This window comes from Neofelis nebulosa, chromosome 1 (genome assembly GCF_028018385.1).
Source record: "Neofelis nebulosa isolate mNeoNeb1 chromosome 1, mNeoNeb1.pri, whole genome shotgun sequence".
Classification (NCBI taxonomy): domain Eukaryota; kingdom Metazoa; phylum Chordata; class Mammalia; order Carnivora; family Felidae; genus Neofelis; species Neofelis nebulosa.
Window position 1 is genome coordinate 160,135,055 of NC_080782.1, and position 143,580 is coordinate 160,278,634.

The window sequence follows — 143,580 nt, forward strand, 5'->3', positions numbered from 1 at the left end:
TCTAAAATTGATTGTGGCGACGGTCATGCAACTCAGTGATTATGGTATAAACCGTTGAGGGGCGCCTGGGTGGCTCAGTCGGTTGAGCGTCCGACTTCAGCTCAGGTCTGATCTCACTGTTCGTGAGTTCGAGCTCCATGTCGGGCTCTGTGCTGTCAGCTCAGAGCCTGGAGCCTACTTTGGATTCTCTGTCTCCCTCTCGCTCTGCCTTTCCTCTGCTCACACTCCTTCTCTCTCTGTCTCTCTCTCAAAAATGAATAAACATTAAAAAAAAATTTAAACCACTTAATTGTACACCTTAACAAAATTCATGTATTTTTAGTTATGGATTCTAGTGTCTGGCCTGTCCCCTCCTCCCATTACTGTGTCAACTCCACGCAGATAAGGTTTCTATCTGTTTTGTTGACTGCTATATTCCCAGTGGTCGCGACACAGTAGATGCTCAACAAAACACTGAATGAGCGAGGGGATGAAATTTGAGCTCACGGCACAGCTCCATGGTGGTCCCACCATTCAGGCACATCCCCCACATTGTCCCTCACATTGTCCCGCTCTGTGTCGGCATCTGCCTCCCCTGCTGGCTGTGAGCTCTCTCTGCAGGTCATGCCCATGAGGCGTGGAGGGTGAGGACGCCACAGGCCTCTCGCAGGGTAGGTCCTGGCCCAGACCACAGGTCCTCCTCTGGCCCACACCCCCTCCCCATACCACTGCAAGGGGCACCTTTGCTCAACACGCATCTCCTGGGCACCTGCTGGGCATTTGGCGATACAGGGCAGAACCTCACACCCAGAGACCAGGAGAGTCTCAATGGAGAGCTCGGATCTGGAACCCTGGGCCCACGAGGTTCACCTCCCCCCCTCCCCCTGCTACGCTTGCTTGGTTGATGACCCCCGGGGCAGAAGGGCTGGGACTATACCCACCATCCCCCTGGCTGCCTTGACCAAGAAGCCAGGCTGCAAGGGCAGCACGTGGATGATACTGTCCTTCCCCTTCTCACAGCCCAGGTTTCTACCTCCTGGGCCTGACACCTACTGCCTTCCTCCCAGGTGGTTTTTATATAAGATTTAACAGAGGGGGTGTGGCAGGCCAATGATCTGCATCAAGGGAGTTCCCTCCTGGCTGAGTGAATGACCCAGACGAGGACCTCTGGCGGGGACGGGGTGGGGGGCCGCGGTCACCCACACCAGCCAGGAGCCAACTGCGTTTCTGGAATCAAGCTTCAGCTATCACTTCCAGGGACTGCTGAGGGCTGGTCTGGATGAGTTGGTGCAGTTTGCTCACGTTAGCTCTTTTCTTATTCTTTTTTTTTTGTTGTTGTTAAAATGTTTTTTTTTTTTAACATTTGTTTTTGAGACAGAGCGAGCGAGCACGAGCGGGGGAGGGGCAGAGAGAGGGACACAGAGGATCTGAAGCAGGCTTAGCACTGTGAACTCAGAGCCCGATGCGGGGCTCGAACTCACGAACCAGGAGATCATGACCTGAGCTGAAACTGAGAGTCAGCCACTGGACCGACTGAGCCACCCAGGCGCCCCCACATTTGCTCTCTAACACTGCACTTGCATGGTGTATTTGCAGGATTCAAAACCACAAAATATGAAAGGTTTATACTGAAAAGTCTGGTCCCCACCTCTCCTCCTCCCTTCTCAGCTCTGTGGCTCCTATTCATCAAGGCATTAAGTTTTCTGCAGGCTTCCTGTGCAGGAAGTCGCTTTGTTTTCACAAACAAGCAAATACGGGGCAAAGACTCTGAACGGACATTTCTCCAAAGAGAGGTCCGAACGGCCAAGAGGCGCACGAAAAGGTGCTCGGCTTCGGCCCTCGTTAGAAAAACGCAAATCTAAGCCACGATGAGAAACTAGTTCACACCCACCAGGACACTCAGACGAAAACTGGATGGCGACAAGTGTTGACGAGGAGGTGGAGAAGCAGGAACCCTCGCGCACTGCTGGTGGGAACGTGCACGGTGCAGCCACTGTGGCAGGCGGTCTGGCAGTTCCTCAAAGTATGAAACATGGAGCTGTCACCGGACCCGTGACTCCACCCCTAGTGCGCACAAGAAGCGGAGACGTGTGCACGGAGAAAGCTGTGCACGGATGCTCGCAGCAACGTTACCCAGAATCGCCCCAAAGTGGGAAAGACCCAAATGTCCACCGACTGACGAGTGCATCAACAAACTGTGTCACATACATCCAACGGCACGTGACTTTGCCGCACAAAGGAGTGAGGGGCTGACACATGTTACAAGGCGGACGAGCCTTGAAAACGTGACGTTCAGCGAAAAGAAGCCGGTCACAGAAGGCCACAGATTGTAAGATGCCGTTTACGTGAGATGTCCAGAAGAGGCCAATCCATAGAGATCGAGGGTAGATCGGTGGTTGCCGGGGGCTGAGGGGAGAGCGGGGTGAGGGAGACGGCTAGCGGATATGGGGTTTCTTTTTTAAAATAAACTTACTGTTGGGGTGCTGAGTTGGTTAAACGTCCGACTTCGACTCAGGCCACGATCTCACGATTCGTGGGTTTGAGCCCCGCGTCGGGCTCTGTGCCGACAGCTCGGAGCCTGGAGCCTGCTTCGGATTCTGTGTCTCCCTCTCTCTCTGCCCCTTCCCTGTTCACGCTCTTTCTCTCTCAAAAGTAAAGAAACATTAATTTTTTAAAAAACATTATTATTGAAGTATAGTTGAGGTGCAATGTTCTGTTTCAGGTGTGCAACACAGTGATTTGACACTTCTTGCATTACACGATGCTCGCCGTGATAAATGTAGTGACCATCTGTTGCCAGACAACGTTAATTCAAGACTCGAACCGTATCCCCAGTGTCACACTTTTCATCCCTGTGACTTATTCTATAACCGGAAGTCTGTACCTCTTAATGTCCTATTTCACACCCCCCACCTCCTCCCCTCTGGCCACCACCAGTTTGTTCTTCGTACTTAACATTTTCTCTTCTCCAGCTTACTTTATTGCGAGAATACAGCATAAAGTGCGTGTAACACACAAGATGTGTCAACTGCCTGTGTATGCTACCAGTAAGGCTTCTGGTCAACAGGCGGTGATTAGTAGTTAAGTGTTTGGGGAGTCAAGAGTTACATGTGGATTTCTGACGACACAGGGAGCCCTGGCCCTCAAGCTGTTCAAGGATCGACCGTGTACCTAGTACATTGCCCTGGATTCTCACCCGGCCCGTTCTTCTCAGCATGTAGGTGTCTTCTCACAGGGGCTTTTCCTGCCCACCTGTCCCCTGACGTCATCCACCCCGTCACCCTCAAGCCACTATCTTCGGAGCACTTACCACTTTCTGAGAGCATCCCATTTGTTTGCTGACTGTCTCCCTCATTCAGGTATAGACTCCGTAAAGGGGAGGGGATTCTGCTTGTTTTACTCACTGGTATAGACTCAAGCCTCAGGACCGCGCCTGGCACATAGTAGGCACGCCTCACAGGCAGTGTGAGTTTGGCTCCAGGCCATGACGATAAAGCCGGTGTCGCAATAAAATCAAACGAATATTTTGGTTTGTGCGTATAACAGTGCATCTAAAAGTTACGTTTACACGCCACGGTTGACTCTCGAACAATGTGGGCGTTAGGGGCTCTGACCCCCATGCAGTTCGAAATCTGCGCCTACATTTTGACTCCCCCTAAACTTAACTGCTAATAGCCTCCCGTGGACCAGAGCCTTACCGGTAACATAAACGGTCGGTTAACCCATACGTTGTGTGTTGTATCTATTATGCACTGTATTCTTACAGCTCTAGCTGTAAGCAAGCTATAGAAAAAAAACTTTATTAAGAAAATGATAAAGAAGGGAACTAAACTAAAGCAAGTTATAGAAAAAAACTTTACTAAGAAAATGATAACGAAGGGAAAATACATTTATAGTACTGTAAAAACTCCACACATACGTGGACCCACACAGTTTGAACACGTGTAGTTCAAAGATCAGTCACACTGTTGTCTATCGAGGGTGCGATTGTCTTGTGTCCAAAAAAGCAATATACATACCTTAACTTAAAAATACTTTGGGGGTGGGGCGCCTGGGTGGCTCAGTCGGTTAAGCGTCCGACTTCAGCTCAGGTCACGATCTCGCGGTCTGCGAGTTCGAGCCCCGCGTCAGGCTCTGGGCTGATGGCTCAGAGCCTGGAGCCTGCTTCCGATTCTGTGTCTCCCTCTCTCTCTGCCCCTCCCCCGTTCATGCTGTGTCTCTCTCTGTCTCAAAAATAAATAAACGTTAAAAAAAATATATATATATATAAAAAAAAAAATACTTTGGGGGTGCCTGGGTGGCTCAGTCGGTTAAGCATCCAACTTCGGCTCAGGTCATGATCTCGCGGTCCGTGAGTTTGAGCCCCTCATCGGGCTCTGTGCTGACAGCTCAGAGCCTGGAGCCTGCTTCGGATTCTGTGTCTCCCTCTCTCTGCCCCTCCCCTGCTCACACTCTGTCTGTCTCTCTCTCAAAAATAAATAAAACATTAAGAAGAAATTTTAAAAAAAGTAGACAATAATGCATTGATTGACGCTTCCTTTCACAAGCCATTTCTCTGTAGCCTGCAATGCTGTTCAAGAGCATTTCACCCACAGGAGAACTGCGTTCAAAATTGAAATCAATCCTTGCAAACCCGGCCGCTGCTTTATCAATTAAGTTTATGTAATATTGTAAACCCTCGGCTGTCATTTCAACAATCTTCACGGCATCTCCACCACGAGTTCATTCCATCTCAGGAAACCACTTTCTTGGCTCATCAGTCGGAAGCAACTTCTCATCTGTTCAAGATTGATCATGAGATTCCGATAATTCAGTCCCATCTTCAGGCTCCACTTCTAATTCTGGTTCTCTTGCTCTTCCCGCCACAGCTGCAGTGACATCCTCCCCTCAAGTCCCGAACCCTTAAAGTCCTCTGTGAGGGTTGGACTCAGCTTCTTCCAAATTCCTGTGAAGGTTGATATTTTTGCCCCTTCCCACGAATCACGAATGTTCTTAATGGCACCTAGAATGGCGAATCCTTTCCAGAAGGTTTTCCATTTACTTTGCCCAGCGCCATCAAAGGAATCAGGACCTATGGCAGCTATAGCCTTAGGAAATGTATTTCTGAAACAATAAGACTTGAAAGTTGAGGGGCGCCTGGGTGGCTGAGTTGGTTGAGTGTCCCAACTCTTGATTTTGGCTCAGGTCACAATCTCGCGGTTCGTGAGATCGAGCCCCACGTCAGGCTCTGCACTGACAGAGCAGAGACTACTTGGGATTCTCTCTCTTCCTCTCTCTCTGCCCCTCCCCAACTTGTGCTGTGCTGTCTCTCTCTCACAGTAAATAAATTAATTTAAAAAATTTGTAAATGTTTATTTATTTTTGAGAGAGGGAGAGAGAGAGAGAGAGAGAGCGTGAACAAGTGGGGGAGGGGCAGAGAGAGAGGGAGACAGAGAATCCGAAGCAGGCTCCAGGCTCTGAGCTGTCACCACAGAGCCCGACATGGGGCTCGAACCCAACAAACCGTGAGATCATGACCTGAGCTGAAGTTGGATGCCCAACCGACTGAGTCACCTAGGCACCCCAATAAATTAATTAACATATATATATATATATACACACACACACACACATATGTAGGGGCGCCTGGGTGGCTGAGTCACCCAGGCACCCCAATAAATAAATAAACATATATATATTATATATATATGTTAACAATATATAACAATAAATAAATTTACATATATTAATATATATATTATATATAATATATATAATATACATAACAATATATATAACAATAAATAAAACAATAATACATTAATAAAATAAATTAATAAAAAATAAAATAAATTAATAAATAAATAACATATAACAATAAATAAATTAATTAATTAACATATATATACACACACACACACACACGTAGGGGCGCCTGGGTGGCTGAGTCACCCAGGCACCCCAATAAATAAATTAATTAACATATATATATATATATGTATAGGGGCGCCTGGGTGGCTCGGTCAGTTGGGCATCCAACTTCAGCTCAGGTCATAATCTCACGGTTTGTGGGTTCGAGCCCCACGTCGGGATCTGTGCTGACCGCTCAGAGCCTGGAGCCTGCTTCGGATTCTGGTTCTCCCTCTCTCTCTCTGCCCTTCCCTGCTCACGTTCTACCACATTTTCTCTCAAAAATCAATAAACATTACAAACATATTTAAAAATATATAAAAGGAATCTTTTTGTGGGCTTAAAATATTCGGCAATCCACGTTGTACACGGATGTGCTGTCATTCAGGCCTGGTTGTTGCACGTAGAGAGCATTGGCAGGGTAGATAAAGCGTAACTGTCAAGGGCCCCGGGGTTTTCTGCATGGTAAGTGAGCACTGGCTTCGACTTAAAGTCACCAGCTGCATTAGCCCCTCACCAGAGAGGCAGCCTGTCCTTTGACGCTTTGAAGCCAGGCGTTGACTTTGCTTCTCTCGTTACGAAAATCCGAGACGGCATCTTCTCCCAACAGAAGGCTGTTTCATCTACACTGGAAATCTGGTTCGTGAACCCACCTTCATTCGCGTCTCAGCCTGACCTTCTGGAAAACTCGCTGCGGCTTCTACATCAGCACTTGCTGCTTCACCTTGTCCTCGTACGTTGGGGAGACAGCTTCTCTCCTTAAACCTCACGAACCAATCTCCGCTAGCTTCAGACGTTTCTTCTGCGGCTTTCCCACCTCTCTCAGCCTTCACAGAATTGAAGAGAGTCAGGGCCTCGCTCTGGATTAGACTTTGGCTTAAGAGAATGTTGCGGCTGGTTCGATCTCTTATCCAGACCACGAAAACCTTCTCCATCTCTGCGTTCAGGCTGCGTGACTTTCTTACCGTTTTTGTGTTCACTGGCGGAGCACTTTGAATTTCCTTCCAGAACTTTTCCTTCGCATTCGCATCACAGCCACGTTCCTTGGCTATTTGTTGCACAAGGCCTGGCTTGGGGCCTTTCTCGGTTTTTGACATGCTTGCCTCACTAGGCGGAATCACTTCTACCTTTTCACGTAAAGTGAGAGCCGTGGGAGTCCTCATTTCACTCGAACGCGTAGAGGCCACTGTAGGCCTCTTCACTGGCCTGATTTCAATATTATTGTGTCTCGGGGAACAGGGAGGCCCGAGGAGAGGAAGGGGGGAAGGGGAGGGGCTGGTCGCTGGAGCCGTCAGAACACGCACATCTTTCGATTAAATTCCCCATCTTTTATGGACGCGGTTCACGGCACCTCAAATCAGTTACAGCAGCAACATTCAACAATCTCTTCACGGATCACCAGAACAAATAGATTAACAATGAAAAAATTTGAAATACTGCGAGAATTACCAAGATGTGACACAGGGACGTGAAGCGAGCAAATGCTGCAGAAGAAAGGGCGCCGAGCGACTTGCTTAAAGCAGGGTCACCACGAACCTTCGATTGGTAAAAAAAATAAATAAATAAAAATGCAGTATCTGCAAAGCGCAATAAGGTAAGGTGTGCTTGTACTCAAAACATATTTGAGGAACGAGCAAATGAACGAGTCTGCTTACATGATGACGGATAAAGTCGGTGGGCTTTTTACTCAAGTGATCGGTCCTCTTCCTTCACCACCAAGCCTGCCAACTTCCCCCTCCCCTCTCCTTTCTCCTTGGCCTCCCTGAGAATACCCTCCTTTGTGGCTCCTGCAGGAGCAGGAACTTGGGCGAGGAAGGTCCTGAGAGCCCCCTGTGGGACCTGCCCATGATGCTCCAGAGAAGTCCCAGCTCCCGGCTGTGCTGTGGCCTCACCCTGGCTGGCCTCTCTGAGCCGGCCCCTCACCCCTTTGTCCATATCCAGCCATTCCTCAACTCCTGGCCCATTGTCAGCCTCCCTTTGGATCCAGGGACACTGAGCATCTCTGGCATAGAAACAAAGACACAGGCACGTCTGAGAGATCTGCAGGGATTTTCCTGAGAAAGCCTTACCCTCCAGGGGAGGGGGCAGTGCTCAGCTGTTCAGAGCTCCTGCCAGGTCTCTTTGGTCTGGAGCTCCCCCATGGAAGATGAACAGGCATAAGGCAGCTTGTGTAGGGCTAGGGTGGGCAGGGCCTGGAGGAACCGGACAGCCTGGTCTGGAGCAGGGCAGCCTGGTGGAGGGCAGCTCAGCACTCCCAGGCTCTACAGGCACTCCTGAAACCCAGAGAGCAGAGATGACACCAGGAGGGAGCCAACTGCAACGCCTTCTGTGGCCAAGCTGATCCGCGCTGTGCAGGGTTGAAGCTGACTGCAAAAAGGGGTGAGCTCCCCGTCTCCGTGACTAAGAAAGCAAGGGTCTGTCAGGGGTAGAAGAAGGCCTTGGGAGCCTCTGCCAGCCCTGAGGACTCTGGATCCCAGGGATGTCCCCATGAAGTTCTCAGGGAAGTCCTGGTGTTGCCCCAAGCCCAATGTCATGGGGTGTAATACTACGATGTCCCAGCAGAGGGCAGCATGTGGCTGCCACACAGTCCTGGAAAGAGTTGCTGGCAAAACCCCAAACCTCTGGGACTCAAGGAGGTCCAGAGAGGCTCAACAGACCTGGCTCCCTCCCAGGCCTGCCCATGAGACCACTCGCCACCTCCACACCCACGCCAGTCCCTACATCTTGTTTCTAGATTGGATCCTTTTGGCAACATCTCCGTGCGTGGGATTGTTTTAGCCCCACCCAGGTCCAAAGTCACCCCTCAGTGGTCTCACCCATGCACTAAGTCAGACTTGAAGGTCCCACTCAGATACTGTCACTTCTCAGTGACCCACCCAGGTGCTAAGTCACACGGTGTCCCTCGGCAGTCTGCCCTGAGATCCCGGGGAGGTGGGCTGGGCTGTGCCTGGTCAGCTGCTATATCCTGCCTTGAGGACACTAATTTCGCATTTATCAATTTCCACTGTCCGTTTTTCTTATGTATTTTAATCCAAGGCATTTTGAGTCCTGCCTCCCACAGCCCTGTGAGGAGCTTATAGGCCTGGCCCTGCCCTGCCTGTGCTCAGGAAGATCCTCACCCCGGCTCTGACACCAGGTTCAGGGTGAGCACAGCCCGCACACGGTCTCCCAGGAGGCCAGGAGCCTCTCAAAGCAGCTTCCAGAGGAGGAGCGATGTCTCAGGGAGGGGACTGCACTGTGTGACCCTGGGGACTGCCTCACCCTGACCCTCAGGCTCCTCGTCTCTCAGGTTTGCCATAAGGAGGTGGTGGCAGAGAAGCAGCCACGTCCACTGATGGGGGGTTGAGCGTGAGTGGTCACAGCAGCCTCTTTCGTCTCCTCAGGCCCATAGAACAGAAGTAGAAACTGAGGACAGTGAAGCTCGGGGACTGTCTCTCCCCACACGGCTGAGCAGAGGGGCCCACGAGCCAAACCCAGGCCAACTGATTCCAGCAACCACATGTTCGCGAGGGCCTTCTCTCAGTCAGTCCTACACCTGCTAAGCTGTGTGACCTGGGGTAGAGTGCATGCCCTCTCTGGGCTTCTACTGGAAATTCAGGGAGGGTGGGAGTTCAGTTCGATCATTACGTCCCCGGAAAGCAGAGGAGCACATTCAGATTATTCACGAACAAAGACTTCACTGATGTCAAATCAGACCCTAAGCGAGGTAGGTGTTCTGTACTTGGCGCACGGTTGGGGTTCAGAGGGGCCACTGCTGCTGTTTCACCATGGTAGTGACCATGGTCATCAGTGAGCTGGCACCAGTCAGATCTTGCTCTCTGAGCACCCTCCCTCTTCCTCACCTTGCTCTAGGCTTACTGCACAGGCGAATGAGCCAGAGACTGCCACCATCCCTGTCCGTGGGGTCCCCTGGGCTGCGTGTGACCCGGTCCAGATGGTCACTGCCTTCCCCAGAGGCGAGCCCAGCTGGGCAGGGTCTCGCCCTTCCTGAAGCCTCCTCATGGTTCCCCTAACCAAAGCATCAAATGTCCACCCCAGGCTTCTTGAACCAGAACCCCGGGGCAGGTCCAGCCCTCGGGGTGTTAACAGCCTTCCCGCCGCCGACATCCTTGCAGCCCCATTAGGAAGACACTATCTCTCGAGAGGCAGGAACACAGGCTTTGGCAGCTGATGGAACAAAGGATATTGTAATGCATGCCCTGCACTTCCCAGAGGCCAAGCTCCCTTCCTGCTCCGTCACCCCTCCCTCCCCAGCCATCTGGGGCTTTTTCTGCCACTCCAAGTCTCCAGGTAGGCCCCAATGGGGATGCTGAGGACACAATCACCAGCCTTTTAGGAACGCGTGTTTGTGAATGAAGCCTGCACGTCTTCTTGCAGAGAATGCTGAGTGAGCCTTTCGGGGCTGGCAATTTGCAGAGCAGTCCAGATGTGGCAGGACAATGGGGGTCTGATTGGCAGGGGAGCAGGAAGGGGCAGCAGCTGCAGAGCAAGGAAAGGTAGGGTGTAGGAGGGGGGTGGCGCACAGGAAAATCTGCAGGGAGGTAGGAGTCCTGCAAAGGCATGGGGCGGGCCAGGTCTCATTCTACAACCCCAAATAAAAGCGCTGACCCAGCTGTACCGGAGAAAGGCCTGGGCAGGAGGCAGAGGGACTGGCGTGAGAGAGGAAGGAGGCAGCAGGCTTCTCCTGAGAACTCTGTAATTCATTCATTTATCTGTGTACTCATTAAGTCACTCATGCATGCATGAACGCCTTTGGAAGGCATCATCATGAAATGGCAACAGCTCTCAAGGGCCATTCAGACTCTGTGGTTTAAATTCTGGCTCCTGCACATATCTGGGTCCTTCTGCCCCAGTACCCACATCTGCGCCATGAGCTTGGCATGACGCTAAAAAAAGGATCATACAGGTGAAAATGCTCAGCACCACCCTTGACTCTTAGTAGGTGCTTACTAAGCATGGGCTCAGCTTTCCCGTCTCCTCTTTTCCCTCTCGGTCATTCTGACATCTTTTGAGTAGCTAGTATGTATCAAGAACGGACCTGGCCAGTGGGAGACAGACAAAGGCAAGACCCCTAGACCGGGCTCTGGCTCTTGAGAAGTTCACAGTCATGGAGGCAAAGGATGGCGAGGGACAGGCCTCTAAGTGACATCAGGGAAGGGGTAAATGGCCATTCATTTATTTGCTCATCCCTTTAGTTATTCATCCAATTAAAGGTATTATGTCACCGCCTGAGGCGGCACAAAGCAAGGCCCTTCCCACAAGGGATTCACAATCTAGCAAGAATCCAGTACGTTTGGAACACAGAAGTCAAGCAACTGACAGTACTGGGAAGGCAGCACAGAGGAGGTGCCGTATGAGCTAGGTTTTGAAGGATGCGTAAGAGTTCCCTAGGGGAAGGAGACAAGAAAGCACACTCCCAGACAAGAAACAGGACAAGCAAAAGCATAGCAGGCTTCTGGTACTTGGAAAGACTGTCCTAGCAGAGGGCAAACCTGCTTGGCTCTAGACTCAAAATACATCCTCATGCCCTCTGGAGACACGGAAGAAACACCAGCTGTGGTCTGTGACCGGTTCTGGGCCTTCAGAGATAGTTCTCATTTACTGAGCATCTATCCTCTGCCTAAAGTCTCCCAGGCCTTCGTATACGTGGCCTCCTTCCATGTTGCAAACCTTTGAGAGTGGTCTGGTTTTCTCCTGGCTCAGGAGGAAGTTGAGGCTCCAAGACAGAAAGCAACTTACCCGCTAATACCACTGGTCGGGAGAAGAGCTGGGATTTGAATCCAGATCTGCCTAACTCCAAAGCAACGGTCTTCCCCTGCCCTGCATTTGGACCTAGATCCGCTGTCCTCGGTCACTAAGTCCTCCACATGGGATCTTCGTTCTGTCTGCTGGCATGTTATGCAAGCTCCGCCCCCCCCTTTCACCCCCCTCCTGGGCTGGGGGCTCGAGCCTCTGGCCATGCTCCTGGGCTGGCATGAACCCTTCTGGATTTCACACCATCGCCCTTCACCTTTGAGGATCTGACCTCAGCCCCTCCCTCTGTGAAATGGAGCCTGGCCCCTCAGCTCTGCCATTCCTGACACCCCTCTCCCCACCCTTTGCCTCCGCATCTGCAAAACCCTGATAAACCATCTCTGGGCCTTTAAGGGCTTTTTATTTCTCCAGCCACGCTTTTCTCTACATTTTAATAAGCTGCCTGCAAAATTGGTGATTGATGAGTAAGAATGAGGAGGATGTGGGGCTGAACATTTTTTTCCTCGGAATCGCTTCTGGCTGCGCACTCGACTTTAAATCGATTAATAACGTGCGGGTCCAACATTAATTATCAGCCATTTGTCACCGGGGAAGGCTGAGGCCTGAGCCCTGCTTGCAGACCTTGTCCTCATGGCCAGCTCCATGGCACTGTGCGAGATGCCCAGCTGCCCTTCGTGGGCACCGAAGGCCCCGGACACTTAAGGCCCTTGCTGAGCTCGGCCCCTGGAACCCTGAGCACTGTGGCGGCATCTAGAGGCCAAAACTGAGCATCCCAGGGTGATAGCGCTCCTGATGCGTGCCTGCCCCCAGGTGGCCCTTGGCCTCACCAGACCCTAGGCTGGCTCTGAGTAAGGTTAAAAGGATCCCAGAAGACCCTGGAATTTCTTCATTCAACCAACACAGAGCAGCTATTACATGCAGCCATTTTTGGGGGCACTGAGCAGTGAGCGAGACAAGGTCCCTGACTTTTGGGGAGGCTGGTAACAGAATCATAGGGAAGTGCAGCGATGTCAGGGAGTGGGGGGAAGCTAAGATCTCTGAAGGAAAGCAAAGCTGGTAAGGTTGGAAGGGCCAGGAAGAGGACGAGAATTACCCATTTAAATAGGGGTTGGGGAAGCCCTTGCTGAGGAGCGGAGTGAAGGAAGGAGCCGCAGAGGTATCTGAGGAAGAACATTCACGGCAAAGGGAGCAGCAGTGCAAAGGCCCTGAGGTAGGGGGAAATGGATGATTAGAAATAACACTTTGCTCCATGAACGAAGTCGGTCACAAAAGACCACAGAGCGCATGGTCCCGTTTATAGGAATATTCAGGACAGGCGAGTCCACAGAGACAGGAAATGGGTAAGTGGTTGCCAGGGGCTTGGAAGACGGGGGTAATAACGGGGAATGACTATTAATGGGTATAGGTTTATGGGTGATGCAAACATCACAAAATTAGACAGTGGTGATGGTTGCACAACTCTGAATATACTAAAACCGTGGCCTTGCATGCTTTAAGCGGGTGGGCTTTCTATATGTAAATTACCTACCGAGGAAGCTGTTGCACAATGACTATGTCACATGTCAGGTAGCCAACAGTGCGCTGAAGGAGAAGGAACTGGGATAAGATGGGGAGGGGGGTTAGGAGGCGACACTTGAGCAGAGACCTGAGTGGAGTTTCAGGTCCAGGAATGGGTGCAGCTGGACTAGGCTGCCTGTGTCTGCCACCTGGGGAAGTTGATGCCGGAGTTGGGCACGTGGGCGTGTCAGACTCCGGCCTGGGGGTGCTGACAAGTACTCGGTGGGGTGGGAGGGGAAGCCGCTTCAGGTGTGCTGGATGGCATTTCATGAGAATCCGACATTTTAAAACCACTAAGACTTGCATCCTCTCAGAGCCAGTGGGACAAAGACTTCTCAGGCTCAGGTCCCTCGGGTGGTCACGGAGGTCACTACCGTCCTCTGTTCAGAAAGAGCGGAGGCGGCACCAGGCGGGGCTTACGGGTAGTGGCCATTCTGTGCCTGAGTGCTGGCCCAGGCATCCGTAGCCCTTAGAGGCCCCGCTTAAGTCACATCACTGGCAGAGCTCGATCTTTTGGGAAGCCACAGTCAGTATTTACAGGAATGAAGCAGGCCAAGGTAAATGGGACTTCTCCCAGATCACCCTGGGGCTCCAGCTCTGGGAGGGCTTCTTGGCCCTACGTTTTAGGAAAATAGCCATCAGTGTTCCCCAAAAGGTCTCCCTTGGGGCAGCTTTAGATACCAGGAAAGCCCCCTCAACCTCAAAGTGCTCCCTGTTCGTGCCCAATTCACCTTGTCTCCCTATACAAGCAGAACCAGCAAGGAAGGAGGTGGTTCTGGGCAGAGGGCTCAGCACGTGCAAAGGCCCTGAGTGAGGTAGGAGTGTGCCTGGTGTGTTCCAGGATCAGCGAGGAGGCCGCTGTGCTGGTGCAGAGGGAGTGATGGGGACAGTTGAGGAGGGGTGGTCAGAGGACTGGCTGGTGCAGGCTTTGGATGGCCTTGGCCTTTACTCTAAGGTGGGAGCCTTGGGAGGGCCCCTCTGGCTTTGTGCTGAGAACAGTTAGCAGGGTGGCAAGGGCAGGAACAGGGAGGGCAGGGAGGAGGCTGGTACAAGGGGCCATGGGAGAAGACTTCCCCATGACCTTGAGTGAAGCTCCACCGACTCCTCCTTAGCATAGAGTGGTGGGGGAGATCCAATGAGGCAGATGAAGACCATAGTCCTCCTTCCAAAATGAGGTTTGGCTGGCTCTTTCCTCTTCTGTCTTTATACAAGGCTCTTCCTACATCTAGGCCTTTGCACACACTGTTCCCTCTGCCCAGGACACTCTTCCCTCTCTCCTCATCTGCCTGGTGAAACTTCATCCTCAAGTCCTAACCCCTTGGGTGTTGGGGTGGTTTCCTCTGCTGGGGTTGGCAGCCCAGGGGGAGGCATTTCCCCTCAACACACACAGAGGGCTTGGACTTTCAGTGCAGACCGGCCTCCAGGACATCCCCTTGAGGCCCGCCCTCCGAGCTGGGACAGAGCCAGGGGCTGAGGACACCACAGGGTTACCTATCCTCAGGTCAGTGGTTTGGGACTGGTGGAGGGGGTGGCGGGCAGACCCAGCACAATGCCACCAAGTGAGGGTAAATCCAGCAAAGCCCAGGATTCCGGGCCAAGTCAGGTTGTGTCTCCGGCTGAATTTTTGCAAAGCCTCACACTCTGTTCATTGATTAATTGTACAAATGTTTACCAAACCCTGGCCTAGGCCCTGGGGATTGGGTGGTAAGTAGGAAAGACAGTTCCTGCTACCATGGGGGTAGGGATAGACGGGAAGCTTGTGCACAGGTGCACACTCAATACTTGGAGAGGGCACTACGCGCCGTGAAGGTGTCTGGGGATGGTCCGGGAGTGTTTCCCAAGGAGGTGACCTGTGAGCTGAGACCTGGATAGTGACAAGGCACCAGTCATGCAAAGACCTGGGATACTAGTGGTTCAGACAGGGAGTGGCCAGTGCAAAGTCCCTGAGGCCAGAGAACACCCTGTGTACTTGAAGAGCTGCAAGGGGAACGGAGTGTCTGAAGAGGAGTGCCCCTTCAGGGGAGGTAGAGGGGGAGGCAGGGCAGGTGTGATGGGGAATCTAGATTTTGGGCAAAGTGCAAAGCATCGGGTGTTCCAAACCAGCAACATGATGTGGTTTGTGCTTATAAAAGCTCCCCCTGCTGAGACAGTAGAAAGGAAACGGAGACCCAGGAGGCCCTTGGGTGGATGGGCAGTGTGATGCCTGAAGGGCCACTGGTGCTAAAAAGCCTGGAATTGGGGGGGAGGCGGTGGAGATATAGGCTGGAGATAAAAATTTAGAGGCCATCTTTCAGTTTCATTGTTTCAGAGATAAACCCTTATAAAGTCCAGCGATCAATAAGCAGACTAACACTGGCCATCTTCCCCACCCAAATCCTGAGAGAGCATTTCACGAGTAAGTGCTTTCAAATTGACTCTGGTCTAGGGAGGGAAGGAAGGGGTGTGGTGAGACAGGAGACCAGGCACCAGCCGGAGCTTGATAAAGTCTGCCCACGCCTCAATGGCATCCACTCACCAGGGGCAGTGTGAACAGTCACCTGCCTACATTCTAGACCATCGCAGCCCAAGATGGGCCGGGGCTGCTGAGCCAGGCCCTGGGCCCAGCCCTGCTGTGATAGTGCGGGGACACCAAAGGAATACAGCCACGCCCGCTCCATGAGCTGTGGCAAAGCACTGCACTGGAGGCTCGGTTTCCTAGCTGTGTGGCCTTCAGCCCTGGCCAAGCGTCTCTGAGCTTTACTTTGTTTATCTGTGTAACGGGCATAAAATTACGTGTATGCCGCAGGGACTCCGTGAAAAGGAAACGAGCAGATCCACATCACTGGTTCTCCGCAATGGTGCCGCAGTCCCCTGGGGGTGTGGGGATCTGAAATCTGGGGGGTATTTGTGGATTGCCACGGTGATGTCTATTCACATCCCAGGCTACTGTTGCCAACTGCAGGCCACCGGGTCCTCCCCCCTCAAGGCCTTTGCACAGGCAGTTCTCCCTGAAACTGTATCTGCTCATTGTGTGTGGCACCCACTAGAGTGTGAGCTCCAGGAGGGCTGAGACCTGGGCCAGGGTGTTTACTCCCGTGTACCCAGCACTGAGGACGGGATTTGTCACAACCCACTTAACCTGACAATAATACCAGGGGTCAGGAGTTTCCAGATGAGGAAACTGAGGCAGGATAGGAGCTCCTCTGATGAGGACCCCAAGCAGAAACGCAGCGGGCTCCCCAGCTCTGAGCCAGAATCAGTACCCCAGGGCCCCACCGGGAGGCTGTGGGCACCTCCTCGGCCCTTCCCCGACCCATGTTCCCAGTGCACCTGGGACCGATCAGCTCAGGGAAGGGGCCACATCGATTCCTGCCACCTGCCTGTGCCGGAGCTGTCTGCACGCTCAGAAACCATCAGCTTCCCATTAGGCAGATCGATAGCTTCCACTGGTTTCCAATTTGTGTTTCCAGAAATTCATCTCCCAGCCACCTTTTTAATTAACCCCCCTCCACCACACCTGGGGCACAGATACATCACCCGCCCTGGGCCGCCTCTGCAGACCACAGACCATGAGGCTCCGCGAGCCACAGGGGAGCTGCAGGTGTGTTTAAAGCTGACCAGCTGCTTCCCGGTCACCGCAGGAGCTGACCCTGCTGGCTGGATGCCATCCACTCTGTCCCCTGCTCCTCGCTGAACCCCTGTGGAAGGGGCTGGGTCCTCCCTCACAGAAAGAAAGCAGGTGATGAGAGGCCAAGGCAGTGTCCTGAGGTCCCCCAGCTGGCAAGAGCTAGGACAAGTGCACCTTTGAGGCAGGCAATTGGCAAAGCACTCCCCAGATGCCGCAGGACAATGGGGTCTGGCTGGCAGGTGAGCAGGAGGGGCCAGCAGCTGTAGGTTCAGGGCAAGGAAAGGTGGAGGGAGTGTGATCCCCAGGAGCCTCTGCTTTCCCACACCTGGGGTCTCCTGGGTATTCTGCACTGCTCACCTGTCTACCCCTCCGGGGCCTACTGCTGCATCCCTGGTGCCTGGCACATAGTAGGTGCTCAGTAATGGCCGCCAAATGAGCAGTAAATACTTGCCGCACTTTGCCCTGGGCAGTGTTCCCAGAGCTTCTCTAAATGACCTTATTTCAATTTCACAGCTGTCCTCGAGGCGGGCATCACTAGCGTATGCATTTTATAGGTGGGAAGACTGAGGCCCCGAGAGGTTAAGTGACTTCCCCAAGGTCACACGGCGAGTCAGTGGTAGAGCTGCGATCTGAACCTGACTCTGGAACTGCACTCCACGCTCCCTTACCTATTCTCGGTGGCCTCAGCTCTGAAGGGCAGGAACTGGGTCCTGTGCCCCATGGAACCTCCACCATATATACCATCATGTAAACGTGTTTGTTGAGTGAATAAATGAGTGAATTATGCACTCCTTGTCCTTTAAAACACAGTACAGTCAACCAGTCTGCTGGCACAAATCTGGAGTGTTTCTGGTCGGGGATGAAGGGGAGAGAGGAGTGAATCTCCTGGGGCACCCAGAGGTGACAAGCCTCTCAGTAGTTACAACTCGGGGGCCATTACTAGGGACCTCTCTGATCTCACCCCACCTCCTTCCTCACCAGTCTGTTATATTGGGGTTCTCTGTCATGTATACAGAGGGCACAGAGCCATGATTTGGTTTTATGTGGTGTCTTAAGACTTTCCAGTGAGATAAGTGGATTACTGTTGGCCCAACATCTGGGCAAAAAGAGCCTGCTATGCGTGGTCATCCAAGTCAGCTTCTGGAGGTGGCCAAAGTGAGACATGAAAGGAAGGGGGCCATGATGGACCCTGCACCTGTGGCCAGTGAGAGCAGGTGAGTCCGGAGCCAGGGCAGAAGGGAGGAGGGGGACAGCAGGGGGGAGGGTGGGGTAGGGAGAGCTGGGACATCCACCGGCTGAGGTCTGGTCCCCAGTGGGTGCACAGGAAAGAGAGGGTGATATCCAGAGTGTTTGCACCCAGCTCATTCCTTCCCCACCAGGTGGGCAGTCCCTGGAAGGGGACCCGGGGCTCCCGCTGCCCACACCCCATTGTGACCCATCCCCTGGACTCCCGCTGCCCACACCCCATTGTGACCCACCCCAGGGGCTCCTGCTGCCCACACACCATTGTGACCCATCCCCTGGACTCCTGCTGCCCATACCCCATTGTGACCCACCCCCGGGGCCCCCGCTGCCCACACGCCATTATGACAAATAAAGACAAATCTACTTCATCCTAACCCCCGCAGCATATATGCTGGCAATCATCCTCCACGCTTATGGCCTGCCCAGATCCATCTAAAGGGTCTCATGGCTGAGGTTTCATTAAACGGCAAGAAATGGCGTTTTCCTGGCAACAGCTAGCCCCTCAAGGTCCTGGAACCTTGAGTCCTAGAGTAAGTCTGGCTCTCTCCCTAACCCCCTCCCAACCTGAGGGTATATAATGAGCTACCCGTCACGACGCCAGTGCAGCTGGAGAGCCAGTGCAGCTCTCCCTGCCCATGGACCTGTCCCCGTGCTTTAATAAAATCACCTTTTTGCACCAAAGACTTCTTCACGAATTCTTCCTTGGCCATCGGCTCCAGACCCACGAACCCCCCATCACTCCAAAACTTCACCACCTCCACCTTGTGCTTCCTACAACTCCACATCCAGCAGGTCACTAGCCCACCGACACTCCTCCAGCCTGTGAAGCTGTTCTGGATCTGGTCCCACCCGTCGCCCTGGCCAATCTCCTGTGCCATGTCCCCGGGCTTCCTGGAGCTCAGCATCGTTCCCTGCACTTAAAATGCAGGGACGGGGCTCCTGGGTGGGCCTCAGTGGCTCAAGCGTCCCACTCTTGGTCTTGCTCAGGTCGCCATCTCACAGTTTTGTGAGCTGGAGCCCCGCGTCGGGCTCCGAGCTTATAGCACAGAGTAGACTTGGGATTCTCTCTCTGTCCCTCCCCCACTCACACTGTCCCTTCTCTTTCAAAACAAACATTTAAGTTCCTTTAAAGTTAAAAAACAAAATAAAATAAAGGCACGGACACGTGGCTCTCATGGCTCTCATTTATTTACATTTTTTTAGGGTTGTATTTTGTTATTTTTTTTAAATACATTTTTTAATTTATTGAGAGGTTTGAGAACCTGATTTTTTGGCTCTAGGGACATCCTCCCTGGCTGCCTGTATTCACTGCTGGTGTCGGAGTTTGTGGCTGGCAAGTTGCATCTGGGCCCGCTAATCGTGGTCCCTATGCTGGTCCCTTCGGAGGTCAGACTACTCCGCTCTGAGGACAGGCCTGTGCTGGAACAGGTTGCGAGGGAGCTCCAGCAGCGGACTGTGGTTGGTGTGTTGATCGTGGGCTGGATAGTTGTCAACGTGTACCACATGTTTTCACTCTCCAGGGACATGAAAACCAGAGCACTGTGCTCCCTGTTTTCGATATTTCGTTCCGCGTCCCAGAAGACTTCCCCCTCAAACGGCTCCAACCCGGTGGCCAAGCAGTACCAAACCACCCCCAGGTTCCAAGCGCTTGCAGAAGGGGTGTCCTCCCTTTGCTGCAGGAAGAGTCGCGGGGCAGAATAAGGGGGGCTGTCCCAGAAAGTGTGGAGTTTGTAGCCAGCAAACTGGATGCTCAGTCCAACCCCCGTGCGTTTTACCTTCAGCTTCTTGCCAAAAAGCAGTGTCTCCAGCTTCAGATACCCGCCTATCATACCTTGTTGGTGGCAGTACTCCACCACCGATAACAGCCGGCAGAATGTGTCTGGAACCTCCTCCGTCACTTGGCCATGGTGCGTAAAATCGTCACGCAGGTTGTCTCTGCTTACGTATTCTGAAAGGAGAACCAACGTTTCCTTGGTGTTGATCACCTCAAGTGACTTGACAACACTTGGGTGACTTGAGGTCTTCATATTCTGGGCTTCACGACAAAGTCCCTGGAGGCCAGCGGGGTCCTTCTGGGTTTTCTTGATGAACGTCACATCAGACTGCTTCCTGGGGGGGACGCTGCCCTCACTGGTGATCTCGGGGATCTCATAAATACAGAAGTCCTCCTCACCAGCGGTAATGGCCTTACGCCCCTGAAGCATGGTGACCTACTAACTATACTAACGCTAAATAATGCTAATTACACGGACTATGCTAACCAACAATAACAACCTACAAAATTTGCCAATACTAACAATACTATGCTTATGAACTATACTAACAACGTGAACTATACTAACGATATGAACTATACTAACAATATGAACTATACTAACTGTACTAAAACGCTAACACACAAAAAAAAAAAACAAATGAAAAACACACACGCGCACACACACACACACACACACACACACACAAAGAAAATGAAGCGAGGAAACGAAGAAAAGTTGAGAAAAAGAAAAACTAAAAAAGGAGAAAAAAAAGAAAAAAGTAAAAACAGAAAAAGGCAAAAAAAAGTTGGGAGAGAAAAGGAGTAGAGAAAAAAGAAAAATTAAAATAAAAAAATAAACAAAATGAAAAAAAGAGAATCGAAATCAAACTAGCTAGGGTCAAAGGCCGACAGGTCACCAAGGCTTCCTGGGCTGTAAAGACCAAACACCCAGCCGAGCCAGGGTCTTATATAGACAGGTCTTGCCATGACTTCACCATGGGGCTTTGTGAGGGCACAGCAAGAAATGGGCCAATTATGCAATCATGGCTGGGGATGTCTGAGACCACAGTGGTTTCCTCACTTTTTACTCCTAAAACCCCTTTACTCAATAAAAAAAAAAAAAAGACCCCCAATGGGCTTTTTGTTTGTTTGTGTGGGCTTTTCAAGATTGATATTTACTTTGTTAGAAATCAAAATCTATAAGATGGTTCAGTGGCCTTTTCACTTCAAGTTTAGAAAACTGTAATTTTGGCTTGTATAGACCTCGTAATGTCTACACTTAAAATACTCAGTTCCTGGTCTCAAAATGGTGCTACAACGTATAAGGAAACGTTGTGTTGTGTAAAACACGATAAAGCTCATTATTAACATCTATAAAGCTCAGAGGAACATTGCTTTTCATCATATTTTCACTGATAAGGTTGTGAGGAGATTTCTCATCAGAAACCTTGGAGGCTAGAAGGCATGGGTTGATGTGTTGAAAGCATTGAAGGAAAAAAGCTGTCAACCAAGATTCCTACATTTGGGAAAACTGTCCTTCAAAAATGAGGAAGAAATGAAAACATTCCCAGATCAACCAAAGCTGAAAGCCTTGCCCTGATGACTAGACCGGCCCTGCAGTGAAGGGGGTCCTTCAGGTTGAAATGAAAGGGCACTGAACAAGTAACTCGAAGCCTTCTGAAGAAATAATCTCCGGTAAAAGTAAGCAGACAGACAATTATGAACGCTAGTATTGTTATGACTTTGGTCTGTAGCTCTACTTTTGGTTCTCTATGTTAAGAGACTGATATATTTAAAAACCTAATTATTCATCTATGCTTTTGGACACAAGATGCATAAAGATGTAATTTTGTGACATTAACAACTGAAAGAAGGTGGGGTCAGGGCTGTAAAGTAGCTGAGTTTTCATGTGTTATTGAGGTTAAGCTGGTATAAATTGACATTACAATGTTGTAACTTTAGGATGTTAAAAGCAATCCCACGGTAACCACACACAACCACACACACACACACACACACACACACACGCCACAGAACATACACAAAAGGAAATGAGAAGGGAATTAAAATGTTTCACTACAAAAAAAATCAACTAAATGCAAAAGAAGATAGTCATGCAGAAAATTTGAGACCGAAAGCAATTAAGGCATATAGAAAACAAAGAGCAAACCACAGAAGGAATTCCTTCCTTATCAGTGATGACTTTAAATGTAAGCAGATTAAACAGATTAGTGAAATGGATAAAAACATAGGATCCAACTATGTGTTACCTACAAGGGACTCAGATCCAAAGACACAAAAAAGTTGAACATGAAAGGAAGGAAAAAGATAATCCATGCAAATAGTAACCAAAAGAAAGGGTGGAGTGGCTGTAATAATACCAGACAAAACAGACATTAAATCAGAAAATGTTACAAGAGACAAAGAAGGACATTTTATATGAATTAAGAGGTTCAGTACAGCAAGAAGAAAAAATGATAAACATTTACACACATAATGAGAGGCCATTATCGACAGAACTGAAGGGAAAAATAGTTCTATAATAATCATTGGAGCCTTCAATATCCCACTGTCGATAATGGACAGAACAACCAGACAGAAGGTAAGTAAGGACACAGAGGATTTGAAGAACACGATAGCCCAGCCAGATCTAACAGACGGGCACGGGACCCCACCCAACAATAACGGCACGAGGGACCTTCTCTGAGACAGACTTTGCATTAGGTCACGAGTTAAGTCTCAGTAGATTTTACAAGATAGCTATCATACAAAGTATCTTTTCCAACCACAAGAAGATGAAGTCAGAAATCGGTAACAGAAGGAAGAGTGGAAAATTTAAAAAGCTGTGAAAACTGAAAACACACTCTCAAAGAACCAATGTGTCCAAGAAGAAATCACAGTGGAATGCGAAAATACGTAGAGGTGAAGGGAAATGAAACACGACGCGTCAAAACTCCTGGAAAACAACAAAGCAGTGGTGAGGGGGAAATTTATAGCTGTAAACGCTCACAGTAAACATCAAGACAGATCTTAAATCAACACCATAGACGTGCAACTTAAGAAACTAGAAAAAGCCAAAGGTAGCAAAGGGAAGGAAATAATAAAGATTAGAGCAGAGATACATGAAACAGAGGGTCTTTCTACTCCTTACAGACGTAGAAAGGGTTAGAGTGCTATCAACAAGTGTATTCCAGCTCATTGGAGAATCCAGATACAATGGACAAATCTCTAGACCTAGGAAACCTACCAAGACTAAATCACAAAGAAAGAGAAAATCGGAAGAGATTCGTACATAACTAGGGAGGAGATTGAGGCTGTAATCGAAGACCACCTGACAAAAAAAAGCCCCGGATCTGACAGCCTCACTGGTGAGTTCTACCAAACATTGGAAGAATTGACACCAATCTTCTCAAACTCTTCCAAAAACTTCAGGAGAAAGAACACTTCCTAACTAATTCTATCAGGCCGGCATTGCTTTGATGCACCCTAAATATCTCTGGGCCACCTTCCAGACAGTCACCAGAGGAGTTTTCTAAAATATCCAGCCACATGAGTTATTTTCTCAGCGACAAAAGAGACCTTTCTCTTGTCTGTGGAAAGAGAGGACCAGTAGTGTCTCCAGAATCAGGCTGAACATCTATGGACCTCTTCTGAGAGCCTCCGTCCACAACGGATGGGCCACACCGCAGACTGGACACAGCTGAAGCGGGGCAGGGGGTGGGGTGGGGAGGGGAAAATTCACGGAGGTAACCTGGGCTTCAATTGGTCTGTCAGCTGCTTTGACTGCTTTGGGCATCTGTGAATACAACAAGCCATGTCCTCGTTGGACGCTGGGAAAGGACAATCTATCTGCACATCCAGCCCTATGGGCTGGAGTCTCCCAAACGAGGCCATCGTTTGTTTTTGGCAACTCTGCTCCACCACAATATTCATCAGACTCCTGAGAAAGACAACCGATGAAGGGATCCATAAATGGTAAGACCATCTTGCACTTAGCTGTGTTTTGGAAAAGGGAGATATTAGGCAACTGGGCCTTTAAGGTTTTGCTTGCACCCTGTTTGTGGAATGGTACGTGTGTTTATGTATGTTGTAAATGTGAGATAGTTTCTCTATCTCCGGGTGGTAGTTGTGAAAATTAATTTGTAAAAGTGCTCTACTTAGCTGGTTTGAAGGCAAGTGCTTGTAAGAACTGGGTGTTCTAGGGGTGCCTGGGTGGCTCGGTCGGTTAAGCGTCTGACTTCAGCTCAGGTCATGATCTTGTGGTCTGTGGGTTCATGCCCCACGTAGGGCTCTGTGCTGAGGGTTCAGAGCCTGGAGCCTGCTTGAGATTCTGTGTCTCCCTCTCTCTCTAATCCTCCCCCATTCACGCTCTGTCTCTCTCTGTCTGTCTCTCTCTCTCTCTCAAAAGTAAATAAACATTAAAACAATTAAAAGAAAACAAAGAACTGGGCGTTCTAAAACTCAGAAAGATAGAAACTAACCCCAGGTGTCTTTCAAGTTCAAGTGATCTTGGATAATATTTGGTATGAAAGCTAATGTAACGTTGTTCGTTTAGTTCAAATGGACATAAGTCTTTAGAATTGCCAACAATAAATATGATAGTTTCACTCTGCTTGTGTTTATTGTAAGTCAGACCAGCTGTTGGCGTTGTGACTGTCACAAAATGTGATGGAAAAGAAAAAGACGTTAGAGCCCTGTCCAATGGCTTCTGAAGCCTTATGGGCAAGCGAAGGACAGAAAGACAGATGTAAATAATTTTAATAAATGTAATTAATGCTACTTGAAAAAATAAGCGAAAAAATTCTGTATTTAATGAAAGTGAGACTGGTTATTCAAAGAGGGAAAACTTGGGGTACCTGGGTGGCTCAGTCTGTTGAGCATCCCACTCCTGACCTCTGCGCAAGTCATAATCCCAGAGTTGTGGGATTGAGCCCCGTGTCAGGCTCCAAGTGGAGCCTGCTTGAGATTCTCTCTCTGAGTGTCTCTCTGTGTCTCTCTCTCCCCCCCTCCCCCGCTTGTGCTCTCTCTCTCTCAAACAAAATTTAAAAAAAAATAAAGAGGGGAAAACGTAGGACAAAATCTGAAGGAATGCGAAAGGGAAAATTGCAGAAGGTTTGCGAGAAGGGAATCTTTCGAAAGAAATGCTGTGCATGGTCGGGACCGAGATTCTGGAGTTTCGCATGTAAGAAACAAGTTTATGAGGGCAGCGATCGACCCCTGGGGAAGAGAAGGGGGAGGCAGAGAACGATGTCAGGCAGAAGTTGAGCAGTGACACTTCAACGGAAGCCTTAGCCGACTCTCTGAGCAGTCTCGAAAGTTGGACTGCCCTTCGGAAGCATCCAAACTTAGGAGAAAGGGGCTGGCTCTTCGTTAGCGTCTTTGGACGTGACCACCTGGGCAGCGGGCAATGCCCTTGGCAAGGCCGCTGTGTACAGTCACGGTGATCCCTGATGATGTCTGAGCGTCGAAGGCTGTAGGCAGCATTGCTATGGCTGGGAGACCTTGGTTCCTGCCAGAGATTCTGGTCAGCACATCCCAACACCCGTCACAAGAACTCAGACCAATGCAGTGCCCTGGATGTCCTTGTCCAAATAAGTATGTATCAACGTGGGAGGTGACACGGAGGAAGAGAAGAAGGGACTGCATATCTTTTTAAAAATTCATCTTGTTGCAACGAATGAGTTTTAGTATCCAAAGTACTGCGGTATAAGACTGGAATTTGGGTTTTCTCGCTGTTAATGTGACAGAGGCTTCTTAGATGATGGGTCAAAATTATCAACAGAGGTTTTTCTTTACCTTTAATCTGCCTAGAAAAACAAAGTTTCTATGTCTTGTCTTTGTTAGGTCTTTGCTTACTTAAGGAAGTTGAATCTGCTCCGTGTTAAGAGAGCTAAGGTTTGCTCACAGCTCCATTTACCTTGCTGTCTGCATTTACCTTGAAAATCTCTTCTTGCCATCCTGGCTATATAAGTATCCCGTTTTGTAACGATCTGTAATCCTATTTAGGCACGTGTTTTGAAACCTTCTGGTATTTCCCCAACTTCCAAAAACCCAGCTTGTGAATGGAAGTCTTTTTGACGAATTAGGCTTATTCCCTGGTGTGTCAAAGGACATGGGAGGCATCATCAAATAAGCGATGAGGAACCTTCTTAGGCTTTGTTGTATGGGTGATTGCTCTAAGTGTCCTAGAGATTTTATAAGATTCCTAAGGTTTTGATATGTCCTGGTATAGCGTCATCGCTTGTAATACGAACTACTGAAGTATCGTGTGTCACAGAATCTCCTTGCCAGCTGCACTGCATTGACAAATACAGCTCTCTGATCCCTTCAGGATCATAAAGCTAAGCTTAGTAAGAATTCCCAGAACTAATGGGGAAACTGCTTTCAAACAGACACTTGTGTAAACATTGCTGGTCCTCTAATGTTTGCTCTTCTAAATTTAAGTCTGCCTATGACATTTGGTAGACGTTTGGTAAATAAGTTCCTCATAAACAGATAGGAAACATTTATCCCTTTCTCCCTACCTGGTACCACCAGAATTCAAAACTCTCAGGGAGTATTCTCGTATTTTCACGGCAGTGTATTTATTTGCAGAAGTTCGATACGAATCCGTTCTCCTTGCAACAGGACGCCACTGGAAACATTGGTCATGTTGCCAAGGCTTTGACTGGAGTGTCATAGTTGAGGGAGATATGCCTAGACTCAGCTACAATCAGAGAGCTTTAAGGAACTAATTAAGGTTGACTTTGCCGAGCCAATGAAGCCCCTTGGAAAACTTGCCTCGTACCTTGCGTACAAAGTTTCCAGCAGCCCTACCAGGTGAATAAGGAAGGTTGTCACTTCCTGGCAGGTGCAGGAACCTCAGGGTATTTGGGGGATCTCGAGAAGAGAGGGAGCCACCCACATCTATAGGTATGGCAGGCAAAGGCTGGTGGCCAGTATTTGGCTTGGCTTCTTGAGCCTGACAAGGCTGTTAAAAGTTCAATCTGACATTCCTTACGAAAAGTTCCAGCGAAGCAGATTGAAAAAACCAAACACTTATGTGACCAATCACCGTTGTGATGGCGCTTGTGTAAACAGGCCCAGCTTCAACTGGACAATTTTACAAACAAATGTGTCCTAATTTGGCGATCTTTGGTGGAGATGAGGGTGGTTTCAGAGAGAGAGAGATTGTTACAGTAACACACCTGTGAAAATGTAAGATCATAGTTCCGATGAACCGTCTTTGAGAGTTCGTTGGTTGTCTATACACCTGGGCTGGGTCCTGAATTCTTCCGGTTTCCTTGAATGTCTGACCCTGACTCTCCAAACTAAGGTTTCCAGTTTTCTCCCACTGTGTTGACTGGAAGCACTGAGAACGAAAACTGCTTTTCCCTGAAGCCCCGCAAACCAAAGCCAGACCACCCGAGGTACACGTGACAGAAAAGTGGCCCGGTGATCTAAGGGCCACTCAGAAAGATCACCAGAGACACACGGATAGCTGAACAAGCTGATCGCAGCCTTCCCGACTGGACAAGCTGCCATCGGATCATCCAGACGTGGACGTGTTCACGGATGGGGACAGTTTCACGGGTCAAAGACAAGGAAGAGCTGGGTGCAGTGGTGACCCATCAGCTATCGTCTGCTGCGGAAGATGCCACAAAGTGGACTGACTGCCCAAGGGAACCATGCTGGCAGCCCGTCAAAGACTCCAAGACCCTCTGGAAGAGCTTTAGTGCCAAAGATAGACTTAACTACATATCAACCCCAACGTCCCTTGGAGGACCAAAGAGGAGTTAAGTAAGGAGTGGGGGTTTGGACACCGTGCTGGCATTGATACTGGCTGGAAATAGAATGAATCCTTACCCTAGAGCATCTGATGAAAGAAATAATTAGCCACATTCTTCGAAGCACCCGTTATGGGAAAGATGCCACTCTCCAGTGGATCCAGAAGTATACTGTGGGCTCCGATTTCAGCGAAATGCTACAAAAGGCAACGCTTGTGCTAAAAACAATCCTAAGACTGGGTGCCCACAAGTTCTCAAGGGTATACAACTGAGAGGCCCCAAACCTGGGGAAGACCGGCAGGCAGCCTTTCCCGGAATGCAAAGAACAACGGGAAATTCTCGTGGTTTGCTTGTATCTGCAGACACCTTTATCAACGGGGTTGAGGTTCCTCCCTGCTGTTCAGAGAAGGCCTCAGGAGTTGTCAAAATGCTTTTAAGCGAGACCATTTCTAGGTTTGGACTGCCGCTAATAATTCAGAGTGACAATGGAGTGACAACCACAGCGTCCAAGGCCTTGGGCATTCAGTGGAAATCACACGCTTCCTGGAGACATCGAGAGAGTGGAAAAAGGGAAAAAAATGAACTTTGGCAAAGCTCTGCCAAGAAACCCACTTCACTTGGGAACAACCCGTGCCATCTGCCCTGCTTTGGGAAAGAGTGGTCCCTAGAAGAGGGCTTGGTTTAAGCCCCTGTGGAATGTTATATGGAAGACTTTCTATGTCCTTTTCGTGACCTAGGAGTTGCTGGCGGGGCTGCCACCAGCGATTTGGATACTATCAGGTACATCCAGTGCCTGAGTTTGCTTCCGGCAGGCTGATGTACCTCTCAGATGTGTCTTCACGCTGCCTGAATCCCTTAGTGACATCCAAAGGTGTCACTAAAGATGTCAGTAAAGACCTGAAGAGCGGGAGCCCAGAGGACCAGCTCCAGCCTCACTGGACAGGTCAGACCCTGCGAGGTGCTGTTGACCCCCCACTCCTCCAAAACTACAGGGAATTGAGCCGTGGATTCACACTTGAATGACAAGAATCCACAGGTTCCCTACACCCTGTCAGCAGGGAGGAGGTCGAAAGGGACCCGGCTCAGACCAGTGAGCCTCTGCCGGACCTGAACCTCCGACTCGGGGTAACTGGTCCAAGGGAATCAAGCCATGAGTACAACATACTACCTGTTGTTCTCTAGTACCCCTAAAACCCTAGACACACATGGTCCAGGAACTATTGACCAAAGTACAAAAATCCTGGTAATGCAGAACATTCCTTTCCACCCCAAAGTTTCCACTTGTCTAACCCCAGTCTTCACCCCACCTCAGCAGGAAGTAACGGCCGCGGCCGGGTCGTGGTCCCAATACCCACAAGAATGAGGACGGATCAAAAGACCCTGGGGACTGAAAAGGGTAACCAAAGGGTTAGCAGCCGCAACTTTGTACCCTGACCTTTTTCCTTTGACACTAAGTACCCCTGACTCTCCTCCTCTAGGGAGGTGGATGTGAGGCTCGCCCTCCTGCCTCTGGAATAAACTCTTGCTTTGCTTTATACTCCATGTCTCAGTGATGGTCTTTATGCACATCAGGCAGATGAACTTGGGTTCACTACACACGGCAGGCACTCAGTAAAGACCGCTGAACCCACGTGGACTCTGACGCTTGGAGAGTTAAGTGTCTGGTGCGTGGTGACACAGGGTAGGACGAGGAGAAGGCTTTGATTTCAGAACTGTAGTGCCTCTACTCCTATCCACAGTGCTAAGAAGTTTCTGTTCTCCTCCCAAGACCACCTGTTCAGCCCTCGGCACAGCACCTCCGTGGCCCCAGCCCCTGTCCCTGCTTTGGAGCCAGCTCCCCATTCTGACCTGGAGGTGACAGACAGCTCAGCCCTATTTACCCAGCTCCACCAACATCCCAGCCTCATCTGCCAACCTTGGCAATTTTCATACCACCTCGCACACAAAATAAATTGCACGCTCCCATTTTGGGTTTGGGGGGAGAAAAGGCCCAGTCAGTTAATTACAAAGGCTGCCTCGCCTTGGCACGGAGTGGTGGGAGATGTTCACAGGAAAACGGATTAATTTGGACTCATTGCTTTCCCTTCCACGTCCTCGTGCCAATTAAGACAACACTTGTAATCAAGCCCACCTTCTTCAGAAGCAGCCCCCACACTCCCCAAACAAGCAGTCCTCAGGTTTCACTGGCTGGCTGCTCAGGGTCCCGAGAAGCTTGCTGGGACCTTTGGAAAATGCCAGTCAGGGTTTTAGGATTCTTCTGCCAGGGGTGGGGTGTGGGGGGACCTTCAGGAACTGCTTGGTTCGGTGTTTCTGAGCTCACACTGGTGAGCTGGGCACAGCCAAATACTGGACGCTGGCCTGCTTGGACAGAGGCTGGGTGTCCAGGTTGCCTGCTGGAATCACGCGGGAAGGGGGCAAAATTCAGAGTCTCGGGTCCCGCCCCCCGACCCTACCGAGTCAGACACGTCAAGGACAGGGCCTGGAAATCTGTACCTTCCACAGGCACCAAGGACAGGACCTGGAAAGGCTTTGGGTGGGAAGTCTCAGATCTGCATTTGAAAGCCGTGTTATCTAGGGAAGCTGTTCAGCATTTCTCTACCCCAGTCTCCCAGAGCTCAAACACTGGGGTGCACCATAACCCTCTTGAACGGGTGGGGTTGGTTGTACAGGTGCGGTGAGGCCCCGACCCATGGCGGACACTCATTACGTGGTACTGATTCCTATCAGTGAACATGACTGAGTTCATTTCAAGGGGTTGATGAGAAGCAAAAGTGATGCTTTGGTGCTGCGGAAAGTCCTTGTGCCTTAACTACGGCATCAGCACTGGCCCCGGGCCCTCCACGCAGCTAATCATTCCTTCAGACTCCAAACTCTGCATCACTCTTCTTGTCCCACCTCCCCCCACCACCCCCACCCCGAACCCCCTGAAACCAGTAAATCATTATCATTAGAAGGTTCAAAGTTGGGAGCCTCCACAGGCTCCTTCGGAATGGAGTGAAAACCAGATACACACCCCCCGGCAACAAGGGAGCCAAGTCCTAGGTCTGCAACATGGTCAAAACCGAGTCGTTTCATTTGTGGAAAATGAATACATCTGACTTTGCACCTGTCTCGCCCGGGGGAAAAGTAGCGCGCGCGCCATCGCAAACGGGCGTCTCCCGGCAAAACCCGTTCCCTGCTGCTCGGGGAGGCTCAGACTGCCAGAAAGGCTGCGGCCTTCAAAACCTGTTTCATGTGGTTTGTCCATTTTTGGGGTGTTTCAGCTGTCCCATTCTGTTGGAAGCCTGGGTTTGAACATCAAATGGGTTTTGTTTCTCCAGCAAATTTCAGGGAACGCCAGGGGATCCTGGAACTGGATCCCACATTACAAGCAGATGCTCCCTTCACACCTGAATCTCCTCCCCATGACCCCAGAAAGTGTGGGTCACCCCTCTGCTCTCTGAATACAAAAACGGGGAGGGGGTTGGAGCTCTTTTGAGAGATAAGAAAATGACCCGTGTTTCTCTTGATGTCAACATTGCCGTGGCCAATGAACTTGCAGTGCAGGGGTAACACTAGGAATGTCTAACCAGATGGGCCCTTTAGCACCTGTTGTGACCAGAGGGCTGTGGCAATGGAGGAAAGGCTGGAGGAGCCGTCCTAGCTGGCCAGCAGCCTTGCAACGGCCTCCCACTCTGTCCAGGCTGTTGCAAGCATGGATTCAGAACATGTACCCAGATGATGGAGCTGGAATTTGCGGGAAGCTAACTTCCTGTCAGTGTGAAATGTCTCAGGCAGTGATGAGCCCCCATCCCCGGAAAGGTGCAAGCAGGAGCTGATCCTCTAGCAGGGATGTAACAGGAGATGCTCAACTACACGGTGCACTCTGCCTCTTCCATGTGGTACAGATCTCACGACCACGTGCTGGGAGTGAGAAGCCCACTTCGTGGACTCACAGACCCTTCTCCCTTCTGGGAGTGCATTTCCACAGAAATGCCGTGCTCAGACCTGCGGCACCTCCCTGCATTGTCCCCGTGGTCCTGGGTGGCTACCACCCACGCCAGGCCTGGCACACACTGCCTCAGTGAGGGGACCGGGCCATGCCTCACTCAGTCCGTTACATAACTGGCCGCTTCTGAAAAGGCGCTGTACCGAGTCACAAGGGTTAGCAAACTAGTTCAAGGTAATTTATGACTCTGGGATGCTCGGATTTCTAAATTCAACAGACCTCTACAAACTGCAAAAGCTTCAAGCTCTCTCCCCAAGGGAGACTGCCCGGCCCAGCCCGGGGCAATGGTGCTGACGCCAGGTTGGCAGGACGAGCTGGCACACTAGCAGGCCTGGCTGGCTTAACTCACTATGAGCCCCAGGGAGGCACTCCTGGAGGCCTCCTGAAGACGGCTCCCCTCCCCCCCCCGCCCCCGCACCACCGCCATTCTTCCCTCCCTTGTCTCTGGTATGCATGAGAAGGTGATGAAGATTTTTCTCGTGTGCTGTGATGGCACCGAAACCACAGCGCATTCGGGGTTGCTACATCCTAGTTGGCTTGTTTCTCTTTTTTAATGCTAATAATATTGATTTTGGGTACAGTGGATCTCAGGCAAGGGAAACTACAGTAAACGAAAGCTGACTCTAGTCAAACGTGGCTAATGTTTCTTTTTTCCTCGGGGGTGGCAGGCAGGTTCAGGGACAAAGCTCTTCTGCACTCCGTGAGGGGTCCCATGGCAGACCCATCCCAGAGTCCTGGACCAGTCACCAGGAGGGAGAGCTAGGGCCTGGTTGGGGTCCAAAGGGACCATGCAGTCTCATGGTAAAGAGTGTGGAGTCTGGAACCAGACCGCCTGGGATCAAATCGCAGCTCACTCCATCACTGACCTGCTGAGTGACCCCAGGCAAGCCTCATAAGGGCTCTGAGCCTCAGCTTCCACATCTATAAGATGAGTGTAAAAACAGTGTCTCCTCACAGGGTGTTGAGGACCCCACGGAATGCTCAGGCCGGGCCCTGGCACATCACAAATGCTGCAGAAGTGAGTTGTCATCCACATCATCAGAGGCCATGACTCTGCATCACTCAGACCAAGGGTGGAGCCTTCCCGGCAAGGATTCGACTCTGTTCCAGGTTTGAGGGTGCTGGGGTACTGCTCCCAGGGCTCTCCCTCCCCTTACTGGGCAAGGAGCCGGTGGGGAGTGAGAGGCAGGAGTTAAAGCTCAGCTGCTTCATCATCAAAAGGACAGCAGGAGGGATGAGGCAGGAGTGAGAAGCAGAGGTGGCAGGAGGTTTTCAGGCCCCCAGGAACAATGTGCCCAAATGGCTTTCACACCAGCTCAGGGGAGCCCATGAGACGGAAATGGAAAGGCAGGCTGTCATGTCTGATCTCTCCACCCCAGGGTCCTGGGTCCCAACCCACCAGCCCTACTGTGCACAGCCAGACACCAAGAGGAAGGAACACAGAACCCGCCTTCAGAGAATCGGAGACAGACTCCACGTTGGGGTCACCCAACACGGTCGTTGTGTGGCCATTACAAACTCAACCTTCCTCTGTGCTCCTGTTTCCTCATCCTCACAAAAACATCCATGGATGGGGCGCCTGGGTCCGTCGGTTAAGCGTCTGACTCTTGCCGTCAGCCCAGGTCACGATCTCACAGTCAGGGGACCGAGCCCCACATCGGGCTCTGCGCCGACAGCATGGAGCCTGCTTAGGATTTTCTCTGTCCTTGCCCCTTTCCCACTCTCTCTCTCCTTCTCAAAAAACGATAAAGAAAGAAACATAGAAAAAAAAATCCATAGATGGCTGCACAGGGCCTCCTGGGGCACCTGCACGTACCAGGGATCGCAATGGTAAAAAGAGGGAGAGGGGAGAACACGCGGACAGCAGGCATGAATGACTGCAGGTGTGCTACAAATGATCAGAGATCTGAAGAGCTCAATACTTAGGAGTTTTAAAAAGGCTTCTTGACATGTGACTGGAGAAAGGCCGCCCAGTTAGTAAACGGTGCTGGGACATCGGAACCAATTCCAGACACATTAAAAATCTATATTTGAAAGAGAGAAGTTGAAGAGGGGGATATTTTGGGGGAATATCTTTCCAAACTTGGGGTTGGGAACAATTTCTTTAACAAGGTGTTAAAAGCTCGGTAAGCATAAAAAAAAATCGATAGGTTTGACTGCAGTAAAGTGTAAATTTCCTTTCACCAAATGACGGGTGAAAAGACAAATCACTAAAAGCAGAAGACCTCTGGCATATGTACAACTAGCAAAGGATCAGTATCCAGAATACATAAAGAAGTCCTACAAATCCACAGGAAGAAGAGAGGCAATGAGCAAAAAGACCACAGCAGGCATGTCGTAGAGGAGGAAACGGAGTGCACAGATGAACACGGGAAAAGCTGCCCGATGTCACGAGGATGCAGGGAAGTGCAAGGTAAGGTCCCCGTGAGAGATTTCACATCCATCAGGCTCACAGTGAGGAAGACATGTGACATCTGACAGCACCGAGGGTCTGAGAGGATGTAGATCAGCTGGCACCCACGGTTGATGAGCGTGAAACCTGGTCTGGCCACACTGAAAACCACTTTGGCCTTTTCTTGTTAGGTTGACCAGTCCCATAGCTTAGAATCCTGCAAATCCACTCCCAGGAGTCACACAAGGCACACCCAAGAAGAGTTCGTCGCAGCACTGTTAGCAAGAGGAGGGGGAGAAAGGAAATGACCCAGATACTCATTGACAGAGCAGTGCAAAAAGAAATTGTAGCACAGTCACACAATTTCTTTCCACACTGGTGACAGCAAACTCCAGCTACACAGCAGCACAGCTCAAGCGTAGAGACAGGGAAATGTTGAGTACAAAAATGCAAATTTTAGAGATCTACATACAGAGAGCAAGTTTTTAGAGCTTGAGAACAAAGAAGCAATCTAATGTTTAGGCTTATTCAGTCGGCCTGTGAGCAAGAGAATGGCAAACAAACAAACACCAAATTGCAGAGAGGGGTGACCTCCAGGCAAGGAGAAGATGGAAGTGACTGGGAATGTTCTAGTTCTGGAGTTGAGCTGCGGGCCCACGGATGTTCATTGTCCCACCATCCTTCATAATGCACGAAACACACGAAGTATTAAAACAGAACAGAGGCAAAGGAGAAAAGCAAGAAGAGAAACATGGTGTGGGTCCAGACACATCCAGTATGATTTCCTTGTCACACACATAGTTGACTGTTTTCACGTGGTGTCACGGGGGGTACCAAGAGTTCCGTCGAGAGGCCAGAGCGGGAAGTGAAAGGACAGGCAATTGGACGAGGGCATTCTTCCCTCTGGGCCTCAGTTTCTCCATATGCAAAATAAGGGGGTGTACCAGGAGTGGCAAATGGCTGGCGTGCATAACCCAGGTCTCCCCTTCCTCACCCGCTGCGGACACTACTCATGGATTGCAGCACTGTTTCACATGGAACACAGACACGCAGCGTTGGGCTCCGCAGCTGGGCCCTGCAGGCTGTCAGGGGTGCCAGTCTGAGAGGGCACACTAAGTGATACCTACGTGCTGATCTGGAGAGAGTCCCTCCAGCTGTGGCCTGGAAGGTTCTGAAGCCTCACCAGCAGGCACTAGCTAGTCTGAGAGGCAGGGGCCCTAGGGAGGAGCCGACTGGCTTTGGAACTGACCCTAGCTGGATCCTGGCAGTGTGCAGCCTCAGCTTCTACACTGCCCACGCCTGTGGCCTCCGGTCCGCCGCGGCGGGGGGGGGGGGACCCTGCCCCCACATCATCTGACCAGAGCCCGTGCTCCCATCCGTCGGGTGGGCAGGCTCATGTCTATGCTCTGCGGGTGAGCTCTGCTGGACCTGAAAACGGCAAGACGGGCAGAGGGCCGGGCAGGAGCTCAGCATCACCCTCGAGCCCAGAGAGTCGTGGAAGCGGCCCCGTTGTGCCAGATTCAACCAGCTCTCTGAGGCAGGAGGATGGCATTCCTTTCACCACCGCCTAGGCCTGCCTGGGCCTGCAGGCCTTTGCTCCTGTGCTCCCCTCCATACCTGCCCCCCCTGCCCCCGCCTGTCCCCTCTTCCTCCCCTTATGGTCCCAGCTCACAAGACTCCTCCTTGGTTGTGCTATTCCATCTACCTCCCACCCCCACCCCCCCAGTGAGCGCTGACGTCCCTTCCTCTAGACAACCACCACACAGAGGTCAGCTTTTCCGAGGAGAGCTTGTGTGCTGGGTCTGGTCCAGTTTCTGTGGGTGTCTGTCCCCTCCAGTATGGAGAGCCCAGCAGGGTCCACCTCACAACCCGCATGAAAATAATACCATCAAACAGCCACAATTCCTTGGAATCAATGGGCTTCTCCGAGAACTGTCCACCTACTGCCTAAGCCGCACAGCCAGTGAGGTTGGCAGTCGGGGATTGGTACCTCCCTCCCTATTCCAACAGTGAGAAACTCAAGGGCCACAGAGGGGGGTGACTTCTCCAGCATCACTGCCCACCCTCCAACCTTCTGGGAGGCTAAGAAGCTTTTCTGTCATGTCCCATTAGGGCCCTCAAACCCCAGGAAACACCTCATTTCCCCAGAGCAGGGGCCTGCTGAGTGACCACAGCCCCTAATCATGGAGAATCTGGTTTCATCCGTGTCCCTGCGGATTCTTGTAATAACAAGATCATGTGGAGAGACATCATACCCAGGGACGTGATGCTTCGGCGATTCGTGTCTCTTTCATTTTGTTCACCTGATACACGTTTTAAATGACTACTGGGCTGTGGACACAGGAAGCCTTGATTCACTAGAAAGAACCGTGGTGGGTTTTCTTAGAAGACAAAGTCAGGCATTTAAGGCATCCAGACGTGTCCAATGAGCAGAGTGGAGACAAAGATGTCTCTCCCGCTGCTGTGTCCGGGAACACAGCTGCCCACACACGCCCACCACACCCTCGGATCAGAGCCTGTCACTGATATCCACGGTGTGAAAGGGCTTGGAACCCACTGTCATCTTTATCACCATCCCTCGACCCCAAGAAGCAAACACCATGAGCTTGCAAAGGCACTCCAACAGGAATGCTCACTTGTGTTCCCAAGAATACACACAGACGCCAGATATTTACTTTTGGTTCCCACTTCTCCTGGGTTCATCCTCTTTCAAGTCCTGGAAACTCAGGGCACCACTTCTTGCCCTACAATCCCTCCATCAGATCCCCCCAACGCCCACTCTCCCAGGAAGCTCCCCCCACCTGGACACCTCCAAATCCTCCTCAAAGCCATCTCTGACTCCCCCTCTTCCTTGCCTTCTTGCTGGCCTCTTTACACTAATTTCCTGCTAGAACGATCATAATGGGTTCAAATGCTGCTGCTTGCACACCTATCTCCCCCATCACCGGGCAGGTTGTGGGAGCAGGGCGCAGGACTGATGTACCCCCGTTACCTCCAGCCCCTCAGCATGGGCCCGGGCACATTGGTGGGGGGTGGAGTAGGGCCTCAAAGAAGCATGATCTAAATCCCTGGGCTCTGTTTTCCTCAAACTTAGAGTGTAGTGAAAGAGCTCTAATGACAAAGAAGGTAAATTCTAGGTATTCTGAACAGAGACCAGGCAATCCTTTCCTGAGTATTTCACAGTGAAGCCAAGACCTCGTTGGTGAGTAACTGTCAACTGCCCAACAATGGGAGTGAAGAACTTTCCCAGGAGAGAAAGAGTCACAGACAAATGTTGTAAGGAGGGAGGGAGCAACTTGAGTAAGGACCAAAAGGCCAGTGGTGCCTCAGCAAAGCAATGGGGCGATGGGCAATAGTTATGGATTAGGCGTATCGGCTAGGTTAGGATGGGTTATGCTGCATAACACACAATTCTCTATATCTCAGTGGCCTACAATAAAGTTTCTTTATGTCTCAGACTATATGCACATGTGGCTCTCCTTCGTCTCCTCTCCCCTCTGGACTCAGGTTGACAGAGCAGTCTGTCTCTATGTGGAATATTGCCATTGTCGTGGAAAAAGGAAAAGAAAAGTGGTAAAGTACTCACTGGTTCTTAACGCGTGTGCTCACATCTGTTTTCACTGTTCAGCAGCCCCTCTGCCATGCCTGAGGATAACATGGGCCGTGCTGTATAATCCTCCAACCGAGCAGGGCACTTCGATACAGGGCACCGAATATGGGGGAGTGGTAATCCAGTTCCACACCGTGCTTATGATTTTGACGTCTTTCCTAGGATCAGTGAAATCTGTTGAATAAACTGTTCATTTCTAAAAATCCCTCTGGCTGTAGTGAGAGACACAGACTGGAAATGGGCAAGGGTGGGATTCGGGAGAAAATTCAGGAGGCTGCCTCAGTTTCCCCAGGCAATAAAAAAAAAAGAAAAGTCCTTTACACTAGGGTCATGGCAGTGGAAATGGAGAGAAGCCAAGAGATTTAAAAGATGGAAGGGTCTAGTGATGTACAAAGAAGAGCAGAGGTGAGTGAATGTGTGACCCCAGAATGGCAAAAAGGTACAGCAGGCTTGGCTTCTCATGTCTTAAACAGTTGCTGGCTCCCATCTTTGGGCAGGACCAGCTACTCTATTCTCTACTTGTCCATGGGCTCTCTATGTTCTCCTAAGAAATCTCCCTTCTTGCTTGAAAAAAAAAAAAAGGCTGAGCTAAATCAAGATGGGAAGACATGGATGTGGTGAGCAGCCGAGTGAGCTGACAAATGAGTGACACAATGACCAGGGGAATTAATTCATGTCTCCAAGTGTTCAAAGAGTGAAGAGAAACTAGACCCAAGCGGAAGAAAAAGAAAGTCCTCCCACTGGGCATGCCTCAAAAGGATCCCTCGCCTCCCTACTGACACATCAGGCATCTTTCTTCTCCCACGGGGCTATGACCAATTTCGGCTATAACAGAGAAAGGGGAGTGGGTGAGAGAAGAAGAAGGGAGGGACAGGGAGGCAGAGGAAGGATGGGCTCCATGGACATATAGCAACCTCTATAGAATCCTCTCGTCTCTTCCATGTGGCCTCCCTCCCTATGCTTTCTTTTCAGAGTTCCAGACTTGACTTTCAGTGGTGGGAGGCCTTGGGATTCACAAACACCTCAAAAGAGAATTTCTGTAGCAGCACCATTAGGCCACCTTACAGGAATTTAGAGCCTTGGGGTCCACAGAGGCACAGAGAAAGCCGCGGGGTCTCCTCTGCCCTGGGTGTTCTCAATAGCCAAGAAGAGGAAGGTTCAGACACAGAACTGTATGGTTGTGGACTCAGTTCAGGGCACCCACGGGGACAGCAAACAAGATGCTCCCTGTGGCAGCAGAGGGAGTGTTGTGGTCACTGTCCATGGTGCTTACTGGCTGACTCAGCTGGAGAGGCTTGTTCTAAGACCCAGCCACACAGGATGTCAGAGCTGAGAGGGCTCCAGGATTTCAACTTTCCTAGTGCCTCATTTTGCAGATAAGAAAGCACAAGTCCAGAGAGGGGAAAGACTTCCCTCGGGGCCACACAGTGGGTGGCACCGAGGGACTGGAAGCTAGCCTCTAGATGCTTGCTCAGACAAAACTCATTTCCTTGGAAGGCTCCTGGGATTTGCCCCCAGACACCCAGAATAATTAGACCCTGAAAACTTACGGGAGCACATAGTAGGTACTCAGTGGACACTGGTTGACTGAATAAACGATTATACCGGGGCGCAAAAAAACAAATCTTGAAGCTGGGCGTGGGCCCTGGATCCTGAATTCAAACAGGAAGTCGTGTTCCTTTTTGGTATGGGTGAAATGGTACAGAAGAAAGCAGTGGGGGAAGGGAAGAAGTGCTGCCACGAAGACAGTGGGGTGGCGGGAAGAGGATAAGAGCAGTTGCAACCCAGGATATTAAGCACAGAGGAGGGCAGCAACTGGACACTAACCTCTGTTCTCTCAGGTTCACTCCCACCCTGGAAATCAAGTTGAACGGCTCAGGAGTTTTTCCTTAGGGAGGGTGGTCACACGACCTCAATCTGGCCATCCTCCCTGGCCACAGTGATTGGCTCAGCACTGGGTACGTGCCAGTCAGGTCCCAGTGGGTCCAGACCTTAGGGCTGGAATCATAGGGAATGAGGGGTTCTTTTTCTGTTGGGAGGCTGAAGGTGACTGTTGGGGGCCATCTTGCTTTCCTAACAGAAAAGCCCAGCTGAGAATGACACCAGCACAGAGGAAAGTAAGCAAGGCCAAGAGGTCGGGAAAGATGATTGCTACTGATGTCATCAAGCACCCAGGTACGGCCTTGCCTAAAACTGTCTGCCCTTAGCCTTCTTAGGTACATAAATCATTCTCTCCTGCCTCGTTTGATTGCTTGTTTAGGCCTCTTTGGTTTTTCTGTCACTCAGTGGCTATCAAAAAACAACAACAACAACAACAACAACAACAACAACAACTCCAATTGCTCCTTGAAGTTGTCTAAATGGAACATCCTGGAATTGTGACAGTATGGATTTAGGCTAGGTTCAAGGGGGACTTTGAGATAACAGTGCAAAACTCCACAGTATAACCTGGAGAGCCAAATGGATTCAAACCGTATCTGTTGGCGGCCTGCTATAGGCTGGGCCAGTCACATTACCCAAATTAATCTTCATAGGACCGACCCTGTTAAGGTAGCAACTGATGACCCCATTTTAGAGGACGTGGCGGAGGCTCAGAGAAAGGAGGTGACAGGGCTATAGCTCGGAAGTGTGGAGCCCAGATTGCACACCCGGATTCTGCTGTGTGCAGCCTGAGAAGCCTCATGGTACGGCCTGTCCATGTGTCAGGGCACCCGGCCCCACACCTGGCATTCTGTGGGTGCCTGAGACTTGGTAACTGTCATGTGCCTGTTACAAGACTCAAAAAAGCAATGTGCACTGAAGGCAGGCAGGAACCTTCTTTCCCCAGCACTAACACAACTTCCCAGTTCCCCGAGGACTAGAATCCCTCTCTTTCCCTTGCTTTCCTTGGCAGAGTCCTGCTCATGTGACCACAGGGCAGTCCCCCATTCACAGCCGGCATTGGGAGCTGCTACAAGGGAGGCCAAGAGCCTTCACCTCTCGAACACCATGCCTGGGGACATCACTTTCCTTGGAGCCTTGGGGAACCTGACGCCCGACTTGCACACCCGAGGTCTTTTCCAGAACATGCCAAGAGTCTCACTCGGTTTGGAATGGGATGTATCCATCACTGCACTTTCCATGTCTCACTCGTGCACTCCTTTCTGTGCACGGTGGCCTCCCGTGCCTGCCACAGGAGAGGCCAAGATGACAAGAAATCAACAGCTTAGCACTTGAAGGGACACACTAGGCAAGAGCTGACAGCTGGAAAGCTCTATTTAGAAAAGACCTCACGTGGGGCGCCTGGGTGGCTCAGTCGGTTAAGCGTCCGACTTCGGCTCAGGTCACGATCTCGAGGTCCGCGGGTTCGAGCCCCGCGTCGGGCTCTGGGCTGATGGCTCAGAGCCTGGAGCCTGCTTCCTATTCTGTGTTTCCCTCTCTCTCTGCCCCTCCCCCGTTCATGCTGTGTCTCTCTCTGTCTGAAAAATAAATAAACGTTAAAAAATAATTAAAAAAAAAAAAAAAGACCTCACGCTTTACACTGAAGAGGCTGTCGAAGCCCTCGGGGTCCGGAAGCAGTGCTTGGGCCAAAGTGAACTGGAAGGCTTCATGATGGCTTGAGGCTCTGGCCATGATGGGGGAGGAGAGGATGTGGTGAGGTCCCTGGGGTGACCCGAAGGCCCACTGCATGCAGGCTCAGGTTGGCCAGAGAGGAAAAGGCAGAGGCTTGTCCCAGAGGTGTTCACAGACCAAACATGAATGGGCCAACCAGACAGACAGAGCACCGTAGCTCATGGGTGTAGAGTACAGGGACAGGGGCAGAGATCCAAGTCTCCTGGGGAACTAGTTAAGAACAGAGAAATTTTAACCGACACTAGAAGGCTGTATCAGTTGGATGTGTTTGGCTGAAGTGACAGAAAACCCTACCAAGAGTGGCTTAAACTCTGAAGGCATCTAACATTGAATGTTTAATGACGATGTGAGAGATAGGAGGTCCAGAGGTGGTCTGGTGGCTCACAATGTCATCAGTGACCCAGGTGCCACCTGCCTCTCCGTTCTACTGTTAACAGAATATTGGTGTCACTGGTTCACGGTTGCCATGTGGCTGCCTCCACTCCGGCCATCACATCTGCATAGTTAGCACTCAAGTCGGAAGCAAGGGGGCACCTTCTTGAACCCTGCCCACCTCTACTCAGGAAGGAGAATCTCTCACAGAAGCCCCCAAAGACTTCCTCTAATACCTCATTGGCCAGAACTGGGTCCCGAGCCCCTTCCCCAGCCAGTCACCAGCTGCAGGAAAAGTGGTTGCCGTGACTGGCTTGGACCAACCCTGATTCCTCCAAGTGGAGCATCCACAGGAAGAAGGCAGGGCGGGCTGGACAAAGGCTACTATGTGAGCATCTGACACCATCCAGCTCTAAGGGACAAGTGGATAAGGGAGCCGAGGGCTCAAAGCACAGGGAATGGAGAGCCGAAGGAATGGCACAGAGGTGCAGAGGTGTGGGGACAGTTTGGGTGCTCGGGATTACTGCTGGTTCGTTACCGTGGGAACACAGCACAGGTGGGAAAGGTGGGCAGGCCCTCATTTTCCAGTTTAGGCCTGGAGTGGGGCAGGCCTTAGGCTATGGGGAGCTCCTAGGAGACGCTGAGCATGAGAGTGAGTGCGGGAGCAGAGCGGAAATCGCAGTTTTGTACGGGCACTTTAGGAACGGAGTAGAGCCATTCTGTGACAGCCAATAATGTCGCTAATAAACTCTGGTGGCCTCTATTCAAACGGATGATTATAATTGACAAGAGAGAGCAAACATGACCTTAACTCATACATTTGGTAGTGGCAGCTACCTGTTTCTGGATATTAGAACACACACCCTCAGCCTGGTCCTTTAGACAGCTACTGTGTCACATCCGCGACCCTGTGGCCCCCACCGGTCCTACCTGCCCTCAGCCTGGCTTCCAGCCGGAGGCTCCAGGGGCCCTGAAATGACTCTGTGCCCAGTGTTGTCATGTACACAGGATGCCCCCAGCTCGAGGGTGGGGCTGACTGTGTCCCACTCTCCAGAAAAGACAGCAGAGGCTGGAAGTGAGTGGGGGTTTGCTGTGAGGTGTGGGGTAGGGTGTGACCCCAGAGCCTCTGCCTTTCCCCGTCCACCATGCTATGTATGACTTCAGGACTTCAGGAAGTTTGCTTATTGGCTAAACAAACCCAAGGGGGGCTCAGAACTCCTGCTCACTCCAGCGCTCCACCAGGGGGGTGCAGAGGATGGGAAGGGAGAGGACATGGGGAGGGGAGGGAGGAGGGCTCTGCTCTGTGCCATGCTCACCCATGCAGAGGGGCACACATGTGACCCCATAAACGTGTCATCCATCCGTTATGCCCTGGGGCCCTCCGAGCCGAGTGTGAAGAATGCCCTGCTCTTGCAGGGACCACACGGTCCGGGGGTGCCCAGGTGGGCAGGTGCACCGCGGGGGAGGCCCTCACAGTCCAGCCCGTGTCTGAGAGGGCAGCAGCCCTAATGAAGGCCCTCTGTTCCAGGAAATCACATCCTGGGATGGACAGGTGTCTGGGTTGCCAGGTCAGCCAATTCTGGCCTTAAAGGGCAAGCTGGTATCATCCAGGGGGCTGATTTTTTTTTTTTTAATTAAATGGCACATTGAGAACCCACTAGTCAAGCCCCAATCCTGCTCTCTTGTAGCCCTCAGCCTCAGCTTTGATTTCTTCTGGGGCCACAGCTTCTGGGCTTCAAGTTGAGTCCCATTATGCACATCAATTTCGATCCCTTCCTGCATTGACTTTAGTGTTAAGAGGCCACCCCAATAAACTCCCCCTCGCACACAGGCCAGCAGGCCTCTTTTCATGCAGTTCTGTAAAACGTTGAGCTGAGGGTTTAGAATCATAAGGCTGGGAGGGGCCTGTCTGACCAAGCAGGGCGGGTGGGTGGGCACCAAGGATTCACCCAGAAAACCTCAGCCAGCAAAGTGTCAGGCCGCCAGGAGAGCTGCCGCCAGGGATTGAGTGGGTTTAGAGGAAATCGATTAAGTGGATTCGTCCAGCTGCCTCCGGGACGGCAGGCCCCAGAGGGGGGCTGTATGTGTGAAAGATGGAGTGTCCCAGCCGCCTGGACCCGCCCCTTCTCCAAACCAGGTGGCGAGACACGGCTTTGAAATAGGAACACTGGCATTCAAAGCTGGCTCCATCACTTAGTCATCAAAAGGAAAACGAGCCTCAGTTTTCTTCTCTGTAAACTGGGACTCTTGAAAGACCTCCCTCTTAGGGTGGGGTGGGGGGGGATTAAGCGAGGTAACACCGGGTTAGCTCGGAAGCTGGTTGGGGCTGAGTGTGCTCCCAGACACGCTATCATTATTGTCATGATCCCTGTCTTCTAGGGAGGGTCGGAATGCTTTCTCCATAAACCATTTTACTCTGCCTTTGTGTCTGCCACAACTCCTCAGCTCTGCTGTTCTGGTGCAAAACAAACCTTAGCCATAGGTAGTCTGCACTCTCCAGCTCTGCTTTCTGGGTGATGGGGGTTCAGGCACCTGGGACCCGCCATGTGTCACAGTCGCATTTTAAGCAGTGGGCAGGGCTGTTTTCCCAACAAGTTGCACTTGGCCTTGGATCGCTAACCCTGTTCTAGGAGGCTGGCTGGGCATGAGTCCCCTGGAGTCCCCTAAAGTCCCCGGGCAGAGGCTCATGTGCCCTGGAATCCATACCTCCCGGCCCCCAAGCAGTGGGGCAATTAGTAAATCGTGCCCCTGGGGGCCTTGCAGCTAAGACCCGAGTGAGTGGCGCTCTGTCCCTTATTCAAACTACCAGGAAACCCAGTCGTGGGAGACGGGGGATTTGCCCAGGTCACACAAACTCAGTTCAGACTTCCTGGGGCACTGTGATCTGCTCTTCATCACTGTCAGTGACAAGGGAAAGGCCTCAGGTGGGAGGGGTGTGTGGGCAAGAGGACCTGTTGGGTCACGCTAGCCCCGCCTGTCAAGGAGCAGCTCTGGGTGACACATGGCCCACGTGTGTCACCTTTCAGCTCATAAGAGAAGGTCCCTTTGGAAGCACTGGCTTCTGTCCTTCGATGGAGAGCCGACTGCGTGCCAAGCACAGCAACCCTACGAGTCAGGTTGGGAAAGCCGGGCACAGAGAGGTCAGGGCAGTTTCCAGGTCACACAGCAGGTAGGGGCAGAGCTGGGGTCTGATGCAGACCTGATGCCCAGGCCCACACTCTCTACTTCCCCAGGAGCCATCATGACACATGCCAGTGTCCCTCGGAGAGGTACCAGCTATCAGCCCCGGGAGCCATCCCTGCCCAACAACCAGGCAGTCATAAAAGGGGGGAAGGACAGGGACGTCTCCTGGGTGCCAGGCTGGGTTTGAATCCTGGCTCTGTCTCCGGGTGAGTCGCCAAGTCCTCCTGTCCCCATGGTGCTGAAATCAGCAACTACTTTTTAAAAAAATTTTTCTAATTAACGTTTTTTTATTTAGTTTTGAGAGAGAGAGAGAGAGAGAGAGAGAGAGAGACAGAGCGTGAGCGAGGGAAGGGCCAGAGAGAGAGGGAGACACGGAATCCGAAGCCAGCTCCAGGCAGTGAGGCGGCTCTGCGAGTGAGGCGGAGACCTAGCGGCCTGCAGGCCACCGCACCCTGCCCAGGAGGCTGATTTTGGGGTGGTGGTGGTGGTGAAGGGGTGCCCCTGCATTTCCACAAGGAGGCCACCAGGTGGGGGCACAGGGGCTGCGCATATCCTGAATCTGGACCCTGTCTCGGGGCTCCTCGCCCTCAGCCCATCTCTAGTCAAGCGACTTTAACCAAGGGCCAGGAACTAGGCCGCAGGGGCCAAATCCAGACTTTGAAAGAATTAATTTTCACATTCAACATTGGGAGAGTTCAGATGGAAACCCAGGTGTGGCGATTTTAGTGGTGGCTGTGTGATCTGACATGAGAAGGTCTAGCTGGGGAGGAGCCAACAGGGAGGGAGAGCGTGCAAGTTGTTTTTGCATCTTGCATCCATGAAATACAGCCAGATCAACTCCAAACCATCCTGCACACCTAGAAAACTGATTTGAGTATTAACACAACAACATGCACAACCTGAACCACAGAACTCAGCAGGTACACGACACGGAGAGGCGAACTGGGGGAGAGAGAAGCCGCGGAGGGCAGGGAGCTGTTTTTGCATGTAGAGAGAGGATGGAGACGCGGGTGGGGGGGTGAGGTACGGGAAAAGCACTCCCCCCCCCAAAAGCATTTGGAGAGAAAGTGAAAAAGTGGAAACAGCCACAGTGACTGAACTAAAAAGGGAGAAAGGAGAAAGGAGAGGGCTTAAATTCCATTAAGATGCTATAAACAGGTGGAACACAGAGCCTGGAAGTCCGCAGCTCAATACCTGGCAGTGCTCTGGTGGGAAGGGCAAATCCCCAGGAGGAGAGTGAAGTCCAGAGGGTCTTCGAGCCACAGGGGAGAGGCGGTTCCCCTGCTGGGAGGACATCTGGTAGAGGCGGTGCGGCCCCCACAGAGGCAAAGAGGTACCATCAGACCCTGGAGAACAACCATATTCGCCGGTGCTGGAACAAGGTTGTCAAGGGTGAAGCCTGGTGCCAGAATTGTGTCGTGATTTTGCATAATCCCTGAAATGCTGCCGCTATATGATTGCGTGAACTTTTTCTGGGGCGGGCTGGCACCCGGTCGCAGTCTCTGCGCATCAGCAGCAGCACGGTCCTGTGAACGTTCCTGGGTGCGGTTGGCACCTGGCCATTGCTCAGTGAGACTCTCCTGAGGAAAGTCTCAGCGGGTCAAAGCCACAGACCCTCAGAAGTGAGGGGTCGGGAAACACCGCTGCATCTGAGATAAAACTCAGGAGGGAGGTGCCGCCTGGCAACCTGACGGCTTGGTCACAGACAGTGTAAAAGCAGGCAGTGAATGGAAGCCGGAGACAAAGGACAGGTGTGCGACTGCTGGTTGGGGAGAGCAGAGTTCCCATACTAGAGACTGGGTAGCCGGGAGTTGCCATTTTCACCCCTCCCGCTCATGAGCATACATACCTACAAGCGCCACAACAATCCACCCCAGTAAGCTAAGCAGCGCCATCTAGTGGAGAATGGAGCCGTTACACTAAGCCCCGCCCAACTGGGCCAACCTCGCTCTTCAGGAACACCACAAGTCTCTGCTTGCTTAGTTTATGGACTATAAAGTGCTTCATAGTTTGACTTCTAGGGAAAAAGGATGTAATTTCAACCATATTTCAGGCTGTTTGCTGGTCCATCTATTCCATTTTCTTTTTCTTTTTTTGTTTCTTTTCTTTTTCTTGACTACAGGAAGAGAAAAAATTTCTTTTTATTTTCAATTTTTATTAAAAATATTTTTCTTTAATTTTTCTTTCTACTATACTTTTTACTTTTTTGTAAGTTTTCAAATTCTATTTTACTTCCATCATTTTATTTTATTCTATATTTTTTTCATTCTATATTCATTTTTTTCAAATTTTCCAATGTTTCCCCCCCCCTTTTTTTCCCTCCAATCTATCAATCTCATTTCAAGAAACAGAACAAAACACACCTAGGATCTAGCATCATTTATTTGATTTGTGTGTGTGTGTGTGTGTGTTTAATTTTTAATTTTATATTTTTTACATGATTAATTCCTCTTCTTCCTTGAAAATGACAAGACGAAGTTATTCACCCCAAAAGAAAGAGCAGGAAGAAACGACAGCCAGGGACTTTAACCGACACAGACCCAATCAAGATGTCTGAATCAGAATTTAGAATCACGATAATAAGAATACTACCTGGAGTCGAAAAGAGATTAGAACCCCTTTCTGCACAGATAACAGAAGTTAAATCTAGTCAGGATGAAATGAAAAATGCTATACTGAGCTGCAATCTTGAAAGGTGCCATGGTGGCAAGGATGGATGAGGCAGAGAAGTGATTCAGGGATACAGAGGACAAACTTATGGAGAATAATGAAGCAGAAAAATAGAGGGAGACCAAGGCAAAAGAGCACGATTTAAGAATTAGAGAAATCAGTGACTCATTAAAAAGGAACAACATCAGAATCATAGGGGTCTCAGGAGATGAAGAGAGAGAGAAAGGGGTAGAAGGTTTAAGTGAGCAAATCACAGAAGAAAAGTGTCCTAATCTGGAGAAAGACACAGACATCAAAATCCAGGAGGTACAGAGGACTCCCATTAGATTCAACAAAAACTGACCATCAACAAGGCATCTCATAGTCAAATTCACAAAATACTCAGGCGAGGAAAGAATCATGAAAGCAGCAAGGGAAACAAGTCCTTAACCTACAAGGGAAGACAGGTCAGGTTTTCAGCAGACCTATCACCAGAAACTTGGCAGGTCAGAAAGGAGTGGCAGAATATATTCAATGTGCTGAATTGGAAAAATATGCAGCCCCAAATTCTTTATCCAGCAAGGCTGCCATTCAAAATAGAAGGAAAGATTAAAAGTTTCTTAGACAAACAAAAATTAAAGGAGTTTGTGACTGCTAAACCAGTCCTGCAAGGAAGTTTAAGGGGGACTCTCTTGAGGGGGGAAAGGATGGAAAAAAAAAAAGAGAGAGAGAGAGAGACCAAAAGCAACAAAGACTAGAAAGGACAAGAGAACACCACCAGAAACTCCAACTCCACAAGAAACATAATGGCAATAAATTTATATCTTTCAGTACTCACTCTAAATGTCAATGGACTAAATGCTCCAACCAAAAGACATAGGGTAACAGAATGGATAAGAAGACAAGATCCATGTATATGCTGTTTACAAGAGATCCACTTTAGAACTAAAGATATCTTCAGATTCACAGTAAGGGGATGGAGTACCATCTATCATGCTAATGGCTGACAAAAGAAAGCCAGAGTAGCCATACGTATATCAGACCATCTAGACTTTAAAATAAAGACTGTAACAAGAGATGAAGAAGAGCATTATATCATAATGAAGGGTCTATCCACCAAGAAGACCTAACAGTTGTAAAGATTTATGCTCCAAATGTAGGAGGACCCAAATATATAAGTCAATTAATCACAAACAGAAAGAAACTCATTGATAATAATACCATCATAGTAGGGGACTTCAACACCCCACTTACAACAATGGACAGATCATCTAAACAGAAAACCAAGAAGTAAACAATGGCTTTGAATGACACACTGGACCAGATGGACTTAACAGATATCTTCAGAAAATTAAATCCTAAAGCAACACGGGGTGCCTGGGTGGCTCAGTCAGTTATGCGTCCGACTTCGGCTCAGGTCATGATCTCGTGGTCCGAGAGTTCGAGCCCCACGTCGGGCTCTGTGCTGACAGCTCAGAGCCTGGAGCCTGCTTCAGATTCTGTGTCTCCCTCTCTCTCTAATACTCCCCCATTCATGCTCTGCCTCTCTCTGTCTCAAAAATAAAGAAACGTTAAAAAAATTTAAATCCTAAAGCAACAGAATATACATTCTTCTCCAGTGCGCTCAGAATTTGCTCCAGAAGAGATCATGTACTGGAACACAAATAAACCCTCAACAAACACAAAAAGATCGAGATCATATCATGGATAGTTTCAGACCACAATGCTGGGAAACTCAAAATCAATCACAAGAAAAAAATGTGGAAAGATAACAAATACTTGGAGACTAAAGAACATCCTACTAAAGAATGAATGGGCCAACCAAGAAGCTGAAGAGGAAATTTAAAAGTACATGGAAGCCAATGAAAATAACACCACAGCCCAAAACCTCTGGGACACTGCAAAGGCGGTCATAAGAGGGAAGGATATAGCAATCCAGGCCTTCTGACAGAAGGAGGAAAGGTATCAGATACACAACCTAACCTTACACCTTGAAGAGCTGGAAAAAGGACAGCAAGGAAAACCCAACACCAGCAGAAGACAGGAAATAATAAAGATTAGAGCAGAAATCAATGCCATGGAAACCAAAAAACAAAACAAAACAAAACAAAAACCCAGTAGAACAGATCAATGAAACCAGAAGCTGGTTCTTTGAAAGCATTAACACAATTGATAAACCACTAGCCAGTTTGACCAAAAAGAAAAAGGAAAGGACGCAAATAAATAAAATCAGGAATGAAACAGGAGAGATCACAACCAACACAGCAGAAATAAAAACAATAAGAGATTATTATGAACAATTATACACCAATAAAATGGGCACTCTCGAAGAAACGGACAAATTCCCAGAAACATATAAATACCAAATCTGAAACAGGAAGAAATGGAAAATTTGAACAGACCCATAACCAGTAAAGAAATCTAAATAGTAATCAAAAATCTCCCCCAAAACAAGAGTCCAGGGCCAGATGGCTTTCCAGAGGAATTCTACCAAACATTTAAGGAAGAGTTAACACTTATTCTCTTGAAGCTGTTCCAAAAAAATAGAGGAGTGGAAGGAAAACTTCCTTTCTATGAGGCCAGCATTACCTGGATTCCAAAACCAGATAGAGACCCCACTAAAAAGGAGAACTATAGACCAATTTCCCTGCTGAACATGGATGCAAAAGTCCTCAACAAGGTATTAGCCAACAGGACCCAACAATACATTAAAAAAATTATTCACCACGACCAGGTGGCATTTATACCGGGGATGCAGGGCTGGTTCAATATCTGCAAACAATAGATAGGATTCATCACCTCAATAAAAGAAAGGACAAGAACCACATGATCCTCTCAATAGATGCAGAGAAAGCATTTGACAGCATCCTTTCTTGATAAAAACCATCAAGAGAGTAGGGATAGAAGGATCACCTTGAGATCATAAAAGCCATATATGAAAGACCCAATGCTAATATCATCCTCAATGGGGAAAAACTGAGAGCTTTCCCCCTAAGGTCAGGAACAGGGCAGGGATGTCCACTCTCACCATTTTTATTCAACATAGTATTCAGAGTCTTAGCCTCAGCAATCAGACCACACAAAGAAATAAAAGGTATCCAAATCAGCCAGGAGGAGGTCAAACTTTCACTCCTTGCAGATGACATGATACTCCATATGGAAAACCCAAAAGATTCCAACAAAAAACTGCTAGAACTGACCCATGAGTTCAGCAAAGTCACAGGATATAAAATGAATGCACAGAAATCAGTTGCATTCCTATACACCAACAATGAAGCAACAGAAAGAGAAATCAAGGAATCGATCCCATTTACAACTGCACCAAAAACCATGAAACACCTAGGGATAAATCTAACCAAAGAGGTGAAAAATCTATACACTGAAAACTATAGAAAGCTTATGAAAGAATTTGAAGAAGACACAAAGAAATGGAAAAATATTCCATAGTCCTGGATAGGAAGAACAAATATTGCTAAAATGTCAATGCTATCCAAAGCAATCTACATAGTCAATGCATTCCCTATCAAAATAACACCAGCATTCTTCCTAGAGCTAGGACAAAGAATCTTAAAATTTGTATGGAACCACAAAAGACCCCGAAGAGCCAAAGCAATCTTGAAAAAGAAAACCAAAGCGGGAGGCATCACAATCCCAGACTTCAAACTTTATTACAAAGCTGTAATCATCAAGACAGTATGGTACTGGCACAAAAACAGACCCTCAGATCAACGGAACACAATAGAGAACCCAGAAATGGAGCCACAAATGTATGGCCAACTAATCTTTGACAAAGCAGGAAAGAATACCCAATGGAATAAAGACGGTCCCTTCAGCAATTGGTGCTGGGAAAACTGGACAGCGACATGCAGAAAAATGAACCTGGCCCACTTTCTTACACCATACACAAAATTAAACTCAAAATGGATGAAAGACCTAAACTTAAGACAGGAAGCCATCAAAATCCTCCAGGAGCAAGCAGGCAAAAATCTCTTTGATCTTGGCCACAGCAACTTCGTACTCAGCACGTCTCCGGAGGCAAGGAAACAAAAAGCAAAAATGAACTACTGGGGCCTCATCAAAAGGAAAATTCTGCACAGCGAAGGAAACAATCGGCAAGACTTAAAGGCAACCAACAGAATCGGAGAAGATATTTGCAAATATAAATACGTCATTACGTATCACATAAAGGGTTAGTATCCAAAACCTATAAAGAACTTATCCAACTCAACACCCAAAAATCAAACAATCCAGTGAAGAAATGGGCAAAAGACATGAATAGACACTTCTCCAAAGAAGACATCCAGATGGCCAACAGAAACATGATAAAATGCTCAACATCACTCATCATCAGGGGAATACAAATCAAAACCACAATGAGAGAACACCTTGTATATACCTGTCAGAATGGCTAACCTTAACAACTCAGGCAACAACAGATGTTGGCGAGGATGCGGAGAAAGAGGATCTCTTTTGCATTGTTGGTGGCAATGCAAGTTGCTGCAGCCACTCTGGAAAACAGTATGGAGTTTCCTCAAAAAATTAAAAATAGAACTACCCTACGACCCAGCCATTGCACTACTAGATATTTATCCAAGGGATACAGGTATGCTGTTCTGAAGGGACACATGCACGCCAATGTTTACAGCAGCACTGCCGACAATAGCCAAAGTATGGAAAGAGCCCAAATGTCCATCTCTGGATGAATGGATAAAGATGTGGTATATATATATACAATGGAGTATTACTCGGCAATCAAAAAGAATGAAATCTTGCCATTTGCAACTACGTGGATGGAACTAGAGGGTATTATGCTAAGTGAAGTTAGTCAGTCAGAGAAATTCCTATAACTTCACTCCTATGAGGACTTTCAGATACAAAACAGAGGGAAGGGAAGCAAAAATAATATAAATACAGGAAGAGAGACAAAACATAAGAGACTCTTACACCTGGAGAACAAACAGAGGGTTACTGGAGGGGTTGTGGGAGGGGGGATGGGCTAAATGTGTAAGGGGCATTAAGGAATCTATATTGTTGCACTATATGCTAACTAACTTGCATATAAAGTCAAAAAAATAAATATAAACAGAAAAAGAAGATCCAGACGCTTGGGGGACATTCCCTCCGGACCTCTCTCTTCTGGGGCTGAGCTGGAGCCATCCTGTGGACAGAGCTTGTCCCCCTCCACAGTCCCCACTGCTCCCTAAGCTCCCCCTGCCTCTCCAGACTCGGCCCCTGGAGTCATCTGAGTCTGCTGTCCTCCCTGCTGCCTCATGGAGCTTCACTTCCTCATCTGGGCATGAACCACAGCCATGTCAGCCTGCCCCAGTCCCTGGCCAGGGGTCTCAATGGGCTGAGAAGGTAGCCCTCAAGGCCGGCCCTGCAGAAGCAGCTGAGAAGGGGAGGAGGTGGGCCAGGAGTTGGGAACAAGGGCTCTGGGAAGTGTCCCCAAGGTATGCCACGGCTTCTGACTTCCCAAGATCCACCCTAACAGTCCCTCATACGGCCCTCCATCAGTCATTTGCAGACCCCAGCCAGAGGGTGTCTGTGGTCCCAAGGTCAACACTGAGGGCACACAGCAGCAGACGCCCGGCCCAGCGCTCCAGTTCTGGCATGTATAGCTCATGTATGGCACATGTGCTCATGTATAGCACAGCATCCTGTGAGGTGGCTGTGGCCAGGCCCACTTGCAGGGAGACAAGGGGCTTGCCCGAGGTCATGCACACTAATAGGGGTTAGAACCTCAGTCTGCCAGTCTATAAAGCTGCCCCTCAAAAAGCAGACCATGTCCCCAGGAGACTGGTCATCAGGCAGTTACAATCAGGTGATTTGAGTATAGATGGGGTGAGTGTGTCAGGGCGGGGGGTGGGCAGTGGGCAGGCAGGGTCGGAAGAGCAGAGTCCTGAAGGGGGAGGGGCTTTGCTAGGTGCTGAGGACCCAGCTTGTGCAAAGGCCCAGGGGTGGGATGCAATGGGGGCGACAGGGCTCGCATGCTAAGGCAGGAGCAGCGGGGTGGGACAGAAGGTGACGCTGGGCGCACTCGCCCCCATGTGTGGAAGCCCCCAGATTCCCCCCTCCTCCCGGCTCCACCCACGTCCTGGCAGCCCTGTCTCCACGTCTCCATCTGTCTCCTGCCCTGAGGCCCGGCCCCCTAGCCGTCTCCTCAGCGTCCTGAGCTTCCACACTGTCCTGTCTTGGCTCAGACACAACAGATGGATTCCCGCCCTTGAAGTGATAATTAGTTTCTCATTACCGAGAGGTACCATTCTGACATGTCCTCAAAGTTTAAAATAAATTAAAATTGGAAAAAAAAATCCAGACTCTTAATGGTGTAAATGAGCACGGGAGTAAGAGAAGGTCCCTCGGCTCCTATTAATGATGGAGCCCTTCTGGTCCTAGAGAGAGGGAGGAGGTGGGCTTGACCCACAGGTGGCCTGTGTCTATTCAGTATTCTATCTATCGTCACATTTTTCTCAGCCCGTTTCTGCATCTGGCCCAGAGCCCTTAGAGAGCTCACGGACTGGAGAGGAACCAGGGTGATCACAGCCCTGTGCCGGAGGGGTCTCGGTGAGGCCAGAGGGGGCTGTGGAAGGCGGTGGGAATCAAGAAGGGCTTCGAGGAGGAGGGTCTCCCAGGATGAGCCATCATCTGGCCACAGGGAAGCAATGGGAATACATGATGAATGAGTAAGTGAATGAATGAATGAACGAATGAACAAATGGGTGCCCATCCAACAGAGAGCAAGAAGGAGCAGCCAGCCCAGGCCCGGGTGGAAACGCAAGGCACCCTGAGTGGGAGGGCTGTAGTGTGATAACTGCCACACACCTGTCCTTATGGCCCTCTCGCTGCCACACCTAGCCTGAGCTGGCTGCATGGGAGCCCTGCTCTGTCTTCTGCTCCGGGACACTGCTCATCATTCCTAGCAACATCCCCCAGGGTGGTCTCAGTATCCCCACGTGTACTTGTACCTGCCCCCTGGGGTTGGCTGAGTTCAACAGATTGATAACGCAGACTCGGGTTAATTAGCTAGAAAGGTGAAACCAAGGAGTACCGAACGCACAAAATACAGACTCGAGACAAAGCTAAGATTCCACACTAATAATTAAGACACGGGCATCCCGCTGCAGCCTCAGGGCCTTTGCACTTGCTCTTCTCGCAACCTGGAACTCTGCCCAGTGCATCACTTGCTCCCGAAACACCTTTAGGAACTGCGTCCAACATCCTTCCTGATTTTATTTTTCTCCACTCTATATGCCGCCACCTGACTTTGCGTACACGTCACTTCTGTTTTTTTCGTCTCTCCCACTAGACCGTTGGCTACATGAGAATGGAGACCCCTGCTGGCTTGAGCCGCCACTGTGCCCTGGTGTCTGGAACCAGCCTGGCATGCGAGGGCCTCAGTGAATGTGCCCCAGGTGAGTGAATGTTGTAGACCACAAACCAGAATGTCCTGGGTAGTGCTGAGGGCTGTTTATTCACCCTTTGACCCCCTACGTGTGCCTGGCACCGACCTAGGTGTAGACACAGCAATGAATGAGACAAAACAAACAAACAAACAACAACCCCCAGATACCTCTGTGCCCTGCTCCTGAGGCAAAGACACTGTGGAGGGCAGACAGTGAGCACACTGTGTTAGAAGGGGCATGCGTGTCAGAGGAAAGGCAGGAGTCAGGAGGCTCAGAAGCGCCAGGGTGGGGCTGGAGGAGGCTGGGGGCCAGCCACGGCTGGGGCGTGGGGGAACAATCATGGGAGAAGAGATTGCACAGGACCTGGTGCCCTTGTGCATGAGGACTCTTTCTCCAGATGGGGGAGCCGTGCCTGGGTGCTCGAGCAGGGGTGGAGCCCTGAATGCCCCGAAGGGATGAAGTTGGTAATGGCAAGGGAGACTAGGGGTGGGGGACGCTGTGACTGGGGGTTGGGTAGGCGGGGATGGTTCCTCCGAGAAGGTGACACGTAAGATGAGGCCGGTGTGCGTGCATCTGTCTGCCTGACAGGTCGCGTGCTGAGTCACTTTGACTTGACCTCTCTGGCTTGTCACCACCCCCTCCCACCCCCAGGAAGAATCCTCCTTCTAGGGGCCCACTCGCCAAATAGAAACGACCAACGCAGAGCCCACACCCCCCCACCTCCTTTCAGGCTGTCAGACTCTCCGACCCCGGGCCACTGTCTACCTGGCGTCATCACCCCCGGGCCAGGTACCAGATCATTCGGGACAGCCCCCACCCAGGCCCCAGGGTCCTGAAATTATCCACACTAGGCAATCCTAAGCGTGTCACCTGCCTTGCTTGTTGCCTCCTGCAGAAACCACAAGGAAGGCGCCTGTCACAATTGTCCCTCCTCCTGGGGTTTCTTCACGTGGCCCTGCACGGTGTGGCGTGCCCCTTCCTCCTGGGAACCGTGAGTAACAAACTCTTCTCAAAGGCATCGTCTCCTGATCTGTAGGCCTTACTGAACCTCAGATTTTCTCTAGATACACTTTATTTTAAAGCGGCACTACCAGACCCTTTGCAGACAATTAAGAGTAACAAACAAATGGACTGTATACGTTGTCATGACATCTTCAGCAAAGTTAATGTTATTAGAAGTCCTTCCCCCCCATAAGATGCAGGTTCCGTAAGAGCGGAGGGCATATAGGAAATGACCCTGAGCAGACCAGGCACCTGTGAAGTCCTCGGTATCTGTCTCCCCAGACTGAGAGCTCAGGCCCAGTCGTCCTCAAGTCCTGGACTCCACCTTCCTACCGTGCTTGCTGTTTGGTCGGTTCGTCAAATTCAGCTTTTAGGCTTGTCAGCTTCGCAGGGAACTTGTCAGCTCCAAACTCATCTTTCGAGCAATAATCAAGTCACACCGTGCGCGAGATGGCCTGTTCCCGGAGTTATTTAATTAGAATCCGCAGCTATTAGCGGGGCGAGAGTCAGCACAGCCTATTTCAAAGCCAGCTACCTCTCTGGCGGAGGGTGGGAATGCACCGTGTGGGAGGGAAGAGGATGAAGTCCCTGAAGATACGAGGTGGACTCCTTACGTTGGGAGCGTGGAGCCTCTTGTATTTCCAGGGAAGCCCCTGAAGAGGGGAGGGCTAGAGCCGAGCTTGGCTGTTCACCCCACGGAAGGAAGGGCCGAGAATTTCGGAGGGCTTTGGTTCTGGGAGCAGCCTGCCCCAAAGGAAGCACACGGAAAAGTCTGCCCCAAGACTGCTGTCCTGGTTACGACAAGCTTCAGCTGCTGTCACGGAGGTGCCCCGCATGAGTTTGCATCTCTCTCCGGCTCGGTCTACAGGCAGACGGTCCAGGGCTGGCCTGGCAGGGCTGCCCCAGGAAGCTCCTCTCCCCAAAGCCCTGTCATCCCAGAGGAGCCGCCCTGGGGCCAGGGTGGGAGTTTGCGTTCCCAGCAGCAGGACAGGGAGAGAAGCAGAAAGGGCCTGGTTCTCTGCTAGGAGACACCCCAGAAGGACAAATCGCTTTCCGTCCCATCCAGTGGGGAGAGTCTGGTCACTCAACCGGCCCTGCCGCAGACGATGCCGGGAACCCTAGGGTCTTGGGCGGCCACACGCGCAGTTCAAAGTCCGGTGTCTGGTTACTCCGAGTAGTGGATAATGCCACCGGGAGCCACATGGACACGTCTGCCACATCCCCTTTAATGTCCTCTCTCGGCACTGACCACTCTCTACCCTGAGTTCATGTTTTACGAGAGACTGTTCATCACACAAGCTGCATGAAGTAATTTCATAATTCAGGAAGCAGGTGAGAACCCACCAGGGGTGTCAAATCGCTGAGGGACGCAATGACTGTCTCTGAAGCTCCCCAGCCAGAGCCCACTGTGCACCTGCAGCCAAAGGTGTCTTGAGTCGCGGAAGTGGTCACGTTGGTCCCCACTCTTTAGAACATGAAGACTGTCCCCGAAAACCCGCTTGGACTAAGGAGACCAGAGGCAGCCAGGGGCCCTGAGCTCACAGGAGAAAGTCTCATTGGTGGAGCATCCCATGCTCCCAGCAGACTGCTTCCCAGGCCCTGAGCTAGGGGACATTCAAGTCTGGGGATGCAGAGCAAAATGCACTAGTGGGCGTGGTCCTGGAAATAAGGGGTGCTGCTCCAAACGCCCACCCTTGCCTGCCTCCCCCACCTCTGTCCTGTATGTGCACAGCTTCCTTTGGTGTGAAAACCCTCCAGGTTCCTGTGGTGGGGGGCGGGGGGGGGATCCCTCCCCATGCGGGACATGGAAAAGCTAGACTCCTACATTACAGTGGAGACTCAGCTGCAACGTTTGGGACCCCTAAGCTACTTTGGGGGCCCACCCCACGCCATTTCCACTCCCACACAGGCTGGTTCTCAGGACTTTGTTACCCTGTTGTGAACTCTTGGTCATAAGCAACATAGGCCACAGGACCTAAATGTTCCCCTTGGCCCTTCTGAAAATGTGGGGCAATGTTAGTGTAGGAAGGTAGGATACAATCTCTACATTGCTTTCTTTTTTTTTTTTTTTTTTAATTTTTAGTGTTTATTTATTTCTGAGAGACAGAGAGAGACAGAGCATGAGCACGGGAGGGACAGAGAGAGGGGGAAGAGACAGAATCCGAAGCAGGCTCCAGGGTCCGAGCTGTCAGCACAGAGCCCGACGCGGGGCTCAAACCCACAAACTGCAAGTCACGACCTGAGCTAAATTGGGACACCTAAACAACTGAGCCACCCAGGCGCCCCACAATCTCTACATTTCTGTAAAAAAAAAATTTTGTTATAACATTTCTTTATTTTTGAGAGAGACAGAGACAGAGTGAGAGCTGGGGAGGGGCAGAGAGAGAGGGAGACACAGGATCTGAAGCAGGCTCCGGGCTCCAAGCCGTCAGCACAGGGCCTGATGAGGAACTCGGACCCAGGAACTGCAAGATCGTGACCTGAGCCGAAGTCGGCCATTCACCGACTGAGCCACCCAGGCGCCTCCAAGGTCTGCATTTCTGCCCTGCAATACTCCCACGACAAGTCCCTTAGGTGATTTTTCCATTTAGTTGTTCTGGTGAATTCCCTAGGACTGCATCACTCCACACTCCTCCGACCGGGACATGCGCGGCCCCAATTCTGTGCGGCGAGGATGCAAACAGAGTATCTGTGATACACCTTTCTGCGGCATCAACTTCATTACAAGATTTGGAATAACGGCCTCCCTCCTCCCCACACAAAAAACACAAGAGCAGGGGAGGAGAGAGATGCCTCAGGAAAAGCAGCCCAGTCTCTAAAGCTTCACCCAGCTGGGGACAGAAGGACAGACCCGCAGCTAGGGTGGCCTCTCCTCTTGTAGGCCGCGGACACGAGATACCCTCTTGATGGGAATCCACTGCAGAGAACTCTGAGGGGTGTGCACATTCCCGTTGTCCACGGGACCGTATCTGCTTGCCCAGGCCACTGTGTCCACACGGTGCACGCACGTTGCATCACACACACCTGCGTGGGTTTGGGTCCGATTCCTGGCCAGTGTCCTGCACCTGTCCCGGGGCTTCCTGGAGCTCAGCATCTTTCGCTGCACTTAAAATGCAGGGACGGGGAACCTGGGTGGGCCTCAGTCCCTCGGCATCCCACACGTGGTTTTGCTCAGGTCGTGATCTCACAGTTTTGTGAGTTGGAGCCCCACATCGGGCTCTGAGCTGATAGCACAGAGGCTGCTTGGGTTCTCTCTCTGCCCCTCCAGCACTCGTCCTGTCCCTCTCCTTCAAAACAGGTATTTATTGAAGTTGCTTTAAACTTCGAAAATGAAACAAAACAAAACAAAATAAAATGGAGGCATGGAGCCGTGGCTCTCTCATTTGGGTTTTATTTTACTTTACTGTTTTGAAAAATCTTCTTTTTCAATCTGTATGCAGTTTCTACACAGCGGTTTTCTGGCTCTAGGGACGTGCTCCCTGGCTCCCAGCGTTCGCCGTGCGTGTCTGAGTCTGTGGTGAATGGGTCACACCTGGCCGGGCTAATGGTTCTCATGATGCTGGTTCCTACAGAAGTCAAAAGGCTCTGCTTTGAGAATATGCTGGAGCTGCAGAAGGCTGGAATGAGGCTCCGGGAGAGGGCTGGGCTCTAGGCTGGTGGGAGACTGCCTGGACATTTTGCCTTCTGCTCTGTCATTACCTGAGGCAGCCGGGGGTCCTCGGTGTCATGGCCTGGCTCCACATAAGGACTGAGTCCTTCCTCCTGCCCTATATTTTCCCATCGGTCCTTCATAACGGCTTTGAACTCTGCTCTCTTGCTTGGGTGGACGCTCATCAATTTCCTCCAAAGGTTTTCTCATTTGAGGGTCGCAAATACTAGAATATAGTTGCATTCCCTGCTCGGTATTTGTCCTGGCGCCTCCCAAAAGACCCCCCCCCCCCACGCCCCAGATGGCTGGAACTTGGATTGGGGAAGGGCTGTGGCTCATGGAGTCAGCAAAAAGGAAGGGCCTCACCATGATGGTGTGGCCCTCCACCTTGTGCTTCCTACAACTCCACATCCAGCAGGTCACTATCCCACCGACACTCCTCCAGCCTGTGAAGCTGTTCTGGATCTGGTCCCACCCATCGCCCTGACCAATCTCCTGTGCCATGTCCCCGGGCTTCCTGGAGCTCAGCATCGTTCCCTGCACTTAAAACGCAGGGTCGGGGCTCCCGGGTGGGCCTCAGTGGCTCAAGCGTCCCACTCTTGGTCTTGCTCAGGTCGCCATCTCACAGTTTTGTGAGCTGGAGCCCCGCGTCGGGCTCTGAGCTGATAGCACAGAGTAGACTTGGGATTCTCCCTCTGTCCCTCCCCTACTCGCACTGTCCCTCTCTAAGTAAATATTCATTTAAGTTTTTTGAAACGGTATCCCTTCCCACGTGCTATGTGTTCAGGGGTGTATATTTCTTCTCTTGACGTGGGCACTCGCCCAATGGGACAGGATCCCGTCCTTGGTCTTATCTCTGGGGCTCTTTTTTAGGAGTTGGGGGGAGAGGGGAGACCCAGGAAATGGGAATTGACCTAAGCAGGGGCTGGCATGGCTGGCTGCCCAGCCTTCTACCCAGATCCATTCCTGGCATTAGAACTTCTGTTCCCAGGGAAAGTGGTCTCCTCTGCCCCACCCCTGGGCCCCACTGTGCGACGCTGTGTCTGTATATGGTATACAAAGGTACTTGTCTTTTCACTTTGTAAAGTACAATGGGCATGGATTAAACCAATATAAACAGATAAAAAGAATAATCAAATACAATAAAACCCAGGTAAAGTGAAAGAACAAAATAAAGACATGGACTGTGGCTCAGCTGCTTCCTTCGGTGCAGCTTCCTGTCTTCCTTCAGTGTAGGTTTCAAATGGTGTTATTTGATGATATTTATAAAGGTCAAAGGGGTACGATTTTATTCCCTTTTTTAGGTGTCACATAGCAAAACGCTGTTACTAAGAATCTGAATAACCTTCGTACCGGTCCCTTTTGGCTCGTGTTACCAAATCGGGATCCTGGGGTCATTGTCCATGGGTCCCGGTATTCACTACTGGCGGTGGACCTTGTTCCCCATGACAGAGGCTGGGTCCCGTCGGTTCCCTCTGGGGCTCAGCTTAGTGCTGGGGGTGTTGCTGCCGGATGATGTGCCCGAGCTCCAGTGGGGGGGGGGGGGGGGGCGGGGCTGAACTGGAGCTGGAGGAGAAGGCTCCAGGGCTCCGCTAGGGGGCTGGGCTCCCTTTGGGGATCCTGGACTCTAGGCTGGCTGGGAGACTGCCTGGCACTTTTTCTTTTTTTTTTTTTTTTTTTATTTTTTTTTTTTTATTTTTTTTATTTTATTTTTTTTTTTTACTTTTTTTTTTTTTTATTTTTTTTTTTATTTTTATTATTTTTTTTTTTTTTATTTTTTATTTTTTTTTATTTTTTAATATATGAAATTTACTGTCAAATTGGTTTCCATACAACACCCAGTGCTCATCCCAAAAGGTGCCCTACTCAATACCCATCACCCACCCTGCCCTCCCTCCCACCCCCCATCAACCCTCAGTTTGTTCTCAGTTTTTAACAGTCTCTTATGCTTTGGCTCTCTCCCACTCTAACCTCTTTTTTTTTTTTTTTTTCCCTTCCCCTCCCCCATGGGTTTCTGTTACGTTTCTCAGGATCCACATAAGAGTGAAACCATATGGTATCTGTCTTTCTCTGTATGGCTTATTTCACTTAGCATCACACTCTCCAGTTCCATCCACGTTGCTACAAAAGTGCCTGGCACTTTTTCCTTGTGCTCTGTCTCCTGGTGCCCTTCGGGCCTCGGTTTCTCTTTGAAGGGTTCGGCAGGTATAGCGGGCTCACCGGCAGTCTTTTGTCCTGCCACTGACCTGTTGTACCTCCTGGTTTGGGGAAGGACTGTGGCTGTGGGAGTCGGCAAAACGGGAGGGCCTTACCATGATGGTGTGCCCTGTGATGAGGGAGCATAAGGAAGGCTGAGGGCAAAATACAGGCCGGTACTGCACCCCTCCCGCCCCCCTGGTTGGAATATGTTTGATAACCCCAGACAGTCCTGGCTACCCAAGAAGAAAGGAAAGGGGTTTATGGGCTTGCCATGGTGATGTGTGGAAAGTAAGGCCAGTGGAAAATAAATCCCCTTACTGCCTACAGCCCATTGACAAGTCCTTGAAACAGGCAGAGCAGCCTCCCTGGGGGAGCTCAGCTGCCCCGAGAATGACATTTTGGTGGGGGACAAAAGAGAACCTTAGCTTCACATGATCCCAACCTCGAGGATCCTCGAGGATCCTTCCTTCGAGGAAGTCTGCTTCCTTTCTCTCAAGTCCCCCAAGATAGAAGCTGGCAATCATCCTGCAAGCTTCTACTTTTCTCTTTTCCTCCTTTACTCTCATTTCAGGGGCTTTTCGGGGAGTGTGGTCTTACTGGAACACTCTCCTGTCGATTGAGCAGGCTGCCACCCTCTAGCCCCGGCCACTCTGTGGGGAGGAGAGCGCCTGCCCTTTGGCTGCAAGTTGGGACCCTGGCCGGGATGGTAATGAGATCCAGAAACTTGATGTCCTGTCTTCACTCCTGTCCTTAGACAACGTTGTCTGCGTAGGGCACGGGACAGCCACCTAAGCCACGAAGCCTAACACTGCCAAGTGAGGTTTCCTCGTCAGGGGTCTAATGCGATCCCCTCCACCACTCTGGACTAGCCACCTCTGGCCGCAACAGCTCCACTGGGAGACGGCAGGAACCAGTACCTGAGTGAATTAAAACCCAACTGGGGACCGTTCCCTAGGGGAGTTGCTTGTGAAGACTCTATGGGTGGGACTGTCACTTGGACCATGATGGATTTCCACCTGTGCTGCTTTCTGTCAATGTCCTCTACTAACTACTACTGAAATTACAAAACTGGGCAATTGATTCCCCCTTGTGAAACTTTTCTAGTGTTTTCCGTGGGTTACAAACAGCAGGTTCTTCAAGAACCTGGAGCCTGGCCTCTGTGGAACGCTCTTCAAAGACCAGGGAATCAGGACATGACCATCAGGGCCCTTTTCAGGCACGGCCTTCGGGGTAAGGTATTTCGGTCCATTCGCCAGGCTCCCGTCTGCAGTCTAGAATGCAATGGGGAAGTGGGGGGATGCTAGCATCCCTCCTTCAGGAGCCCTTAGCCGGCCAGTTGGTGGCCATGGAGATTTTATTCGAGGGACGCCTGGGGCACCAGGAAGCTCTGACATACCGTGTGCATGGGGTGCCACCCAGGAGTCGGGGGCACGGTCAGCGGCAACGGAGCCTCTCTCTCTTTTCTTTCGACTTTTCTCTCTGGGAGGAGCATGGGGGCTTCTCCTCAGTCTCCAAAGATTCTCCCTTGGGATGCCTTTGTAACCCACTGGCAACAACTGGGCTTGCAAAATGCAGAAAGGACTGATCCTATAACACTGTGTGGCCTTAGTAAACGGACAGAGGTACCCACCTCCAGGCCTTCATGGCTACCCGGACCCTGGGGCCCCTTGGGGAACGTGCTCAGGAACCAGGTCAGGAAACTCCCTCCTGATATACCGGATGATAATTGTCTCAACAGGCCTCCTTCCTCCTAAGAGAACCCAGGTTAAGGGAGGAAACACAGGCCATCCCTGACAAAGGGGACGCGGACCCTTTCTCTCTGTTCCTCCTCCTACTAGATGTGAGGGCTTCTCCCTCATTTATTTCCCGGCTTCACAGCTATGATTAGAGCCACGTGTGCTTAGTCTTCCTTGGGATGGGGACTTGAAGGAATATTCCCGAGCAGCTGCTAAAACTCCATTTGTTTTCCCCTCTTCTCTGGCCTGACCCAGATCGCCCATTTCCACTTTGGGGGAACAGAAAACATGGCATCTGTGCCTCTGACAGAGCTGATGAGGTTGGAACCAGGAAATTGTCCTTGTCTGCCTTCTGCTGGCACCTCACCTCTTCTGCCTTCCCCTCCCCCTCCTCCTGTTTCTGCACCACCTTGGGTGTGGCCTGAGTACCTGGTTCCTATCCCATCCTCAGTGCCTCGGGCCCCGCCGGCTCCTTCTCCTACCCTCCAGGTCAAGGAGCCCAGAGCACCCCTGGGACCACCCGCCCCAGATCCCTCCCCACTGGCATCCCGGGAGAACAAACGGATTTTCTTTTTTTAAGTGGACGCAGGTGAAACAATTCAGTGTTGAAACTCACCTAAGTTTGGCGGACCTGTCTTTAGACTTATCAGCATTAAATAGAAAACGTTTTTTCTACCAAGGTTTACCAAACGTCAGAGAAGCTCATTTTATCTCGGTTGCAATTTGTTAGCACAAAGATGACTTAAAATAATGGTTAGTTGTGCCTGGTTCAGAGTTGTCACAGGTTAAGATAGCTTTCAAAGTCTTTGGTAACATGAAACTTTAAGGTTTCGTTGTTGCTGTTTTTTTGTTTTTGTTTTTTTTTTTAACATTTATGCACTTTTGAAAGAGAGCAAACGGGGGAGGGCTAGAGAGAGAGGGAGGCACAGAGTCCGAAGCAGGCTCCGGGCTCCGAGCTGTCAGCGCAGAGCCTGACATGAGGCTCGAACTCACGGACCGGGAGGTCATGCCCTGAGCCCAAGTCCGAAGCTCAACCCACTGAGCCACCCAGGCGCCTCAGTAACCTGAAACTTTAAAGTTTTCTTTCAAGTCTGCATGACAAAGGAGATGAAGTTCATTGGACATCTAGGTGTTTTTTTTTTTTCCAAATAGGACCAAGTGCTCAAGCATTGATTCCTAAACATAAGGTTTGTCTGCTTGGGAAACAAGGTTCATTTTCTCAGTTGTCTGCCAGGAGAACCAAAGCTTTCTAAAGATCAGGTCTCTGATGACCTCAAGTGAAAATGTGTCCTTGGTAAAGGAGCTAGGCTTTGCTAACAGCTCTATGATGCTACACGTTTGCCTGTAGGATCTCTCATTGCCACCTTCAACCTTGGTTGAATAAATAAAGTTGTAAGGTTTGTAATGACCTGCAATCCTATTTGGGACAGGCTTCATAACCTTCTAAGGTTTTAGCAGACTTTCCCAAGATTTCAATTGTAAATGAAGTCTTTCTGACCAGGTAGGCCTTTTCATTTGGTATGTTAAGTTACTCAGAAAAGCTCTATCAAATGATGGTAAACCTTGGGCTGTACTGCACGGGTAAATGTTGCAACTACCCCCACTCTACACGCGATTCCTAAAGTTTTCAGTGTTTTGGCATAAGGTCGTCAGTTGATAGTCCGATTATTGAAGTGTTATGTGTCGCAGAAATAACTGAGTTTCCTCGTCAGCTGCATCCTTAAGGACCTCTCAATTCGGAAAAAGGGCTCTGTGGACAAACACGGGTATTTGATGTCTTTAAGATGAACATGAAAACGGGTAAGAATGTCCAGAGTTCAGAATGAAAAAGACGCAATCAAACTGAACAAGAGTTGGGAACGTGGGACTGAACGAACTGAGGAAGATCAGAGTTTTGGGACTCTTGTCAGAGACACTGCTGGTTTTCCGATGTTTGCTCTTTCTGGTGAAGGAAACTTCCTCTTAAGATAGCTATGATCTACAGAAATGTCATCAAGCATTCCTTTGTGAGCGGAAGCGTTTATCTTTTCTCTCTACCTAAACCCTCTGACATTCACACACTCCCAGTGAGTATCCTTTCTCTCGTGACAATCGTACTCATTTGCGTTAAGTCCTTGGAATGGGACACCATTGGAAATACTGGTTATTTTTACCAAGGCTTTGACTGGGACGTCCTATTTGAGAGCCATGCACAGACTCAGAGGTGTGAGCGTGTAGCTCCAAGGGACCAAGGTTGACTTTGGGAAACATGGAGCCATACAGCCCCTTGGAAATGTTGACCCGATACCTTGCTTCCAGAGTTCCCAGTAGCCTCCCCAGGTGAGTCAAGAATGTCACTTCCTGGCAGGTGCAGGAACCTCAGGATATCTCGGGGACTTCGTGAAGAGGAATTCGCCCAATTCCACAGATACTGCAGGCCTGTCTGACACAAGTAACTGTGGCAAGTAACTGTGGCCTCTGGCCCGGAGAGGCTACAAAAAGTTCAGTCTGGAGATTCCTGATAAAAGGTTCTGGCAGAGCAGACTTGAAAAGATCCTTATGATCCATCGCTATTCTTGCTGAACTTATGGAAACAATTGGGCCAAGGTTGTTAAAGCTGGACTTGTCCTACGAGCGAATTAGTCTCGATTTAGCCATCTCTGGAAATGAGGGTTTTTACAGAGACAAACTATGTTTCAAGAACGCATCGTTAGGGATGGTAAATCCTAGTTATGATTGTCTTTAAAAGTTTGTTGTTTGCCTAAGCTAGACAACTCGAGGTAAACTTTGTCACAGTAGCACAGGTATGGACAATCTTCTTGCTTGTTATTCTGCGGGAATAATAACCCCATGGGTATATGATTTAAATGACTGGAAGATGGGATGGATTCACCTATCAATAGACAAAGAGGCTAGTGGTTTATTCATCCTTCACTTGAGGCTGGGTTAATTCATAAATCTCTAAGCATGCAAACATGTCCCTCCTAAACCTGATCTGACAGTTACTAGAAACCTACCCCATAGAAACCCAAAAGACCTGGTTTATTCAAAGGATGGAAAGTCGAATACAACAGGGGATTTGACTCCAAAATAAAAGGGCTGCAGTCAAGTTACAGGGGCATTTTTCACGGGCTCCCGTATCTAAATGAAACCTGTACCCCCTTTCGCAGGAAATCCATGAGCACACGAATGTGCCTTCTTCTTCCTGTGAACCTGTGGAACACTTGTTCACACCTCTTATGATGATGGCAACTTTCTTTTTCATTCTTTCTTTTTCATTCTCTTTCCCCAAGTTCTACTAACAAGTCCTTCTTACAATGGGCCATTCAAAAGGACCACCACAGATATTTGAGGTACAAACCAGAAAGACCAACCTCATTCCTGCTGCCTCTTCCCACTCTCCTCTGAGGATGCTTCCCGCCCGACATCTAACATCTCACTGGCAGCACTGGGAAACACTAAGTTTGTGATTTGCTCTAACCAGTCACCCCTGTTTTTCTCGGTTCCAGAAGAGTACCTCTGATTAATTAGCTGATTGCTTACTGAACCAAACAGAGTCTACAGGATGGCTGTACATACATCACCTGTTACACAGTTAAGGACTTAAATGACTCTCAACATACCATTATACTGTTAAATATGAACATAACTCGAATGCAGAAAACAGTTCTACAAAATAGAACGGCCTATGTGCTAACTGCTGCACAAGGTGTAACTTGTACTCTCATCAAAACAAAATGCAGTGTGTACATTCCAGATGACCACAGAAACATTTCTGGATTTCTCACTGACATGAGTACTCCAACTTGGCACTTTAAACAATCCCTTTCCTGTAATGATTGGTTAAACTGGACTGGAGGAGGTGCGTCAGCTACCAAAGGACTTCCACTTGGGCTGATCTTTCTAGTGGTTCTCATTCTGTTCTGCTTTTTCTCCCATGTCTCTCTGCCTGGTACCAAGACTCCATCACTGCAATCACTTCAAGCCAACACACGATCCTTTTTACTCAAGGAGGTTCATACACATTGCCCACGGTGGATTCAGCTGCCTCTGCCTTTTATAACTCCCCTCTATGTTCCCTGACTGACCCATATTGACCGAGATAGGTGGGGACAACTCTATGCCCTTGCTCAGCAGAAAGAAGCTACAGAAGATGAGACCTTCCGCCTGCAGCAACCCTAAAGATTCCAGGGTCAAAACTGCTCAGGGGGCAGGGGGATATGATGAGGGAGCATAAGGCAGGCTCAGGGCTAAATCCAGGCTGGCACCGTCCCTCCCAGGTGGAATGTGTGTGTTAGTCCTTGGACACTCCTGGCTCCCCAAGAACAAAAGAAAGGGGTTTAAATGCTTGCCGTGGTCATGTGGGAAACTAAGGCAAATGAAAACTTAAATTCCCTTACTGCCTGCAGCCCATTCACAAGTCCATGAATCAGGCAGAGTGACCTCCCTCTAGGAGCTCAGCTGCCTGACAGTATGACATTTTGGTGGGGGCAAAAGAGAACCTTAGCTTCACATGATCCCAACCTCGAGGACCCTGCAAATCTACTTCATCTCAACCCCCGCAACATATATGCTGGCAATCATCCTCCACGCTTATGGCCTGCCCAGATCCATCTAAAGGGTCTCATGGCTGAGGTTTCATTAAACGGCAAGAAATGGCGTTTTCCTGGCAACAGCTAGCCCCTCAAGGTCCTGGAACCTTGAGTCCTAGAGTAAGTCTGGCTCTCTCCCTAACCCCCTCCCAACCTGAGGGTATATAATGAGCTACCCGTCACGACGCCAGTGCAGCTCTCCCTGCCCATGGACCTGTCCCCGTGCTTTAATACAATCACCTTTTTGCACCAAAGACTTCTTCACGAATTCTTCCTTGGCCATCGGCTCCAGACCCACGAACCCCCCATCACTCCAAAACTTCACCACCTCCACCTTGTGCTTCCTACAACTCCACATCCAGCAGGTCACTAGCCCACCGACACTCCTCCAGCCTGTGAAGCTGTTCTGGATCTGGTCCCACCCGTCGCCCTGGCCAATCTCCTGTGCCATGTCCCCGGGCTTCCTGGAGCTCAGCATCGTTCCCTGCACTTAAAACGCAGGGACAGGGCTCCTGGGTGGGCCTCAGTGGCTCAAGCGTCCCACTCTTGGTCTTGCTCAGGTCGCCATCTCACAGTTTTGTGAGCTGGAGCCGCACGTCTCGGGCTCCGAGCTTATAGCACAGAGTAGACTTGGGATTCTCTCTCTGTCCCTCCCCCACTCGCACTGTCCCTTCTCTTTCAGAACAAACATTTAAGTTCCTTTAAAGTTAAAAAACAAAATAAAATAAAGGCACGGACACGTGGCTCTCATGGCTCTCATTTATTGGCATTTTTTGGGGGTTGTATTTTGTTATTTTTTTTAAATACATTTTTTAATTTATTGAGAGGTTTGAGAACCTGATTTTTTGGCTCTAGGGACATCCTCCCTGGCTGCCTGTATTCACTGCTGGTGTCGGAGTTTGTGGCTGGCAAGTTGCATCTGGGCCCGCTAATCGTGGTCCCTATGCTGGTCCCTTCGGAGGTCAGACTACTCCGCTCTGAGGACAGGCCTGTGCTGGAACAGGTTGCGAGGGAGCTCCAGCAGCGGACTGTGGTTGGTGTGCTGATCGTGGGCTGGATAGTTGTCAACGTGTACCACATGTTTTCACTCTCCAGGGACATGAAAACCAGAGCACTGTGCTCCCTGTTTTCGATATTTCGTTCCGCGTCCCAGAAGACTTGCCCCTCAAACGGCTCCAACCCGGTGGCCAAGCAGTACCAAACCACCCCCAGGTTCCAAGCATTTGCAGAAGGGGTGTCCTCCCTTTGCTGCAGGAAGAGTCGCGGGGCAGAATAAGGGGGGCTGTCCCAGAAAGTGTGGAGTTTGTAGCCAGCAAACTGGATGCTCAGTCCAACCCCCGTGCGTTTTACCTTCAGCTTCTTGCCAAAAAGCAGTGTCTCCAGCTTCAGATACCCGCCTATCATACCTTGTTGGTGGCAGTACTCCACCACCGATAACAGCCGGCAGAATGTGTCTGGAACCTCCTCCGTCACTTGGCCATGGTGCGTAAAATCGTCACGCAGGTTGTCTCTGCTTACGTATTCTGAAAGGAGAACCAACGTTTCCTTGGTGTTGATCACCTCAAGTGACTTGACAACACTTGGGTGACTTGAGGTCTTCATATTCTGGGCTTCACGACAAAGTCCCTGGAGGCCAGCGGGGTCCTTCTGGGTTTTCTTGATGAACGTCACATCAGACTGCTTCCTTGGGGGGACGCTGCCCTCACTGGTGATCTCGGGGATCTCGTAAATACAGAAGTCCTCCTCACCAGTGGTAATGGCCTTACGCCCCTGAAGCATGGTGACCAACTAACTATACTAACGCTAAATAATGCTAATTACACGGACTATGCTAACCAACAATACCAACCTACAAAATACTAACAATACTATGCTTATGAACTATACTAACAACATGAACTATACTAACAATATGAACTATACTAACAATATGAACTATACTAACTGTACTAAAACGCTAACACAAAAAAAAAACAAATGAAAAACACACACGCGCACACACACATGTGCACACACACACTCACACACACACACACACACACACACACACACACACAAAGAAAATGAAGGGAGGAAACGAAGAAAAATTGAGAAAAAGAAAAACTAAAAAAGGAGAAAAAAAGAAAAAAGTAAAAACAGAAAAAGGGAAAAAAAATTGGGAGAGAAAAGGAGTAGAGAAAAAAGAAAAATGAAAATAAAAAAACAATAAACAAAATGAAAAAAAGAGAAGTCGAAATCAAACTAGCTAGGGTCAAAGGCCGACAGGTCACCAAAGCTTCCTGGGCTGTTAAGACCAAACACCCAGCCGAGCCAGGGTCTTATATAGACAGGTCTTGCCATGACTTCACCATGGGGCTTTGTGAGGGCACAGCAAGAAAGGGTCCAATTATGCAATCATGGCTGGGGATGTCTGAGACCACAGTGGTTTCCTCACTTTTTACTCCCAAAACCCCTTTACTCAATAAAAAAAAAAAAAGACCCCCAATGGGCTTTTTGTTTGTTTCTGTGGGCTTTTCAAGATTGATATTTACTTTGTTAGAAATCAAAATCTATAAGATGGTTCAGTGGCCTTTTCACTTCAAGTTTAGAAAACTGTAATTTTGGCTTGTATAGACCTCGTAATGTCTACACTTAAAATACTCAGTTCCTGGTCTCAAAATGGTGCTACAACGTATAAGGAAACGTTGTGTTGTGTAAAACACGATAAGGCTCATTATTAACATCTATAAAGCTCAGAGGAACATTGCTTTTCATCATATTTTCACTGATAAGGTTGTGAGGAGATTTCTCATCAGAAACCTTGGAGGCTAGAAGGCATGGGTTGATGTGTTGAAAGCATTGAAGGAAAAAAGCTGTCAACCAAGATTCCTACATTTGGGAAAACTGTCCTTCAAAAATGAGGAAGAAATGAAGACATTCCCAGATCAACCAAAGCTGAAAGCCTTGCCCTGATGACTAGACCGGCCCTGCAGTGAAGGGGGTCCTTCAGGTTGAAATGAAAGGGCACTGAACAAGTAACTCGAAGCCTTCTGAAGAAATAATCTCCGGTAAAAGTAAGCAGACAGACAATTATGAACGCTAGTATTGTTATGACTTTGGTCTGTAGCTCTACTTTTGGTTCTCTATGTTAAGAGACTGATATATTTAAAAACCTAATTATTCATCTATGCTTTTGGACACAAGATGCATAAAGATGTAATTTTGTGACATTAACAACTGAAAGAAGGTGGGGTCAGGGCTGTAAAGTAGCTGAGTTTTCATGTGTTATTGAGGTTAAGCTGGTATAAATTGACATTACAATGTTGTAACTTTAGGATGTTAAAAGCAATCCCATGGTAACCACACACAACCACACACACACACACACACGCCACAGAACATACACAAAAGGAAATGAGAAGGGAATTAAAATCTTTCACTACAAAAAAAATCAACTAAATGCAAAAGAAGATAGTCATGCAGAAAATTTGAGACCGAAAGCAATTAAGGCATATAGAAAACAAAGAGCAAACCACAGAAGGAATTCCTTCCTTATCAGTAATGACTTTAAATGTAAGCAGATTAAACAGATTAGTGAAATGGATAAAAACATAGGATCCAACTATGTGTTACCTACAAGGGACTCAGATCCAAAGACACAAAAAAGTTGAACATGAAAGGAAGGAAAAAGATAATCCATGCAAAGAGTAACCAAAAGAAAGGGTGGAGTGGCTGTAATAATACCAGACAAAACAGACATTAAATCAGAAAATGTTACAAGAGACAAAGAAGGACATTTTATATGAATTAAGAGGTTCAGTACAGCAAGAAGAAAAAATGATAAACATTTACACACATAATGAGAGGCCATTATCGACAGAACTGAAGGGAAAAATAGTTCTATAATAATCATTGGAGCCTTCAATATCCCACTGTCGATAATGGACAGAACAACCAGACAGAAGGTAAGTAAGGACACAGAGGATTTGAAGAACACGATAGCCCAGCCAGATCTAACAGACGGGCACGGGACCCCACCCAACAATAACGGCACGAGGGACCTTCTCTGAGACAGACTTTGCATTAGGTCACGAGTTAAGTCTCAGTAGATTTTACAAGATAGCTATCATACAAAGTATCTTTTCCAACCACAAGAAGATGAAGTCAGAAATCGGTAACAGAAGGAAGAGTGGAAAATTTAAAAAGCTGTGAAAACTGAAAACACACTCTCAAAGAACCAATGTGTCCAAGAAGAAATCACAGTGGAATGCGAAAATACGTAGAGGTGAAGGGAAATGAAACACGACGCGTCAAAACTCCTGGAAAACAACAAAGCAGTGGTGAGGGGGAAATTTATAGCTGTAAACGCTCACAGTAAACATCAAGACAGATCTTAAATCAACACCATAGACGTGCAACTTAAGAAACTAGAAAAAGCCAAAGGTAGCAAAGGGAAGGAAATAATAAAGATTAGAGCAGAGATACATGAAACAGAGGGTCTTTCTACTCCTTACAGACGTAGAAAGGGTTAGAGTGCTATCAACAAGTGTATTCCAGCTCATTGGAGAATCCAGATACAATGGACAAATCTCTAGACCTAGAAAACCTACCAAGACTAAATCACAAAGAAAGAGAAAATCGGAAGAGATTCGTACATAACTAGGGAGGAGATTGAGGCTGTAATCGAAGACCACCTGACAAAAAAAAGCCCCGGATCTGACAGCCTCACTGGTGAGTTCTACCAAACATTGGAAGAATTGACACCAATCTTCTCAAACTCTTCCAAAAACTTCAGGAGAAAGAACACTTCCTAACTAATTCTATCAGGCCGGCATTGCTTTGATGCACCCTAAATATCTCTGGGCCACCTTCCAGACAGTCACCAGAGGAGTTTTCTAAAATATCCAGCCACATGAGTTATTTTCTCAGCGACAAAAGAGACCTTTCTCTTGTCTGTGGAAAGAGAGGACCAGTAGTGTCTCCAGAATCAGGCTGAACATCTATGGACCTCTTCTGAGAGCCTCCGTCCACAACGGATGGGCCACACCGCAGACTGGACACAGCTGAAGCGGGGCAGGGGGTGGGGTGGGGAGGGGAAAATTCACGGAGGTAACCTGGGCTTCAATTGGTCTGTCAGCTGCTTTGACTGCTTTGGACATCTGTGAATACAACAAGCCATGTCCTCGTTGGACACTGGGAAAGGACAATCTATCTGCACATCCAGCCCTATGGGCTGGAGTCTCCCAAACGAGGCGATCGTTTGTTTTTGGCAACTCTGCTCCACCACAATATTCATCAGACTCCTGAGAAAGACGACCGATGAAGGGATCCATAAATGGTAAGACCATCTTGCACTTAGCTGTGTTTTGGAAAAGGGAGATATTAGGCAACTGGGCCTTTAAGGTTTTGCTTGCACCCTGTTTGTGGAATGGTACGTGTGTCTATGTATGTTGTAAATGTGAGATAATTTCTCTACCTCCGGGTGGTGGTTGTGAAAATTAATTTGTAAAAGTGCTCTACTTAGCTGGTTTGAAGGCAAGTGCTTGTAAGAACTGGGTGTTCTAGGGGCGCCTGGGTGGCTCGGTCAGTTAAGCGTCTGACTTCAGCTCAGGTCATGATCTTGTGGTCTGTGGGTTCGTGCCCCACGTAGGGCTCTGTGCTGAGGGCTCAGAGCCTGGAGCCTGCTTGAGATTTGTGTCTCCCTCTCTCTCTAATCCTCCCCCATTCACGCTCTGTCTCTCTCTGTCTCTCTCTCTCTCTCTCAAAAGTAAATAAACATTAAAACAATTAAAAGAAAACAAAGAACTGGGCGTTCTAAAACTCAGAAAGATAGAAACTAACCCCAGGTGTCTTTCAAGTTCAAGTGATCTTGGATAATATTTGGTATGAAAGCTAATGTAACGTTGTTCGTTTAGTTCAAATGGACATAAGTCTTTAGAATTGCCAACATTAAATATGATAGTTTCACTCTGCTTGTGTTTACCGTAAGTCAAACCAGCTGTTGGCGTTGTGACTGTCACAAAATGTGATGGAAAAGAAAAAGACGTTAGAGCCCTGTCCAATGGCTTCTGAAGCTTTATGGGCAAGCGAAGGACAGAAAGACAGATGTAAATAATTTTAATAAATGTAATTAAGCCTACTTGAAAAAATAAGCGAAAAAATTCTGTATTTAATGAAAGTGAGACTGTTTATTCAAAGAGGGAAAACTTGGGGTACCTGGGTGGTTCAGTCTGTTGAGCATCCCACTCCTGACCTCTGCGCAAGTCATAATCCCAGAGTTGTGGGATTGAGCCCCGTGTCAGGCTCCAAGTGGAGCCTGCTTGAGATTCTCTCTCTGAGTGTCTCTCTGTGTCTCTCTCTCTCCCCCCCTCCCCCGCTTGTGCTCTCTCTCTCTCAAACAAAATTTAAAAAAAAATAAAGAGGGGAAAACGTAGGACAAAATCTGAAGGAATGTGAAAGGGAAAATTGCAGAAGGTTTGCAAGAAGGGAATCTTTCGAAAGAAATGCTATGCATGGTTGGGAACGAGATTCTGGAGTTTCGCATGTAAGAAACAAGTTTATGAGGGCAGCGATCGACCCCCGGGGAAGAGAAGGGGGAGGCAGAGAACGATGTCAGGCAAAAGCTGAGCAGTGACACTTCAACGGAAGCCTTAGCCGACTCTCTGAGCAGTCCCGAAAGTTGGACTGCCCTTCGGAAGCATCCAACATTAGGCGAAAGGGGCTGGCTCTTCGTAAGCGTCTTTGGATGTGACCACCTGGGCAGCGGGCAATGCCCTTGGCAAGGCCGCTGTGTACAGTCACGGCGATCCCTGATGATGTCTGAGCGTCGAAGGCTGTAGGCAGCATTGCTATGGCTGGGAGACCTTGGTTCCTGCCAGAGATTCTGGTCAGCACATCCCAACACCCGTCACAAGAACTCAGACCCATGCAGTGCCCTGGATGTCCTTGTCCAAATAAGTATGTATCAACGTGGGAGGTGACACGGAGGAAGAAAGAAGGGACTGCATGTCTTTTTAAAAATTCATCTTGGGGCGCCTGCGTGGCGCAGTCAGTTAAGCGTCCGACTTCAGCCAGGTCACGATCTTGCGGTCCCTGAGTTCGAGCCCCGCGTCGGGCTCTGGGCTGATGGCTCGGAGCCTGGAGCCTGTTTCCGATTCTGTGTCTCCTTCTCTCTCTGCCCCTCCCCTGTTCATGCTCTGTCTCTCTCTGTCCCAAAAATAAATTAAAAAACGTTGAAAAAAAATTAAAAAAATAAATAAATAAAAATAAAAATTCATCTTGTTGCAACGAATGAGTTTTAATATCCAAATTACAGCAGTATAAGACTGGAATTTGGGTTTTCTCGCTTTTAATGTGACAGAGGCTTCTTAGATGATGGGTCTAAATTATCAACAGAGGTTTTTCTTTACCTTTAATCTGCCTAGAAAAACAAAGTTTCTATGTCTTGTCTTTGTTAGGTCTTGGCTTACTTAAGAAAGTTGAATCAGCTCAGTGTTAAGAGAGCTAAGGTTTGCTCACAGCTCCATTTACCTTGCTGTCTGCATTTACCTTGAGAATCTCTTCTTGCCATCCTGGCTAAATAAGTATCCCGTTTTGTAATGATCTGTAATCCTATTTAGGCACGTGTTTTGAAACCTTCTGGTATTTCACCAACTTGCAAAAACCCAGCTTGTGAATGGAAGTCTTTGACGAATTAGGCTTATTCCCTGGTGTGTCAAAGGACATGGGAGGCATCATCAAATAAGCGATGAGGAACCTTCTTAGGGTTTGTTGTATGGGTGATTGCTCTAAGTGTCCTAGAGATTTTATAAGATTCCTAAGGTTTTGATATGTCCTGGTATAGCGTCATCGCTTGTAATACGAACTACTGAAGTATCGTGTGTCACAGTATCTCCTTGCCAGCTGCACTGCATTGACAAATACAGCTCTCTGATCCCTTCAGGATCATAAAGCTAAGCTTAGTAAGAATTCCCAGAACTAATGGGGAAACTGCTTTCAAACAGACACTTGTGTAAACATTGCTGGTCCTCTAATGTTTGCTCTTCTAAATTTAATCTGCCTATGACATTTGGTAGACGTTTGGTAAATAATTTCTTCATAAACAGATAGGAAACATTTATCCCTTTCTCCCTACCTGGTACCACCAGAATTCAAAACTCTCAGGGAGTATTCTCGTATTTTCATGGCAGTGAATTTATTTGCAGAAGTTCGATACAAATCCGTTCTCCTTGCAACAGGACGCCACTGGAAACATTGGTCATGTTGCCAAGGCTTTGACTGGAATGTCACAGTTGAGGGAGATATGCCTAGTCTCAGCTACAATCAGAGAGCTTTAAGGAACTAATTAAGGTTGACTTTGCCGAGCCAATGAAGCCCCTTGGAAAACTTGCCTCGTACCTTGCTTACAAAGTTTCCAGCAGCCCTACCAGGTGAATAAGGAAGGTTGTCACTTCCTGGCAGGTGCAGGAACCTCAGGGTATTTGGGGGATCTCGAGAAGACAGGGAGCCACCCACATCTATAGGTATGGCAGGCAAAGGCTGGTGGCCAGTGGCTTCTTGAGCCTGACAAGGCTGTTCAAAGTTCAATCTGACATTCCTTACGAAAAGTTCCAGCGAAGCAGATTGAAAAAACCAAACACCTATATGACCAATCACCGTTGTGATGGCGCTTGTGTAAACAGGCCCAGCTTCAACTGGACAGTTTTACAAACAAATGTGTCCTAATTTGGCGATCTTTGGTGGAGATGAGGGTGGTTTCAGAGAGAGAGATTGTTCCAGTAACACACCTGTGAAAATGTAAGATCATAGTTCCGATGAACCGTCTTTGAGGGTTTGTTGGTTGTCTATACACCTGGGCTGGGTCCTGAATTCTTCTGGTTTCCTTGAATGTCTGACCCTGACTCTCCAAACTAAGGTTTCCAGTTTCCTCCCACTGTGTTGACTGGAAGCACTGAGAACGAAAACTGCTTTTCCCTGAAGCCCCGCAAACCAAAGCCAGACCACCCGAGGTACACGTGACAGAAAAGTGCCCCGGTGATCTAAGGACCACTCAGAAAGATCACCAGAGACACACGGATAGCTGAACAAGCTGATGGCAGCCTTCCCGACTGGACAAGCTGCCATCGGATCACCCAGACGTGGACGTGTTCACGGATGGGGACAGTTTCACGGGTCAAAGACAAGGAAGAGCTGGGTGCAGTGGTGACCCATAAGCTATTATCTGCTGCGGAAGATGCCACAAAGTGGACCGACTGCCCAAGGGAACCATGCTGGCAGCTCGTCGAAGACTCCAAGACCCTCTGGAAGAGCTTTAGTGCCAAAGATAGACTTAACTACATATCAACCCCAACGTCCCTTGGAGGACCAAAGAGGAGTTAAGTAAGGAGTGGGGGTTTGGACACCGTGCTGGCATTGACACCGGCTGGAAATAGAATGAATCCTTACCCTAGAGCATCTGATGAAAGAAATAATTAGCCACATTCTTCGAAGCACCCTTTATGGGAAAGATGCCACTCTCCAGTGGATCCAGAAGTATACTGCGGGCTCCGATTTCAGCGAAATGCTACAAAAGGCAACGCTTGTGCTAAAAACAATCCTAAGACTGGGTGCCCACAAGTTCTCAAGGGTATACAACTGAGAGGCCCTAAACCTGGGGAAGACCGGTAGGCAGCCTTTCCGGGAATGCAAAGAACAACGGGAAATTCTCGGGGTTTGCTTGTATCTGCAGACACCTTTATCAATGGGGTTGAGGTTCCTCCCTGCTATTCAGAGAAGGCCTTGGGAGTTGTCAAAATGCTTTTAAGCGAGATCATTTCTAGGTTTGGACTGCCGCTAATAATTCAGAGTGACAATGGAGTGACAACCACAGCGTCCAAGGCCTTGGGCATTCAGTGGAAATCACATGCTTCCTGGAGACACCGAGAGAGTGGAAAAAGGGAAAAAAATGAAGTTTGGCAAAGCTCTGCCAATAAACCCACTTCACTTGGGAACAACCCATGCCATCTGCCCTGCTTTGGGAAAGAGTGTTCCCTAGAAGAGGGCTTGGTTTAAGCCCCTGCGGAATGTTATATGGAAGACTTTCTATGTCCTTTTCGTGACCTAGGAGTTGCTGGCGGGGCTCCCACCAGCGATTTGGATACTATCAGGTACATCCAGTGCCTGAGTTTGCTTCCGGCAGGCTGAGGTACCTGTCAGATGTGTCTTCACGCTGCCTGAATCCCTTAGTGACATCCAAAGGTGTCACTAAAGATGTCAGTAAAGACCTGAAGAGCGGGAGCCCAGAGGACCAGCTCCAGCCTCACTGGACAGGTCAGACCCTGTGAGGTGCTGTTGACCCCTCACTCCTCCGAAACTACAGGGAATTGAGCCGTGGATTCACACTTGAATGACAAGAATCCACAGGTTCCCTACACCCTGTCAGCAGGGAGGAGGTCGAAAGGGACCCGGCTCAGACCAGTGAGCCTCTGCTGGACCTGAACCTCCGACTCGGGGTAACTGGTCCAAGGGAATCAAGCCATGAGTACAACATGCTACCTGTTGTTCTCTAGTACCCCTAAAACCCTAGACACAACATGGTCCAGGAACTATTGACCAAAGTACAAAAATCCTGGTAATGCAGAACATTCCTTTCCACCCCAAAGTTTCCACTTGTCTAACCCCAGTCTTCACCCCACCTCAGCAGGAAGTAACGGCCGCGGCCGGGTCGTGGTCCCAATACCCACAAGAATGAGGACGGATCAAAAGACCCTGGGGACTGAAAAGGGTAACCAAAGGGTTAGCAGCCGCAACTTTGTACCCTGACCTTTTTCCTTTGCCACTAAGTACCCCTGACTCTCCTCCTCTAGGGAGGTGGATGTGAGGCTCGCCTTCCTGCCTCTGGAATAAACTCTTGCTTTGCTTTATACTCCATGTCTCAGTGATGGTCTTTATGCGCATTAGGCAGATGAACTTGGGTTCACTACACACGGCAGGCACTCAGTAAAGACCGCTGAACCCACGTGGACTCTGACGCTTGGAGAGTTAAGTGTCTGGTGCGTGGTGACACAGGGTAGGACGAGGAGAAGGCTTTGATTTCAGAACTGTAGTGCCTCTACTCCCATCCACAGTGCTAAGAAGTTTCTGCTCTCCTCCCAAGGCCACCTGCTCAGCCCTCGGCACAGCACTTCCGTGGCCCCAGCCCCTGTCCCTGCTTTGGAGCCAGCTCCCCATTCCGACCTGGAGGTGACAGACAGCTCAGCCCTGTTTACCCAGCTCCACCAACATCCCAGCCTCATCTGCCAACCTTGGCAATTTTCATATCACCTCGCACACAAAATAAATTCCACGCTCCCATTTTGGGTTTGGGGGGAGAAAAGGCCCAGTCAGTTAATTACAAAGGCTGCCTCGCCTTGGCACGGAGTGGTGGGAGATGTTCACAGGAAAACGGATTAATTTCGACTCATTGCTTTCCCTTCCACGTCCTCGTGCCAATTAAGACAACCCTTGTAACCAAGCCCACCTTCTCCAGAAGCAGCCCCCACACTCCCCAAACAAGCAGTCCTCAGGTTTCACTGGCTGGCTGCTCAGGGTCCCGAGAAGCTTGCTGGGACCTTTGGAAAATGCCAGTCAGGGTTTTAGGATTCTTTTGCCAGGGGTGGGGGGTGGGGGGTGGGGGGACCTATGGGAACTGCTTGGTTCAGTGTTTCTGAGCTCACACTGGTGAGCTGGGCACAGCCGAATACTGGACCCTGGCCTGCTTGGACAGAGGCTGGGTGTCCAGGCTGCCTGCTGGAATCACGCAGGAAGGGGGCAAAATTCAGAGTCTCGGCCCCCACCCCCTCCCCCGACCCTACCGAGTCAGACAGGTCAAGGACAGGGCCTGGAAATCTGTACCTTCCACAGGCACCAAGGACAGGAACTGGAAAGGCTTTGGGTGGGAAGTCTCAGATCTGCATTTGAAAGCCGTGTTATCTAGGGAAGCTGTTCAGCATTTCTCTACCCCAGTCTCCCAGAGCTCAAACACTGGGGCGCACCATAACCCTCTTGAACGGGTGGGGTTGGTTGTACAGGTGCGGTGAGGCCCCGACTCATGGCGGACACTCATTACTTGGTACTGATTCCTATCAGTGAACATGACTGAGTTCGTTTCAAGGGGTTGATGAGAAGCAAAAGGTGATGCTTTGGTGCTGCAGAAAGTCCTTGTGCCTTAACTACAGCATCAGCACTGGCCCCGGGCCCTCCACGCAGCTAATCATTCCTTCAGACTCCAAACTCTGCATCACTCTTCTTGTCCCACCTCCCCCCGCCACCCCCACCCCGAACCCCCTGAAACCAGTAAATCATTATCATTAGAAGGTTCAAAGTTGGGAGACTCCACAGGCTCCTTCGGAATGGAGTGAAAACCAGACACACACCCCCCGGGAACAAGGGAGCCAAGTCCTAGGTCTGCAACATGGTCAAAACCGAGTCGTTTCGTTTGTGGAAAATGAATACATGTGACTTTGCACCTGTCTCGCCCGGGGGAAAAGTAGCGCGCGAGCCATGGCAAACGGGCATCTCCCGGCAAAACCCGTTCCCTGCTGCTCGGGGAGGCTCAGACTGCCAGAAAGGCTGTAGCTCACATCCTCTGAGTGGAAAGAAAAAAACCCTCACCAAGCAGGGACCCCAGGGTAGGGGTGGGGTAAGGAGGGTCTCTCAGGGTTAATTTCCTTAACATTTAGCAAAGATCATCCGCTCTTGGTGTCCATCCAGACCTTGGCCAGTATAATGAAAGCCAGATGTCACCTTTTCTGAGTTCAGACATGGTCCCTTCTGCCCCCTGTGTTTGGTGTTTGTTGTGGAAGGGAGATGAAGCAGGGGAGAGGAAGGGGTCTCCACTGAGCAGGGCAGATGGTCCACTTATTTTTCCCTTCCAGTTCACAGCCTGAAAATATTTATGAGTTCCGAATCCAATTAAGCAAACATTAATTTGCGCCAGTTCTGTGGGCAAGGCATTGTGCCCAGGGTGCCCGGCGAGACCAAGGTGAACTCATTCCACTATGGCCCGGCCTGTTGGGGCCTGCCCTGTGCTCTGTGCTCTGTGCCGGGAGACAACCCGGGGCTTCATGCAGGCTCCTTACTCTGCCTGGGGTTAAGTGTTCAAGTCACTAGGACAGAAATCAAAGTGAACATGGATATCAGAAGCAAGCACAAGAAGCCAAAGAGGGCAAGCAGGGCCAGGCCACTTCAGCCATGACCCCCCTCAAAGCTTCAGTGGGGCCACGGCTTGAGGTTCTCACAGAGGTGTGGGTCTGCTGAACACAGGGGGCACAGGAAACAGCACTAGTCCCACAGACAAGCTGGAAGACAGGCAGGGAACCCATGGACGCACCTGGAACCAGAGGGAAGCACTGCTGGGCAGCCGCGCAAGGTGCCCCGGGGGGACAGGAGCAGGAAACTGGGCCGCACACGAGAGAGGCGGCCGGCTCACGGGGCCTCAGTGAGAGCCACAGCTAGAGAGTGTTGGGCAAAGGGGCTCCATGGAGGGCAAAGCAGGGAGGGTCACAGTCAGACTTGACTTTTAGACCAGTCCTTCTGGTGGGCGGGCCCCTGGGGGAACACTCAGCAGAAGATCAGGCTCCCTTTAGGAAGGGACCTCATGGTCCTTCTTCCCTGGGAAACAGATTTTGCAGCTGTCTGGGGATAGTGACCTGAATCGTGAAGAGTGGGTCAGATCTGAACCGTCCGGAGGGCTTCCTGGCCTGTGCCCCTGTGCCTACCTGTGTTGACCAGAGGGTGTGACATGTGACCAAGGTCTGACCCCCACTGTGACAGTTCCCTGAGGGCAAAACAAGTGCCTGGCACAGGATAGAGACTCAGTCAACGCCTGACCCCAGCATCCTAAAGTCCCAGCAAGGTCTTCTACCACGACTCCTATAGGTGTCTGGGGCTGTCCCCGAGAGTCAGCACAGCAGAGTAGAAGTCGTTATGGGGTTGGGTTTTTGAGCCTCAGAAAAATCTCAGATGCAGCCTTCTCTGCCTGGACTCACATCAGTTTTCTTCCCTGCCTGGCTCCTCACCTCTAGGAGTCCTGCTGACAACCAGTTGGCTCCAGCTGGGGACACAGGTTCCAGTCTCCACACGGTCCCCACCCCCACGCCAGCCCCGGGCCCCATTCCGAGGCCATTCCTTATTCTCTCACCAAGCAGGTCCTTGGTGTTCCTGTCCCCACCACTGAAATGTCTTTCCCACCCTTCCTCAGAGCAGAGAACTGCCCTCCTGCTTCACCTGGTCTGCAAAATCAGGTTCCTGACAGCCCACAGCAGGGACCCCTGAGGCAGGGGGTGGGTGGGGTTGGGCAGGGCCAAACAGCCACCCTACACACATCTCCCGGCACTTACAGGTGAAAGCCCACTGGTCTCAGGAGATCTCGGTGAAGGGTGCCCTGTCATCAGCCAGGGGCTGATTCTTCTGGGGGAGTGTATCAGACGGAGCAGGGAGGGCTCAGATCCTGGGGCTGAAGGCACCTCTCTTTCCTATTCCCCCTATGAATCCCCTTCCAATGTCTGTGCATACCCCAGGAACGGGATGCTCACTACCCCTCAGCAACCCTCCCTGTCCTCAGATAGCTCTTCATTTTTTTTTAAATGTTTTTTTTTCTTTTAAATTTAATCTTGAGAGAGAGAAAGAACATGAGCGAGGGAGGGGCAGAGTGAGAGAGGGACACAGAATCCGAAGCAGGCTCCAGGCTCCGAGCCGTCAGCACATAGCCCGACGCGGGGATCGAACTCACAACTGCAAGATCATGACCTGAGCCGAAGTCAGATGCTGAACTGACTGAGCCACCCAGGCGCCCCGGTAAATCTTCATTTTTAACAAGTTTTCTGGACAGGTAATACATGTTGCATGGGTCCGAGCTGAAGCGACAGCATGGTGCACACTACGAGGAGGCTCACAGCCACTCTTATCTCTGCCTGCCCGGCTCCTTACCTCCCAAGGGATCGTTTGAACAGCTGTTCGGGTCTCCTGCCATTGCTTATGCATGCAAACGTTATAAGCAAGAAACCACATTCTTCCATGCAACTTTTCTTACCCCAAATGTAACGTGAGATACATGCTCTCCCGCACCTTGCCTTGCTCAGGAAACGGCGCACCTGGGGCCTTTCCCCATCAGTCCATGGAGGGCACCTTCACTTTGCCTTCACGGCTGCACATATTCAGAGGGGCCATGGCTCCAGAATGCGCAGCTGCCCCTCCTCCCGCATCTCCTGGCCTGGGCCATTCTCCGTCTCTCAGGGCATCTCCTCTCCCCTCTCAGGCCCGGGGGGCCACCTGGCCCTCACGCCATCCGTAGACCCTGTAGGACACTCCTCCATCCCCTCACCCCGCGTGTGCCTCTGCTTCCTGCTGGGACCCTGCCGGACTCAGGGTCTATAGACCCAGCCCTCCCAGTGCCCCCTATTCTGCCTTCCTGGCTTGGGACCACCACTCACGTGTCCCGGGTTGCGCCCAAGCCGAGTGCGCGGGTATACACTAGGGCCTCGCCACGCTGATTCCTGGAGCCTCCCCACGATGCAGCCTACCTGTCACCCATCTGCACTTCTCTCTCTGTAGGCTGCCCAGAGGACCCCACCCAAGCCCGAAACTCCCAGCTCCAGGCTCAGGATGCACAATTTGTGTTGTGCCCAGTCACGGAGCGATTTCAGAAATCTGAAATCTGCTGCCAGTGGGGCTGGGCGTCCCTGTGGCCCTTAAAGTGCCTCCATGCTCCTCCTCTTCTCCCCCACCCTCATCACCAGCCCGCTGTCTCCCATCCCTCATGGCCGTCCTGGTCCCCCAACTCAAACCTTGAGACCTGCCTGGCCCCAGCCCCCTGGGCTGAGGCACTAGCACCCTGGGATTCTGGTTCCTAGCTGCCCCTCCCTTCATCCAGTCAGGAGCCCCAGCTGTGACCCAACTCCATGCCGAACCCCTCCACTCCACTGGTGGGGGTGAGGAGAGGCAGGGGTCTCAACTGCAGGCATCGTGTTCTCCACGGGCCACGGAGACACCGCATCATTCAAGGCTGCTAGGAGCCCGCCCCTCCACCAAACAGCCCAGAGATTTGCCCCATCTGGCCCCAGGGACTGCCTGAGCTGAGAAGCTTCTGGTCGTAGATATGTCACAGCCTAGGACACCGCCGCTGCCCTTGGGGGAATGGAACTACCACCAAGCCAGGTGACCCCCCACGAAGGTCACTCTAGAACCGAGTAAGCCCGCACAGTAAACCGGTGCTCTCTCTCCAGGACACCAAGCCAGCAGACGGCAGGGCCACGGTCCCCAGGTGGCGGGCCAGGGCCAGGAGCAGCAAGGGAGCAGGGCTCTGACCTGGTGCGACCTCATCACAGAGACACCAAAGCGCAAAGTTTCATTGAAGCCACCCGCTCCCAGGACCCAGACGCACAAACAGAGGCCGATGACACACATACCTGACATTCCGGGAGCTCTCACCTTCAGACCTGCAACGATAGAGAACACAAACTTAAGATGCAAGTACCTTCCACTATGGGAGATCCACTGGAGCACATGAGCTGTGGGGACATGTGAGGTCCCCAGCTCCCCTGGGATCCCTTCTGCAGTCTCGGCAGACTGTCCCCAGGCCCAGCCCCCAAGGTGTCACATTGCTGGTCTTCTGACCTGGAATCCCACCCTGAAAGCCACGTCCTCCCAGAAGTTGGGCAGCAACCCCAGAGGGGGGTTCCAGAACTCTGTGTCCTGGGCCCTGTGAGGCAGCAACGGAAGGAAAGAGTGAGTGGGGATGGTGTAGCTGGCCTCACTGCATCCTCTACTTGGTATTTCCAGCATCTCTCCCCACTGCCGGCTCTATTTTCAAGGACCCAGAAATCAATTACACCACTTTATGAAGGAGACAAGCCTGAATGTCAAGAAACTGGACAATTAGATCCTATCGCACACACTTGAACTTTCAATGGAGACTGTGAAATACCCGGCAGCCAAATACAAGACAGCGATGTCTTGCCGCTCTGTAAACCAAAGGAAAGGGGCTTGGGGATTAAAATGCATGCAGCTAAGGGCTTAAAGCCACAGCTGGGCTTCCTGAGTCTGAAGGAGCAAAGGACTGTGAGCAAGCACATTTGGGAAGCTAATCCCTGGACGTCCCCAATTGGATTTTATTGCCAGCGAGCTACAGAAATAAAAACACACTTAACTCAAAGTCTTTTTTGTACTTTTTTTTTTCTTCTGCAAATTGCCTTTTTCAGTAACTGTGCAGACTAACTGCATCGCCCCATGAGCACTCAAGCCCAGGGGACAGCTCCTCCCACAGAGCCACCCTCGCTGGTCTTAGGAGAGCACCCCGTGCCCTTCCTATGTCCGCTGTGTCAATGACAGATTTTACCCCGGTTGTCTTTCAAGCTAATTGACAGCCCAGCCCAGGAAAGTTTCTCCAGGATGCCCTACAGGATCTTAAACACCAACTGTCCGCTGTCTGGAAGGCTCCCGTTGTCCCCAGCTCTCACGGCAGCTACACAACGCAGGCCAGTGCCATTGGCCACTTCCGGGCTCAGCCAGTGCAAAACCGGAAATAAAGGTCAACGATGATGATGATGATGAGAGACGCCCCTTTCTCAGCCTTTACTAGGTGCCAAGCCCAGAGCCGGGCCCTGACACAGGCTATTGATGATTTTCACAGCAACCTGGCAGGCCCAGCATGGCCCTCGCTGTGCCCAAGAGGGACCAAGGCTCCCGGAGGCTGTGTCCGCACACGGTCGCATGAGCGGCCAGCATCGAGGTGCTCTCCTGCCACACCTCGGCAGCCAGAGAGCAAACCAGACCCCATCCAGTCAGGATGGAGGTCACTTGGGCGAGTGACAGAAGGGGGCCCTGGGGGCTTGCAGGTGCTGCTCACGTTTAGTTCCCGATCCAGGTCCTGGTTACCCAGGTGCAAGATCGTGATTAATACAAAGGGCAGATTTGGCCATTCAGATTCCAAAATGTATTCCTCCTATCCATTTGGTCTTTGTCCACAGTTCCTGGCGCACACAGCACCCCGAACCCTTGGGATTTTCTGAGCAAAAAAGAGCAACGGGAACATCTTCTGTTATCATATTTGGTTGCATGTCCTCCGCCCCTGAAATCACTTCAGAGCCACGACGGGGGCAGGAAATGTTCCACCACACCCGGGATCGTGTCAATGCGGTGACTCTCGGAGAGCACCTAAGGATGCGAACTCACGGTCCCGCCCCCTGAAATCAATCACCAAAAGCCAATGATTTGATCAGTCGGGTCTAGGTGATGAAGCCTCCGTAAAAAACCCGAAAGGACGGGGTTCAGATTGCTTCCGGTTGGGACGGACAGTGTTTCCCGGGAAGGTCAGGGCACCCTCGGACCCACAAGTTCTGCTCCTAGGTACATCGGAGATTCAGAGAGCGTGGCGTGTCCAGAGGGCGTGGAAGCTCTGAGTCCCTTCCCCATGCCGTGCCCTGCGCATCTCTCCTACTTGGCTCTTCCTGAGTTACATCCTTTGAGAGTAAGTCAGTACTCCGGTGAGTAAACTGCTTTCCTGAGTTCTGTGAGCCACTCTAACAAACTGATTGACCTCAAGGGTTGGGGGCCGGTGGGGAGGAGTCACAGGAACCTCTGATTTCCAGCCGGTCAGTCAGAAGCGCAGGTTCACAAGTTAGGCTTGCGACCGGCATGTGCAGTGGGTGGGGGCAGTCTTGTAGGACTGAGCCCTCCACCTGTGGCATCTGAGGCCATCTCCAGTTAGAGGGTATCAGAACTGGTGGAACTGTAGGACACGAGGCTGTGTCTTGAGAACGGCCTGGTGGTGTGGGAACTCACCCCCCGGCATGTATGTTTTGGAACTGGGTACCAGAATCTCTACCAGCGGGGGGAGGGGGGGAAACAAGTGTGAAAACCCAGGCTGCCACAGGCTCACGACACAAACACGTTCAGAAATAGCGCGGTTTTATTTTAAAAAATGGGGAAGAATAGGGGCGCCTGGGTGGGTCCGAGTCAGCTAAGCGTCCAACATCAGCTCAGGTCATGATCTTGGGGTTCGTGGGTTCGAGCTCCCCCGTCGGGCTCTGTGCTGACGGCTCGGAGCCTGGAGCTGGCTTCGGGTTCTGAGTCTCCCTCTCTCTCTGCCCCTCGCCCACTCACGTTGTGTCTCCCTGTCTCTCACAAATGACTAAACGTTTAAAAAACTTGGAAAATATACAATATGACAGGGATAAGGAGGGGGGATAAGGTTAGCTGTGAGCTGACCATTGTTGAAGTGGGATATGAGGGGTGGGAGGGTCTTACGCTGCTTTGCCTACTTTGGTACACGTTTGAAGTTTTCCACGAGAAGAAGCTGAAACAAACAACACACGAGGGTTAAGTGAATGTGGGTGCCCGCGTCACTGGACTCCTGCCAAGTGGCAGGTGGGGAGTTGGGCCCATGATAAACCATGGCTTCGCTGAGGTGGCCTCGGAGGGGCCAGACCAACAACTGCCTCTCACACCCATGTCACAGAGATAGATTTAAATCAGATGTATTGTCACGACCTTGGCACCCTTCTCTGGGGGAGACACCCATCAGAGAATCTGGTCCCAACCACGGACCTCACTCCAGGAAAACCCACACACGCCCCTACAACTCCAGTCGTGGGGTTCCTGTGCACTGCCCGCCAAGACACCAGCCCCAGACAGTGGCATCTGGGACGGCCAGCTCCAACTTCCACAGCTCTGGTGTGCCCCAGCCCCGTGACCTCACTCTCTGGGGCTGCACTGGCTTGAGGAGAGACCTGGCCAGCCTGTGCTTCAAAGGCAAGAGGATGCGTGACCTGGGAGGTGACGGCAAACACGGCGTTTCTACAGCGTTTACAAGTGCATGGCTGAAGGAAGACGGGTCCATATGCTCACCAGGGCCTGGGAGGCGGGGGAAACGGCCAGAGGTCGGTCAGAGGGTGCAAGGTTGCCGTTTACGTGGGATGAGGAAGTCTGGAGGTCCAATGTCCAGCATGGTGACCGTCGTTAACAAGGCCGTATGGTGTACTGGAATGTGCTAAGAACAGATTTCAGGTGCTTGCACCATAAGAAACAAAGACAATTATGTGAGGAGACAAACACGTTAACTAGCCTGCCTATAGAGATCATGTTACAATACAACACACTATACCCCTTAAATAGACACCATTTTTATTTAAAAAAAAGAAAAAGGGCAAGGTCTGTGACATGAGTGGTCAGTGGCTGCACCTGGACTCTGTGACATCTGTGATGGCAGAAATGACCCCCTTGCCAGGTTCAGGCCTAACCTTTGAAAGGACTGGCAACTTCTGCTGTCTTGCTGTTAGAAAGATAGAAGAAAGAAGATGCCGAGAGGAAGCCCTCACCACCACACGGGGGAAGAGGAAGGCTCCCGGCCCTCAGCCCCGCTGAGCTTCCGGCTGTCAGCCATGGTAAGCAAAGCCTCAGCTGATGTCACACACACAGCACAGAGCGGCTGTCCCCACGGGCCCCGCCCAAAGCGGGAAACCCCACGCAAATACACATGATGACCACTGTTTCCAATCACTCAGCTTGGGCAGGGTTTGGGGAAACCCCAAGCCCTGCCTCACCTCTTGCCCCATGAACGTTCCGGCCCCTCATATCCCCCTCACCCCTGCTGCGGACCAAATGTTTGTGTCCCCCAAATTCATACGCCGAAGCCCTACCGCCCCTCCCCCAGTGCGGCCCTACTTGGAGATGGGCCTGTGGGCAGGAGCTGAAAGTTCAGTGGGGTCCTGAGGGTGGGGTCCTGAGAAGGAGGCCCGCTGCAAGCCAGGAGGAGAGGCCTCGATAGAAACCAACCCTGCCAGACCTCCATCAGGGGTTTCCGGCCTCCAGAAACGGTGAGGGAGTCCACGTCTGTTGTGCAAGCCATGCCGTCCAAGGTGCCGTGTCAGGGCGGCCAGGGTCATCACCGTCTGCGGCCTCCGAGCCTCCACACACACTCTTCCTCCTGCCTGCGGCGCTCTGAGTAATCTGCACCCCGACTACCGGTCCCTTTCCGCAGCTGGGTCCCTCAGGGCGGGGGGCGGGGCGGGGGGTGGGGGGGCGGGGAGGGCGGCTCTCACCACCCTCTGGGAACTCGGCCAGGCCTCCCTACCTGCTCGGGCCTCTCAAGCAGACTGCCGTCCTGCACAGCAGGGCCCAGTCTACTGCTCAGATGTCTTTGAGTCATGGTTCCCTCAGTACTGCTCCCTGCCTCCCTGGCTCTTCACGGGGCCCACGGAAGTGCTCCCTCATAGGACGGACGGTGTTCCCCCGGGAAGGTCAGGACACCCTCAGACCCACAAGTTCTGCTCCTAGGTACAGGCCCCAGTGAAACACATGACTTTGTGGTAGGAAAAGACCGGATTCAGTGGGCAGAGAAGGGACGTTTAGGACCTGAGGTCCCTGGGTGGGGAAAAACACGCATTTGGGAACAATGCTGGGAGGGTCTGACCATAGCGAACCCCTTCAGGTGTGTGGTTCCCCTCAAGCATGTACCACGCACCAACCTCCTCCCCGTCAGGTCCCCCTCAGGAATGTGACAAAAGACCTGGCTAAAACTAAGTAGCAGGCCATTAAACGTATGACCCACAAGGGATCGATACGGCCACAGACCACCCCACACACAAGGGGGTCGAGACGATCGGGAATGGACAACCCAGCACCTAGAGTGATCAAGTCAATAAGGGTGGGACCTGAGAAGGAACGAGGGGGAAGGGAAGAGAGGGCTGACTGGAACCTTTTAAAACAGAGACCCTCACCTAGAGGCCTCGGGCATTCACTTTTGAACGCCCCCTCTCTGCAAAGAGACCTTTGCTACTGCCCTTCCTTTCTGATCCTCTACTCTAATCAACTGGCCTGCTGCTCCTTTTGTGTCTCCTTCTTCATTCTTCGAAGTGGTGAGACAACAAACCCCGGGTACTGAGGTAATAAATAATCCCGCACCGATTTGGCCCGAGTGATGTGCTCCCTGAGCCCTGAGCTGCAAGAGGCCTCCTGTGTCTCGGCAGGAAAATGGGTGTGCCATCCACACCAAACAAGGGATGCTAAGCCCCCAGGAGAACACACAAACCCTGGCCACCCCCAGCAGGGGGGGAGTGGCCGAGGCAGCCAGAGAAGGCACATGTCACAATCCACCTGAATGAAGCAAAGCAGCCAAAACTCGGTGCCTCAGCTGCGAGGTGCCCACCTGGGAGTTAAACCATGAAGCCACAAAAGTCGGGCCACCAGTCCTCCCCCAGAGAGACGTTGCTGTCGGGGGAACAGTACGTGGTCGCCGGGCTGCTGGGGGCCCCCCCCCTTGTGGACTTGGGTGGTGAGGGAAGGTGTCTGTACCATAGTGAATCTGTGACCTGCACACACACACACACACACACACACACACACACCCCTACATATGTACATGGACACTTCGTATGTCCTCCGTACATAGAAGCCGCAATTTTAAAATGGAAAAACAGGAACAGACTGTTCGGCAAGGTGACGAGTTATTTTCAAAAGAGGGCCAGAGCCCCCACTCTGTTCCTCAAACATCCGGGCCCACTGTCACAGGTGGGTTCCTCTGGCCACACCCAGACGCCCCTGCGCCCTCGCCGGTAGCAAGTAAGGTGAAAAGCAGGTGTCCCCCAGCCACGTGTGTTCTAGTTGCCTGAACCCTCATTCTAGAAGGGCCACGGACTCCTGCCTGGCAATTCCAAGTGGCATCAGCGCAAGCCAACACAGGCCACACTGCCCCCCACTGTGGCAGGTGATGGATGACCAGAAGGGCCAACAGAAGCGTGTGATGCTTCCTCACCCCGGGGGACGCAGCAAGGAGCCGATGAGGCCTCCATTAGATGGAAGACGCTCCAAAGCCGTCCTCCGGGGGCCTGGAGCCACAGGAGGCGCCATCCTTAGGAGCAGCTATAGAAGGTTCTTGTTTTGTTTTTGTTCTCCATTTCCTCAGAGCTGTGGCGGAAAAGCAAGCAAGCAGAGCCTGTGTGTGCACGCCCACGAGCACACGTGCATGTGTGCATCTCACTCTTAATGTCCACCTTGACCTCGCCCTGCGGGAAGCCAGCTGAACTGTCCTGTGAGCAGCCCCGGAGAGACCCACGTGGTAAGGTCCTGACGCCCCGGCCACCAACCGTGTGTTGGTAGCTTATAGGTACATTTCCCAGCCCCCCCGGCTGATGCAGCCCCAACCGACACCTTGCTGGCGATCTCAGAGACCGTGAGTCAGAACCACCCAGCTACCCTGCTCCTGGGCTCCTGACCCACGCGCACCAAGACAAGAAAAAGTCGCCTCTGTAAACCGCTAAGTGTTGGGGTCGTTTGTTACACAGCAGTAGAAAATGCTCCTCAACGCATCTCCCTCGCATCACCCCACGGGGTAGCCTTCACTCCGCCCCATTTGAAGTGATCTTACTTGTTTACTGTATCTATTCCTCAGTAAGGGGGTGCTCCAAGGAGACAAGGGCTTTGTTAGGTTCACTGTGGCATCTCCAGTGCTAAGACAATGTAGAGGCTGCTGGTTAGTGGCTGAGTTACAGTGACGCGGCAACGCCAGGAGCCCATCATTCTGGGATGTCCCGTGTCTGAGAAGCCAGGACGTGCCAGGGAAACAAGAACAGACCCTTAGTCAGAGCTTCCTGGTCCCAGCCCCAGCACTGCCACTTACTGCTGCCCAGTGGCCTCAGAATGTCACTCAACCTCTATGAGCCTCAGTTTCCTCATCTGTGGATCGGGGATGATAACGACCCCCACGAGTGCTGTAAGGAGACAAGGCTCGAGTATGACACACAGCAGCTGATTGATAAAGCCGCTTCTCTTGCCACCTGCCTGAGGTGTCACTTGAGAACGTGGGCTCCCTGCCGCTAGGCTGCTGGGTGGTCGCTCATGGGCAGACCTGCAGCGCAGGAGGGAAGGAGGGAGGGGTGATTCTGTAGTAGATGATGTGTCCCCAAGTGCCAGAGCCCAGCGTGGGGCCTGGCATCCAGCGGGCTGCAGGGGGTGGGGGGATGTTTGTTACGTGAGCCCGTAACGGAGCTGGCTGCCACCTCACACGCTAAGAGCGGCGCACAGCGGTCCCTGTTTAAACCGAGGATGGTCATGCTCATGTTTGAACCTCAAGGCATAGCAGCACGGTCTTAGGGCAGAAGGAGTAATAAATGCTGTGGGAAGAAGGGGCAGAGAGCTGCTGGGCAGAACTCTGGCGAGGGCGACACCTACACGTGCACGCTTGGCCGTGGCGTCAGCGTGGGTGAGGTGGCAGGCGGCGGGGAGCATACTGGTTCCCTGCCGAAGGGGGTGAGAACCAGGAATAGGGCGCCTTTCCAAACTGGCACGAACAGATGCAAGGTCACAAACGCAGCCTCACACGTGTTCAACCAACACCCAGAGCCAGCATGAGGCGTCACATGTGTGCATGCGTAGCCCACGGACGCGTTAGTCTGAGTGGCCCCAGACATGCCTGGAGACAAGGATTGTGGCACAAGTTGTTTATTTGGGAGGTGAAGGCGAGGGGGGAAGCGAAGTGAGAAAAGGAAGGGAAGGCAGCGGATCAAGGCTATCAAGCCACCCACCGTGCAGGAGCCCACTACTGTGGAAAACAGGAACCGGGCCACCAGGAAACCGTGTGCAGAGCTCTCCCAGCCAAGAGGCAAGGCAGCTGGGGTACTGGCTGAAGTGCCCCGGGAACGCCGTCTCCACACTTCGGCCTACCGCCCAAGTGGCCAAGGGGTCTCCAGCAGCAAGGAGGTGCTGGCAGTTAGAAGTCAGGCCAGTGTGTACTGAGGAGGCTAGGGCAAGGGACGCTGGTGGCCAGCGCTCTCTGGACTGAGAGAAAGCCTCCCGTTGTCCTTATGACAACACAGTGGATGATTAAGCCTTCATGTGCCTTTCAGAAAGTCAAGGGTGTAAGGAACCATTCTGGTCACTCTTGTTTTGATTCTGTGGTGGACCTTGCGGACTGAGTCATTAAACAAGGGTGCCAAGCCCCTCCTTCCATGCCCTGTGGTAGTTGGTCTCTGCAAAAAACTGAAATCTACATTTCCCAGACACCCTTGCAGCTAGGTTTCTGTGGGTGGTCTCAGCTGCTCTAGGTAGATGCCTGTCCAAGGTATAGAAGGTGGAAGTGAGCAACACAGAGCGCTGGACAGATGGGACGCCCCGGCTGGCAGGCAACAGAAAGGTCTGGTTCTCCCACAGCAGCTGGCTCCAGTGTTTGGGCCTGAGCATCACAGACAGTGGTGTTTCCGTGGCAACAGTCTCAGGCAGGGTTAGCTGACTGTCCGGGCTATGCTGTCCCTGGCCATGGCGCATCAAAGTTTATTCCCCTGGTGGTTCTGGAATCTCAATCCGAACACCCAGGAATAAATTCCACTCTGCTCAAACCAGAAAGAGTGGATTCTGGTGTCTGCAGCTAATCACTGCGACTGGATACAAATTCAGATTCTGAAATCACCTCTACTGTGTTTTCTCGTGTGGAAGAAATACAGAAAAGCTAAAGAAAAACAAGTATAAATCATCTGCAATCCCACCACCTGGAGGTAATGACTATAACGTTTTTGCAGGTTTATGTCCAGGCTTTTTTTTTTTTTTTAATCTTTTTATACAGTCAAAAGACAGTTTGTACTGTTCTATGCCAGCTTTGCTCACTTAATGTGGATTAGAAATGTACCCCAGTGACCCTGTTCCTGAGGCTTTTAGCAACCTGGACCGAATCAGAGTCCCCTCCGTCGACTTCTTTCTTTAACCTCTCTACTGAGGTGTAACTGACCTACACAAAGGTGTATGTATTTATTTTTTTATTTTTATTTTATTTTATTTTTTTTTAAATTTTTTTAACGTTTTATTTATTTTTGAGACAGAGAGAGACAGAGCATGAACGGGGGAGGGGCAGAGAGAGAGGGAGACACAGAATCGGAAGCAGGCTCCAGGCTCTGAGCCATCAGCCCAGAGCCCGACGCGGGGCTCGAACTCACGGACCGCGAGATCGTGACCTGAGCCGAAGTCAGCCGCTTAACCGACTGAGCCACCCAGGCGCCCCTAACCTGGATCAAGCCATAAGTGAAACCAGACCTTGTCCTGAATTCTCAGTTCCATGAACTGGTACATTAAGCTACTCCCCTCCCCAGCTTTTTTTGTTTAAGTCTGTTTCAGTTGGCCTTTCACTTGCAACAGAGTTCTTACATCCACCTGTGTACAGCTGGCCCATGTATTTTCTTTTTTTTTTTTTTTTAAAGTTTATTTTATTTATTTAATTTTTTGGAGAGAGAGATAGAGAGCAAGTGGGGCGAGACAGACAGAGAGGGAGACAGATAATCCCAAGCAGGCTCCGTGCTGTCAGTGCTGAGCTTGACAGGGGCCCAAACTCACAAAGTGTGAGATCATGACCTGAGCTGAAACCAAGAGTTGGACACTTAACCAACTGAGCCACCCAGGCATCCCTCACCTATGTGTCTTCTTTCTGGACTCTGGTTCCAGTTGAGAACATAATCCCTTCATCCTCCTGCATCATGTTCTTTCTCCCTGAACCTTCCTTCTGTCTTCCCACCCCTGCCCCCTGGGGAGTCCTTTCCTGGTTTCTAATGCTACTATTGGCTTTTCCTGGCGCAGGGCCTTGAACGCACAAAGCACATTCTTTGCCCAGGGCCTTTGCCAGACTTCCATGTGTCCTACTCTCTTTCTTCACATCAGATTTGATCAAATATCATCTCATCAAGAAATCCACTCCTAGCCAGTGGGTCCTAGAGAACCTCTCAATGCCCATAACTCTTACTCCTGCCTCTGGCTTGTTTTCCTTCATTACACTTAGCACTACCTGAAATGATGTCCTGTTTACTTGTAGATTACCTGCCACCCACTGAAATGGCAGGGCCATGATGAGGAGACCAGGCCCATCTCGACCCCATTGGGCCCAGCACTGTGCCTGCCTCTAAATGGAAGCTCTAAAAATATCCTAAAACTTGAGTTTGGAAAAGATCTTTTCTTAGACCATGAATTGTGATCAAGGAAGGAACAGTGACAGAATTTGTATAAATACGATCATTACCAGAAATGAAAAGTCTGACAAAAATGGTGTTTACAACTGCTTAAAATACCCCACACCTGGAAAGAAGTCATTTGGGGGTGGGAAAAGCTGGAAAATTGGGCTCTTTTACATTTTAAAGACTTGCCTACTTTCCTTACTTGAAAAAAAGAATCCCTAGTTTGGGTTGGAGGGTCCGGCACCCTGAGAGGACCCACTTGTCAGCCTGGCTGAAATGTCTCAGGCATTTCCATGCAGAGTGAGTGTCTGCAGAATGGCCCCAGTTCCCTGATGATCCAAAGATGTGGCAGAGGTGACCTAAAAAGCCACCATGGTTGGGGCGTCTGGATGGCTCAGTCGGTCGGGCGGCCGACTACGACTCAAGTCATGATCTCGCGGTCTGTGAGTTCGAGCCCCACATCGGGCTCTGTGCTGAGAGAGCTCTCTGCTTCCGATTCTGTGTCTCCCTCTCTCTGCCCCTTCCCTGCTTGCTCTCTCTCTGTCCCTCTCTCTCTCTCTCAAAAATAATAAACATTAAAAAAAAATTTTTTTTAAGCCACCGTGGTTGATCCCAGCAAGGAAGTGCTGGCCCCACCACTCTGCACATGGTCGAATGGTGTTTCCTTATCTGTGGCACAGTGACCTGGGCACCCAGGAAGGACTTGAACCCTTTGACAGGCCCAAACTCCACTGGGGATTTAAGTTTTAGCTTGAATCCAGCCTTTCCTATAACACACCCCCTGCCCCAAACCCCAAAGGAGACATCTAACAGCCAAGAATAGAATCCAAATACCCCGAAGTCATCTGATAAGGGGTAAGCACATTCAGATACTATAAAAATCTTTTATACCAAGATGCTCTGGACTTGCTGTCCCTTAAGTCTAAATATATAGGTTGGAAGAGTTTGGTTGGGAAATGGAGTAGGTGGACAAGTTCCTTCATCCATCTTTCCTTCCTTCCTTCCTTCCTTCCTTCCTTCCTTCCTTCCTTCCTTCCTTCCTTCCTTCCTCCTATCTGTCCTCCTACCCACTATCCCTATATCCACCTATCCATCTACCCCATGCACTAATTTATCCATAACTTCCACCCTTTACCCACCCATCCACCTACCCATCTATCCGTCCATCCACCATCATTTATACTCTCACCCAACCATCCATCCATCCATCCATCCGTCCATCCACTGATCCACCCACCCATTTAACCATTGCACAAACCCATACTGGGCATCTATCATGGGTGAGGCACTATACTAAGCAGAGATGCATCAAGCCCCTCAGGAAGTTTACAGTCCAGCCAGGTAGACAGACCTGTAGATAGATCACTCCTCCTGTGTCACGGGTGGTGTCATGAGACAGACGGAAGCAAATGGAACAGCAGGACCACGGAGGGGGGAGAGGGGCGTGAAGCTCATATACCCAGCACCTAGCCCCAGCAAAAGCCCTCAGTAAATGCCTGATGAATGAATTTGTTTTATTGATCTTGAATGTGCCTTGAATAATGATTTTAATATGAAGCATATTATGAAACATATTTTTAAATTATGAATATATTTTATTTGTTATCTCGTTCATTGTCCATCCACCACCCTGCCCCCCCCTCCCCCCCACCATCAGAATGTGGCTTCAGGAGAGCAGGGACTGCTCCTATCTTGTTTACTGCTAAACCTCGGGACTCAGACTGATGGCTGGCACATAGTAGGTACTCAAGAAACATTTATATGCTAAAGAAACATCCTTTCTGCTTCCTGACCCGAACTTTGTCTCCTATTTTCAGCCATTCTTTTTGCCTTGGAGTATGTCAACCACTCTTGGTCTGCAGATCTGCCTTTTAGAGGTTTTGTAGGGCCTGGAATTGGAATCCTGTGGTTCTCCCTCCTTCCATGCCAGTCCAGGTAATCAGATCCCTGCCTTCCTGATCACCGGGACTAGTTCAGAGACAAGGTACTGTTTGAAGAAATTTTCATTTGCTGTCTCTCTCCATCCTTATAACAGAAACACTCTAAGGTAAACGTGCTATTATTATCCTCATTTCACAAATGAGGAAACTGAGACCCAGAAAGTTTAAGTGACCTGCCCAAGGTCACACAGCCCTAAAGTAGCAAAGCCAGGACCTTTATCCCTGCTGTCTGGCTCCAAAGTTCAAACTCCAAACTACCATGTCTTTTTTTTTTTTATTTTAAGTTTGTTTGTTTGTTTAGAGAGACTGGTGTGTGTAAGTGTGACCGTGCACATGAGCAGGGGAGGGGCAGAGAAGGAGGGAGAGAGAGAATCCCAAGCAGGCTTCACACGATCAGCACAGAGCCTGACACGGGGCCGGATCCCACAAACCGTGAGATCATGACCTGAGCCAAGATTAAGAGTTGGATGCTTAACTGACGGAGCCACCCAGCGCCTCTAAACTACCATGTCTTTTGAGCAAATGCCAAACGCATACAATAGAGACTCGGTCCCTGGACTTGGGCTCCATCTACTGACAGGTGTCCTCTCCTCACTGCAAGCCTGATGCTCTCAGACTGACAAAGAAAGAGGCTCCAGAGGAAGAAACCAACTAGAGGCAAATGGAAGTTGAGAGCGGGAAAGCGACGCAGGGCCGGCCTCTGCGCCCCTGGATCCATCAACGCCTGAGGCCATTGGGAATTTTAATGTTCATGGGCCCCAATTCCTTTCCTGGCATTTGGAGTTTGGTTTCTGCTCAGACTGATAAGCTAGATCACTACCACTTGCTTCAAGCCTGAGACCCAAACCTGAGGCCATCCCCTCATGAGGAATTTAGATTTCCCATGCTGGCTTCTGCCTTGTCTCTCTCACCTGCATCCCCGGCTCCTTCCATCTCTTAGCCCAGCCTGTCCAGGACTAAGCCCACCCTGTAGCAGTCCCACCCCTTCCCGGGGTAGGCTGTGGGGAGCTGTGCTGTTGGGCTCAAAATTGCTAACTGGGGACCGCTAGAGCCCATAAGCTCTCCACACTGCAACCTCTCTGCCTGTGCCCCATGATATCGATTCCCACTGGGCTAATTAACTTCTGCCTCAGTCTCCCTTACAGCCCTACAACATCCCCCTGGGTTTGGGGATGCTGGTAGCTACTGCCCTAGAGCGGGCCCCATTCCCTACCCCCCAGACACTGCCTGCAGTCCTGCTCCAGGCCAATGGGCCCACACCGGCCTCCTTCCCAAATACCCTGGTCTGGAGACATCTGAAGGCCTTCCCCCTCCCTGCTCCACCGAGTCTGGACCCTCCTCCAGACTCCATCCCTCCCTGCTTCCTTCTTCTTTCCCATAACAAGTCCTCCAGAGACCCCTCGGGGCACACCCCGAGGCTCTCCCTGCACCCAGTGGCAAGCACAGCAAACTGCACAAGGCTCAGAGGACAGGCTGTGCCACAGCCCCGTCTTCTGGCATGTGCTCACACGAGTCCCAGCAGCGCCCACCCTTTGCCCTCCTGGACACCTTTGCCCTGCTGTCCGTCCTACAATGCTGTTGCCATGTGCCCTCCCACCTAGCTCTCAGCTCCAAGGCCGCTCCTCAGAAGATGGGCACCCAGCCACCCTCCACTGGATTCTGGCCCACGTTCCTCATGGTGCCTGCGCTGTTGGAAATGACTTTCTTAATTTGTGCACCAAGGACTGTCTCACCGTCTCCAGCTGGAATGCCAGCCCCCAAGGACAGGAACCTTATGTGCCCTGTTCACTGCCTTATCCCAGCATCGGTAATATAAACAGTCAGCGCTTAATAAATGTCTGCTGAATGAAGACATGGCCCACTCTGAGCCTGCTGCAGCAGGATGAGGAGAGGCCGCCCTGGTTGGTGAGTGCCCCCCCCCCCCCCAGGGCAGATGCACCTGGCCCAGAAGCCTGGCTCACAGCTTCTGACTCTCAGCTCCTCCCGGGCTGCCCAGGGCTCCCTGAGAGTTACATGAATGGCAACAAGCCCCCAGAAAGGCCCAGGTTCCCCAGAGCAAATCCCAGGCACCAGGCACTGAGAGCACCCTGGGGGCCCAGCACAGTGCCAGACACACTGGGCCCCTTCGGCAGCCCTAGCAGAGGGACCGCTGTTGTTCACGCTCTGAGACGCAAGCTGGCACGGCCAGGTCAGTTGTGACCCAGGTCACAATGGCCAGGGAGCTGTGCAGCCTGGGGGACTCCCTGGAGCGGGAAAGGGTGGCACAACAGCCCACAGAGGTGACATCGAGTCTCTCTTTCGGGCACCCTTAGTGGGATTTGGTAGTTCTTCCTGTTGGAAGTATCCGAGGGACCCTGCGTCCTCACGCCTCGAGCGGGCGGTTGGAGCATCAGAGAAGCCCGAGCCCAAACAGCTGCATGTCAAACTGGAAAAGCTGGCTCTCTGGACAGCAACACCACCCTCCCAGGAGGTCAGGATACCAGGCAGCAGGGCTCAAAGCAGAGGGCTGACCACGGCCTTGTCTGCATCCCCCACCCAGCCCCCAAATGCCGGAGACACGAGCTAGGTTGTAGCTGTCCCCATCCCTTAGCAGGCAGCCCACCTTGAGGCCTGGTCTTGCTCCTATAAGTCTATTTCCAAGCTCCTCACCTTGCTGCTAACCCCCGGCCCCTTTCATTGAGGTTCCCTTCTGCCCTTGGCTGTCCCTGAGAGCCAGTTCTGAAACTGCCCAAGGGCACAGAGCTCCACCTACCCTGACCGCCTGAGCTGGCAACTGGGACAGGTTGCACACTTTGGACTCAGGCAGTTTCCTAGGCTCTCCCCATCTCAGGCCTCCAGTGCCCAGGGCTGCATCTTCTGTCCCCGGACAGCCCATCTAGAAGCAAAACACCTCTTGGGCTGGGCCCTGAGGGGACGTTTCTGGGCCCTTCTCCACCGTGCCCCAGCGCCCAGAAGCATCCTCAGCAAACCGATGCCCCTCCGCCCAGCGCCCTGCCATGACACCCCTGCTCTGGTTCACCCTGTTTCTACTCTTTGTTCTCCTCATTTACCAGCTTAGACATGTAGCCTCCCTAACACCGGACCCCAAACCTTTCTAGAGCCAGGCACAGTCGGGGACTGTCCTCCTCACATTCCCAAGGTTCTTTTCATCATCTGATTGTTTTGCCTGGTGTGAGCCTCAGGGCACACCCACAGCTGTGTTTCCAGAGGCTGTCTCCACCTGGACTTCTGAGCACAAGTTCATCTACTGTCCTGAAGGTCCTGGTCCCCAGGGCAGGCCTTATATTCCAGAGCAGCAGCTGGAAATGCTAGCATATCATTGGATAAACAGCAGCTGCCTCAAGCCCCCCCCCCCCCCACCAGGCGTCCCTCCCCCGGGGACCCAGGACATTCCCATGATTCAGAATTAACCCCTGCAGCAGAGACCCACAGCTGGCCCTTTGTGAATGGCCTGTGCTCAAGAACCACGGTTAAATATCTCAAACATGCACCTGCATCCCAGTCTGGTCCCTGAGTTGCGTTTATTCTGTAACCGTTCTTGGAACGCGTGCCCTCTGGTAGTCCTGGGGTGGGACCTTGGATGCAGGCTCTGAGGTCTGATGGAAGACAGTGTTGAGGATGCGCGCGCGCGCACACACACACACACACACACACACATGATGGGCCTGTGTCCAGGATGCACAGCCAAGGGGGTGCCCTTGGGAAGGCAGAGTCTGGGGTGGGGGCGGGGTCTCAGGGCAAGCCTGGACACCCATCACGACGCTGGATATACCCCACTACGACCCCAGACATGTGACTCTTCAGAAAGCCCCCTCCCCCCACCCCCCCACCCCTGGCTTCACTGCTGTGAGGCTCTAGGTGGGGCTGACTCCTGAAAGTCACAAATCCCAGCCCACAAACCCCGGGGGCACACAGGCTCCAGAAGCAGCTGCGTCCCAGGGGACAGAGACAAGAGCTTAGCACTATCTTTCTTCTTTCCAAGACGGTGCAAACATTCTTCAGCTCTTTTATTACATTTCTCCTTTTTTTTCTATTAAATCTCTGAGAATCTTGGACGCCAGGGACTAGATGGTCCCTGAGGTCATTTGTCCTGATCCTCCCCAGATGCTTCAGTGTCCTTTTTGACTCACTTGACAAAGTCAGTAAGTATTTTTGAGAACAAAAACTAACAGCATGCTTCTAGGTGATAACCTTTAAGCTGCTGATCACTTTCACTCTTCCTTGTAGGGGTGTGGACCCTCCCGTGGGGCATTCACCTTGAAATGCAAACTCCAGCAGTATCTGTGCTGCCTAAGTGACCATGTGCCCCAGGCTGGGGACAGGGGTGGGGTGGGGTGGGGGGAGGGGAGCTGCCCCATTCTCACCTCCCACACGGGGCCCCATGAATGGAGACATGTCTGTCAGCCAAGTGCAGCTGGGACACACTCCCCACCCTCCAGTCCCAGAAAGCCCTCTCGAAAGGGTGGGGGCTGCAGAATTTTCCATGCCTATGAAGGATGCCAGGAATCATTTCCTTAGCCCCTGGAGACGGCCCTGGTGCACTTGGCTGTCAGGGTCCTCTTTCGCCTGCAAATATTTGCACACACACTTTTCCATCCTGCCAAAATGCTATTACATCTTCCCATTGGTCATCCCTATTGATTGCATTTGCCCTAAAGAGAAGAGGGGCATCAAGGAGAAGCAGGGTGTGGTGCTGGCAATGCCTGGGAATGAGTCTGTCTGCTTCATAACAAGCAACTTTGAGGACTATTGATGGCTTAAGGATGCCCCTATAATGGGCTAGACGGGGTCTCACTTTCATTCCAAGAATTAAAACAAAACAAAGCGAAACAAAACCATGCACAGGCAGGAGACCAATTGTCTGTAATAACTATCCATTTCTGACTGGTATGAAATAGGCCCTTCAGGCAAACACAAGCCCCATAAACAAACCGCCAACCGCCCCAAAGCCCAAGACCATAATAATGATAATTATTATTACTGTTCTTGTTATAATAGTAACTTGCATTTTAATGGTACTTTGTACTAGAAACAAACATGTGCTGGCTGCAACCGAGAAACCCAGAGGAGCCCACTCTTGGGGAAGACAAGCGAACCCTCAATTTGAAAGACGCGTCATCGATCTGCATACGGAGCAGAAAAGTGAAATCCTTAACTCAGCCCAGGAGGTCAGAGAGGGCTTCCTGAAGGAGGCAGCCTCTCCGTTGAGCCTGGACAGGAAAAAGCAGACATTTTCCAGGGAGAAGAGCTGGAAGGGTTCTTGGGAATAGAGAACAGAACGAGCAAAGGCTTGAAGGCAGGAACAGCAGGCTGCATCTGGGAAACTTGGAGCTAACCAAAGTGGCTGGAGCTCAGAGTTCCAGGGGGTTCCGGAGGAAAATGGGTGCTGAGCTGGGCACAGACCAAAGGGTCTCACAGGCCGTGTGGAAGATTTTGGATTTTACCACAAGGCAATGGGAAGTCACAGAAAGATTTAATTTATTACGCTCTGCTCTGCATGTGTGTGTTTTACCGAAGAAGGACTTTTGAGTCCACTTAGTCTCAAAAATATTCAGACATAATCCCTTCTGTGGCTTCTTCTACTATTCCCTCAAATCTCAGCTTCTGGAACTACCACATCAGAGCCACTCAGCCTGGCGTCCAAGTCCCTCACCTGGCTTTTCACACATTTATTCTTAATTCTTTAAGAAACATTCTTAGATAAAGAGATACCCTGGACTGTGTTTTGGGTGAATTCCTCAGTACTCATTTCAAAGCTACTATTTCTGTCTTTGATGATTTTCTTCCTCTGACTGTCTATGGTGGTTTTACAGCTATAATTTCCGAGATGACGTTTTTAATGTTTAGGCTGACTAACTGGGCCTTTTTCATATCCCTCTATCCCTGTCTCTTCGGCTTTCCGTTCTGATTTTCACAAGTGTTTGTTCTTTTTGTAGATGTGATTCCTCCTTTTTCTCTTAAAGAATCCTGTTATGGGTTGAATTGTGTTCCTCCACAAAGACACGCTGCAGTCCTCGCCCCCAGAACCTCAGAATGTGACCTGATTTGGAAATAGGGTAGTTGCAGAGGTAATTGGTTGAGGTCATTGGGGTGGGCCCCCAATCCCACGTGACTGGTGTCTTTATAAAAAGGGGAAGGTTTGGGGGCACCTGGGTGGCTCAGTCAGTTAAGAATCTGACTCTCCATTTTGGCTCAGGTCATGATCTCGCAGTTTCTAAGTTTGAGCCCCGCACTGGGGTCTGTGCTGACTGCTGGGAGCCTGCTTGGGATTCCCTCTCTCCCTCTCCCTCTCTCTCTCAAAAATAAATAAATGAACATTAAAAAAGGCAAGGGGAGAATTGGACAGAGGCGCTGAGTGAAGACGGTGTGCAAACAGGAAGACAGAGGCCGCGGCCGCGGTGATGCCTCATCTACAAGCCAGGGAGTCCCAGGCACTGCTCACAACGCCAGAAGCGAGGGGAGAGAGGCACAGAGTGGGTTCTCCCTCGGAGCCCTCAGCACGACCAATGCTGACCCGCTGGTTTCAGGACTCCCAGTCCCCAGAACTGTGAGAGAACAAACTTTGGTTGCCTTCGCCATCCCCCTCCCCCGCCCCGTCTGTGACACTTGGTTATAACAGCTGCAGGAAGCTGACACAGATCCCAAACATCCCTCATGTCACGGACATTTTGGATGACCTTCCATGTGGTTTTGGGGTGGCCCTACCCGGCGTTAGTTTTGGAATTCTGGTGTACAGACTCATGCCATGTGGGATGCTTGGTCTCCCTCCCCTGCAGGAGTGCACTGCCCTACACCAGTACCCTCTCCGTCCCATGAAGCCTAGACTCGGCTAGAACCAGGTCTCACGCAGGTGCCCAGGACCCCTGCTCCACGGTGATGTCGGCAGATTGCACCTGTGGCCAGCAGGTGGCTTGCCCCGCCCCCTGCCACTGACTCTCTCCCCGCACCCCTGCCTTCAGCCTCTGGCAGCCGGACAGATGCCCCCGTCCCTGCAGTGGTAAGAGCACTCCTATGAGCTATTTTCAGTCTCCTCCTATGAGCTAGCTAGTGGGGCCCGCCCTGCCCAGAGCTCCAACAGTGGGCCTGGCTCCTGTCCCCCACTTGTCATGGGCCAGCTTGAGTCTCCACTACCCACCAGTTCCTGCTGCTGCATCTGAATCCAGAGTTCATCGGATCCACAGCTTCAGACTCACTGGCAACCTTGTGTTTCTGAATCTCGTCTGGTCCAGGGCAATGTCTGTCTTCGTTTGTGGAGATTTGCCCTTTCCGTTTCCGAATACGTATTTAGGAGTGGGGTGGGGGCGGGGGCGGGGGTGGGGGGACAGGTGCCGACATCCACTGGTGAGCACAGACAAGGAGTGGAAAGACCAGGATGTGGTTTTTTGAAGGGGGCTCTGGCTACAGAGCAGAGGTGGCAGGCAAGGAGAGCAGGGGCGGGGGCCATGTGACACAACTCGGCACGGGGCCGTGGGAGCAACTGAGAGATCTGGAAGAACCAGCAGCTCTAGGGTGATTCAGGGAGGAGGGAGGGGACAGCCAGAAGGGGGCAGACCAGGAGTTCCCACCTGGGCTGGTGGGTTTATGTTAAGAGAGGGACGAGAGAAGCCATGCCGGTTTGGGCAGGCAGGGGAGAGAAAGTGTGGCTGGGTCCAGTTTGGGGCACGCCAGGCCAAGGTGTCTAGAACACTCTCGAGGAGCTAAGAGGCAGCCAGAGACGGCAACACTTATGTCTGAGCTTGAACTCCTCCTCTTCAGGCTTTCCTTGACCTCCTGTGCTACACGCTGTCCACGCGCCCTGCACCTGTGGCCTGAACACGTGACTCCACCAGTGGCCAACCGGCTTGCCATTTGCATTACCTCCGGCTGCCATAAATGATACTGCAGACCGGGGGCTTACGCAACAGCCGTGCGCTGGCTCACGGTTCTGGAGGCTGGACGTCTGAGGTCAAGGTGCCCGCAGGGGTTTCCCCTGAGGCCTCTCTCCTCGGCTCACAGATGACCGTCTTCTCCCTGTGTCCTCACAGGGTCGTCCCTGTGTGCCGGTAGTGTTTTAACCTCTACTTTTTATAAGGATACCTGTCAGGCTGGATTAGAGCCCACCAGGATGACCCCATTTTAACTTCATTACCTCCCTAAAGATTCCACCTCCAAATAGGGTCACATTTTGAGGCATGGGGGGGTTAGGGCTTCAGTGTATGAATTTTGCCCATAACACAGCCGGCTCAGTCGCTGAGCCCTAGTAACAAGGCCCCCTCCTGGGACCCCTCAGCCTGGGGGAGCACGGATCCTGGGGGAGCAGGGGGCTGTTGCCAGGCCCCAGTGCCATACTGTCCCTTAGCTCCACCAACACGGCCACACCAGGTTAATCTCTTCATTAACCTCTCTTCGGTTTCCCCTCCACTGTGTCAGCTCTTCCTTGCCAAGACCCATGACCGCCCACCCACTTTCCATCCCTCGGCTCTAGGCTAACTTCTACAGGAATCTTAGGAGCCTATCACAGACCTGAAATCCCAAAGGAGCTCCTAGAAACCCAAGGACCCACCCCTGTGCTGGTATTTCCCAGAGATTGAGGGGTGGGGTCTATGCTCCCGCCTTCCCTGCTGCCCTGACCAGTGAACATCGGGACGCTGAGTGACTTTCCAGTTCAGACACCCACAGGTGATAAAAGCAAACCGAGACCTAAATCTCATGCCTTATACAAAAATGACCTGTAAACGGGTCGTGGGCTTAAGTGGAAAGTGTGAATTCATAAAGCTTTTAGGTTTTAGGGACCTGGACCTGGGACCTCAACCCAGACCTAGGCAAAGAGCTCTTAGACTTTACACGGAAAGGGTGCCCCGTGGAAGGGAAAGTCAGTAAGCGGGACCTCCGAAGAATTCAACACTTTTGCCCCACGCAAGACGCCAGGAGGAGGGTGACGTACTGGGAAGCGCACCTGCAAAGCACACACCCGACAAGGATGGGCGGCTAGAACGCTCACAACTCCGTGGTACGAAACCCAACAATTCAAACCGGAAGATGGGCACGAACAGACACTTTGCCCGAGGAGCCATACAGGTGGCAAAGGAGCACGTGAACACGCTCAGGATCGTCGCCCTTGGAGCGGCGTGGACTGCAACCACGGTGGGAAACCGGTGCACGCGCACGCTGGCGACGAACACGAACCACAGCGCAACACCGATGCTGGACAGAAGGTGCCGGCAAAACGGTGCGGCCCCTCTGGGAACCAGGTTGGCATTTTCTTTCAAGACTAAACGTGCAACTTACCGCAGAAGCAGCAGCGGCACTCTTGGGCATTTAGCCCAGAGAGACGAAAAGCTACGCTCACGCAAAGACCTCTACACAAACGTTCATCACGGCTGTGTTTGTAATAACCCTAGAATGGAAGCAACACAGATGCCTGTCCATGGCTGATGGTGAAACCATGATCCATCCATACCACAGGATGCCACACGGCAGTAAAAAGGAAGAATCTAGGGGGTGCCCGGGTGGCTCAGTCGGTTAAGAGTCTGACTCTTGGTTTGGGCTCAGGTCGTGATCTCATGGTTTCACGAGTTCGAACCCTACATCAGGCTCTGCGCTGGCAGTGCGGAGCCTGCTTGAGCTTCTCTCTCTCTCTCTCTCTCTCTCTCTCTCTCTCTCTCTTTCTCTCTCCCTTCCCCCACTTGCACTGTCTCTCTCTCAAAATAAATAAACTTAAAAAAAAAGGAATAATCTATCGGTACCCACAACTACCTGGATGGATCCTAAAGCCGTTTTCCGGGGTGAAGAAAGTCAATCCCAACAGGTTATATTCTATGAGTCCAATTATATGACATTCTCGAAATGACAACATTATAAAGATGGAGAACGGACAAGTAGTTGCTAGGGAGAGAGGGGCAGGAAGGAGAGGAATATGATTATAAGAAGGGCGCCATGAGGGACCTTGTGAGGATGGGAACATTCTGTATCTTGACTGGTGGCTGATAGGACGGAACGGTCCATCTCTCTCCCTCTGTCCCTCTGTTGCCTTCTGTCTTCCCCTCTCTCTCTGTCTTGAGACACAGCCGCTATGCTGTAAGGAAGCTCACACCCCAGGGTGTGGGTGAGCCAGCCAACAGCCTCGGCTAGACCCCGAGACGACGCCAGCATCATCAGCAGGACACGACAGCGACAAAGCCTCCAGATGACCCCGGCCTCAGCACCAAGTCACCCTGAGACTGTGAGCCTTCCAGCCGGTGCCGCAGCTGTTGTGGGCACAGACCCACCGGGTGTGTGAAAGATAACACAGGAATATCATCGTTGGAAGGCACGAAAGGTTGGGAGCCTTGCTCTCCGGGCCGGGTCGGCACCTCCGGATCAGGCCTGCTGTCCTTGAGGCGTTACACGCTCTGCTCACTGGCACCATCCAGCCCTCACACAGCCCCACCTCCGAGGGGACGGCCGGGGGGAGGGCCGTGGGAGCAGCCTACCAAGGCTCCTCGCTTCCCTCCCCACTGGATGACTGTGCATTTCCAACCCCCTCACACACCACAGTGCAAAAGGCAAGCCTCGGGGGAACACTCCTCTTCTTGGAGTGTGCATCAATGTCCTGGCCAAGACTCTCTCTGGGAGGGAAGGAGCAAAGCACCTTGTCCCCGCCCTTCACACTCCCCACCCCACCCTGCAGCCTGTGGTCAGCTCTAGGCCCCACCCTGTGAGGGGCAGGGGGCTGGAGAGCCCATCCTAGAAGAGCCGGAAGTTGCAGCGCAGCTGTGAGGGGAGTCCCAGGCAGGAAAGACCACAGAGCAGAGCCAACAGCCACATTCGGGGTCCGGGTGGGGGTGACACAGGGCTCCAGACCCAGCCCAGAACCAGGCAGAGACACGCAGGGGTCACTGAGGGGGATCCTGAGGGCTGCTGCAGACAGGACCCCTGCCCCTGAGGCCCACCCTGACCTGTAGTTGGAGGGCACCCCCCTCCCCACCCCCCGAGCCTCAGTGGCTGCAGATCATGGGCCAGGATGGCAAGAACTTCAAAGGCAGCCTCCTCTTGGTGCTGTAGAGATTTGTCGGCCTCTCAGGGGGACCCTGCAGAATTCCTGATGGGTTTTCTTAGAGGAAGATCCAGAGGATGCAAATGAACCCGTGTCTCCCTTCATTAGGATGGGAAATGCTCGCTCATGGCACACAAGTGGGATTTTACAAAATCCACTTTGGGGCGCCTGGGTGGCGCAGTCGGTTAAGCGTCCGACTTCAGCCAGGTCACGATCTCGCGGTCCGTGAGTTCGAGCCCCGCGTCAGGCTCTGGGCTGATGGCTCAGAGCCTGGAGCCTGTTTCCGATTCTGTGTCTCCCTCTCTCTCTGCCCCTCCCCCGTTCATGCTCTGTCTCTCTCTGTCCCAAAAATAAATAAAAAACGTTGAAAAAAAAAATCCACTTTGCCAACCCACGCGGAGCGCCTACAGCAGCACGAGGAGCCATGCTCAGGAAGGGCGGCCTCCTGCAAGAACAGGACCGGTGGAAGGGGAACTGGCAGGTTGGATCCCGCCTCCCCAGTCTAAGGCTGGGAGAAGGAGCTTTCTGTGTGAACCCTCCCTTGACTTCCTGTCTGGCAGACGGGAAACACCGCACCTGGCCCCGTCTCCTGCAGGGAGGGTACCGGCTTCCCCTCCTGGGCCGGGCACTCCCCTCGCTCAAGCTGACTTCAGGGCCAAGCTACAGACGTGACTTAGGAGCCTACTTCCAACTTGGCCACGGGGTCCTTAGGGCCTCAGAAGTCATGGCTGGAGAATGACCAGGACCCCTGGGACGAAGCCACGCTAGGCAGTGGCCTCTTTACAAGTACCCAGATTCAGGCCCTGAGGTTATCGTGACTACGTCGAGGCGGTCACCAGGTGGGGCCCCATCTTACAAATAAGGAGACTGAGGTTCAGAGAGGTGACCTGCCAGGCACGGGCTGGTGTCTGGCATCCCAACCCGGTGGGGAGCTCCAGGCCCCTTTTACAGGTGGGAATGCTGAAGTCCAGAGAGGGCATGAAGAAGGTCAAGGTCACACAGCCTTGTGTGGCAGCAGTAGGGAGTGATGTTCTGTTTGCTGAATGTATTTGGTGAAAAGGTGTCCTAGCAAGGCCATGAAGGTCCAGCTTCTACCCTTAGGTGAGCCCCCTAGTGGCCGACCACCTATTCTTTCGTGCCCCGGCCTGCGGGGACAGCCCCACTCTCCCAGCTTACATGCCCGAGACAGGCACCCGGGAATCGAGGACTGCCCTGTCAGCCAGCTACGTGTTTCACCCCTCACAGCAGGCCAGCTCCTCACGCTTTAGCACAAGGCTGTCGGTGAGGTTGGTAGGAGTGAACCCCAGTCAGTAGAAAGGGGAACCCTAGACCCAGAGGGCCCAAGTGACCTGTCTGTTTTCTCTAATTCTAACAATTTCTGCTGCTCCCTCCCACAGAGGATCTCTGTAATTTAGTCCTGGGGTCAGCAAGCTTATCTGGATGTTAAAAGTTAATTTCTTCTCTGTTCCTCCTACCTATCATGGCCTATGCGAGGGCTTTTTCCCCCCAAAAGCACAAACCTTGCATCCTTGTAAAATAAAACATTCAAACAGCAATTCCAAGGTTCGAGCTGAACTTGCCAACCGAGGCAGGCGTGGCACAGGAAGGCCCTCAACCCAGGGTCAGAAGCAAATTCGGCACCCAGTATGTCATGGGGCCCAGCACCCAGATGGTGTTGGCCTGCTGGAATGTTCTGTAGCCACTGGGAGTCCTGTGCTTGATGCTCTGGGCACCCGGGAAAATATCCATGTTCTGGCAGTGAGTGTGGCCCCGTGGCCTACAGAGCCAAGATCCTGGCACAGCCATCTGGCTCTCAATTCTGGCCCTGACGCCAGCTGGCTGTGTCCATTTGTTTCCACGCGACCCTGGACAAGTCATGACAACTGTCCACGCCTAAGCTCCTTGGCCACAAAATGGGGTGAAGACTAACTACTACCCCCAAAGTATTAAGCCCACACCTGGCCGAGAGTTAACACCCACAGACTGGGTGTTATTATTAAAGCAGAGCCCCGAATTTTCTGCTACTGGGAAATAAAAAGCATGCTGAGGAAAAAATTCACTAGGAGGAAATACACCAGAGTGGTAATAGCTGTGCTCTGGGGAGGTGGATGGGTCTTTTTTTTTTTTTCCTTAGACATTATTTCCCAAACTTTCTGTAGTGTTTTTATCTTCTTTGATACTAAAAACACATTGACATGAAAATAGTGCATCTGAGGGGCGCCTGGGTGGCTCAGTCAGTTGAGCATCTGACTCTTGATTTCAGTTCAGGTCATGATCCCAGGGTTGCAGGATTGAACCCCACATCAGGCTCTGTGCTGAGCGAGGAGTCTGCTTGGGATTCTCTCTGTCTCTTCCCCTCTCCCCTGCTTGCTCTCTCTCTCTCTCTCAAATATTAAAAATTAAAAAAAATAGTGCATCTGATCATTCCTGCACTCAGGAGCCACGTGCTGTCTGCAGGTGGCACTGGGAAGAGATCGGGTGGGGTCAGGTGACAAAACAGACCGGAATCAACCCTGTGTCACAGGAAGCTACTGGGTGGGAGGAGGCCCCTGGCCCAGTGTAAGGTGGAGAGTCAGGTGGGGAGTGAGAAAGCTTCCTGGAGAAAATGACATCTTACCCCTTCTTAGAGGGGAGGAGGCCATTTGATGCAGTCCCTGTGAGAGGTTCACAGGTGGACACGAGGGCTCACGACTCAGAAATGTGACCTCTATCGTGAGGCATGTGCCAAGCACCCCCAACTTCCTCAGTGGGGACATCCCGGGGCGGGGGTCACACGAGCCTCACCCCAGAGTAACAGCCCCTCTGAGCCAAGCACCTCACATGGGACTTCGTGGCCAGCACCTCAGATTCTCCAACAGCCTGGTGAGGTCGGATTCCTCATCCCCCACTACAGTTGAGGAAACTGAGGCTCAGTGAGCTCTGGGGCTTATCCAAGGTGACTCAGGGCACAGATCCAGACCAGATCTGTGGGCCACCAGCACTGGCCATTCTTCACCACCTGCCTCCAGAGCTGTCTCTCTCCAAATGCAAAAGTGAGCCACTGCCAACCCTGCCCTTCAGTTTTCCTGTCCCCCAGCCCTAGAGTGGGTGGCCCCCCACCCTCTGCTCAGGGGGGTCTCACAGGCTTCCTTTCTCAAAGCCTGTAGGGGCCACTTAGGAGTCCTACCTGCTGCCCTTAGGGAGCCCCCCTCCCCAGACCTCTCTGCCCTCACTCAGCTGGCTGTCCCCCCTGCAGTTGAGGCAGCTAGGCTGACCATGAACTAGGAAGGGTATCCTTCCCTCTGCCCAGCGTCAAAGCCTCCCCCTACCCGGGAAGGCCCCCTTCCCTGCAAGTAATTGGCACTGAGGGCAAAAGCAATCCTAAAGAATTCTGTTTTTCCCCAGCTTTCCAGAAGCATAATTCATCGCACAACGTGATGATGTGATGCATGCATACACCGTGAAATATTTGCCATACTCAGGTTAATTAACACATCCATCACTTCATATTACCTGTTTGTTTGTTTCTGTGTGTTGAGAACACTTAACATCTACTCTCTTAACAACTTTCAAGTATATAATATGGTCTTCTTTTTTTTTTTAAAGTTTATTTATTTTTGAGAGAGACAGATACAGCACAAGTAGGGAAGGAGCAGACAGGGAGAGAGAGAGAATCCCAAGCAGACTCCATGCTGCCATTGCAGAGCCCGACTCGGGGCTCGAACTCACCAAACCCTCATGAAACCGAGAGATCATGACCTGAGCCGAAACCAAGAGTCAGACACTTAACTGACTGAGCCACCCGGGCGCCCCACCCTACTGTCTTCTTAACTACAGTCATCATGTTGTACGTCAGATCCTCAGCACCTACGCATCTTACAGCGGAAAGTCCGTGCTCTCTGACCAACACCACCCCCTCCTCCCACGTGACCCACAGCCCCTGGCAACGGCCATCCTGCTCTCCGCTTCTGAGTCTGACACTTGTTTTAGATTCCACATATAAGTGATGCCATCTTTCTCTGTCTGGCTTATTTCCCTTAGCATAATCCCCTCCAGGTTCATCCATGTTGTTGCAAATGGCAGGACTGCCTCCTTTTTATGGCTGAAAAACATTCACAAGAGCCAAGCCATGGAAACAACCTAAGTGTCCCTCGATGGATGAACAGATCAAGAAAATATGGGCTATGCCCACAGTGGAATATTATCCAGCCCGACAGAATTCTTGGGGAACACAGCTCCCTCCCGTCCCTGTCATTTACCAGCACTCTACCAAGTGTTTTCGACTCTGAAAAACCTAGAAATGCATAGAAAACAGACTGGAAGGGCCTTTGCTTCGCCTCAGTGGAGCCCTGCAAGGTTTATTTTCTTTTTTCTGCTCTCCCGGACTCTCTAAATCTGAAACGGTGGTGATCAGGCATTACTTTTGTAATCACCAACAATAACTCTTAATGAGTTATTAAGGAGGACTTTCATCAGAATTCAAGGTCGGGTCCTTTTATAGATGAGGAAGTTGAGCTGGTGAACTAAATGCCCAAGGTCACAGGGCTGATGCCTGGCAGGGAAAGGAGGAAACCCAGGTGTGTCTGACTCCCACCTGGCAGGTGACTCTGGGGCAGAGACAGGAATAAGAAGGCCCGTCTTCCGCTCTCAGGACTGGGGATGTTCTAACGGGAGGTGGTCAAACAAGGAGACAGATCACCACACTGGCCCCCAGCCGTCTCCGACGCCTTATACCTTCATGCCCCATGCTGCCCTGGCTTTGTTTCATCTGCTCTTTTTACTTACTGCCTTGCTGTGTGATTCTGGTGAGTCACTAGACCTCTCTGTGCCTCCATGTCCTCATTTTTAAATCAGAGGTGACCATTTCTTGGGACAATCAAATGAGATCCTAAGTGAGAGAGGTAAGTGTGGAAGGCTGTAACACGGGCCAAGAAACAAAAGTGTGTGCAAGATGGGGAAATCGAGGCAAGACCACATTACATTCCAGGTTTCCTGCATCCTACCTTAGTGCACTGCTGCATTTAACTCACCTTTGGGGGGACCACCTAGGATCACCTCATACTGTCTTCAAGCAAACCTGCAAGATGAGTTCCATTGTTCTTACCCTGCACTAGACGCGACTGAGGGTGCACAAAGAAACCGAAATCAGCTTGCCCAAAGCACACAACTAGGAAGGAAGGTGACTGGAAGTCAAACATAGGGGCCCCTAACTTCCCACTACACCCCCTAATTTCTCCTGTGCTCTTGTGGGCCATCCTTGTCTGTTGTTTCAAAGCTGGGCAGGAGGCCAAGAGAGGGGACACAGGGAAGGGCTGATTTAAGAGGATTCTGTGTGCAAAACGCAGACCTCGAGGTCACAGGAGGCATCCTGGACAGAAGCACCACACTTCTTTTTAGGGATGGTTTAAGAATGAAGCTTTCTCTGTAGGGGAAACATCATATTTATTTCTAGCACTGTAACTAGGTGGGGTACATTCTAACAGCCACACCAAAGCACACCCACCAATTCAGTCTCGACGCCATGCATCTGCGTTGCTAAGTCGGTTCATCTACAGTCACAGATGCTGTGGCTTTTTAGATAGCTTCCTTGCATCAGAATTCTGTTAGTAGGACAAATGGAGAAAGAAGGGAAACTCTTACAGAGCACTTTAAAAGAAGTATTATACTGTTTTCTAATCCATAGAGACACTCTAGCTAACTGGTAGCCAAGTGTTACCAACAGGACTCTTACACTAATGAACATCTGCCCCATCCATCCATCCATCCACCCATCCGTCCATCCATCTATCCATCCATCCATCAGTCGGTCGATCCATCCATCCATCCATCCATCCATCCACCCACCCATCGATCCATCGATCCATCCATCCATCCATCCACCCACCCATCGATCCATCCATCCATCCATCCATCCATCCATCCATCCATCCACCTATCCATCCATCCAACCATCCATCCATCCATCTATCCATCCATCCATCCATCCATCCACCTACCATCTACCCATCCATCCACCCATCCATCCATCCATCTACCCATCCACCCATCCATCCATCCATCCATCCATCCAACCATCCACCCATTCATCCATCCACCCATCCATCCATCCATCCACCTGCCATCGATCCATCCATCTATCCATCCATCCATCCATCCATCCATCCATCCATCCATCCATTTTTACTATGTACAAAAGTCTGTGCTGGAGCCTCACATCCATTAGATGGCTACCATCCAAAAAAAGCCACAAACAAACAAACAAACAAAAAATAACAAGTGTTGGTGATGATGTAGACAAATTGGGACCCATATGCCCTGCCGGTGGGAATGCAAAACGCTGCAGTTACTATGAAAAACAGTACGGTGGTTCCTCAAAAAATTAAAAATAGAATTACCATGTGATCCAGCAATCCCACTTCAGAGTATTTACTGAAAAGAATGAAAAGTGGGTCTCAAGCAGGTATTTGCACACCTATGTTTATAGTAGTAATTCTCACAATAGCCAAGAGGCAGAAACAACCCAAGTGACCATCAACATTTTTTTCCTAGTGATGAATGGATACATAAAATGTAGAATACCCATACAATGGAATATTATTTTGCCTTAAAAAGGAAATTCTTATACACGCTACAACACGGACAAATCTTGAGGACACTATGCTCAGTGAAATAAGCCAGTAACAAAAGGACAAACACCATGTGATCCCACTTACATGAGGTCCCTAGAGAAGTCAGATTCCTAGAGACAGAAAGTAGGAGGGTGGGTGTCAGGGCCTGGGGGATGGGATGGGGAGTTAGTATTCAGGAGGGACAGTTCCAGTTGGAGAAGATGAAAAGGCTTTGGAGAAGGATGGTGGGGACGGTTGCACAACAGTGTGAATGGGCTTGTCACTGAACTGGACGCTTAAAGAACGGTTAAAACGGTAAATTTTATGTCATGTGTATTTTACCACAAAAACGTCTGTACTGGATACTTTCTATGAGGGTATAAAGAGTTATAATAATGGGAAAGACCACTGATAGGAGTGTTCATGGGGGCCAGGCGCCATTACGAGCATGTTACAGCTAATACCTCATTTATTCCCTGCAACACTCATTAAGGTCTATACTCTTACTGTGGCCATTTTATAAATGACATTTCTGCTCAACCCCAACATGGAGCTGGGAGTCGACCTCTGGGAGGTTCATTTCCACAGATGGAATCAGCCAGGCTCCCCTGTGCTCTTGGCTGAGTTCTTTCAGCCCGTGGAGGCCCCGGCAGGAGACTGGAAGGACAGAGGAGGGAGGGGCTGGGGTATTTGTCCCAGGCTCCCTTCCTGCTGGTCTGGAGCTTTGCTCGCCTCCCTATGCACACAGGTCGTGCTGTGAAGCCTTCTCTTAGAGCCACAGTGCTCACTGGATTCCATTAATGCCACACAGGCACACACAAACACCACCTGCACACGTGCACACACGTACTTATACATATGCACATGGCTGGCTGCCCACTGCTGCTCAACTCTGGGTGCCGCATCAGCCCTGCTGGCTTCCTTTACTTCACTCACATCTCTGAAACTTGTCCCTTCGTTAAACCTCCCTGTGACGATGCTTCAGTTTCCCTAGCACCCCTATACACCTCTCAGCCCACAGGCATAAGACAGATTTCTAGGGGCACCTGGATGGCTCAGTCGGTTGAGCATCCGACTCTTGGTTTTGGCTCAGGTCATGATCTCAGAGTAAGTGAGTTCAAGCCCCACATCGGGCTCCACGCTGACAGGAGGGAGCCTGCTTGGGATTCTCTCTCTGCCCCTTCCCTGCTTGTACATGCTCTCTCTTCCTCCCTCTCTCTCTCTCTCTCTCTCTCTCTCAAAAACAAACAAACTTAAAGACAGATTTGTAGTCGGGGCGCCCGCAGATTGCAGAGACTCTTGATCCTGTCCCTGCGATGCCCACACTCCAGGCCTGCCATCGGGAGTGGGATGTGAACAGAGTATGTGAGACACAGGAAACACGCAGGATGAGAAGGCTCCGCCGTCCCAGAACAAACCTTACCTCAGCAGCGGCAACAAAAATGTACTTGCCAAGCAAATTAGTAAGTTGTAGAGACACAATGTGGCAGGCTTAAAATTAAGTCTGGGAACCGATCTGTCGGCAAGTGATAAGTGAAGGATTCTGGGTAAACTGACAGAGGACCCTGCCCATCAGCAGGTGAAGACTGACCTTAGTCACGTGGCCCAGGTCCAAAGATCAAGTCTTCCTTCTTCTGTGCCTCTTTTGTCTCAAGTTTACTCACCATGTGCCGGCCCCCATGCCGGCTCTCAGGAATGTGCCCGTGAACAGACAAGGACTTGGGTGGGTGTCTGTGGGGACTTGGGCATCCCTCTGTCCCTGTGCTCAGCTTCCCTGCCCTAGTCCCCTGGCCTGCGTCCAGGCCAAGCGGATTTGTGGAGGTGGACTCCTCCCCCACCACGCTCCGAGGGTAGCTCCAGTCGTACCTCCCCCCGCCCGTCTGTGAAACCCCTTCCAGAGTGGGTATTGTCCAGTCTTCAAAAGTGAGGAGCTGGCATTTCCCACCATAATAGGCTGTGGTGCTAAGTCCCTGCTGGTCGGGGAAGATTACAAACCCCAAGAGCACTCTCGCGGGGCTGCGGAGGGTGGGTGCAGGAGGTTCCAGCACCATGGCCAGGTCCCAGGTGGGACTGTGATAAAGAAAACCCTCAGCAAGCAGCTGGGGCGCCAGAGCCCCTGAGTCAAGAAGGAATTAGAAACCACAGTGAGCGGCTGTGCCCACTGGAGCTGCAAGCTGGGGAAGACCAAGAAACAGCTTCTGGGTCGTGGCTGCAGTGAGGGTGGCATCTGCAGTGGGCTGTGTGATCTGCAGAACCCCTTCCACGACTGTTGTGGTGCTTTGGCCCCCACAGTCCCACGAGGTGGGGGTGCCAGGCTTAGCCTCAGTTTACAGATCAGGTGACGTACCACACCCAGATGGCTCGAAACCAGCGAGAGGTGGCTGATGTCGAGCCTCAGTTTTCTGATCTCCAAAATGGGGACAGCGATGCTTGGCTTTGAGGAGCTCTGTGAGGCCCGAATGGCATAAGTAGGTGTGAGGAACTCTCAGCGCCGGGCCTGGCACTTTGCAGGAGCTCAGCTCAGCAGGAGCGGCTCCCTGTCCCCTTTCCTGCTCTTCTGTGCTGTGCAATCTCTTATGTCCACCCAGGTCACAAGTTTGATGCAGAAAATGTTTTCATGCTCATCCTGGCACCTGGAACTAGACAGGCATGTGTTTCCCATTCCCATCCTGAACAATAAGACAATAGCACAGGGGCGCCTGGCTGGCTCGGTCACTTAAGCGTCGGACTTCAGTGCAAGTCATGACCTTGCGGTTCATGAGTTCGAGCCCCGCATCGGGCTCTGTGCTGACAGCTCAGAGCCTAGAGCCTGCTTCAGATTCTGTGTCTCCCTCTCTCTCTGTTCTTCTCAGACACTGTCTCGCTCAAAAATAAATAAACATTAAAAAAAAAGACAAAAGATGGGGCGCCTGGGTGGCGCAGTCGGTTAAGCGTCCGACTTCAGCCAGGTCACGATCTCGCGGTCCGTGAGTTCGAGCCCCGCGTCAGGCTCTGGGCTGATGGCTCAGAGCCTGGAGCCTGTTTCCGATTCTGTGTCTCCCTCTCTCTCTGCCCCTTCCCCGTTCATGCTCTGTCTCTCTCTGTCCCAAAAATAAATAAAAAACGTTGAAAAAAAAAATTAAAAAAAAAAAAAAGACAAAAGCATAAAGGCAACGTGTCATCTATCCATTTCAAAATCAGACCCCCTGAAACAAACACTAGGGACCATCCTGTGCCACAAGTCCACCTCCAGGTGGGATATGCCAGACTAGTTCAGCCACTCTACCCATCCCAGAACCAGTGTACTGGTATATAAACACTCATTTGCACCACATCCCAAGACCATGAAACTGAGGCCTCACAGCTTAAATGGGCCCAATATTCATGTAGGAGATGCTTCCTGGCCACCTTGTCTATCCATCCATCCATCCATCCACCCACCCATCCATCCATCCATCCACCCATGCATCCATCTGTTCAGCACCCATGTGCCAAGCACTGTTCTAAGGCAATGCAGACTAGCAGTGAACAAAACAGAGAGGAACCCCCACCTTGCAGAAGGTAACACAGTGGGGTGAGGTGGGGCCATTGCACATAGCAGATAAAAGATGAGGACACTCACATGATCACATCCATGCCCCTCCTCTCCCCTACCTCCCAATTTTCATGACCTCACTATTTTTACATCGTCCAGTTTTCAAACTCACATTCTGTTCATAACTTGGTTTCCTCTTCACTCTGTATTTAAATGGATTAATTGTTCACTACTAGCTTTTGCATAGATGCCTGGAGAATTCTTCCTCTTGTCTGAGCTTGGATCTATCTGATCAGATGTTTCTGGAACGCAGCGGGCTTGTCCAACCTTTGCTTCTCTAGTGCATCTTCTCCTGGATGCTTCTTCCACTTGAGCATTAGCCACCGTCCCCCTTCAGAAACGTAAACTAAGCTTCTGAGCATCACCGGTGTTTTCTTGCACACCGGCTGGTTCTTGCTAATTGCTTTTATCTCTTCCCCTCATTTTTTCCGAACCACATTCATTCTGGTTATCTTAAGTCTTCCGTTTCTGACATTTTCTCCATTTCAGCAGTATATCTTCTATTCCTCACTGCTCCTAATTTCTTTATTCGTCCTTAATAATACTGCCTTGATCTTCAATTTTGTCCTTAGGTCCTCAATCTCCCTTTTCATCTCACCCTGATTTTTTTAATCTTCTATTTTTTGAGCTCCTCAACTGCAGTTCTTATTAAGTTGCTTTATAGCATGGAGCAATTATGAGAAAATTTCATTACGTTCCTTTTTTTCGAGGTGAGATTCCTTTTTCTTTTTTCCTAACATCACATTACAAAAATTTTTAGAGAGTGCGATCGGAAAATAGCTTTAGGTTGAACCGTATGAAATTGCTGATATGTGACCATTTTCCATCTTTAAAAATAGTAATTTCATGGTTCAACCTAATACCATGAACACCCAGTTAAATACTTATCTACACACTTTTTAGTTCTGCTAAAAAAATAAGTTACCAGGCTCAAGATACTTCGCTCCTAAAGATTTGAGCAGGAGTCTCCTAAGAACAACCTTGCCCTATGAAAACCATGACTCTGCTCCCTCCATCTTCCCTTCCTTCCATATTTCTCGCTTTATTTTACCCTCGGATGTATCTGCACAGCACCTATGCCATCTGGCACATGCCTGGGCAGCTCTGTGCAGACAGTGCACTTGCTCTGATGTGGTGGGTGTGGACCCTCACTCTCTCTCCATGGGTCTGCTGTGCTCTCCCAGGCACAGTGGAAGGGCCGAGAATCTGGGGCCCCACCCCCACTTCCACAGAGCCAAGGGAGACTGATCAGGACACCCAAGCTTTGCTCTGTGTGCAACACAGGGTGGGAACCAAATTCCCAAGTCATACTTGGGCCAAGGGCAGCAATCCTGAGTCATCCTGAGGCTCCCTACAGAGGGCTAGAATAGCCAGGGAAGGGCATTTCAGAACTTTCTGCCTTTACGTGAATAATTCCTTCTGCCTGGACTCCTTCTTCCCTTCTCACCCTCCTCTTTGCTTGCCTAACCTTTTCTATCTTTCAGGGTTCAGCTAAGATGTCACCTCCCCCAGGAAGCCGTCTATATCCCCACAAACTGGGTTAGGGGATCTGCCTCTATATTCCCACTGCCCTAAGGATTTTCCCTGTCACCACCCTTATCACCTGAGATGTCACCGATGAATTATGCATCTGTCTGTCTTCTCTTAGGCTGTGGATGTCCAAACGGCAGGGGCTGGGTCTTTTTCACCATATACCTCTCGTGCCTAGCAGAGTGCCTGACCTATACTTCAAAATATGTTTCAAAGTCAATGAAAAAGCAGATGGTGTCCAAAGAAACCTGTGTCACCAATAAAGAATTATATACACCTACGCAGTGAAGTTTCGTAAAAGTAAGAAATTCCGTCCACCCTAACACCATAAACAGAATGAAAGAGAAACCACAGACTGGGCAAAGACATTCACCATACATAAATCTCACAAAGGGCTTGCACCCATAATACCTGTACCTCCTGCAGTTCAATAACAAGACAACCCAATAAAAACAGTGAGCAAGACACTGGGTGACGCATTTCATAAGGGGGAAGTTCTAACGGCTGCGAAAGCTTCGACAAGGTACTCAAACCAAACCACAGTGAGATCCCAGCATACTCTCAGAGCAGCTAAGAGCCAGAAGGCTGACAACCCCAAATGTGGTTGAGACTCTGAAACAACAGGAACCCTCATTCTTTGTCGGGGGAGTGCAGAAAGCAATCTGGAAAACTGTTTCTATGAGAGCCCTTTGCAATTCTACTCCCAGTGCATACCCAGCAGATACCTGCGCGTGCATCCACCAAAAGACACGGAATACTGACGGGCCGTGAAAGTGAACCGGCCACGGTTATACACAAAAATTGGCACCTCTCTCACAAAGGTGCGTGCAAGAAGCCAGACAAAGGGCTATATAGCACATGACTCCATGTATGTTAAGTCCAAAATCACACAAAACTCATCCATGCTGCTGAGAGTCAAAACACTGGTTGGGGTGGGGAGCCAGTGGCTGGTCAGGGGGACAAGAGGGGGTCTTCTGGGGCCCTGGAGAGGCTGTCGGTTTTCATCCCCATGGCAGGCACACAGGTGTACATGAAGGGAAGAACCAGCTAAGATGTGTGCCCTTTACTCTCTGCAAATATACTTTAATAAAAATTGTAAAATCATAGGAAACATTAAAAAAAAACTGGGGCACCTGGGTGGTTCGGTCGGCTGAGCGTCTGACTTCGGCTCAGGGCATGATCTTGCGGTTTGTGGGTTCGAGCCCCACGTCAGGCTCTGTGCTGACAGCTCGGAGCCTGGAGCCTGCTTTGGATTCTCTGTCTCCCTCTCTGCCCCTCCCCTGCTCGTTCTCTCCCTCTCTCTCTCTCTCTCTCTCTCTCTCTCTCGGTCTCTCTCCCTCAAAATAAATAAACATTAAAGAATTTTTTTTAATACTTTTGTGTGCATGATGTACTAAAACAAAACCAAGGTGAGGGTTAGACACAAGACTGAGGACAGCGGTCACCTGGGTCATCCCGGTGGAGCTAGGGGTAGGAGGAGCACGTGTGTAGGTACAACTCACTGATAATATTCTCAATATTGCTGCTGTTTGCTGTGCAAACCTCTTCTCTCTCAGGAAGCCCTCCCTGACCCCTAACAAACATCCCTGCCACCCCAGTCGTGTTGTCACATCACCCCGCGTGCTCTGCTTTGACTTTTTTTTTTTAATGTTTATTTATTTTTGAGACAGAGAGAGACAGAGCATGAACGGGGGAGGGTCAGAGAGAGAGGGAGACACAGAATCTGAAACAGGCTCCAGGCTCTGAGCTGTCAGCACAGAGCCCGACGCGGGGCTCGAACTCACGGACCGTGAAATCATGACCTGAGCCGAAGTCGGACGCTTAACCGACTGAGCCACCCAGGCGCCCCTCTGCTTTGACTTTTTACTTACTTGTCAACTCCATTTACCTACAGCATAAGTCCCAGAGACAAGAGATCTTTCTCACTGCTATATTCCCAGCCTGGCACACAGTAGGTGCTCAATAAATAGACCGTGAATGAATCTTGAATGAATAAGTCACTGAATATATATATATATATATATATATATATACACGCACACACATATATACATATATAAATGAGATTTTATTTTTAATATGTTATATATATTTTGTTTTTAATATGCACTAATGTACAGGTTTTATTTTTAACACATATTATATATATATATATATATATATATATATATATACATATATTATGTATGTACTCTGACTCACCAAACACTTTGCCTAATCACACAACTTTAAAATTCAGGTTTTTAGAAGTATCTACTAGTTTGGAACCTAGTGAAGTTTGGGTGGGTGGGTGGGTGGCCAGAGAGGGATATGAGCAAAGTAAAGAGTGACAGTTAACTAAGCTTGGAAGAGCCACTCAAGGCTAAACTGAACTGGTCAAGCTGGAGAATAGCTCGGCAGAATAAATTCTTCCCAGGTTTACAGACAACTTCCCAGCTTTCCACTGCTGCAGCCAAAAGCACCACGTCCAGAGGGACCACGGGGCCCTTCAGCATCTGGCCACCAGCATCTTCTCCCTCCCAGTCCCCAGAGCTCTTCTCGGACCCTAATGTCATTGTTTACCCTCCCATGCTGTTCCCCCTGTTCCCTCTCACTCCCTGTCCACCGGGTGAACTCCTATTCACCTGTAAGAACCCAGGCCCAGGAACCCACCTGGGGATGCCTCCTTTCGTCTTTCCCAGCCCAAGCCCCTCAAACACACCCATGCCTCCGTGCCTGCACCCAGGCTTTCTTGCACAGGTTCATTCATGTCCACCTTCCCGGTCAGCTCACGCCTGACCCACAGCCAGGGCCACATAAACAGCTCCCGCGTGAGGGAACAAATGGAGGGTTTCCAAAGCGAAGTGGGTGGCTGAACTTTCCCCACCGTCCAACGGTGTGCTGATTCGGGCGAGCCTCTCCCCTCGCTCCCGTGTCTTATCCGCCTCCCTCCCCAGGCTGCCCACACAAGCCCCACACTGGTTTTCCAGTTGCTTCATATCCACCTCTTGAGGGTGGGGAGCTGGCAGGATTTGCCCTCTGATCCCTTCCTCCCGGGGAGGCAAAGGCCACATCTAAGTCAAGGCAGGGCAGCTGGACCAGGGTCACACCTGACCAGAAGGCAGACGTGGGGACAAGAATCATACCTGGACCGACGCTCTATGGGAAAAACAGCGTGTGAGTCACCCGCAAAGAGCGGCTTCCAAGGATGCGGTGAGCAACCCTGAGCATCGTCTACAGGCTAGCTGTCTCTGGCTGAAGCCAGGTGAAACAACGTTCAGGGGTCAGAGCGCGTGTTGGCAGACACTGGGGCCACACTCGGCAGGCCACAAGCTTGCAGCACGCGGGCACCTGGAACCTAGAGACGCCGCTTCCCGACTCTGGGCAGAAACACGCCAGGAGAAGCAGAAGCGAACAATGTCCACTCTTTAAGTCGTCCTCTGTCTTTCCACCCCTCCCCTCTCCTCCAGTGTGGTTAGAGGAGCACAGACTAAACATGCCTGTGCTGAGATCCCCTGTAATGCATTCCTTTCTGGGTCCAGTTAAGCAGCTGGGCCACAATTTGCTGACCGCCTGTGGAATCATTCCCTGGGGCGTCTGTGGAGAAGCCAGCCTCCCTGAGCCAGCTGGGCTGGCCCCTCTTGACCGGTTGAGTTTGGGTGGTCTGGTAGGGTATCAGCTCTGGCAGCCTGGCCCACCCCGATGCCCTCCCCTGCCCACAGCTGCCCCCACCTCCACAACCTTCCTCGGGGAACCACACAGGAGTCTTTCCGGTGGCCTGTGCTGTGCGTTGCTCATTCCAGCAGACTGGCGGCGGGGGGCTTTTCCAAGCTCACGGCACCTCCTCCTAACAGCCCAGGGCGGGTGGGCCTGTGCCGAACACCGCTGGGTTTTCTCTGTCGGCAATTTTCTTTCCCACTCTCCAGGTACTCTGCACGGGACCCACTTGGGCCTCACACCCCCCGAGGCCACGGCTCCCATCCCCTTGCCACCTCTGGGTGTCGGAATGGAGCAAGGACATCATCCAGCCTTCACTAGACACGCTGCAGTGGAAGCTCACTGAGCAACGTCATTCGATGGCTGTGTGACCTTCAGCAGGTCGCTTCACCCCTCCGAGCCTTGGATCCAAAGCCAGGGGGTGGGAGGGGGGGCACGGCACAGCCTGGCAGGTGAGTAACCACCAGGTTTCGAATCCTGGCTCCGCCAAACGCCAGGGATGTGACCTGGGCAGAGTGGCTTGACCTTCCCAGCCCTTAGTCTTTGCATGAGTAAAATGGGGGGTTTAATAGCCACCCCCAGCTGGGGGATCCAATGAAGCAACACACGTGTCAAGTGCCTGGCGTATTCCCAATGAAGGCAAGTTGCCCTTATCCCCAGGCGACACACACAAGGACCTCAGTTCTGCCCCCATCTAGTCTCCCACATGCTCATGGTGGGAGGTGTTGCATGAAGCTGGCGGGGTCTGCACCTCCCTGTGCTGCCCTGGGAAGAAGGGGAACCCCAAGCCCCCCACCCCAACCCTGCAGAGGCGCCAAGCTGCCAGGCCACCTGCTCCTTCCCTGGGATGATTGTGCTGAGCCCCAGGGAGCAGGAGCTAATCCGTGCCAGGGTACATTAACCCCGGGAGCCCCAGCTACTACTCCAGATGATTCCAATTTACAAGATGAAGCCTGGCCCCTGAAAACTGTAGGCCGACCCTGTCACAGCATCCAGAGCCTGCTACAGCCCTCAGGCACCTCTGCTCTGACTTTGCCTAACAAGGAGGAAGGCTGGGTGGCAGATCTCCAAGAGGCACAGTGGACACTCAGGGATCCTCAGGTACCATGTAGGGGGGCGTTCTTCGTATATTGCATCTCAAGGGAGACATTCCTGGGAGGAGAGGGTGAGGAGACTGGCCCCAAGGCCCTTTAAACACATGCCGCCGTGTGGAGGGCTTGGCCTGCTCTGGACTGAGATGACAATTGCCTGGTTAATGAGGCAGGTCCGGGAGGTCTGGCGGGAGGGGAGCAGGCTGTGAATCGACAATCACGGTGGCACAGACAGCAGATACATCCCGCCTGGTAACATTCTCGCTCAACAAACATTACCAATCTGTTCCCAGTGCCCAGGGGGTTGGCCTGAGGCTGGAGACTGGGGACAAAGAGACAACAAGAGTCCCCTGATATAGAAGGACTTTGGGTGCTCTGCTCCCCGTTGTAGCCTCAACGTCCAGCACAGTGCCTGGCACATATTAGGTACGCAGTGAAGGTTTGTTGAATGACTAAGTGACCGCCACCCTCAGGCGCTCACAGTGTGAGGAAAAGACAGAAGAGCAGGAGAGCAGTGCGCCTCCATTTGATCACGGCATGCTGGAAAAGCACAGCCTGGAGAAGTGAGGGTCCAGCCCCTGCTTTCATACCTGTGGTGATGAGGGCCTCACTACCTACCGGACAGCAGTGAGCTCTTCTCTTCATCTTTTTGTTCCTGAACCCATTATTCTCAATAATGTTCGTTCCATAACACTTACTGAGTTAGGAAGGGAGGGAGGGCCTATCCCTGCCAGCGGTCCCTACCCTGCGCTCTGGGCCCCCACAGACCCACCTGCTCCCTGGCCCACGTCATCTTACAGAGACCCCGACGCTGGGTCCGGGGCCCCTCTGGTGTCCATGCTCTGATTCCCTTTCAGGATTAGGGTCTTCGGCCATCCCCCCCTGACAGGTCCCTCCCAACCCAGGACGGGTGGATGAGGCACTCTCCTCGGCTCTCCAAGGGCCCCAAAAGAAGGACTAATCCCCTTAGCATATCCCTGAGGGCCAGGCCAGGTCCCAGGGCTCTGTTACCACCTGGGTCCTGCTCCTTAGCCACTGACAACTCAAACAGAGCCGCCCTGCCTCCAGGCCTTTGCCCTTGAAATTCCCTCCTCCTGGAATGCCTGGCCAGAGCCTCCAAGGGGTGGGGGTGGCCGCAGCCCCAGGCCAGCTCCCAGTTTCCCTTTAGGGCACTTTTATAAGAATCTGCACAGGCAGCTAAGCTCCTGTGACCCGGCTGTCCTCCTCCCTGGTCCTACTGCCCCTTCCGTCCCTTCTGCCGCCCCTCCCCCAGCCTCTCCCCTCCTCCTCCCAAGACTCTGCACCTGCTCCTCCTGGGGGCCTTCTGGCCCTATGTCAGAGACCTTCTGAGTTAACACTAAACGACCCCCTCCTCTGTGAGGCCTTCCCACCCCTGACTGGGAGTTCTTCCTCTCTTTCCGGCCCCCTTCTGCTGGAATGGGTGGTAAAGTTCCAACTCAGAGCCGGCCGCCAGCCTCCCACTCTCCCTGCACCTGGATGGGCAGGCCTGCCGTGCATCCACACCCGAGGTGCACAGGTCTGGCGTGGAGTGGGTTTGTAGCAGGCAGGCAGGTCGGAAGGATGGAAGAGAGAACAAATGCCCTCCCATAATGGATAAGCCAAAAAGCAAGACAGACGCCAAAGACATCACATTTCTACCCCCTAGTCCCAACAAGAAATCACACATACCTCCCCCACTGCAGGGCTAGGCTGCAAACCCAGTGCCTTCCCTGATGACCGGCAAAATGCAACTCACCATTATGTTGGTTATGTTTCACAGGGGACACCTGATGGGCGCCCTCCCTCAAGTACTAGGCAGCCTAGAGGTCACCACGCCCACCACTGTGGCTCCGCCCCCCCCGAGGTACAGCTGTGTGTGTGCTCACCTGAGACACAGCCCTGGCCCAGCAGGCACGTGCCGGCCCCTGCACATCACTTGTGCTGTCTCTGGGGCCCAAGCATCTGGGGCTCTCTGTCCACCATGGAAATGGTTCATTGAGTGTCCACACAGCCCACTCCTCCAGCTTCTACATCGACAGGACTGGGGGAGGCCGGGGTGGGGGAGAAGGGGGGTGGTGCTCATCTGGCCCGCCCCAGATGCCGGGGAGAGCACAGCCATCTCCACAGCAGCGACTTCTGGCCCAGTGGCCAGGCCTGGGGCGTCTCCATGTGCCCCTCGCGATGGCTCCACCGTATAGGGTCATCCCCGCATGTTGCTGGCGGGGCGGGGGGGCACCAAGTGAAAGGAAGGGCCTGGCCAGCAGAGAGGTGTTAGACTCTGCACAGCTCCCTCCATAAAGCTCTCAGCAACCTCACTGTACATATAAGGAAACCGATCCTCCAGGATTTTAGAAAGCCAGCCTATGGGATGTAGGCCACGAGAGGTCGGAGGCCCATCCACTTCTGTGTCCCCAGGTTCCCACGGCCAGCTTCAGCATAACTTAGCAGGTGTTTACTGCCCCCAATACATCATTAATCCCATTGATCTACTGGTCAGCAAATCAAAGAGGTCAAGGTCACAGGGATCCCCTGTGGGGCTGGGAAAGATTGAAAAGTTGTATCTCCATAAAGGTGTTTGAAAATGTCACCCATCCAACTCCCAACAAGGCCAGGCAGGAATCTCCTCTACAGTGAGCCATGAGATGCTTCTTGAACACCTCTAGGGATGAGCAGCTCACCCTCGTTCTTTTTTGACAAAAGCTTCATTGAAGTATAATTCGCATACCACACAATGCACCCATTTGAAATGTACAAGTCAGTGGTATTCAGTTGATTCAGAGTTGTGCAACCATTGCCCAATTTTAGAACATTTTCATCATCTCCAAAAGAAACCCTCAATTCCCCCCCCCCCATTTCCTCCAGCCCAGCCCCTGGTAAACATCAGGCTACTTCTGTCTCTACAGATATGCCGCTGAACATTCCACATACAAGTGATCATATCGGACTTTTGTGCCTGGCTACTTTCACTCGGCATCGTGCTTTCTAGGTCCATCCATGTTGTGGCATGTGCTAGCACTCCACTCCTTTCCGAGCTGAGTAATATTCCATGGTATGGATAGGTCATATTTTTCTATCCATTCATCCGTCACTCACCATGGACGCTTGAGCTGTTTCCACGTTTTGACTACTCTGGATAATACTGGCGTGAACATTTGTGTACAAGTTTGTGTGTGGACATAGGGTTTACGTCTCTTGGGTCTACACCTAGGAGTGAAATTGCTGGGCCATATAACTCTATGTTAAACTGCTTGAGGAATTGCCAGGCTGGTTTCTGGAGTGGTGACACCGTTTTCCCTTCCCACCAGCAGAGTAAGAGGAATTTCTCCACATCCCAACACTTGTTATATTGCCTGTCTTTTTGATTTGAGCCATTCTATTGGGTGTGAGGTAGTCTCTCATTGTGGTTTTGATTTGCATTTCCCTGATGCTAATGATGTCAGACATCTCCTGTGCTTACTGGCTATGTATCCTGCTTAGAGAAACGTCTATTCAAGTCTTCAGACCATTTTAAAAGCCGGCTGGGTTTTTTGTTATTGTTTTGCTCACGTTTTAGTTTGGTTACATGTCTTTTTTTTTTTTTAACGTTTACTTATTATTATTGAGAGACAGACACAGAGCATGAGCAGGGGAGGGGTAGACAGAGGGGAGACACAGAATCTGAAGCAGGCTCCAGGCTCTGAGCTGTCAGCACAGAGCCTGACGCGGGGCTCGAACTCACAAACTGCAAGATCATGACCTGAGCCGAAGTCAGTTGCCTAACCACCTGAGCCACCCAGGCGCCCCAGGTTATATGTCTTTTTAATATTCAATTGTAAGAGCTCTTTATATATCCCACATACAAGTCTCTTATGAGATCCATGATATCCAAATATTTTCTTCCGTTCTGTGTGTTGTCTTCTCACCTTCTTGGTAGTGTTCTTTGAAGCATAAAAGTGTTTTTTTTATATTGATGGAGTTCGATTAAATTTATCTAATTTTCTTTAGCTGCTCATGCTTTTAGTGTCATATATAAGAATCCCTCGGGCACCTGGGTGGCTCAGTCAGTTAAGCATCTGACTTCAGATCAGGTCATGATCTCACAGTTTGTGAGTTCAAACCCGGTGTCAGGCTCTGTGCTGACAGCTCAGAGCCCGGAGCCTACTTCGGATTCTGTGTTTCCCTCTCTTTCTGCCCCTCCCTGCTCATGCTCTGTCTCTCTCTGTTTCAGAGATAAATATTAAAAAAAAACAAAATCCTTCGCCAAAACCAAGGTCACACAGATCGACCCCAAGTGTTGTTGTTTGTTTGTTTGTTTTGTTGGTTTGTTTTGTTTTTGTAAGAGTTTTATCATTTTTAGCTCTTACATTCAGGCCTTGGATCACTTTGAGAGAGTCTTTGTTTATGGTGTGAGGTAGGGATCTGACTTCATTCTTTTGCATGTGGGTATCTAGTTGTCCCAGCACCATCTGTTGGAAAGACTCTCTTCTCCCACTGAATGATCTCAGCACCCTGTGGAAAACAGCTGGCCACAGATTTATGCATTTGTTTCTGGACTCTCAATTCCATTCCATTGATCTATATGTCTATCCTTGTGCCAGTACCATATAGTCTAAATTACTGTTGCTTTGTAGTAAGTTTTGAAATCAGGAAGTGTGGGTCCTCCTCCTTTGCTTCTTTTTCAGGATTGCTGTGGCTCTCCTGGGCCCCTTGCAATTCCACGTGAATCACAGGGTCCACTTGTTACCCTCACTCTTGATCAACCTGCACCTGCAGGACTCCTTTAAAACTTCATGTCCTTCGGATTCTCTGTCTCCCTCTCTCTCTGCCCCTCCCCTGTTCACGCTCTGTCTCTCTCTGTCTCAAAAATAAATAAACTTAAAAAAAAAATTTTAAAAAAACCAACAAAAAACTTCATGCCCTTCTCTTTGAGTCAAATGTTCAGCTATAAAAGATCCTATTAAACCTGATCAAATCCAATCAGTCGGCACATTTAGTAATGACCACACTGCAAATTAAAGTGACCGATGCCGCCCAGTGTGGGACTGAGAACATAAAGCCGTAAGAGATGGCTGGATGGAAAACAAACAGACGCCCGGGCCATGTCAGGAATGGCCATCACCCCCCATTCCCACCCCAGGCACCCAAACCGGGGACGAGCACCACCACAGACTCTAGCACTCCAGCGTCCGCCTCCTACTGCCAAATAGCCCCCAATACCCAACATGACAAACTCCTCTCTCAGAGTTCATCTCTTCTATTTATGCAGCGCCTGAGTCAGGCAACATCAGTACTGGGGATACAGTGGTGAAAAGAGCTTCCTCCTTCATGGGAACTCCATTCTGGCAGGTAAGACAGCTCACAAGTAGACACCTGAACCCACGGAGGCGGGGGCACAAAGCACCCGTGAACTGAACAGGAGGAGTAAATGGCAAACAACTTCACCAGCCTTGTTGCTCTTGCCCCTGCAGGGGCCTGGGGGCTGCCCTGGCTCTTCCTCCTCACCAACTTGGTACAATCAGTCAACATCCTTCATCTTTCCTTTCCTTGATTACAAATGAAGTCAAGGGCGTCTTTGTTTGTTTGCCATGCATTTGCATATCTCATTTTGCAAAGCCCCACCTTCCCCCGGCCCCAGGTAAGGTTGACTGAGTCCTTACACGCTCTGTGCCCCCAACTCACCCACAGAAACCTTCCTCAGAGGATCCATAAACGCGTATCCCCCTTGGCTCTCTGCTGCCCACACCGCGTCTGCCAAGGGCCATTCGGCAGCTCTGTGTGCCCCGTCTGCCGCGGCAAACCGCGGTTGTGACTTTTGGCCGTGACCTCGTTGCCAAGTTTGGGGGAACTTCTCTCCTTGTCAGCCTTCCCTTCTCTGAGGCATAAATGAGAAACTCACTCTCAGAGACCCCACCACAGCTCAGGCACAGCACGGCGCCCTGCTCTGCCAGGCGGGCACACCTGTGCAGGAACTGGGCCAGAAACACCTGCCAGGTGAGGAATCCATCCCAGCAAGAGGACAGAACACGACAGGGGAGACAGCTGGAGACCAGCGGGGCAGGGTTCCTGGGGGCAGACGTGCCGTCTCATTCGGGTGCTGTCCCTGACCATGCAGCCAGATTCTCTGGGCCTCCCGGGTGGCACAGAGCACCCGACATCCTTCAACAACTTCTCTGCTTAAACTTGAAAGAACAGCTTCTGCCGTTGAATGAATGGACGGGTATCTCACTACACTGTGAGCCCCAGGGCCTGGCACGGAGTAGCCCCAGGACACGCTTGAGGGCTGGCGGGATGAAGAGGGAGTGCCTACAGAAGGTTCGGGGATGCTTCCCGAGGGCTGAGAGGAGAGGAGCAGATGGCAGGGGCTCAGCTCCTGGTTCACCGTCTGGCAATAGAAAAGAAGGTGACTCCTGACTCACCCCTCACTTCCATTTGCACCTACAGAGCAGGTAGTATGACCTTCGTCCCCGAGAGACAGTCCCAAGGAAAGGCTCCCACAGCACATAAGACAGGAACGTGGGGAAAGATGAACGAAAACCCTCAACCTGGGGAATGAAAGAGATTCCAGAATAAGCCATCGGCCAAGGTGCAGAAGGGCGTGCAGATGTGCCCAGAGGACACGGCGTGCCACACGCTGCCGCCCGGTGAAATCAACAAGGAAGTTAGGGAGAACAATCAGCTCAGCACCAAAAGCACCACCCAGGGCCTGTGCTCTGGACACACAAACACACACACACACACACACACACACACACACACAGTGACAACGATCCCACCGGGCAAATTCGAGGTCATTGTGAAGATCATCCTTGGGATCCCTCGGAAAAGCAAAGGACCGCAAACAGCAGGATTTTTATTTTAAAATTATTTAAAGCCCAATGGCTTCCAAGTCATAAAGAGCAGACTGAGCATTCTGCACACGTGAGGGTGTTGATAAGCGCCTCTTTGAGGCTGGGGCAGGGGGAGGCAAAGCCACAGAGATACCAAAAAGCCGATATATTATAACACACTGTCAGCAGCATAGATATGTGGACGTGTCGACAGCTCAGAAAAGGCACACACACATCCCCTGTATCTTAACCGCCGGTATGGCTGGGCAAAGGGCTTGGCACGGTCCATTCATTTCAACTGGCTCTACAATTCCGCAAGGCTCGGAGCTCAGAGCGGAGCCCTGGACAGCCAATGTCACATAGCTGGAGCGTGGGCTCCTTTCTACCTGGGCTTCGCCAGGTCCCTCCAAAACACCTGTGATTTACTGGCGCAGGGCGCTCAAGGCAAGGCCTGCGCGTGAGCTCACGGAACAGGCATCATTAAGGCTCCCGAATAAACTGGCCCCCCAAACCAAATTGCTGTTTTCAGTTGTCACAGCTGGAGCCCGTGTTCCTAAGGGACTCGGGGGACCCGAGGGGGTCCCAGGGGACCGTGCCTTGCAGTGGTGCAGTCACACCCCTGGAGCTGGGCCACCTTCAAGAGCTCTGTCCAATATCTCCTGGAAATACATTTAAGTGGGCATTCCTTCAGACATTCTAGGAATCTATCCAACGCACATAATCATTGCCCAACATGCAAAAAAATAGTGGCAGTGGCCAGCTCTTCAACAGCAGAAGATTAAATATATAACGATACCACACGCGTAGTACGGGAAATGGTATGTCTACTTAAACGCTGCTGTAGAATGACCTTTCCCAAACGCAAGTCCTACACACCATCAGCCCATCTGCCCTCCTGGAGAAGAAGCACAAGGTCAACTACGTTTAGGGTATGACACCCATCAGGGAACACAAGGCCCTCAAAAGGGAGGGTCATCGGAGCAAGCTATTTGAAGGGCTCAGGTTAGGGGAGCCATCCAGAGAGGATAAAGCTCGCAGGGATGGCACAAGTGGGGAGCTGCTAAGCCCCTTGTCCTAAGAGACAGGGGAGGGAGCATTTACAGAGCCTGAAAGGTTTGCAAGGGGAGACCGTCTCCACAGCGGCTGTGGCTGGACACAGAGGGACGCAGCCACAGCCTACGCCTGACCCAGCAGAATGAATATTCCAGCCTTTTCTCATCCCGCCCACTGATCTTGCATCCCCGCCTCCCCGGGTGAGACAAACAGGAGGTCAGTGGGCACAGGAGCCAGTGACAGAGGGTGTCCTTCCTGGGCACAGAGCATAGTGGAGGGGAGAGAACAGAGAATATCCAGATGGATGGATCTCTTCCTCTCAGAGACTCAAAGCTCAAGTTCATCAGTGCATACACATTGCACTTTGTATTTCCTCCAGCCTCTTCCCAAAGTTTTTGACCTGGGGCCTTTGGGTGACCTCAACCTAGAATAGTTGATGTCAGACACAGCATATCATTAAGGAAGCAAAATGAAGGAAGTACAAAACGTCACTGATGATGTGAGCTTAGTGTGGGGACAAAGTATTCGCCCAGGAGTGCATACTGAGGAATAAAGAATGGAAAATTCATCTGCAGCCTGCAGGGGCATAACCGCAAAGCCCCTGGCAGGACCTGAGGGAAGCCAGTGGCTGCGGCCGTGTGAGTCGTACCATCTAGGCATGGTTTGGGCCACCCTGCAGCCGGAGCCCCTCCTGCGCAAGGGCCGGGGCACTGCTCAGTGTTCAAGAAAAGCTGGAAATCTCAGGCTTCGCGTGAAATCTCTTGATCTGTAAACGTTGGCAACTAATGCAGGTTTTAAAAATACAGATCTATCATCTGGGCGTAGTCTGTGGGGCCGGATTTGCCAACTCAGAGGAAAAGAACACAGGAAAGGTTTTCAGAGCAGAAGGGATGTCCTCTGCTTTGCACATGGAAAGATCTGCCTGCCCAGATACAGTGGATGCTGTGGTGGCCACCGAGGTCCCACCTTGGCAGAGGGCTCGCATCCCACACCTGCCAGTGGGGCTGCTGGCTGAGGCCTCTCGCCTACGTCCCTTTCTGCAAGCCGCTTTTGACCAAGGTTAGGACTCGCTTCCCCAGGGGCAACCACATCCAACGTCTGGTCCATGCAGAGGGACAAAGGGCCAGTCTCCTTGCCTCAATTAGAGGCATCTCTGCAGGGTCATCCCAGCTCTGGAGCTGTCACTGGCATTGGTTGAGGAAGCCCTCTGCTGGAAGGGCCTCTGCATGGCCCAACATCGCCCCGGCCCTCCCTGCCCTCTGGAAACTCCCCACTGTGGCAACATGGGACCGTGCTCCTGTCCCCTGGGCTCCTGGGGCAAGGGGGAGAGGCCAGGAACATGGGGCCCCACAAGAGCTGAGAGCCAAAGCCTTATCCCCAAGGTCTGCGGTGAATCTCCCGCAGGGTGAATCGTTAACGCCAGGGCCTCTGTGCTCACACTGAATGCCTTCCCCCTCCACAGTCTTCCGAAGCACAGCCATTGCCCCTAGTTTACAGATGAGGAAACTGAGGCACAGAGGAGATAAGCGTGCCAAGGTCGCACAGCTGGCCTTGGACTGCAGGCAGTCTGGCTGCAGGGTGGACCCGCCCAGGTGGTCCTTCCGTGAACAGGTAGGAGCAGGTCTCCCTGAGCGCCTACAGGGCACCGGGCCCTCCTCACACTCAGTAACCCACTGGGTCCTCCTTCCAGCCCTACGGGGTGGGCTCATTTAACCCCCACTGAGCAGCAGGCAGGAGGGGAGGCGGGGGCACCCCAAAGACGGCTTTTTTTTTTTAATTTTTTTTTTCAACGTTTTTTATTTATTTTTGGGACAGAGAGAGACAGAGCATGAACGGGGGAGGGGCAGAGAGAGAAGGAGACACAGAATCGGAAACAGGCTCCAGGCTCTGAGCCATCAGCCCAGAGCCTGACGCGGGGCTCAAACTCACGGACCGCGAGATCGTGACCTGGCTGAGGTCGGATGCTTAACCGACTGCGCCACCCAGGCGCCCCCCAAAGACGGCTTTAAAGCCAGAAGGGGATGAGAAGCAGATAAACAGCAGGGAGGGGGACGATGCTCGGCACGGGTGTGGGGACACAGCCCTACAACAGGAGCACAGCCTGGGCCGCCTTTCTGGAGAACCACCTCACCCTGCTGGGGGTGCTGCCCCTGCTATGTGTCTACTCCTGTGAAGGAAATGCTCACACAGACCCCTGAGGGGACACTCAGCAGGATGGCGATTCGTGAGCATAACCTGCTGTGGACGCGGTCCAGTGTCTGACCCCACGGGAGGGGCTGCTGGATCATGGCAGACACCCTACTCCCTGCCCCAGGGGATTCTGGTCAGGGAGAAGCAACCAGCGGGGTGCACGTCAGCCTCACCACGAACCTTGAAAACACAGAGCTGAGGGGACACGAGAAGGGTGAGATGTTAAGGGTGGGCTTCCGGCAGCAGGGACCCCGTCAACTGAGGGGGGCTCTCAGGGGAAGCCAGGCAGGGTGGGGGCTCCAGGAGGGGCCACGGGGCCCAGACAGTAAAGTCACTGGAGACGTCCTGCCTGGAAGCGAGGCATGGGCCACTGGGGCCCGGTGGGGTGAGCCTATCTGGGTGAGGTCCCCCTCACCATTTCTTCCAAGAAGACCCCCCTCCCACCGGCTGCAGCCCCTGGGAGTGAGGGTGTTAAGGGGGTCTGCCCACAACTAACCAGACCCGCGTACAGAAATCGTTATGGGTGCTGACGGCAGACACAGAGGGGCAGGGGCCTAGAAGAGCAGACGGCCACCACGCCAGGGGCCAGGGGGAGGGGACGGTCCCACGCGGAGCGGGCGCAGGGCGGGGGGAGAAACGAATGGATGAAGGCAGAGAGCGGCCTTGGCTGGACGGCGATGATAAATGCACCACGCCTGCTGAGTGTGATTAACTCTCCCTCCTCACGGGAGGTCAGCCGCGGAGCCGGGAGGGCTGTGGCCGCAGTCACTGTGCTGCGTGCACGGTGGGGACGCCCGCACACTGCAGATGGGGTCACTGCATCGCAGACGCTCTCAACCACCAAATAGCACCCCTGAGTCTGGAGCAGCCAGAGCCCCGTCGGAAGCCGAGTTAATAACCGGAAGGGTAGAGGGATGTTCGTCACCGTCAGCCCTGAGCGCAGGGCCAGGCGGGGACCTGCGAGAGGCCACCAGGCCTGGGCTGCCCTTGGCAGCTGCTCCAGGTGCAGAGGAAGGAGCTCCGTGAATGGGGACACAGGCCAGGCGTCCCTGCAGGTGCAGGGCCCCTCAGCTGGGCTACCAGGGGCTCCCGCAGGGCCAGGGCTGTGCAGAAGCAGCAGGAGAGGGAGGGAATGCCCACTGTGTGCAATCGGTCACTGAGTATTTCCTGAGGGTCTACTGTGTGCTGCTGGGGCTTCAAGAATGAGCAAACAGGGACGCCTGCGTGGCTCAGTCGGTTAATTGGCTGACTTGGGCTCAAGTCATGATCTCGTGGTCTGTGGGTTTGGGCCCCGCATCGGGCTCCATGCTCACAGCTCAGAGCCTGGAGCCTGCTTCGGATTCGGTGTCTCCCTCCGTCTCTGCCCCTCCCCTGCTCACGCTCTCTCTCTCTCTGTGTCTCTCAAAAATAAACAAACATTACAAATTAAAAAAAAAAAGAATGAGCAAATGGAAAGTCCTGCCCCTATGAAACCAGCATCCTTCAGGGTAATAAGCAAACACCTCCAGAATATGGGGTGCAGGGCTCTGTGCCCAGAGGGAGAGCAGGGCAAGGGGGAAGGATCTGAGGGGAGAGCCAGAGGCTCAGACAGGGTGCTCAGGGAAGGCGGACCCCCAGAGGGAAGTGGGGGAGGGAGCCACGCACCTCCCCAGGGAAGAGCCAGGAAATGGAGGCATCGTATGGCTCCCCTCCAACCATTCCTACCTCCACCAGCTTCCTGCCCACTCTTCTGCCTCAGTTTCCTCATCTGTAAAACACAGACAACACTTACCTCAGCAGTTACGCAACAGCTCAGTTCCTATACCTAAAAGTCTCTAGGGGCGCCTGGGTGGCTCAGTCGGTTGAGCGCTGACTTCGGCTCAGGTCACGATCTCGCAGTCCGTGAGTGCGAGCCCCGCATCGGGCCCCTGTGCTGACAGCTCAGAGCCCGGAGCCTGTTTCGGATTCTGTGTCTCCCTCTCTCTGACCCTCCCCCATTCATGCTCTGTCTCCCTCTGTCTCAAAATTAAATAAACGTTAAATAAATAAATAAGTAAATAAATAAGTAAATAAATAAATAAATAAATAAATAAATAAATAAATAAAAATAAAAGTCTGTAGGGGTGCCTCGTTGGCTCAGTCGATTGACCACCTGACTTCAGCTCAGGTCACAATCTTGCAGTTTGTGAGTTCAAGCCCCACATCAGGCTCTGTGCTGACGGCTCAGAGCCTGAAGCCTGCTTTGAACTCTGTGTCTCCCTCTCTCTCTACCCCTCCCCCACTCATGCTCTGTCTCTCTCTGTCTCTCAAAATAAATAAACATTGAAAAAAAATTGCTTTTAAGTCTCCAGCACATCCCCATAGAACCCAGAAATTCCACTCCTGGGCACACACCCAAAAGAAGTGAAAGTATGATGTCAATGTCCACAGCAATATCATTCACAGTAACCAAAAGGTGGAAGCAGCCCAAGCATCCACCAACGAACAAATGGACCAAGTGTGGTCTCTCCGTACGGTGGAATATTACTCAGCCTTAAAGAGGAAGGAAGTCCTGACGCAGGCCACAGCATGGATGAACCTTGAGGACATTACGCCTGGTGAAGTCAGCCAGTCACAGAAAGATAACTATGGTACGATCCCACTTACACGAGGTCCCTAGAGGGGTCCGATTCCTAGAGACGGAAAAGTAGGGTGGTGGGTGCCAGGGAAGGAGGAGTGGGGAGCTAGAGTTCCAGTTTTGCAAGATGGAGAGAGTTCTGGAGTCGGCTGGTGAGTACTCTGTGTGTGTGTGTGTGTGCACACAACGCTGTGTGTTTAATGCCACTGAACTGGACACCTAAAAATGGCTACAAATGAGAAGTTTTATGTCATCTGTATTTACCATAGCTTTTAAAAATAGAGGCTCCTTAAAAAATAAAATAAAATAAAATAAAATAAAATAAAATAAAATAAAATAAAAAATAGGGGTCCTGGGTGGCTCAGTCAGTTAAGCATCTGACTCTTGACTGTGGCTCAGGTCATGATCTCGCAGTTTGTGAGATTGAGCCCCACGTCGGTCTCTGCACTGACAGTGTGGAGCCTGCTTGGGATTCTCTCTCTCTCTCTTTCTTCTGCCCCTCCCCAGCTCATTCTCGCTCTCTCAAAATAAATAAATAAACATGTAAAAATTTAAAAAAATATTTAAAATAAACCACACTCCTCTGGACAAGAAAAGTACCTGGCACATAATAAGTGCTCAACTAATGCCTGGTCCCTGCCAGCGCCCCACCCCTGCCTCCCCCCTCAGGACAGAGAAACAGGAGCACAGGGCTTGGCACACACAAGCTGGTGACTCTGGCCAAGTTCTCGGCCTGCCTGAGTTCAGGTGTGGATGAAGAGGTCCTTCTAGCCCTTCTCTGAATTCAGTCCTCGTCCCTCAGCCTGTCCACCCAGGGGGCCGGCGTGTAGAAGCCAGCACAACTCAGCTTTGCGCAGGATCACTGAGATCAAAAGATTTGCTGGAGTGGATGTAAATAGCCCCAAAGCTCTGGCTTTGCTGCTGAGCCGGGCACTGGTCGGGCAGACCAGGGGGCCCCCAGAAAGCCCGGCAGCAAACTCGTCTTCCCGGAGCGGCCACTGCACGGACTCCGGCTGCTGAGGCTGCATCCTCCTGTGTTCTCAGGGTTCAGGCTCCCCACGACCTATCACAATTCCTCTTTTAAAACTCAAATTGGCTTTTAAATCAAAGTAGTCTCTTCCCCTGCCCGTGGAAAACACCTGCTTTCCTATGTAAGGACACCTGGGGCACAGGGAAGGGGTGGGGCTGGGAGCAGACAGTAAAAATGTACCCCCTTTCAGGCTCGCTTTTACCCCAACTCTTATAATGATTCTAATTAGTCTCAGAATCTTCTGGCACATAAGGCACCTCCAGAACAAGCGGCAGAGGCCTTTTCCGATGGCTGTGCAGCAACCCTCCCCACCCCCACCCCGTCCACCTCCTCCCTCTCTCCCTCCCCCTCCCTCACACCAGCGGGCATCCCCCTGAGGGCTGACTCCAGCGTCGCAGGCTGCAGGCTGGCACTTAGGAGCCTGGGCGAGTGCTGGTTAAGTGAATGAATAAATGAATAAATCAATGACGAATTCAACACACGTGGGAAGAAAAGAAGGCAGTGCGAGAAGGACAGTCCCAGACATGTGGTTGCCCACACATCTCGCAGCCTCTGCCTCTCCCTGGGTCTCCCTCTGTCCCTCTGTCTCTATTTCTAAACCCCGCCACAACCCATCAGGATCTGTCAGCCTGTCTGCCTCTCTCCCAGCAGGCAGCTGTGTTGCCCCTTCTCCTTCCAGAAGGTCTGTCCATCTGCCCACCTCCCCACTTTCCGAAAGGCCAGCCTCTTGCCCCTCTTCTTGGCCGGAGCAGCGGCCACCCAGCTAACCCATCGAGTCTTACCCTGAGAGAACCCTGCTGGCCCCAGCACTTCCCATGGGTGCCACCATCCACCAGCATCAGGGGTCACGGGCCTCAGCCAATCCTCTGCCTCTGTGACTCATACTGTATGAAGTAACTGGCCTTCATTCACTCAATAAGATTAAATTTAGCAACTACCCCAACACTAGGGTCCCTGGGGGACCCACCTCCATTCCGAATGACTCAAACTCTGAAGCCTCAGGCTCCCAAGCATCTTCAAATTACGGCTGTAAAACCACCTTCATTGTAACCTTAGGACTGATGAAGAGAGGCCAAAACCAAAGACACTAACACGGGCTTCCACACATGGTTTTAGTCTCTCATGTAAGAGCCTCGAGGTGGGCAGTCCAGGGTGTGTGCTGTGGTTCCCCCAGGTTATCAGGGGCCCAGGCTCCCTGCAACTCACTGCATCCCTGTGGGGCGGCCCTTGTCCTCACAACCCATAATGGCTGCCTACGCATCAGCCATCACATTCTTATTTTAGCCAGCAGGAAGGAGCAAGGGGCCAAAGACCCACCCCTTCCTTTTAAAGACACTTCCTGGAAGCTGCACACCACACTTATGCTTTCCTCTTTTTGGCCAGAACAGAGTCACACGGCCATCTCTAAGTACCAGTGAGACTAAGAAATGCAGTCTGTATTTCTGACTGGCCTCGTGGCCATATTAAAAAACAAAAAACAAAACACATGCACACACCCAACAGAAGTTTCAATGTTAAAGAACACAAGGGAAAGCAGACCCTGGAGGTAGCTGTCTGGCTCATACACCCACCCTCATGCAGTACAAAGATCACGCCTTTTATCACCTCCAAGACCCCTTGTACCGTTTCTCCCACAATTTCCCAAACAATAATGGCTGTGGGCTGTCACAGCCAGTGCTGGACTTCCTGGAACGACAGCGCCGTTCCCTATCATTGTGCCCCCTTTCCGGAGGAGGAAACTCACCCCAGCTGCTCAGGACAGAGCCAGCCTCCAAACCCACACTTGCAAACACCCACCACCTCAGCGATTTTCATTCATCAAACTGCACTTGGCAAACGGGGCAGGCGAAGTGACAGTGTTCCATCCCAACCCCACAGCCCTTGACATCCCCCTGTGCGATCGAGACCACATCTAGACCACTGCCTGAGACAGTGTCTCAACCGTGGAAAATACCCGAGGACCCAGCATGGGTCTCACTACAGCAGCACTGGCCTTTTTCAGACAGAAAGCCAAGCTCAGCCTGCAGCGTGAGAGGCACAGACCTCAGCCTTGGACTTTTCCATTGAACCTGGGAGCCCAGGCTGGCCACCAGCTCATACGTGGGGGAAGGAAGTGGTTTGTTTCAATCAAATTAAAGCAAAGGAGAACCATTCGGGGAGAAAAATCGTAACCTTCAGCTTCAGCTGTCACCTTGACAAGAAAAAGAAAGTCAACCCTCCCGCCTAGAGGGACACAGGTAAAACCCAGGATGTGGGGTCCCTGAAGGGCAGTGGGGAAGGGCGTGCTGAGACTATCTGGGGCTCCCCGTCCCTCCTAACACTCTCCCTCACCTCCCCAGCCCAGCAGACTTTCCAGCACACTCTCCTCACAGACGCCTGCACAGGGGAGAGGCCACCTGCTTCCCTACCAGGCCGTGAGGCCACCGCCCTGTGCCCCCAGACCTGTCCCCCTCCCTGGCACACGTCTGCATGCACAAGGTTCCGTAACCGCTTACTGGATTGGACCTCAAGTTCCAGTTCAGTAGAGAGATTAAAGACACTACCTTGTACAATAAAAACAGTCCTTGCAAAGAAGAGGGGCTGACATTCTGACATGATAAAAGCTGCCGTTCCCATCCCTCTGGTCTCCTCCAGCTGAGGCGGACAGGGCTTTTGGCATCTGGTGAAGGGGAATCTGGGAAGACACGACGAATCAGCTCCCGCCATCTCACCCCCATGCCGCCCTGAGCTCCCGGGGGCCGGAGTCTGCATGTTTTTTAAGCAAGAGGGCCGTACCCAACAGACGTTCCTGCTGAACCACTGTCCTCCAGATCTGTCCATGTCCTCTCCTCCTGGGCCCCTGCTTTCAGGTTTCTGGGGAGACGAAAGAGACCACGCTTGTGGAGTCCTGTCCACGAGGGAGAAGGCTTTGCATGCCACATCCAGACCATGGCTAGCAGGACCACCCCTCTCTCCCGGAGGCCACAGAAACACACAGGAGGCCAGCTCCCATCACTGCCACTGCCCCACCACAGGCACAGCCCGAGAGCTTGGCCAGCGGTGGGCCTCGGGGCCACCAGACACAGAGCAGAAGGGAAGAGCACTGGTTTGGGAGTCACAGTTCATGGTGGGCCCTGCCCTTACTAGCTGTGCAACCGCAAGCAAGATGCTTCACTTCTCTGAGCCTCAGGGTCCTCATCTATAAAGTGGGGCCATGCAGATAAAGAGGGGATCAGCCAGCACATAGCAGGTGCTCAAGAAAGGCTTATTTCAACCAGTCTCACGGTGGAGGCCAGGAAAGTAGCTGCCTGGAGGAGGAAAGCAGTAGAAAGTCAGACACTAGACTTTTTAATGAGAGTCTGAACACACGTCCGCACAATAAACGTAAGCCCACTGATAACACATCGCCACGCCACGATAGCACATCGCCAGTCCACCAAAATGACATTGAAGATGAAATTAAATAATCAAGGGAAATAGAAGCTCCAACATTTTTGTCCTGTACCTCAAACGATGGTGGTTTTTGCCCCCAAGGATGTGCCCACTCCATTTTGGAGACCCTGGACATGTCCACATAACAATCAAGGATTTATCTAAAATATCCGATTTTAGGAGCGCCTGCGTGGCTCAATCAGTTGAGCATCCGACTTCGGCTCAGGTCATGATCTCACGATTCGTGGGTTCGAGCCCCGTGTCGGGCTTTGTGCTGACAGCTCAGAGCCCGGAGCCTGTTTCCGATTCTGTGTCTCCCTCTCTGTCTTCCGCTCCCCTGCTGGTGCTGTGTCTCTGTCTCTCTCAAGAAATGAACAAACATCAAAAATATGTCTATACAAAAAAGAGAGCACTGATTCCGACGTATATGAAATTAGGAAGAGTTCTGAGATGGGAGCCTGTCCTTAAAGGACACGTGGGGTTTCTGGAGGCAGCCGTGGAGGTGTGGGAAGGGCATTCCGGGCAGAGGGAGCAGCGTGGGCAAAGGCACCAAGGTGTGACAATGCACAGGTGGGCGTGGGTGGCAGGTAGCCGCCTGGCCACCCCACCTGGGCAGGTTTCAGAGCAAGAGAGATCCCCGTGCCCGTGGCTAGGACAAACAGGATCGGGGGAGGGTACACGGCCCCTGCCTGCTCACTGAGTGGCGGCTCAGGCCTCAGTGCACTCTGGGGCATCCTCTCCCAGGAGCTAGTCCAGGACGTGTGTGACTGCCCTGCCCAGAGAGTCCCCTGAGGTCCCCAGCAAGACAGGAGCAAGTCTGTGGGAACCCCCGCCTGCCCCCGCAGGACGGCAGCCTCTCCAGGCAGGAGTGGTGCTCACACAAGGCACCAGTGGTGGGGGGGCAGGAGTGGGGGGAGATGGTGGGAGGAGAACGCCATGCTCTTAATTGCTGCAGTTATCCAAAACGCATTAGCGGCGATGATTTCCTCCAGATCCCCTTTCTCCTCCCTGGATGTTTTGGCTGCTTCGCCATATGGCGGGAGTTAAAAATACAGCTCAGAGGGAGGGGGGCCGCAGGCAAGCTACTAGGGAAACTTCTGACAGCCTTAGGTTGGGGAAGCGACAACACGGCATGAGCACACCTGACACGGCAGATTAATAGGGCCGGCTGCGGACCCCTGCTCCTCCTCCCATTGAGACCAGCAGGAGGGGGCAGAAGTGACCGTCCAGGGCTCCCAAGGTCGAGTCACACAAAGCCTTGCGGCTCCCACCAGACTTTTTGGAACACCGGCTCTGGGAGCCCCGGGCCACCACGCGAGAAGCCCGACCCCCTGAGACCGCCGTGTTGGAGGAGCCACACGCACACCCTCCGGTCAGCAGTTCCGGCTGAGCCCAGCCTTCCAGACATGTCCACAAGTTCCCAGATACGAACATGAGGTCGTGCTGCACCCTCCAGACCAGCTCACCTGCTACGTGAATTCCACTGAGTAACTTCCATGGACAAAGAGAGCAGAAGAAGCTACCGATGAAGCCCGGCCCACCCCCCGACCTGCAGAATCTCAGGAGTATAATTTGTTACACAGCCACCGATGACCAGAGCTTTTGCAGCGAGTGGGAGAGTGAGTCATTCATTCATTCATTCGCTCATTCAACACATTCATTAAAACCCACCCTGAGGCAGGGCCCCTTACAGGAACACCAGAGACAAATCATTCTCCTCCTCCCCAAAGGAGCTTCTGGGCTGGATCATCAGCACCCACCCAGTTTGTCTGGGTCCATCCCATCTACCCGTCTCCCTGATTGGCAGCTTTCTCCCTGGGGGCCTGTCACTTCTGGCCTTTATGACCAACGCACTCTTGTCCAGTTCCCACCCCTGCCTTCATTCTCTCTGGGCAAGGAGATGTTCTGCCTCTCAAACAGGTTTTAGTATGCTTGGAAAAGCCATCTGCGTACTAAAACAACAAGGGTATTTAAATGTCGCACTAGAAAATACCTTTTACCAAAAAACAAAGTAGTAAGGGAGGGACAGGGGAAGAAAAGAAGAGATAAGACATACTGAGAATGAGTAACAAAGTTGCAGACATAAATCCGAACTTATTAAGGATTACTTGAAATATATGAAACACTTCGATCAAAAGGGAGAGACCAGAAGAATGGATTAAAAACACATAATCCAACTATGTGCTAAGAGAGCCACTTTAGATTCAAAAACACTGTGGTGC

General features: G+C 51.3%; 1 protein-coding gene and 1 long non-coding RNA gene across 5 annotated transcripts; one reads left to right on the forward strand and one right to left on the reverse strand.

Moving 5' to 3' along the window:
• Positions 1 to 19,212: 19,212 nt before the first annotated feature.
• Positions 19,213 to 70,228, reverse strand: LOC131505034 (serine/threonine-protein kinase MARK2-like). 4 transcript variants are annotated; one of them, XM_058718211.1, is made up of 2 exons: positions 69,829 to 70,228; positions 19,213 to 20,337 (listed from the first exon to the last, which is right to left on the reverse strand). In XM_058718211.1, exon 2 carries the CDS (start codon positions 20,233 to 20,235, stop codon positions 19,231 to 19,233), a length of 1,005 nt encoding a protein of 334 aa, XP_058574194.1. In that variant the 5' UTR covers positions 20,236 to 20,337; positions 69,829 to 70,228; the 3' UTR covers positions 19,213 to 19,230. The 4 variants fall into 4 exon arrangements, with proteins under 4 accessions (XP_058574194.1, XP_058574274.1, XP_058574111.1 ...); XM_058718291.1 differs by having other exon boundaries at positions 69,811 to 70,228; XM_058718128.1 differs by lacking the exon at positions 69,829 to 70,228 and adding an exon at positions 20,374 to 20,458.
• A 7,397-nt stretch (positions 70,229 to 77,625) lies between these two features.
• LOC131506927 (uncharacterized) lies at positions 77,626 to 78,799 on the forward strand. Its single transcript, XR_009259237.1, has 2 exons — positions 77,626 to 78,206; positions 78,577 to 78,799. It is a non-coding gene; the product is annotated as an uncharacterized LOC131506927 (long non-coding RNA).
• The last annotated feature ends 64,781 nt before the right edge of the window (positions 78,800 to 143,580 follow it).

What these genes read in the sequence shown, in the direction of transcription:
- LOC131505034 (XM_058718211.1), bottom strand. Translation starts at nt 20,235, where the DNA reads ATGCTTCAGGGGCGTAAGGCCATTACCGCTGGTGAGGAGGACTTCTGT.